At 41.1% G+C, this 139,865-nt stretch overlaps 1 protein-coding gene and 1 pseudogene across 1 annotated transcript; both read right to left on the bottom strand.

Annotated features, from left to right (window-relative positions):
- Positions 1 to 47,233: 47,233 nt before the first annotated feature.
- On the bottom strand, positions 47,234 to 64,482 carry LOC117507702 (synaptotagmin-2-like). Its single transcript, XM_034167519.1, has 7 exons — positions 64,389 to 64,482; positions 64,029 to 64,039; positions 58,322 to 58,546; positions 55,726 to 55,893; positions 47,951 to 48,068; positions 47,682 to 47,815; positions 47,234 to 47,577 (listed from the first exon to the last, which is right to left on the bottom strand). The coding sequence occupies exons 1-7, from the start codon at positions 64,480 to 64,482 to the stop codon at positions 47,362 to 47,364; spliced, it is 966 nt and encodes a 321-aa protein (XP_034023410.1). The 3' UTR covers positions 47,234 to 47,361.
- Positions 64,483 to 77,682: 13,200 nt separating this feature from the next.
- On the bottom strand, positions 77,683 to 127,324 carry LOC117506079 (annotated as a pseudogene).
- Between the last annotated feature and the right edge of the window lie 12,541 nt (positions 127,325 to 139,865).

The raw sequence follows: 139,865 nt of genomic DNA, 5'->3' as shown, positions 1-139,865 counted from the left end.
CAGAAGCTTAACTACAGATTTATTCATGTTTTTTAAACTAATTGGAGTAGATTTTGTGAACACGAGTTTATGCAACTATCTTTTTAGAAAAAAAGTTATGCATTACCTTGATTACGCTCACATTTACTCTGACTCAAATGGAGTGAAAATATGAGAAAATAAATATGCTGTCACATAAAATTAATTTGCAGTGAGCTCCATTGTGTTCTGTAAATGAAAGCTTTTGCATATGAGACAGTCAAACCTAAAAAAAAGCCTTTTTCAGCAAATTAATTACTGCAGCAATTTCCCTGCAGCAAAACAACTGCAATGTTGAAAGTAAGGTACTCTCAAAAGCTATCAAATACAGCACAGTATGTCACAGTATGTTATCGGAACCTTACAATAACTTTTCACTCATAGGAAGTTTTGCCTGTTTGTTTCTAAAATAATATCACTGCTTATAACAAATACAAGTTGGAGGAAAAACCTTGACTGGCCAAATGAAAGCAGATCTTTTTAAATATATTAAAAACACAAAAAGAGTAGGATGGTTTGGAGATAAAGGAGAGGGACCCAGGGTACATAGGGAGAAGGATGCTGAGGATGGAGCCATCAGGCACGAGGACAAGAGGGAGGCAAAGAGGAGGTTTATGGATGTGGTGAGTGAGGACATGCAGGTGGTTGGAATGACGGAGGAAGTGGACAGGATGAGATGATCTGCTGTGGTGACCCCTAGCAGAAGCAGCCGAGAGCAGAAGCAGAAGAAAAATGCAAAATGAAGAACAGTATGTAATCACCACCTTCAATTCTGCACGTGTACAATTTTGGAAGCAAAATGTATGTACACTGTTGTCCGAGCTCCCCTACAATATGCAAGAATAAGGGCCCCTTCACACATAACACGATTGAGGCAGAATGGTGCACGAAGGAGGAGTCAAATGCCACTCACGAAAAATCGTGCCACCTCAGACACCTCGTACAGCTGGCGCCACAACCATTCCCGCACTCCAGCGGCCGAAAGACAGCGAGTGCCCTGCGAGTGCTCATTCGATCCTCTTCTCGGATCGATTGATTTCTTGTAATCATCGAGGCATGGTGGTGCAGAGGGTTTGGGGCCACAGTGTCCCCTGCAACCCTGTTGTACTCCACCATCATTATAAGGACAGTCTCTGGCATAATGCCCTATTTTGCCGCAAATCCAGCATGCATGTGGATTCTGTCTACCTCGATTCATTTTTCCACCATGGAAACCTCCCTGGTCATGCCCTTGGCCGCGGTAGTGACCTCGGGGACGGTTCCCCCGCTGGAAAAACATTTCTCCACTACTAAATGGGACATCATCGGTCCAGAACACATTAGCGCCAGATTTAAGTTTAATGTTTTTCTTTGACTCAATCACTTTAGAAGCGTGTCGGGCCCATTGCATAACTGAGGCAACAGATGCCGTATCAAATTCAACCATATGTTTCCTTATCCAGGTACTTAAACCTGGTTGGAACCCATTCATTAATGCCTGTTTTAATTGCTGTTGATACGGACTTTTTGCGTCTTCCTCAAATGGAATCCCACTGTGAACACGGAACTCCTTTTGGAAACGGACTAAGAAGTCGTCCGGTGTTTCATCGATCTTTTGTTTGACACCCGCTAGGTGTGCATAATTAGCACGTCGTTGGAAAATTTTGCGGACCCGTGTGAAAACGTCTTTCAATTGCCCTTTATAACGGTCTTCCAATTCACCATCGGCCGGGTAAGGGAAAACTGTACTGTTGTCCCTTCTACCGGTGTAATTTCCCCTAACCCTGGCCCAATTTTTTCCTAATGAACATTGCATCGCTTCGCCGGCCTCCTGGCCATTCAATCGGTACAAATGTATTATCCCCAGTATGTCCTCCATCCACTCATCTGGATCCTCTTAGACATCAGCCACACCTGAGACTGCATCTGCCGCCTCTTTCAAATTCCATGGCCGGAAAACATACATAATGGTTTCACGGTCCTCCCCTGGATCAGGATTAGGAACCTGGATTTGAGGAAATGATTCACTTCGGTAATGCTGTGGTTTTTTAATTTGCTGCCTGTCTCGTAGCTCCATTTGATTGCCGGCAGTCTCATCTGGATCAGGAGACAGTTTGGCTGTTTTCGGCCTTTCACCTGTCTCTGCTTCCGAGTCGTGTGAAGCAGCAGACGGTTCAGTCTGTGGTTCCTCTATCTTTACTTTTTTCTTCCTTCTAACCACAACCACACCTTCATTATCCTCCTTTCTTACAAACATTGCTTTAGTCTCTGTGATGCCTTTCCTTCTTTTCACACACTGTTCCAGCCACAACCTTGCTACTTTCAGCTCTTCCTCTTTCTGTCCCTTTGCTTTCCCTGTCTTCCCTGCCACACTTACTTCTAACTTTCCTACAACATCCTTGCAGTCCTCCAACTTCAACTTCCCAGAAACACCATATTTCTTCTTCCACTTTGGCAAAAACTTAACAGCATTAGGATTTAAAGACAACATAAACTTCACATCTCCTGTAAGTCTAGGCTCCTCTGAGGAGCAACAACAATTCCCCATAATAACTACGTGATCACCAAACACCAAAACTCACTATGCACTAGAACGCATTCACTGTCACTGTGGTCCTTCAGCGCCACTAGTCTCGAAGGGTCATTTCATCATGACCTTGCTAACACAACGGTATTTCTTAAAAACTCAACACCTTACTTGTTTTGCTGACTCCGTTCCACTCGTCTGGGTCCGGATGCCGTCAGTCCGCCGTTGACAGTCGGAAGTGACTCTAAATCACCGGCCTGGCGAGGAACGAACCCTCCCAGGTCTTTGCTTCAGTCCCACTATTAACAACGGGCCGTCGACGGGCTTCGTTGTGTCTTCCTCCTCCTGTCAGCGACTGGGTATGTTGGCAACCGGGCGGAAACACCAAGTAAATGTCAGGGTCGAACACCTTTTGACATCAAAGAAATGAATGGACGCTGGACGCTTTTCTGACAGCTTTGCATTCAAAGGGAAGAGCAGTCTCCACCTCTCTCTCTTTTTGACTCTCTTCGACCGTCTTCCCCTCTGCTCGGCATTTTTATTTACTCAAACAGTGTGATGTACAAGCAGGGCGTGATCATCTTTTCAGTCATTAAGTGAAAGCTTACATGCTTGTCACAACTTGTCAGGTACCTTGAGTGGATACATGTACAAAACATCCTGTACAGCTGTTGACCAAAGATCTATTACATGTCCTATCTGTGGGATTGTTTGGATTGCTAGCCTATACTCCCTTTTCTTCCCATCAAACAACCCAGGCTCCAGGCAGGATGTGGAGCCGACTGGTGCTCATCAGTTCTGTTGTTTCACTGTCATCCCACGAGAACTTTCCTCGTTTCAAGGCCAGCAATCCTAACAGAGACGTGCAACACAGCACAGTGCAAAAAATATAAGCATGCATAAGATATGTAATGCAGAACAAACGACAATAAAATATTAATGATAAAAACATGTGTTATGATGGTATGAGCATAATTCTTCTGACAGTGTCGGCCAAATTCCAGGTGCCACACATGAACATCCAACACTGCTCGCTGGACACAGAAAAGGCGGGGCTATTCACGCTCCCAGCACAACAGTAGACAGCAGATGACCACAATCGAGCTGTTTGTGAAAATTGCCACACGAGTGTGGCATCACCAAGCAACACACCATTCTTTGTAGGTGGGAAAACATGCTAAATCGACAGTGGATCAAATACTTATTTGCCCCACTGTGTGTGTGTGTGTGTGTGTGTGTATATATATATATATATATATATATATATATATTTATACAGTGAGGAAAATAAGTATTTGAACACCCTGCAGTTTTGCAAGTTCTCCCAGTTAGAAATCATGGAGGGGTCTGAAATTTTCATCTTAGGTGCATGTCCACTGTGAGAAACATAATCTAAAAAAAAAATCCGGAAATCACAATGTATGATTTTTTAATAATTTATTTCTATGTTACTGCTGCCAATAAGTATTTGAACACCTACCAAGCAGGAAGATTACTGGGTCACACAGACCTGTTAATTTTTCTTTAAGAAGCCCTCTTATTCTGCACTCTTTACTTATATTAACTGCACCTGTTTGAACTTGTTACCTGTATAAAAGACACCTGTTCACACACTCAATCAATCACACTCCAACCTGTCCACCATAGCCAAGACCAAAGAGCTGTGTAAGGACACCAGGGACAAAACTCTAGACCTGCACAAGGCTGGGATGGACTACAGGACAACAGGCAAGCAGCTTGGTAGAAGACAACAACAGTTATGGTTATTTATTAGAAAGTGGAATAAACACAAGATGACTGTCAATCTCCCTCGGTCTGGGATTCCATGCAAGATCTCACTTTGTGGGGTAAGGATGATTCTGAGAAAGCTCAGAACTACACAGGAGGAGGACCTGGTCAATGACCTGAAGAGAGCTGGGACCACAGTCACAAAGATTACATTAGTAACACATGATGCTGTCATGGTTTAAAATCCTGCAGGGCAGCAAGGTCCCCCTGCTCAAGCCAGCACATGTCCAGGCCCGTTTGAAGTTCACCAGTGACCATCTGGATGATCCAGAGGAGGCATGGGAGAAGGTCATGTGGTCAGATGAGACCAAAATAGAGCTTTGTGGAATCAACTCCACTTACCATGTTAAGAGGATGGGAACAACCCCAAGAAAACCATCCCAACCGTGAAGCATGGGGGTGGAAACATCATACTCAGGGGGTGCTCTTCTGCAAAGGGGACAGGACGACTGCACCATATTCAAGGGAGGATGGATGGGGTCATGTATTGCGAGATTTTGGCAAACAACCTCCTTCCCTCAGTAAGAGCATTGAAGATGGGTCATGGCTGGGTCTTCCAGCATGACAATGACCCCAAACACACAGCCAGGGCAACTAAGGAGGGGCTCCGTAAGAAGCATTTCAAGGTCCTGGAGTGGCCTGGCCAGTCTCCAGACCTGAACTCAATAGAAAACCTTTGGAGGGAGCTGAAACTCAAAACCTGAAAGATCTAGAAAAGATCTGTATGGAGGAATGGACCAAAATCCCTGTTGCAGTGTGTGCAAACCTGGTGAAAAACTACAGGAAACGTTAAACCTCTATAATCGCAAACAAAGGCTACTGTACCAAATATTAACAACTTATTTGCAGCAGTAACATACAAATAAATTATTAAAAAGTCATACATTGTGATTTCCAGATTTTTTTTTTTTTTTTTTTTTAGATTATGTCTCTCACAGTGGACATGCACCTAGATGAAAATTTCAGACCCCTCCATGATTTCTAAGTGGGAGAATTTGCAAAATCGCAGGGTGTTCATATACTTATTTTCCTCACTGTATTTGTATATATATATATATATATATGTGTGTGTATTCGCCCTATTGACGTATCCCATAATCTCTTGTGTGCCAGAGAGTCACTGCAGTCAAACAACAAACATATAGAGAATCAACACAATGACGGTTGTAAATGAATATTATACTACAAACATGTATTTTTTCTGCTTTTCATCACATTAATAAGAGACTGCTGCATGATACCCTGAAAACTTGCTAAAACAATTATAATAAATAATCCATGTCTGTTACATTTAATATGCGTGAAATTTAATAAACGCAAACCAAATTTCAGATATATTTATTAGTCTGGAACAAAGAGGACAAACAGTGTTGTAAAGAACAATAATCAAGACGTTAAAGAGCAAACTTCAGCCAATTTTGATTTATCTTTGTCGGTAGACGTGAATACACTTGCCAGAGAAAACAATATCTGCTCACCACTTTGCCGATCTCTTTGCTGATGGTCATAACATAACATAACTCATCATAAAATGCAGTATTCAATTTAATGCTTGAATGCCGTTAGACCATCGATTTCTATTTAATCCACTAGATGGCGGATGCAGCCTGTAAGCTGTTGCCAGGCAGCCGCCATAAAAAAGTAAACATTAAAATAGAATATGCAACTTAAAGTAAGTAAGTAACTTAAAATAAGTCCCTTCAGCTGCCCTCTTGTTTGCACCCGGGGTCACCACAGTAAATCCGAGGCGGATCTGCATGTTGAATTGGCACAAATACCACAGTATTGTATCACATCACAATATAACATACCTGGTAAAGTAAAATGCAATAAAATCCTTAAGAATCACAACTGAATTTAGACACCATGATATAACAGGTTAAACGTGCATTTTTATACTTAAACTTTTTAATTTGTGCTGGTTTATTTGATGCTTGTCCCCCAGCTTGTCCCTGGTTTGGAGAAATAGCTTTTTAAACTGTAGTATAAATTTCCAAATGGCTTTTCATTTTAGACTTTTAAAATATTGCCTGTGATCTCTGTATATCCAAACATTTCTACGAATGCTGTTCAAGGTTGGGTCTTGAGGTATTGAAGTGACAGTGAGCACATATTATCTAGAAAATATTCACATCTACAGTCAGTGTAGAAACTGATTCCCTTCACCTCCTGTTCACACCTTTAGAATTTAGAATGAATGCTGTTTTTCACACAGACAGTTTTGCTTGGTGCAGTCATCACAGGGCTCATCACAAGCCAACAGTGCCACCTCATGGCCAACCTGTGCATTACATTTTGAAGCTTTATTTAATGCGAACAGCCGCAACATCATGAACTTGTGATGATCTTGTGACCTTCACTTTGCTTTTTCTCGTTGCGTGGCTGTGGATATGAGTCCTCGTGTATACATATTTTCTGGAGTGTAAATCACACCTTTTTCTCTATTATCAGCTCTTTAATTTGAGATTGTTGTGCATTGTTGTAGTGTACTTCTTATTATTGACATTCATTCTTTATTATTAAAGTTTATTTTGTTTAGTGTGTTAATTGTTGTGGTTTGCCCCTGTTAGTGCCCCTTTAAGTGCATGTAATAAAATCACTGGCGTTTATTTGTTTGTCTGTCTGTCTGACTGTTAGCAGGATTACGTCAAAACTACTGCATGGATTTTGACGAAATTTGCACCACAGATAGATATTAGGCCATGGCAGAACCCATTAAATTTTGGAGGTGATCCAGATCCGGATTCTGGATCAAGTTTCACTTTATATAGGGCTGCAGGGTATTGGGATCATACAAATCGAAGATATTAAAACTCTATGACATGATTTCGTTTAAGACTGTTCAATTGATGTATAAAGTAAAAATAAGCAATTGCCATTTAGAATTCAAGAATATTTTACGCAACGAGAAGGAATACTTAATTTAAGGGGTTTGTATCATTTTAAAATTGCTGGTGCCAGGACGACCAGGAAATGCTTCTGTGTCTCTACAACCCCAATTCCAATGAAGTTGGGATGTTGTGTAAAATGTAAATAAAAACAGAGTACAATGATTTGCAAATCCTCTTCAACCTATATTCAGTTGAATACACCACAAAAACAAGATATTTAATCTTGTTTTTGTGCAAATATTTGTTCATTTTGAAATGGATGCCTGCAACATGTTTCAAAGAAGCTGGGACGGGGCAACAAAGGACTGGGAAAGTTGATGAATGCTCAAAGAACACCTGTTTGGAACATTCCAAACATATTTACATTTTACACAATGTCCCAACTTCACTGGAATTGGGGAACTGGAATTGGGGTTGTATTTGTGGCCCAAAAGTGGAATAAGCTACTTGAGAAACTCAAATGATGTCCAAATATCAACCAGTTTAAATATTTATACCAAGAAATGGTGTTCTCTCTCTGGACATGTATCTGATGAAAAATGTTGCATTTGTGTTGTATGATGAATCTGCTTCATTTGAATTCTTACTATTGAATATGTACCGTGGTAACTAGTACGAAATAGGAGCTGTTTGTGAAATATTGACATTCCTCAGCTGTAGTTATGAGCTGCTACTGTTCAGACTTTGTTGGAAATGAACGTGCATAACCATTCTTTGTTTAGTTTTCAGTGTGATTTTGTGAATTGCTTGTCTTCTTGGTTGTTTTCTGCAGTTACTGTATGTGCACCTTTGCTCCTGGCTTTGCTTTTCTGAGTTTCAGTATGTTTTATTATGTTCCACTCACCTGCAGATGTCTGGTTAGTTCCTGTTCAACTTTGGTTGTTAGTTGTCACATGACCTCTTGACCTTTCACTCTCCTGTCCTCCATTTTGTTCAGTCAGTTCCTTATTTGCACTTGCGCTTCCTCCTTCCCCTTGTTTGACTCACCTGTTGTTCATTTTATTGTCATCCTCATTTTTATTGTCCTACAACCAGTTATTGTTTGTTCTGTTATTTATTTCCCTGCAGTATGTTTCTCCCATGTGAGTCTTTAGTCCCACCTCCTTGTTTACCACTCACCTTTTTGTTACTTTCACCTGTGTTATTTAAGCACTTCCTTGTCAGTCAGTACTGGTCTCGCAGACCAAACGGTCCTCCCTAAAAATCGGTCCCCCTCTGCGTTCACTGTGCATGCGTCATCAGCCGTGATTCACGATTATCACCTTGTTTCTGCTTCAAACTGCCTCCAGTCATCATCTGTCTCAGTGACAGATATCTGAAGCTTTTGTACAACAATCATTTCCACATAAATTCAGCATTATTTCATCATAAAAGATGGAGGAAGCGATCAGAGTGCTGCGGCTACACGAGCTGCTAGCTGATGCGTTCACTGGTCCTTCATCATTTCAAAACTTCACGATTATCACCTCGTATCTGCTTAAAACTGACTTTAGAATGATTTCAGAGGTTTTACCTTGTCATCTGATGGTTAATAATCCCATTAATCCATTTGATCAATTTGGTTGAAGAGACTCTGTCTCAGACGAGCTGCTGAGCTCCGAATTGACACATGCGCAGTGCAGGCAGGGCGGACCAGTTTTTAGAGGGGACTGTTCAGTCGGTGACACCGGTTCATTGTGTATGGGACTCCCAGACTTGCTCTTGTGTTTTCTCTTTGGTACGGTCTCCTCCGTGAGTATGCTGTGTCTTATGATGTGACTCTTTGGTTTTTTGGATCTGGTTTTCATTCTGCTCTTGTTTTCATTGTTCGCTGTGGACATTTGGGGAAATTAGGACACATTCACATTTAAGACTGTTTTGGAGTTTCGGTGGAATTTGGAGGAACAAAATAAATCACTTTGTTTTTGCACCTTGCGATCTTGTGTTTTTTTTCTGCCTGAAAAACTGGATTCAACTAGACTTTGTCAAAACCGTAACATTGATTCTTGGGAAAGTTTTATATAATAGTTGACCCTGAATCAGGATCAGGATCAGGATGGATCAGGTGACCCTGAACCATCCCTTAGTTATGCTGCTATAGACGTAGACTGCTGGGGGGTTCCCATGATGCACTGTGTGTTTCTTTCTCTTTTTGCTCTGTATGCACCACTCTGCATTTAATCATTAGTGATTGATCTCTGCTCCCCTCCACAGCATGTCTTTTTCCTGGTTCTCTCCCTCAGCCCCAACCAGTCCCAGCAGAAGACTGCCCCTCCCTGAGCCTGGTTCTGCTGGAGGTTTCTTCCTGTTAAAGGGAGTTTTCCTTCCCACTGTAGCCAAGTGTTTGCTCACAGGGGGTCGTTTTGACCGTTGGGGTTTTTCCGTAATTATTGTATGGCTTTGCCTTACAATATAAAGTGCGTTGGGGCAACTATTTGTTGTGATTTGGCGCTATATAAATAAAATTGATTTGATTTAGTTGTTATTGTTAATAATAAATCTGTGATTTTTTTTGTGTATATGTCACAGGACATAGCAATCTAGTAAAAAAAATCTAGTAAAAAAAAAAAAAAGAACCACAACATATAGTTAAAATGTGGTACTAGTAATTCATAATCTAGATCATTTCCCGTCATAATGGTTTGGTTTTTCAAACCAGCTCACGTCCAGGAGCCTCAAGTACAAAGACCTGCATGGGTTTCCTACTGAAACAAAACCCAGAAAGTGTCATATGCACAAAAAAGTCCCAATCGACGCAAATGCAGACATATGAAACTCCTCCCTGCCTACGCCCCATTAAATATGCACCTTTATTTTTATTTAGGCTCTGGGACCTGGGATTCCCCTCTCTGTCTGATCATTCAACATGAACAAAGAAGAGAAATTATACTGAGTGTGAGCTGCAGATGGGTGGAAATGAAGTGGAGACACAAAGGGATAGTTTATTTGTTACCCTGTCCACTGAAATAAATATGAAATGGAAAAGAAGATAGTGTGTGTGTGTGTGTGTGTGTGTGTGTGTGTGTGTGTGTGTGTGTGTGTGTGTGTGTGTGTGTGTGTGTGTGTGTGTGTGTGTAAGGCCATAAATGCTGGTTCTCATTCTGAACATTTAAGCATATAAGCTATTTACTAACCCACTTTACCCATCGTGCACCGTGCCAGCCTCTAGCCTGTTCCCAACCATGCTGTTAGTCAGGGTGAAAGAGTCATACGCTGAACGAGGCCACGTAGCCACGATGTTAGTTAGATGCATTTGTGCATCACATATGATTTGAACATTAGTGGAATGAAAATGTGTCCTAATAACAAAAACAAATTCATCGTGTGATGGCACCTTTATTGCAATATGTGTGCAGTCAATAGCTCTGATTACATTAGAGAAACCAGGTCTTGCTGGAAATTGTGCTTTAATGTTGGAATGTGATGCACTTGGATGACTTTCGGATGATTGCATTCCACACAGCTGGCATGGCTCGGTGCAAGATTGACTGGCACACTCCTGACGCATCGGAAATCTCTGCTGGAATGCCTCTGTTGCCAGGACGCCCAGCGTGGTCAGCACCTGTGTGGACACAGACAACCTTATGTCTGACCATAAGACCGTCTCCCTGGAACTGCCATTAGCAGAAACATACCTCCAAACAAAACGTCAAATCCGGTTCAGAAACTTAAAAGCAATTGACACCATTCTCTTCAATCAGGACATACAGAAAATTTCACAAGTCACACAGTTCACATAAGTTAATGAATCGGTTCAGCACTACAACTCTAGTCTTCACAACATCCTCGAGTTTCATACACCAATCAAAACAAGAACAGTAACTTTTTCCAGGTCAGCTCCTTGGTACACAACAGAGCTCTGAAAAATGAAAACTGCTGGTCGCGCCCTGGAGTGCAGATACATCTCCAGTGGCTTACACGTACACAAACAGGCTTACCGTGAACACCAGAAACACTCTAGAGCACTCGCCACAGCCAGGTCCCAATATTTCTCTCATAAAATTTCAAACTGTACGGGTACAAAACAGTTATTTTCATCAATCAACTCTCTCCTCAAACTTTCCACACACTCCGACACCGATACCAGCACAGATCAGTGTAACAGGTTTCTGCACAATTCGGTCTCATCTCCCTGCAACAACACCATCTCACTTCAAAGTCAGTATCTCCAACCCACTCCACACTTTTTCAGATTTCATGGACACCAATCTGACAGAGGTAGAGAGGATCATAAAATGCATGAAAACATCTACTTGTTCATTGGATCCTCTCCCTACACCACTACTAAAGTCAAACATTACAGCTATTAGTCCTCTAATCAAAGAAATTATTAACCAGTCACTCAAATCCAGTCAGGTTCCTCCAGCTCTCAAATTAGCCATTATTCTCCCTCATCTCAAAAAACCCTCACTCGACCCGAAAATCCTGGCTCATTACCGCCCTGTCTCAAACCTGCCATTCCTTTCCAAAGTCCTGGAAAAAGTCGTATCAGTTCAACTCCATGATCACCTCCACACCCATAACCTATATGAAATATTTCACTCTGGTTTCCGCTCAGCACATAGCACAGAAACAGCCCTGGTCCGCATCATGAACGACCTTCTCATGACTGCGGACCAGGGCTCATCATCTCTCCTCCTCCTACTGGATCTATCAGCCGCTTTTGACACCATTGACCACACCATCCTGCTCCACCGCCTCAACACTGAAATTGGACTCACTGGCACAACTCTCAACTGGTTTCGCTCCTATCCCATGAACAGGACAGAATGTGTTACACTCCGACAATCCAAATCCAGAACCCATACTGTTAGCTGTGGAGTGCCACAATGGTCCGTCCTTGGTCCAACCCTTTTTACCATCTACATGCTCCCCCTTGGTCAAATCATCCATAAACACAAGATTTAATTTCATTGCTATGCAGACGACACACAGTTATACATCAAAATGGACTCCACACTCCCCTCAGCTCTGTTGTCTGCCTTTCAGGCTGGCCTGGAGGAGATAGAGGCATGGATGACTGATAACTTTCTTAAAATAAACACTGACAAAACTCAAGCCATCCTCATCGGTACCCCACATCAAACCCAGTCCTCCTCCCTCACCAGTATTCCCATTCTCTGCCACAACATTCCCCTGTCCACCTCCGTCACCAACCTCGGAGTCAGATTTGACCCACATCTCACCTTTGACACCCACATCCGCCACCTATGCAAAGTCTCCTTCCATCACCTCAAAAACATAGCCAAACTCTGCCCCTCCCTTTCCCAACCGGATGCTGAGAGTTTGGTCCATGCTTTTGTATCCTCCAGATTGGACTATTGGAATGCCCTCCTCGTCGGGACCCCTGGTAAAACCTGCAAAAGCTGCAGCACATCCAGAACTGTGCTGCCCGGGTCCTGACGAGGAGGCGCAAATTTGACCACATCACCCCTCTGTTTTAATTCTGTTTTTAAATCCTTGCTGTAGCACTTTAAGATTTCTTTGAAATGTAAGGTGCAATACAAATAAAATGTATTATTATTATAACCTCGTGCCTCCTTACCGTATTGTGCTGTGGGCTGGCAGCAGTTCTGTGCACAACTCCAGTAGCAGTGGCCTTGGTAAATGAAATCGGCTTATGAGCCAGTTATCATCATTTGCAAGAAAATCCTTGCGTTCCCTGAATACTCGCTCATGTCAGATTGCACCATTTGCAAGGTCTTCTGGCAACACTAACGCAGCCATTTTCATTCCATTTTCTTCATCACTTTGCATGTGCTTTTATATTCACTCATATACTTGCAAATACATGAATGTGTTAATTATTCATAAGTGTGTCTCTTGTTTGCACATCACTCTGGTGACTTCCTGTTTTCACATTATTAACAGTTTCCCAGCATCAGCTTTGCATGTTGGCAGAGGAACAATAGCTGTAGAAACGTGCGTACGCCAGCCATGAACTTGATGTAGGGCACTGCACATCTCCACGGTCATTTCACTTTTGATACATCTGAATGTTGGTGTGGAGATGGACATATGCCACATCTTTGTGCGTTTGCAGCCTTTGTACATGAGGCCCCTGGTCTGGATCCAAACAGATAGTTCACCACTGGAGGTTATGTTTAGACAGGACAAGTATCACAAAACGGCATGAAGTGTTGGATAAGACATTGTAGAAATGTCTTCTTGTGTTTCTGTTATCAGCTGTTAGTTTCAGTCAGGTTGAGGAGCTTTTCTTAGTGCTGCAGGTTGCCACATCCACCACCTCAGAGAACCTCCTGGAAACCAGACCTGCAGTCCATCTCCATTTCCCAAGAGTGGCCATCTATCTCCCACACTACTTGGGCACCTTATTGGATCTCAGAATTGGGGTACACATGTGTGATCATTCTCAGGTAAAGGTTCTACATCCCAAAGCTGATGTTTCCTCACTGTGCAAGGGAGAGCACCACCTCTGATTTTCTTTAAGTAGCCATTCATTTGACAAAATAATCATTACAGCGTTACCCAAGAATTCTCCAGAGAAAACAGGTTCGAGATCCAGTCACTGACTTCGCAATCAAGTCTGACAATCTGACTCGAATCATTCAACCACAGCTGTCAGCAAACACTTCTGTCTGGAACCTCGTCAGACACCATCCAACCTTCTACAGACAGCAGAATAATGAGGAAAAACAACCAGAATAATCAGTCTGTTCAGATTGTACAGTGACACATTAGAAAAGACAAATCAGAATCTTTTTCAATTCATATTTTCCTAAAAGGTTTATGCACAGAGACACAGCCAACATGATGAAAGCAAACATCTTTCCCCAATCAGTGATTATGTTAACATATTGTCCCAAATGTAGCCTCTGCATAATCATCTCAACAGCATCTCTGCCTGCAGAAATGGACAAAATCTTGCAGGTATTGCTATGGAAACAGCAACATTTTGTCCATCCATACTCAGAGCCTGGAAACTCATAAGCTGTCAGGGACAAAGTGTGACGGACGACCTCCGTGTTTTGATGTCCTTGGAGTGCTAATTTCTAGTTTAAAAGTATTATATTGAACTTTGAAGCTTTAAATGGCACAAACCTCACTTTAATAATACTAAATAACCTCAATACAGTACCATCCACCCACATCAAAAAAGACAGGTAAAAACAACACTTTTATGGTTCAAGACATATAAATCAAACAAAAAAATCTCATCTGCTGTAAAGACCAGTTTTTATCAATTAAGAATTGCTGCCAAACTAAAATCTGTTCTGTCTTACAACAATCTGAAAAAGTCATCCACACTTTCATAACCTCACACCTAGACTATTGTAATTCCCTTTCCTTTGGTAGGTGGCACGGCTGAAGATGGTCCAAAACGCAGAGGCTCGGCTGCTTACTAACCTGTCCTAGCCTCCCTGCACTGGCTCCCAGTCCAGTCTAAATTTGATTTATCGTCTTATTGATGCTGTTTAAGGCTATTAACGTCTTGGCCCCCAGCTGCATAGCTGATCTCACTCATATCAAGGCAGCTCCCAGGTCTTTCAGATCTTCCAGCCAAGGTCTCCTTCATGTCCCATGGTCCCAGTTTAAGCAAAACAGTTACAGAGCTTCTGCGGTTGCTGGTCCTCAGCTGTGGAACCAACTGCCACCTGCCATTAGAAACAGCCCCTCGATCACAGTTTTTAAATCCAGGTTCAAAACATACTTTTTTACTCTGGCCTTCCCTAGATTTTAATTGTCTTACTTTATGTCTGTAATTTATTGTCTCTTGATATCTTGATAGTTTCCTGTTCATTTGTAAGTGTAGTTTTTATTATATTCTCTTGCTTAATGGACTATATACAGCACTTTGGTCAGTCAGAGCATATTTTAAATGTGCTCTATAAAATTTTACTTAATATATATATATATATATATATATATATATATATATATATATATATATATATATATATATATATATATATATATATATAGTGAGGAAAATAAGTAGTTGAACACCCTGTGATTTTGCAAGTTCTCCCACTTAGAAATCATGGAGGGGTCTGAAATTTTCATCTTAGGTGCTTGTCCACTGTGAGAGACATAATCTAAAAAAACCCAAAAAATCTAGAAATCACAATGTATGATTTTTTTTAATAATGTATTTGTATGTTACTGCTGCAAATAAGTATTTGAACACCTGTGAAAATCAATGTTAATATTTGGTACAGTAGCCTTTGTTGGCAATGACAGAGGTCAAAAGTTTCCTGTAAGTCTTCACCAGGTTTGCACACACTGTAGCTGGTATTTTGGTCCATTCCTCCATGCAGATCTCCTCTAGAGCAGTGATGTTTTGGGGCTGTCACTGGGCAACATGGACTTTCAACTCCCTCAACAAATTTTCTATGGGGTTGAGGTCTGGAGACTGGCTTGGCCACTCCAGGACCTTGAAATGCTTTTTATGGAGCCACTCCTTAGTTGCCCAAGTGGTGTGTTTGGGATCATTGTCATGCTGGAAGACCCAGCCATGTTGCATCTTCAATGCTCTCACTGATGGAAGGAGATTTTGGCTTAAAATGTCATGATAGATGACAACGTTCATTCTTCCCTTAACATGAATCAGTCATCCTGTCCCCTTTGCAGATAAACAGCCCCAAAGCATGATGTTCCCACCCCCATGCTTCACAGCAGATATGGTGTTCTTGGAATGCAACTCAGAATTCTTCTTCCTCCAAACACGACAAGTTGAGTTTTTCCCAAAAAGTTGTATTTTGGTTTCATCTGACCACATGATATTCTCCCAATCCTCTTCTGGATCATCCATATGCTCTCTGGCAAGCTTCAGATGGGCCTGGACATGTACTGGCTTAAGCAGGGGGACATGTCTGGCACTGCAGGATTTGAGTCCCTCTCTGCATAGTGTGTAGCCTTTGTTACTTTGGTCCCAGCTCTCTGCAGATCACTCATCAGGTCCCTCTGTGTAGTTCTGGGATTCACTGTTCTCATGATGATTTTGACCCCACGGGATGAGATCTTGCGTGGAGCCCCAGATCGAGGGAGATTATCAATGGTCTTGTATGTCTTCCATTTTCTTACAATTGCTCCCACAGTTGATTTATTCACACAAACCTGCTTGACTATTGTAGATTCACTCTTCCCAGCCTGGTGCACATCTACATTTTTCTTCCTGGTGTCCTTCAACAGCTCTTTGGTCTTGACCATGGTTGAGTTTGGAGTCTGACTGTTTGAGGCTGTAGACAGGTGTCTTTCATACAGATAACGAGTTCAAACAGGTGCCATTAATACAGGTAAAAGGTGGAGGACAGAAGAGCTTCTTAAAGAAGAAGTTACAGTTCAATGAGAGCAAGAAATCTTGCTTGTTTGTGGGTACTTATTTTCCACCATAATTTACAAATAAATTCTTTAAAAATCCTACAATGTGATTTCCTAGATTTTTTTTTCCCATTTTGTCTCATAGTTGAAGTGTACCTATGATGAAAATTACAGACCTCTCTCATAAGAACTTGCACAATCAGGGGCTGACTAAATACTTTTTGGCCCACTGTATTATAAGAAGCAATTGGCCTCTGTGTGCATGTGTATGTACGGCTTCAATCAAGGAGAGACTGGGAAGAGTGGAGTAGCAATTTATATTCAAAATCAAATACCTGTAAAAATAAGACATGATCTTTTGGTTGACAATGTAGAAGCAATTTGGATACAGATGCATTTAAAGGGCCTAAAACCAATACTCATAGGATGCTGTTACAGGCCACCAAACTCGTGGAGATTCCTTAGATAATTTTAGCAAAACGATGGACATGGTTACAAACTCAAGTTTAGAAATGTATTTGTTAGATGACATGAATATTGATTGGGGTGTACACAGCGCAATGAAATCAAAGTGTGTGACACAAATGGTCTTTCTCAAATAATAAATGTACCAACAAGAATTAGTAAAAAAAAACAAACAAACAAACCAAAAAAAAACTGATGGTACCACAGTTACCACTTGTATTGATCACATTTTCACCAAGAGGCCTCATCTGTGTTTTGGGTCATCATCCCCTCCTGTAGGTTTCAGTGACCATAATGCAAGCAATCTTCCATTCCAGCTTATTAATTAATCAAAAACCTAGACAGAGCTTTAATTCATTTGAAAGCTTGTCTCTTAGTCTTGTCCATCCAAATTGGAAGTCCCAAAAACCAGTTTTATTTGTTATTATCTATCGTCCACCTGGTCGTTACTGTGAGTTTCTCTGTGAATTTTCAGACCTTTTGTCTGACTTAGTGCTTAGCTCAGATAAGATAATTATAGTGGGCGATTTTAACATCCACACAGATGCTGAGAATGACAGCCTCAACACTGCATTTAATCTATTATTAGACTCTATTGGCTTTGCTCAAAAAGTAAATGAGTCCACCCACCACTTTAATCATATCTTAGATCTTGTTCTGACTTATGGTATGGAAATAGAAGACTTAACAGTATTCCCTGAAAACTCCCTTCTGTCTGATCATTTTTTAATAACATTTACATTTACCCGATGGACCTACCCTGCAGTGGGGAATAAGTTTCATTACACTAGAAGTCTTTCAGAAAGCGCTGTAACTAGGTTTAAGGATATGATTCCTTCTTTATGTTCTCTAATGTCATATACCAACACAGAGCAGAGTAGCTACCTAAACTCTGTAAGGGAGTTAGAGTATCTCGTCAATAGTTTTACATCCTCATTGAAGACAACTTGGATGCTGTAGCTCCTCTGAAAAAGAGAGCTTTAAATCAGAAGTGCCTGACTCCGTGGTATAACTCACAAACTCGTAGCTTAAAGCAGATAACCCGTAAGTTGGAGAGGAAATGGCGTCTCACTAATTTAGAAGATCTTCACTTAGCCTGGAAAAAGAGTTTGTTGCTCTATAAAAAAGCCCTCCGTAAAGCTAGGACATCTTTCTAATCATCACTAATTGAAGAAAATAAGAACAACCCCAGGTTTCTTTTCAGCACTGTAGCCAGGCTGACAAAGAGTCAGAGCTCTATTGAGCTGAGTATTCCATTAACTTTAACTAGTAATGACTTCATGACTTTCTTTGCTAACAAAATTTTGACTATTAGAGAAAAAATTACTCATAACCATCCCAAAGATGTATCGTTATCTTTGGCTGCTTTCAGTGATGCCGGTATTTGGTTAGACTCTTTCTCTCCGATTGTTCTGTCTGAGTTATTTTCATTAGTTACTTCATCCAAACCATCAACATGTTTATTAGACCCCATTCCTGCCAGGCTGCTCAAGGAAGTCCTACCATTATTTAATGCTTCAATCTTAAATATGATCAATCTATCTTTGTTAGTTGGCTATGTACCACAGGCTTTTAAGGTGGCAGTAATTAAACCATTACTTAAAAAGCCATCACTTGACCCAGCTATCTTAGCTAATTATAGGCCAATCTCCAACCTTCCTTTTCTCTCAAAGATTCTTGAGAGGGTAGTTGTAAAACAGCTAACTGATCACCTGCAGAGGAATGGTCTATTTGAAGAGTTTCAGTCAGGTTTTAGAATTCATCATAGTACAGAAACAGCATTAGTGAAGGTTACAAATGATCTTCTTATGGCTTCGGACAGTGGACTTATCTCTGTGCTTGTTCTGTTGGACCTCAGTGCTGCTTTTGATACTGTTGACCATAAAATTTATTACAGAGATTAGAGCATGTCATAGGTATTAAAGGCACTGCGCTGCGGTGGTTTGAATCATATTTGTCTAATAGATTACAGTTTGTTCATGTAAATAGGGGAATCTTCTTCACAGACTAAAGTTAATTATGGAGTTCCACAAGGTTCTGTGCTAGGACCAATTTTATTCACTTTATACATGCTTCCCTTAGGCAGTATTATTAGACGGTATTGCTTAAATTTTCATTGTTACGCAGATGATACCCAGCTTTATCTATCCATGAAGCCAGAGGATACACACCAATTAGCTAAACTGCAGGATTGTCTTACAGACATAAAGACATGGATGACCTCTAATTTTCTGCTTTTAAACTCAGATAAAACTGAAGTTATTGTACTTGGCCCCACAAATCTTAGAAGTATGGTGTCTAACCAGATCTTTACTCTGGATGGCATTTCCCTGACCTCTAGTAATACTGTGAGAAATCTTGGAGTCATTTTTGATCAGGATATGTCATTCAAAGCGCATATTAAACAAATATGTAGGACTGCCTTTTTGCATTTACGCAATATCTCTAAAATCAGAAAGGTCTTGTCTCAGAGTGATGCTGAAAAACTAATTCATGCATTTATTTCCTCTAGGCTGGACTATTGTAATTCATTATTATCAGGTTGTCCTAAAAGTTCCCTAAAAAGCCTTCAGTTAATTCAAAATGCTGCAGCTAGAGTACTGACGGGGACTAGCTGATCACCTGCAGAGGAATGGTCTATTTGAAGAGTTTCAGTCAGGTTTTAGAATTCATCATAGTACAGAAACAGCATTAGTGAAGGTTACAAATGATCTTCTTATGGCTTCGGACAGTGGACTTATCTCTGTGCTTGTTCTGTTGGACATCAGTGCTGCTTTTGATACTGTTGACCATAAAATTTTATTACAGAGATTAGAGCATGTCATAGGTATTAAAGGCACTGCGCTTCGGTGGTTTGAATCATATTTGTCTAATAGATTACAGTTTGTTCATGTAAATGGGGAATCTTCTTCACAGACTAAAGTTAATTATGGAGTTCCACAAGGTTCTGTGCTAGGACCAATTTTATTCACTTTATACATGCTTCCCTTGGGCAGTATTATTAGACAGTATTGCTTAAATTTTCATTGTTACGCAGATGATACCCAGCTTTATCTATCCATGAAGCCAGAGGATACACACCAATTAGCTAAACTGCAGGATTGTCTTACAGACATAAAGACATGGATGACCTCTAATTTCCTGCTTTTAAACTCAGATAAAACTGAAGTTATTGTACTTGGCCCCACAAATCTTAGAAGCATGGTGTCTAACCAGATCGTTACTCTGGATGGCATTTCCCTGATCTCTAGTAATACTGTGAGAAATCTTGGAGTCATTTTTGATCAGGATATGTCATTCAAAGCGCATATTAAACAAATATGTAGGACTGCCTTTTTGCATTTACGCAATATCTCTAAAATCAGAAAGGTCTTGTCTCAGAGTGATGCTGAAAAACTAATTCATGCATTTATTTCCTCTAGGCTGGACTATTGTAATTCATTATTATCAGGTTGTCCTGAAAGTTCCCTAAAAAGCCTTCAGTTGGTTCAGAATGCTGCAGCTAGAGTACTGACGGGGACTAGCAGGAGAGAGCATATCTCACCCGTGTTGGCCTCTCTTCATTGGCTTCCTGTTAATTCTAGAATAGAATTTTAAATTCTTCTTCTTACTTAGAAGGTTTTGAATAATCAGGTCCCATCTTATCTTAGGGACCTCGTAGTACCATATCACCCCAATAGAGCGCTTCGCTCTCAGACTGCAGGCTTACTTGTAGTTCCTAGGGTTTGTAAGAGTAGAATGGGAGGCAGAGCCTTCAGCTTTCAGGCTCCTCTCCTGTGGAACCAGCTCCCAATTCAGATCAGGGAGACAGATACCCTCTCTACTTTTAAGATTAGGCTTAAAACTTTCCTTTTCGCTAAGGCTTATAGTTAGGGCTGGATCAGGTGACCCTGGACCATCCCTTGGTTATGCTGCTTTAGACGTAGACTGTGGGGGGGTTCCCATGATGCACTGTTTCTTTCTCTTTTTGCTCTGTATGCATCACTCTGCATTTAATCATTAGTGATCGATCTCTGCCCCCCTCCACAGCATGTCTTTTTCCTGGTTCTTTCCCTCAGCCCCAACCAGTCTCAGCAGAAGACTGCCCCTCCCTGAGCCTGGTTCTGCCGGAGGTTTCTTCCTGTTAAAAGGGAGTTTTTCCTTCCCACTGTAGCCAAGTGCTTGCTCATAGGGGGTCGTTTTGACCGTTGGGGTTTTTCATAATTATTGTATGGCCTTGCCTTACAATATAAAGCGCCTTGGGGCAACTGTTTGTTGTGATTTGGCGCTATATAAAAAAAAAGTTGATTGATTGATTGATTGATTGATAATGTAATATCTGTAAGTAGAAAAGCATAAGTGCACAGAACTGGTCCTAAATTTGTTAGAAAAAGAACTTTCAAAAATTTTAATTTGACTGAATTAGATGTAAAAAGAGTTGACTGGACTATGGTCTGCAAAGAAATTGATCCTGAAGCAGCTTGTAAAAAACTGACTCCCTGGTAGCTGAAATTGTAAATAAAAATGCACCTATCAGGAAATTTACTGTGCACAATTCTTACAGTCCAAGGGTAGATAAAGATTTAAAGGAAAAAATGATGGAAAGAGATCAAGCAAAAAGAACTGCACTAGTCTCTGGTTTTCAATCAGACTGGGATATTTACCGCAAATTAAGGAACGCAGTAGTCAAACGCAACAAGAATAAGAAAAAGATATATTTTTAGGACAAATCTGAAAAGTCGAACAACAATAAAGACGTGGAAAACACTGAATTCAGTTTTGTCAGTATGGAAGATTTCAAAAATTATACCTTTGTCCAAAAATAAAACTATGCAATTTTTAGAGACAAATAGCTGACCAATTAGCTTGCTTCCAGTTTTGAGCAAACTAATGGAAAAAAGTATTTACAAACAGATAAATTCTTACTTCAAATACAGTAAATTGATAACTAATTATCGGCATGCATACAAAGAAAGACCCTCTACTGCTACTGCACTTACCCAAATGACAGATGAGTGGTTGTGGGAAATGAGTAAGATGAATATTATAGGAGTGATTCTATTAGACTTTTCTGCAGCATTTGATATAATCGACCATAGTATTTTGATCAAAAAACTTAAATGTTATGGGTTTACAGAATCTGCATTAGAATTCATGACTGTAATACCAAACAACTTGTTTATTATAACAGTTCTTACTCAGAAATAAAAATGGTTAAACACGGGGTGCCCCAGGGTAGCTGCCTGGGTCCACTTTCATATGCAATTTTCACAAATTACTTACCATCTGTGCTAAGCAAGGCTGGTGTCTCAAGGTTTGCTGACGACACAACATTATACTTAGCTGACAGTTCGATCAGTGAAGTTAAAACAAATCTAGAAAAGGATCTTTTAAAAATTGTTAGCTGGATCAAAAGTAATAAACTTATTCTAAATGTTGGAAAAACTACAAGTATTGTAATTGGTAATAACTACTCCTTAAGAGAAAAACCTCAGCTTAATTTTAATATAAAACAGGTGGCTATTGAATAGTTAGGGAAACGTAAGTTGTTAGGGGTTCTTATTGACAGCAAATTGTCCTGGGACAATCAAACTAATAATGTTGTTTCCAAAATGGGTTGCAGTCTTGCAGTTATTAAAAGATGTTCAGAATAGTTACCAAAAAATATGATCACATTTATTATTCAAAGTCTTGTTTTATCACATTTGGATTACTGTTCGGTTGTGTGGTCGAATACTTCTCTGCACAACGTTAAAAAGTTGCAGTTGGTGCAGAACAAAGCTGCACGAGTGGCTCTAAAATGTTCTAATAGAACAAATGTGACTAAAATGCATAAACAGCTCTCTTGGTTTTGGGTAAACAACAGATGGCGGTATGTAGTAACAAATTATTTAAGAAGCATCATTACAACACAAACATCTTTTTATGTTCTTCCAAAAGTTGCCTTTCAGTAGAAATAAACATGAATTTTTTAACCAGACACGCCGAAGAGCAATGTTTTACTCTGCCTACAAGCAAGACCAGTCTGAGGAAACGTACAGTTATGTTTTGGGCCATGACGGAGTGGAATTATTTACCACAGAATATAAAGCAACAAGACAATGTTTACAGCTTTAAGAAGCAATTGAAAATGTATTATTGTTGATAAATGTTCATTTATACTTTGTCATTGTTATACGACTGTATTTAAAAACTGTTTCTAGTTAATTTATGTATTCAAGTTATTTGAGTACAGCACTTAAGATTTTCTTGGAACTATAACTGTTTGTAAAGATCTGTGTGTGAATTGTAAATGATATTAAACAACCCAGGAAGAGTAGATGAGGTAGCACGCTGCTAAAGCTAATGCGTTTCGTAATAAAAAAGAAAGGGGAAAAAAAGAGCTGACATTTGCCGTTTGGGAGGCTTATGTATTTTGGGTCAAGGAGGAATGCTGAAAAAAAAAACGGAAAGTTAGGTAGGACTAATATTTTTGGAGAAATTAGCAATATTAGGTAACAACAGTGAACAATGGCCATTGTGCTGCAATGCACCATGGAAGTTTGGAGTTTTGGGTTTTTAAATGTTGGTATTATGGTTCATGTTAGTTTAACAGTGTTGTTAGTGCTCTTGATTTATTGTGTTTTTATAGTTCAGTTGGTTTATTTAGTTTAGTTAAGTGTCACATTGCCATTTCCATAAGTGAGTTAAATGTCATGCTGCCATTACCATGAATGAACACTATACTGTATTTACAGTAGGGGATCCGAGGAGTTCCGGGTTATCCGAGTGTGAGCAGCGTGAGAAGAGGCAAAAGAAACTTTGAAAACTTATTTATATAATTTTTTTCTTCGGAATTGGACTAAACGGACAATGGCTATGGATAAAAATACAACGTAAAAAAAAGGATATTGGACTTCAGACTTATGTAAAACAGTAACTTTCAGCACAGTTTGGGACTGGGGCTAGCGGTTAGCCACGCTGCTACCAGGTGAGGTACCGAGCAGGGTAAACAGCCGAAGACGAAATCACTACAAAATGGGACCAAAGAAAAGCTCAGTGGTGGAGGAGTCGGAGGAGGTTAAAAAGGCGCTTGAGTTAGCGTCACTGGACATAGCTGACATAAAGAATAAGCAGGACAAGATACTCAAGCTAGTGGAGGAAGTCGCGTGACTACGAGCCTTATTAGAGGACAAGGACAAGAGGATCGAGGCTCTCGAGAAGAGAGTTGAGGACTTGGAGCAGTACTCAAGGATTAACGATGTGGTTGTGACTGGTTTAAAGATTAAACCCCGCTCATATGCCCACGCAGTGGCCGCGGGCAGTGATCTTGAACCTGGCGAGATGGAGGAGAGCTCTGCGGAACAACAGGTCACCGCGTTCCTGGCGTCCAGGGACATTGATTTGGACGTAAATTGTCTTGAAGCTTGTCACCCTCTCCCTACGAAGAAAGGCGCTCCTCCTGTGCTTATCATGAAGTTTCTCAACAGAAAGGATAAGGTCACATTGTTGAGGCAAGGAAGAAAATTGAAAGGTACGAATGTTTATTTGAATGATCACTTGACAAAAACAAATGCAGACATTGCTAAAAAAAAAAAGCCAGATACTTAAGGAAAACAAACAAAATTCAGAATACATGGGTCAGGAATTGTAAAGTCTTCATTAACTGAATGGGTCTCCTGAAGTAGCTAAGGTGCTGGTTATTAAGGACATAAAAGAGCTGGAAAAAATGAAATATGAGTCAAAAATGTATGGAGAAATAAAAAGTAAAAAAAAAAAAACAAACTAGTTCTACTTCAATCAATCAATCAATCAACTTTTTTCTTGTATAGCGCCAAATCACAACAAACAGTTGCCCCAAGGCACTTCATATTGTAAGGCAAGGCCATACAATAATTATGAAACACAGTCTACGTCTAAAGCAACATAACCAAGGGATGGTCCAGGGTCACCCGATCCAGCCCTAACTATAAGCCTTAGCGAAAAGGAAAGTTTTAAGCCTAATCTTAAAAGTAGAGAGGGTATCTGTCTCCCTGATCTGAATTGGGAGCTGGTTCCACAGGAGAGGAGCCTGAAAGCTGAAGGCTCTGCCTCCCATTCTACTCTTACAAACCCTAGGAACTACAAGTAAGCCCGCAGTCTGAGAGCGAAGCGCTCTAATGGGGTAATATGGTACTACGAGGTCCCTAAGATAAGATGGGACCTGATTATTCAAAACCTTATAAGTAAGAAGAAGAATTTTAAATTCTATTCTAGCATTAACAGGAAGCCAATGAAGGGAGGCCAACACGGGTGAGATATGCTCTCTCCTGCTAGTCCCCGTCAGTACTCTAGCTGCAGCATTCTGAACCAACTGAAGGCTTTTTAGGGAACTTTTAGGACAACCTGATAATAATGAATTACAATAGTCCAGCCTAGAGGAAATAAATGCATGAATTAGTTTTTCAGCATCACTCTGAGACAAGACCTTTCTGATTTTAGAGATATTGCGTAAATGCAAAAAGGCAGTCCTACATATTTGTTTATTATGCGCTTTGAATGACATATCCTGATCAAAAATAACTCCAAGATTTCTCACAGTATTACTAGAGATCAGGGAAATGCCATCCAGAGTAACGATCTGGTTAGACACCATGCTTCTAAGATTTGTGGGGCCAAGTACAATAACTTCAGTTTTATCTGAGTTTAAAAGCAGGAAATTAGAGGTCATCCATGTCTTTATGTCTGTAAGACAATCCTGCAGTTTAGCTAATTGGTGCGTATCCTCTGGCTTCATGGATAGATAAAGCTGGGTATCATCTGCGTAACAATGAAAATTTAAGCAATACCGTCTAATAATACTGCCCAAGGGAAGCATGTATAAAGTGAATAAAATTGGTCCTAGCACAGAACCTTGTGGAACTCCATAATTAACTTTAGTCTGTGAAGAAGATTCCCCATTTACATGAACAAACTGTAATCTATTAGACAAATATGATTCAAACCACCGCAGCGCAATGCCTTTAATACCTATGACATGCTCTAATCTCTGTAATAAAATTTTATGGTCAACAGTATCAAAAGCAGCACTGAGGTCCAACAGAACAAGCACAGAGATAAGTCCACTGTCCGAAGCCATAAGAAGATCATTTGTAACCTTCACTAATGCTGTTTCTGTACTATGATGAATTCTAAAACCTGACTGAAACTCTTCAAATAGACCATTCCTCTGCAGGTGATCAGTTAGCTGTTTTACAACTACCCTCTCAAGAATCTTTGAGAGAAAAGGAAGGTTGGAGATTGGCCTATAATTAGCTAAGATAGCTGGGTCAAGTGATGGCTTTTTAAGTAATGGTTTAATTACTGCCACCTTAAAGGCCTGTGGTACATAACCAACTAACAAAGATAGATTGATCATATTTAAGATTGAAGCATTAAATAATGGTAGGACTTCCTTGAGCAGCCTGGCAGGAATGGGGGTCTAATAAGCATGTTGATGGTTTGGATGAAGTAACTAATGAAAATAACTCAGACAGAACAATCGGAGAGAAAGAGTCTAACCAAATACCGGCATCACTGAAAGCAGCCAAAGATAACGATACATCTTTGGGATGGTTATGAGTAATTTTTTCTCTAATAGTCAAAATTTTGTTAGCAAAGAAAGTCATGAAGTCATTACTAGTTAAAGTTAATGGAATACTCAGCTCAATAGAGCTCTGACTCTTTGTCAGCCTGGCTACAGTGCTGAAAAGAAACCTGGGGTTGTTCTTATTTTCTTCAATTAGTGATGAGTAGAAAGATGTCCTAGCTTCACGAAGGGCTTTCTTATAGAGCAACAAACTCTTTTTCCAGGCTAAGTGAAGATCTTCTAAATTAGTGAGACGCCATTTCCTCTCCAACTTACGGGTTATCAGCTTTAAGCTACGAGTTTGTGAGTTATACCACGGAGTCAGACACTTCTGATTTAAAGCTCTCTTTTTCAGAGGAGCTACAGCATCCAAAGTTGTCTTCAATGAGGATGTAAAACTATTGACAAGATACTCTAACTCCCTTACAGAGTTTAGGTAGCTACTCTGCTCTGTGTTGGTATATGACATTAGAGAACATAAAGAAGGAATCATATCCTTAAACCTAGTTACAGCGCTTTCTGAAAGACTTCTAGTGTAATGAAACTTATTCCCCACTGCAGGGTAGTCCATCAGGGTAAATGTAAATGTTATTAAAAAAAAAAAAAGATCAGACAAAAGGGAGTTTTCAGGGAATACTGTTAAGTCTTCTATTTCCATACCATAAGTCAGAACAAGATCTAAAATATGATTAAAGTGGTGGGTGGACTCATTTACTTTTTGAGCAAAGCCGATAGAGTCTAATAATAGATTAAATGCAGTGTTGAGGCTGTCATTCTCAGCATCTGTGTGGATGTTAAAATCGCCCACTATAATTATCTTATCTGAGCTAAGCACTAAGTCAGACAAAAGGTCTGAAAATTCACAGAGAAACTCACAGTAACGACCAGGTGGACGATAGATAATAACAAATAAAACTGGTTTTTGGGACTTCCAATTTGGATGGACAAGACTAAGAGACAAGCTTTCAAATGAATTAAAGCTCTGTCTAGGTTTTTGATTAATTAATAAGCTGGAATGGAAGATTGCTGCTAATCCTCCGCCCCGGCCCGTGCTACGAGCATTCTGACAGTTAGTGTGACTCGGGGGTGTTGACTCATTTAAACTAACATATTCATCCTGCTGTAACCAAGTTTCTGTTAGGCAGAATAAATCAATACGTTGATCAATTATTATATCATTTACCAACAGGGACTTAGAAGAAAGAGACCTAATGTTTAATAGACCACATTTAACTGTTTTAGTCTGTGGTGCAATTGAAGGTGCTATATTATTTCTTCTTTTTGAATTTTTATGCTTAAATAGATTTTTGCTAGTTATTGGTGGTCTGGGAGCAGGCACCGTCTCTACGGGGATGGGGTAATGAGGGGATGGCAGGGGGAGAGAAGCTGCAGAGAGGTGTATAAGACCACAGCTCTGCCTCCTGGTCCCAACGCTAGACAGTCACAGTTTGGAGGATCCCAAAAAATTGGCCAGATTTCTAGAAATGAGAGCTGCTCCCTCTAAAGTGGGATGGATGCCGTCTCTCCTAACAAGACCAGGTTTTCCCCAGAAGCTTTGCCAATTATCAATGAAGCCCACCTCATTTTTTGGACACCACTCAGACAGCCAGCAATTCAAGGAGAACATGCGGCTAAACATGTCACTCCCGGTCCGACTGGGGAGGGGCCCAGAGAAAACAACAGAGTCCGACATTGTTTTTGCAAAGTTACACACCGATTCAATGCTAATTTTAGTGACCTCCGATTGGCGTAACCGAGTGTCATTACTGCCGACGTGAATTACAATCTTACCAAATTTACGCTTAGCCTTAGCCAGCAATTTCAAATGTCCTTCGATGTCGCCTGCTCTGGCCCCCGGAAGACAATTGACAATGGTTGCTGGTGTCGCCAACTTCACTTTTCTCAAAACAGAGTCGCCAATAACCAGAGTTTGATCCTCGGCGAGTGTATCGTCGAGTGGGGAAAAACGGTTAGAGATGTGAACGGGTTGACGGTGTACACGGGGCTTCTGTTTAGGGCTACGCTTCCGCCTCACAGTCACCCAGTCAGCCTGCCTTCCCGACTGCACGGGGTCTGCCAGGGGGGAACTAACGGCGGCTAAGCTACCTTGGTCCGCACCGACCACAGGGGCCTGGCCAGCTGTAGAATTTTCCACGGCGCGGAGCCGAGCCTCCAATTCGCCCAGCCTGGCCTCCAAAGCTACGAATAAGCTGCACTTATTACAAGCACCGTTACTGCTAAAAGAGGCCGAGGAATAACTAAACATTTCACACCCAGAGCAGAAAAGTACGGGAGAGACAGGAGAAGCCGCCATGCTAAAACGGCTAAGAGCTAGTAGCTACGCTAAGCTAGCGGATTCCCAAACAGGGAATCCGACACTAAACAGGCTGTGGAGCAGCACAGGTAACGCACAACAACAGTGCTAAAAAATAAAATAAAATAAAAATAAAAATCCACAGGACAGGCTGTGCAGCAGCACAGGCAACGCACGACAACAGTGCTAAAACAAAATAAAAATCCACTAGACAGGCTGTGGAGCAGCACAGGTAACGCACGACAACAGTGCTAAAAAATAAAATAAAAATAAAAATCCACTGGACAGGCTGTGGAGCAGCACAGGCAATGCACGACAACAGTGCTAAAACAAAATAAAAATCCACTGGACAGGCTGTGGAGCAGCACAGGTAACGCACGACAACAGTGCTAAAACAAAATAAAAATCCACTAGACAGGCTGTGGAGCAGCACAGGTAACGCACAACAACAGTGCTAAAAAATAAAATAAAATAAAAATAAAAATCCACTGGACAGGCTGTGGAGCAGCACAGGCAACGCACGACAACAGTGCTAAAACAAAATAAAAATCCACTAGACAGGCCGTGGAGCAGCACAGGTAACGCACGACAACAGCGCTAAATAAAAATCCACTGGACAGGCTGTGGAGCAGCACAGGTAACACACGACAACAGTGGTAAAAAATAAAATAAAAATCCACTAGACAGGCTGTGGAGCAGCACAGGTAACACACGACAACAGTGCCAAAAAATAAAATAAAAATCCACTGGACAGGCTGTGGAGCAGCACAGGTAACGCACGACAACAGTGCTAAATCAAAATCCACTGGACAGGCTGTGGAGCAGCACAGGTAACGCACGACAACAGTGCTAAAACAAAATAAAAATCCACTAGACAGGCTGTGGAGCAGCACAGGTAACGCACAACAACAGTGCTAAAAAATAAAATAAAATAAAAATAAAATCCACTGGACAGGCTGTGGAGCAGCACAGGCAACGCACGACAACAGTGCTAAAACAAAATAAAAATCCACTAGACAGGCCGTGGAGCAGCACAGGTAACGCACGACAACAGTGGTAAAAAATAAAATAAAAATCCACTAGACAGGCTGTGGAGCAGCACAGGTAACACACGACAACAGTGCTAAAAAAAAAAAATAAAAAAAAAAATAAAAATCAAAATCCACTGGACAGGCTGTGGAGCAGCACAGGTAACGCACGACAACAGTGCCAAAAAATAAAATAAAAATCCACTGGACAGGCTGTGGTGCAGCACAGGTAACGCACGACAACAGTGGTAAAAAATAAAATAAAAATCCACTAGACAGGCTGTGGAGCAGCACAGGTAACACACGACAACAGTGCTAAATAAAAATCCACTGGACAGGCTGTGGAGCAGCACAGGTAACACACGACAACAGTGGTAAAAAATAAAATAAAAATCCACTAGACAGGCTGTGGAGCAGCACAGGTAACACACGACAACAGTGCTAAAAAAAAAAATAAAAAAAAAAAATAAAATCAAAATCCACTGGACAGGCTGTGGAGCAGCACAGGTAACGCACGACAACAGTGCCAAAAAATAAAATAAAAATCCACTGGACAGGCTGTGGTGCAGCACAGGTAACGCACGACAACAGTGGTAAAAAATAAAACAAAAATCCACTGAACAGGCTGTGGAGCAGCGCAGGTAACACACGACAACAGTGCTAAAAAATAAAATAAAAATCCACTGGACAGGCTGTGGAGCAGCGCAGGTAACACACGACAACAGTGCTAAAAAATAAAATAAAAATCCACTGGACAGGCTGTGGAGCAGCACAGGTAACACACGACAACAGTGGTAAAAAATAAAATAAAAATCCACTGGACAGGCTGTGGAACAGCGCAGGTAACACACGACAACAGTGGTAAAAAATAAAATAAAAATCCACTGGACAGGCTGTGGTGCAGCACAGGTAACGCACGACAACAGTGCTAAAAAATAAAATAAAAATCCACTGGACAGGCTGTGGAGCAGCACAGGTAACACACGACAACAGTGGTAAAAAATAAAATAAAAATCCACTGGACAGGCTGTGGAACAGCACAGGTAACGCACGACAACAGTGGTAAAAAATAAAATAAAAATCCACTGAACAGGCTGTGGAGCAGCACAGGTAACGCACGACAACAGTGCTAAAAATAAAATAAAAATCCACTGGACAGGCTGTGGAGCAGCACAGGTAACGCACGACAACAGTGCTAAAATAAAATAAAAATCCACTGAACAGGCTGTGGAGTAGCACAGGTAACACACGACAACAGCGCTAAAATAAAATAAAAATCCACTGAACAGGCTGTGGAGCAGCACAGGTAACGCACGACAACAGCGCTAAAATAAAATAAAAATCCACTGAACAGGCTGTGGAGTAGCACAGGTAACGCACGACAACAGCGCTAAAATAAAATAAAAATCCACTGGACAGGCTGTGGAGTAGCACAGGTAACGCACGACAACAGCGCTAAAATAAAATAAAAATCCACTGAACAGGCTGTGGAGTAGCACAGGTAACACACGACAACAGCGCTAAAATAAAATAAAAATCCACTGAACAGGCTGTGGAGCAGCACAGGTAACACACGACAACAGTGCTAAAATAAAATAAAAATCCACTGGACAGGCTGTGGAGTAGCACAGGTAACACACGACAACAGCGCTAAAATAAAATAAAAATCCACTGAACAGGCTGTGGAGCAGCACAGGTAACGCACGACAACAGCGCTAAAATAAAATAAAAATCCACTGAACAGGCTGTGGAGCAGCACAGGTAACACACGACAACAGTGCTAAAAAATAAAATAAAAATCCACTGAACAGGCTGTGGAGCAGCACAGGTAACACACGACAACAGTGCTAAAAAATAAAATAAAAATCCACTAGGCAAGCTGTGGAGCAGCACGACAACAGTGCTAAAAAATAAAATAAAAATCCACTAGGCAAGCTGTGGAGCAGCACGACAACAGTGCTAAAAAATAAAACAAAAATAAAAACGAAAGCGTTAGCAAGCTAGTTAGCCTGCCAACGCTGATGAAGGCCAGCTGACAAAAGAGCTCCGTCGCGATGCTTCGACCGTTAGAGGTCTTCCTTAGGCGTTGGAGCACGGTGAAAAAGTAAAAAAAAGTAAAAAAGTAAAAAAGTCTTGAAAAAGACTGTTAATTCAAAGAACTCAAACAGCTCAGTTCAAACAGCTAACAGATACAGTAGAACACCGCTGTGCTCCGGAACAGGAAGTCAACATTATCACAAACCATTGAATCAAAACCCATAATCTCTACTTCAGGAGATGAAATAATACAACAGAGGATAATAAACCAGGAATTATTGGAATTAAAAGCAACTGAGTACACCGAACAGTATCAAAGAATTTCTTCAGCAGTTTACAAAACCCTTTAGTATAATAACAGTTTCAGAAACGTGGTTCAATGTGCAAAAAGGAATACAATTTGAGTTGGATGGTTATGATCTAAACTACATCAACAGAGTGAATAAAGGAGGTGGAGGTGTTGCTATATATGTGCGGAAAAATACTAAATTTAAGGTAATAGAAAGTATGACGTTAACAATAAAAGATGTGTTAGAATGTATATCAATAGAAATTTATAATGGAAACAAGAAAAACATTATTAGAAGTTGTTTATACTCGTATAGGGCGCCAGGCTCAAATATGGCTACATTTACAAACTGGGTGGACAGAATGTTTTCATCAATAAATAACAAAAAAATATTTATATGTGGAGATTTTAACATTGATTTAATAAACCCCAATAGACACACATCAACTGACGAATTTATAAACACAAGCTTATACCCAGTTATCACCAGGCCAAGCAGAATTACATTGAATAGTGCAACTCTAATAGATAACATCTTCACAAACAACATAGAAACTAAAAATATAAGTGGTTTATTGATTTGTGACATAACTGACCATCTTCCTGTGTTCACTCTGTATGACTCCAATTGTAATTTTCAGGTAAAACCCCAATACTCTGCATTTAAACGAGTAAGAACCCAAAAAGCAATAGATCACCTCAATAATGACTTAACAAAACAGGACTGGCGCACTGTGTACAGGGAGAATGATGTGGATTGTGCCTTCAATACATTTCTAGACATTTTCAATTCATTATATGAGATAAACTGTCCAATACGCCAAGATAACAAAAACAGTACTGTCGCCAAAAGTCCATGGTTATCAAAAGGTCTACAAAATGCTTGTAAAAAGAAGAATACATTATACAGACAATTTGTTAGACTAAGGACAAAAGAATCTGAACATAGATATAAATTATATAAAAACAAACTAACTAATATAATCAGAGCCAGCAAGAAATTATATTATACCAATCTATTAAATAATAATAAAAATGACACCAAGAGAATCTGGGAAATTCTTAACACTATAATCAAAAATAAGGTAAGAGGTAATTCTTATCTAAATTATTTTATTGTTAAGAACAAGGACATCTATAATATGTATAACATAGTTAATGGTTTTAATAACTTCTTTGTTAATATTGGACCTGACTTGGCAGCAAAAATTCCCGATGGTTGTAACAAGGAGCAGGAATCACTCATAAAAATCAATCCAAACACAATGTTTCTCTCCAGTGTTAGTGAAGCCAAAATAATAGATATTGTTAATAAATGTAAAAATAAAAAATCAACTGACTGTTATGACATAGATATGAAGCTAGTAAAAACAATAATCAAAAGCATATCAAAACCCCTGACTCGTATGTGTAACTTGTCATTTCAAACTGGGACATTCCCGATCAAAATGAAGATGGCAAAAGTTATTCCACTATACAAAAATAGAAATAAACATATCTTCACAAACTACAGACCGGTCTCTCTACTTCCACAATTTTCCAAAATTTTAGAAAAGCTTTTTAACAACAGGTTAGTGTTGGGAAAGTGTAAGTACACGGACCCACAACAGGGGGCGCAAATGAACGGACAATGGAATAGGTCAAATAACACACTTTACTGTTGTGAATATGCACAAGTACAACAGATTCCAATAATGGACAAAGTCAAATTCACACAGGTGTCGTGTGGGCAGGCTCGAACATAGGAGACGCCTCTCCACAGTAGAACCGGAACCACACGGTTTCCTCCGCCACCAGACCCCGGGAATACTGGAGCCGCCAAGTCCCGAATTCCCAGGTGGCCACTGCCTCCGCGTGTCGGACCTGGTACTGCTGGCGAGGAATAAAGAACAATTAAAGGAGGGCTCGTTCGCACCCAGGAATCCGAACGGCAGGTAAGCTGCCTCCACCTCTCGTTGGAAAGTTCTCTCAGAGTAATGCACAAAGTCACAAAGATCACTGTCAAACAGTTAGCTGAGTACGTTACCTTCTCGGTAGAAACGATATCTCGGCAAAGAGGTGGAGACGTCGTCCTGCTGATATACTCCTGCCATCAGATGATTGGTAACAGCTGTTGCAGGTGATGCGTGACAGCTGTCACCCTGGCTGCTCCTGTGAGGCGGCTGCGCCCTCTGGTGCCTGGAGCCCGCACTCCAGACAGGGCGCCCTCTGGTGGTGGGCCAGCAGTACCTCCTCTTCTGGCGGCCCACACAACAGTTAGGATCCTTTATAGAAAAATATAACATAATTAACAAATGTCAATATGGGTTTAGGTCTGGTAGGTCAACTTCACTTGCAATAATTGAAGCAATAGAAGAGATTACAAACACCTTAGATAGTAAAAACTATATAGTTGGAATATTCATTGATTTAAAGAAAGCGTTTGACACACTTAATCACTCAATTCTGCTCAATAAATTGGAAAGATATGGTATCAGGGGAGTGGCTTGGAACTGGATTCAAAGCTATTTAACGGAGAGACATCAGTTTGTGCAGATGGGTGCATTTAAATCTGTGTGTTTGGGCATCCCTTGTGGGGTCCCACAGGGATCCATACTGGGTCCACTTTTTTAATCTTTATATAAATGACATATTTAATGTGTCACAATTATTAAAATTATTATTATTTGCAGATGATACCAATATATTCTATTCCAGTGATAACTATAGCAAACTTATTAATGTGGTAAATAATGAATTAATTAAGCTGAAAACTTGGTTGAATATTAATAAATTATCCCTAAATATAAAAAAGTCTAAAGTCATGTTTTTTGGAAATCATAATGTCAATTCTAATTTACCAATAAATATAGACGGTGTCGAAATAGATAAAGTGTCAGAAGTCAAATTTTTAGGGATAACCATCGATAGTAAATTAAGCTGGAAGTCTCATATCAGCCACATACATAAAAAAGTTTCCAAGAATGTCTCTATTATGTACAAAGCAAAATATTTTCTGGATCATAATGCATTATATTTATTGTACTGTTCTTTAATCTCTCCTTACTTAACATATTGTATAGAAATCTGGGGTAACAATTACAAAGGTTTGCTACATCCCCTCTGTATACTCCAAAAGCGGGCAATAAGAATCATCTATAAGGTAGGATATCTTGATCACACAAATAGTCTATTTTTGCAATCCAAATTGTTGAAAATGCCAGATCTGGTTAATTTTCACACTGCACAATTATTATATAAAGCCAGTAAAAACTCATTACCCAGTAATATTCTGAGTCTCTTCACCCAGAGAGAAGGAAGCTATAACTTGAGGGGATGTGGTAACTTTAAAGTCAAGGCAGTGAGAACTACCAGGAAAAGTTTCTGTGTGTCCCTGTGTGGCATTAAGCTGTGGAATACGAGTAGTTTGGCACCTCAGCTCAAGCGATGTCCTAACATCCATCAATTCAAAAAAAGATACAAAGAAACGGTTCTGTTGAAATACATGAATGAGGAGAGAGGTGCATGATCGTCACGTCTTTTTAATTTATTTCTAGTTCATTTACCTTTGCTTTTTTGCCTTGTCAGCAATAGAAAGGGTCTCGCTAGGACACACAAACTTTTATAAAATACCTGGAATTATCCTGTACATCAATTTAATTATATATATCATAGCCATAATTGTAAACTATATTATAAAAAAAATGATAATAATGATAATAAAATCTTACTATATGTTTGTTAATATAATAGATGTTAACATATTTGCATAATACCTGTTATTGCTGGTGTCGTAACCATGGTCAAAAGTATTATTTTTATACATCATGATCCTGTAGTTGAAATGCTAGTCAAATAGAAGTATGGTGATGATGGTAATAACTTAGAGAGAGGGGGAAACATGTATATGTATGTATGTATATATGTATGCGTATATATATGTGTATGCGTGTGTGTATGTATGTATGTATATATATGTGTATGTGTGTATGTATATATGTGTAAGTATAATATGTATGTATATGTGGGTGTGTATGTATGTATATATACATACGTATATGTATATTTATGTTTACATTTATATAAATATGTACATATGTAAGTTTATTGATACATAAAAAGACTTTTCCTTTTCTTTCCTCCTTGTTTCCCCCTCTTACATCACTTACATCATTATCACCAGATCAGGGTCGGCAAGTGGGGGTCTGTTGCTCAAAGGTCTCCCCCTTCTGCCAGCAGACTCCAAAACCTTGTCTTTTAATGCAGAGCCTAGGACATTCAGCAAAGGGTGGACCTGTGTCACGGGGCGACCCGTCTCTGGCAGCAGGTTTACAAAATACTTTACATCTTTTAATGCACCACACACATGACAAATGGGGAAGGAGGGGAAGGGGAAAAAAAGAAAAAGAAAATAATAATAATAATAATAATAATGATGATAATGATAAATTAATAAAAAAGTTAAGGTAATTAAATTAATAAAATAAAATGAATGTAGCATAATTGTATATATGTATATGTATTATGTGTATACATGTGTGTATAGGTGATGTATGTGTGTATTTTGTGTATGTATGTTCGCATGTATGATGTGTGTGTGTATACGAGGTCTGTCCATAAAGTATAGGTCCTTTTTTTTTTTTTTCAAAAACTATATGGATTTTATTCATATGTTTTTACGTCAGACATGCTTGAACCCTCGTGTGCATGCGTGAGTTTTTCCACGCCTGTCGGTGACGTCATTCGCCTGTGAGCACTCCTTGTGGGAGGAGTCGTCCAGCCCCTCGTCGGAATTCCTTTGTCTGAGAAGTTGCTGAGAGACTGGCGCTTTGTTTGATCAAAATTTTTTCTAAACCTGTGAGACACATCGAAGTGGACAAGGTTCGAAAAATTAAGCTGGTTTTCGGTAAAAATTTTAACAGCTGATGAGTGATTTTGAGGTGATTCTGTCGCTTTAAGGACTTCCCACGGTGCGAGACGTCGCGCAGCGCTCTCAGCCGCTGTCGTCAGCCTGTTTCAAGCTGAAAACCTCCACATTTCAGGCTCTATTGATCCAGGACGTCGTGAGAGAACAGAGACGTTTCAGAAGAAGTCGGTTTCAGCATTTTATCCGGATATTCCACTGTTAAAGGAGATTTTTTTAATGAAAGACGTGCGGGCGGATTGCAGCGTCGGCTCGCAGCCGCCGCGACGCTCCGTCACAGGAAAAACACCTCTGTTGGAAGCCTTAAGGACAAGTTGGAACATCTCCAGCTGATAAACAATTTCTCATATACTCACTCCACTGAAAGCCATCAAAAGCCGCCTGGATTTTACAAATGGTTATCAACACGGAGGTGTTTTTCCTGTGCCGCCGCACCGCGTCGGCCGCTTTCATTAAAAAAATCTCCTTTAACAGTGGAATATCTGGATAAAATGCTGAAACCAACTTCTTCTGAAACTTCTCTGTTCTCTCACGACTTCCAGGATCAATAGAGCCTGAAATGTGGAGGTTTTCAGCTTGAAACAGGCTGATGATGGCGCCTGAGAGCGCTGCGCGATGTCTCGCACCGTGGGAAGTCCTTAAAGCGACAGTATCACCTCAAAATCTCTCATCAGCCGTTAAACTTTTTACCGAAAACCAGCTTAATTTTTCGAATCGTGTCCACTTCGATGTGTCTCACAGGTTTAGAAAAAATTTTGATCAAACAAAGCGCCAGTCTCTCAGCAACTTCTCAGACAAAGGAATTCCGACAAGGGGCTGGACGACTCCTCCCACAAGGAGTGCTCACAGGCGAATGACGTCACCGACAGGCATGGAAAAACTCACGCATGCGCACGAGGGTTCAAGCATGTCTGACGTAAAAACATATGAATGAAATCCATATAGTTTTTGAAAAAAAATAAAAAGGACCTATACTTTATGGACAGCCCTCGTATATATATATATATATATATATATATATATATATATATTGAGACAGAATTACCATCGACACACACAAGAATAGTCCTTTTAAATAGTCATTTTCTGAGTAAACGTGGGGAATTTATTGACATATGAAAATGGCTTAAGGAATGACACCAGCAATATCAATAGCAATTAAAAAAAAATGGTAATAATAATAGAAAAAAAAATTGATTGACAATAATTATTGTCATTATTACTGTCTATTATGGTGGGAATTGTTTTTATCATCATCATTATTATTATTATTATTATTATAGATACTCATCACTAATATATGATATCAATTACATAGTAATAAAAAAGGAATATTGGTCACACTCGGTAGTCGTAATAACGTATGGGTATTTGGGGGTGGGATTAAATAAGTTCGTCTTCATCCCACCTCTTTTCGGGTTAAGTGCGCGGGTATGTATGCGTGTATGTTTGTATCTCCTGTTCTTTTCAACCCAATGTGGGTAAATGTAGATGTCAAAGAAATGCTTATTTTGTAAAACTCAAAATAAATAATCAATCAGTCAATATGTATGTATATGTACGTGTATATGTGTGTGTGTATATATGTATATGCATATATGTAGTATGTATGTGTATATATGTATACATGTGTGTGTGTGTGTATGTATGTATATGTGTGCGTGTATACATATGTGTATATGTGTAGGGGTATGTATGTGTAGGTATAAATGTATGTATGTGTATATATATGTAGTGTATATTTATTTATGTGTTAGTGGGTATGTATATAGGTATATATGTGAGTGTGTATATGTGTTTGTATAAGTGTATATATGTATATAATGTGTGTGTATGTATGTACGTATACAGGTATATATGCACGGCCCAAGCAGAGGGTCACCTCCTAGAGCCTGGTCTGCTTGAGGTTTCTTCCTAAGAGGGAGTTTTTCCTCACCACAGTTGCCTAATGCTTGCTCTGGGGGTCGGCAGGGTTAATATAGAGTAACTTGGGCCAAGTTTGCTGTGATTTGGCGCTTTATACATAACATACTTATACATGAATTGAAATGTAATTGAATATTGAAGTATATGTCTGTGTTGATATGTAGTGTGTTGTGAATTTGTGTATATGTTGTTATGACTGTTATAATTGTTGGACTCATTCTAGCAGGGGTGGGCGTTGATAAGCTTTGCTTCTGCCCACACCCTTTCGGACTCACAGGCTTGTTTATATAACATTCATATTATTGGTATGTTTCTGTTCTTTCGGATTTGTGTGTGTGCCAAATAAATCCATTCATTCATTCATTCATTCATTCAATACAGTAATGTTGGCAGCCATCATCTCTGTTTGTGGGTGTGTAAAAATAAAAGCACCTGCTTGCAGCAGAATGCAGAATTGTCGGAGTAATAATAAAACAAAATAACAATAATACTGATAATAATAATAATTATTATAGTGTGTACATGATAACAAGAACCTAAACAATTTAGAAATGCATTAGGACAATAAATTAACATTTAAAAAATTGCATAGTTACAAGAAATAAAAAGGTTGAGTTCTTCTTCTAAAAATTGTTGAGGTACATGTTTCTAAAAACATTCTAGACTTGCACACCATTCCAACTCATTATAGAAACATTACATAATTTATTACTACACTTGAAAAAGGTCAGGTACCTATTTTATAAACACTACCCAATCTAGAGCCAGTAGATCCCCACATTAGTGACACGCTAATATATACAGTTTTGCTCAAAAGTTTACTTATCCTATTTTACTGTAAAGCACTTTGATCACCTTGCGTGTTGTAAAGGGCTGTATAACTAAACATTGATTGATTGGATTAATATCCTGGCAGAATCTTTAATATTTGTGGCCATTTTTCAGAGAATATGAATACACACCCTCATCTTCAACCGCTTATTCCAATTAAGGGTCATGGGGGGCTGGAGCCTATCCTAGCAATCATAGGGCATGAGGCGGGGTACACCATGGACAGGATGCCAGGGCCACATATAGACAAACAAACACATTCACACCCGCACGCACACCTACGGACAATTTAAAGTTTCCAATCTGCCTAACCTGCGTGTCTTTGGACGTGGGAGGAAGCTGGAGCACCCGGATGGAACCCACCTAAACACAGGCAGAACATGCAGACTAACATAGAAAGGCCACAGGTGGGAATCAAACCCATGACCTTCTTGCTGTGAGGCAACAGCGTTAACTGCTAAGCAGTGTGCTGCCGGAATATGAATAATAACACCAAAACAACCCCCACACCCTGTTCTTAATACCGTGTGTTGCCCCCTTTAACATCAATGGACGAGGCTCTGTGATAGTGAAGTTGCCACTGAATATGTCTTGGACTTTATGTACATCAATTATGAAGAAATACAAACAATATGCCACTCTATGGTAAATCTGTGTGGAGTAGACAGTTCTCAAAAACTAGGTGACTGTGCAAGAAGGAGAAGAGTGAGGAAAGCCACTAAGACACCCAGACAACCCAGAAGGTTATAGGCTTACGTGGCTGTGATTGGAGAAATTGTGCTCAGTGCAAGCTTTGCATATGAAGAGTTCATTTTATTTTTTCATTTTATTGATGAAAGCCTGTGTATTTCCAAATATGGTTTCCTTTAAATCTCCATTTTCAACTGCATTTTTCTCCATTTAAAAAAAAAAATACTTACTGGGTTTTGCATCTGATCTCTTCATATATAAAATGGAAGTTTTTCATCACACTGGAGAAATTCATTGCATCGGATCACCACAACTCAAATATTCAGAACAGTCAACATGTATGTGTTTGTTGCTGGTGTTTAGTTTGTCAGCCATGTTTTGCAAAAAGGAGGAAATTGGATGCTCACCATTCAAACATGGTGGTATCATGCAGTGAACAATTCCATCAGCTGACCATAACTGGAGAAGCAGTGTCCATTCACACATCACACAGACTGAGGCTACTTAAAGTGCTTTTATTTCCTATGATGACATTTGAAAACATACAGATATGTCTTTCCGACATTCCATAATTTGGTTTCCTTGAGTAATTCTGTTCTACATGAGTGATACATGAGTACAGTTCTTTTTTGTTTTTTTCCTTTTTTTGCTGGAAAACATGGCTTTTTGTTGAAAAATCAATCATGCAAGTTACAAAAAAGGCACAACGACTGACACACCTCTACCACAGGACAAAAACATGAAAGAAACGCAAGCATTAACTTTGACATTTCATGGAATTCAAAGGACAAATGGGACTTGATGTTCTGTTTAATGACTGTGTTGACACATAAATGCTACAACCATTGGCCACGACTAAAGAGGAATCATTAGCAAAGCTGCAAGGTCAGCTGTATTGTATTGCAAATGTTGTTCTGCACTGTTTGTGTCTATGCACTGCAGAGGGCATCCCATACACAGGAAGACAGAGATTTTGTTGCCTGCATTGCAGAAAAAAAAAAGTTTAATTCAACTACTTCATAAATAAAATCAGAGATTCTATTGGTTCTACTGCAAATACACAAATGACAGAAGTAGCTCATGAAATGACAATAAAATAGTGTTTGAAATTATTTCAAATAAATGCATGCATGAAAGAGTAAATTAAATAATTAAATAATTTGACAATGCCATAAAGTAGGTTCTTGGGATCAGATATTAATTTTAGTATATATACTTATATATTGCATTGTCAACAAAAGCAGTGGTTCCCAACCTTTTTTTTTCCTTGGAGTCACCACTATTTGTATCTGAGAAATGCTGCCCCCCCCCCCCCCCCCCCCCCGACTGTGTATATGCTTGCACCCACATCATAAGAACAATAAAATTATTCAATTTTAGATAAAAAATGATCTTTATCACACCTATAACTTTTAGAAGTTTTAATATAATTAAAATGATAATTACTCACTTAAAATTGTCATTAGTTAATTAAAATATGACTAGAATCCCCCCCCCCCCCCACCGCCAGTTAATCCAAACAAATTTTTTTAATTAGTTTTGATTGTCCAGTAGGTGAGTTACTATAACTCTATGTAACACATGCACTTCTAATTTTGATAACTTCAGAGCAAACAAAACCTTGCAGCCAGCCCCCTGTGATCTTTGGTGCCCCACAAAGGGGGAATTGGACCTCAGGTTTGGAATCAGGTAATTAAACAACAGTATGAACACGATTGCAATAAACAACATTCTACTGAATAAAGTAGCAGCAGGGGCGGTGGCCATGTGGTTAGGGCACTTGGTTTCAGTGTAGTTCCTGGTTCAAACCGCACCTGTTGCATCAAGAAAGGCATCCAGCGTAAAACTTGTGCCAATTCAACATGAAGATCCACCTCAGATTTGTTGTGGTGACCCCGAGTGCAAAACAAGGGAGTAGCTGAAGGGAATAAAGCAGAAATGAAAGTTTTTTTTTCAAAATGATCAGATTTCCTGGTTTGGAACGTACCACTGTTGAATGGATTTTTTTGAACTGACACTGTGTGCTTGACACTAACTGCGGATAGAGGTCAGTGCTGTTGACACAAACATTCAACCTACTAACGTAATGCTAACTCTTAGCACCTTCTGCAGTTAGCATGACTGACAATTACGTAGAATTTCAAATTATCCAAAGGGATAATGTCAGCGAAGCAATTTCCAGAATAAATAGCAAATCTAAAAATCTGATAATTTCTAGAAAACTGATCTATGTTAAAGGAAACCTGACATTAAAAAAATATCACAGTACATACAGCATTGATATCAGAGTAACACTAGCTCATTGCACTGTCTATTAAATAAATTCATTAAGTGAAATTTGGAATGAAAATGTTATTGATTGCGGCATGACGGTTTTTGATGGCATCACATGTTAATGTTTCAAATTACAACTAAACCAGTAACTGAATCTTGCCCGTCTTATTAAATACGTTCTTGTGTGCTTATAACTTACTGAAATGGAGACATGAGAAACTACAGAGTGTTGACCAGCATGATGACAATAGATGACTTAACTGAAGTTACACTGTTGTAATTTTACGTTTTTAGACTATGAAATCGCAGGGTTAGCAAGCTAACCAGTTTTGCTATCATTTTCTTGCTTTCACAGTCGTTCAGCAATGTTTGCAAAGCTAAATTAGTGAACGATACCACTCACACAGTTAGTGAACTAGATTCCACCAGTTCTAATCTAAAGTCTGTTATAAACAAAACAATAAAATGGGATGGAGGAGTAACGTTCGAGTCCATATTGTTAGCTACAAAAACACCGGATGCTACGCAGCACAGGGAAAGGAACTTGGGAGCACTTATAATCCTAGAGCTCAGGTGATCTGGCCCACATTGCTTTTGAAAGGCAGTGGCTGTCCATACATAGCCATATGTACATCGCGTCTCTCTAGTTGATCAATATAGGTCACGCAATTATGAGGCTATGTACTTGTACTTGTGCACTTATTTGCTATTGATCTGTAGATTCCTAAACTACATTACGGAAGCAGCTATGTATCCTTAACCATAACACTAACCATAACCACAGTCCTTAACCACAACCTTTAACCCTAACCATAACATGGCTGCGCTGTGTACAAATAAATGGAATTCTTAATACAACTACATACAGATAGCCACTTTTTTAAACAGAATACAAGGTATTAGATAATTTGCAATCTGAAATGTTACCACTTAAAGTATAGAGTAAGGGTGGTGGCCAAGTGGGTAGTGTACTTGTTTTCATTGTGGGATGTTCCCAGTTCAAACTCCACTTCTCCACATAATGCAGAGTTGTGTTTGGAAGGGCATCCGGTGTAAAACCTGTTCCAAATCAACACGCAAATCAGCTATGGCGACCCCGAGTGAGAATGAGAGACCAGCCGAAGCGACTTACTTTTTAACCACTTAAAGTATAGAACTGCTCTGTATCTACCCCAACTACACCACATTGATTAATTGTTTTTTGTTGTTGTTGTTGTTGTTGTTTGTTATGTACAGTAATTAATTCACTGGGAGTTTATTGATTTCTTACATGTCAAAAAGTCTCAATATGTGTTTGAGTTGCAATAATTAGTTACAGTTTAAATGCTATAACAAGAAAATGGGCTGCAAGTTGTGAGTTACCTAACTCTATCTACATTTATGGAAATAAAGACTTGACACCCATTTGGCAGGACTACATGAAGGAAACACTTACGGTTGCTACACTGAGATAGAAAACCAAGGAGCCAGCAAATATTCTCCTTTTTTGAAATATTTACAGTTTACTGGTCAAAAACCCAACACACAATGGAAAATAAGTGCAAGCAGGACATTAAATTACATGACTTGCAAGCCTGAGCACACTGTAATACTGATGTTAACACACGAAACACTTACAAATGATGACAAAATATGACTCAGTCATGCAGTACTACAGTAAAGTACTGGAAGTGGATTTTCACATGTGGTACAAAGCAACCCTGCTTGAATTCCAGGCATTAAAGGAGCCCATGAATATAACAATGAATATTCAGCGATACATTCAATCCCATTTGACAAAAATACATACACCTTGCAGTCAGTGCATACAGATTTTTCTTCTGTTTTATTATCAAAAATGGCACAGAACACAAACACACATACACAATATAATTGTAGATCCTTTTTAAAACATGCTTCTATTTACATGGTCTTGTAAACACATGCTGTAGCCTATCGACAAGTTTGAGCAATGCATAATGCGGAAGAGAGGCAAAAGTACTAATCAGTTTGCTGCTGTAGAATCACTGTTACATCTACGTGACAATAGACCAGAACTTCTGCACATCTTGCTAACGCAGCGTGTCTGCGACGAAGCTGAAACAACAACGTGTTACAGCACTTTGGCTTCAGCTTTACAAATTTCGTAGCTGATGAGAGCGATCCAAAGGACATGAGGTACCGTAGGGCATGATACATGCTCGATTTAGCAGCTTGGTTGGTTCCAGTGAATGATTTTGGATGTATGTATTATATTTAAGATGGGCAGAGATGAAAGTTTTGCATGAATTAGCAGCTTTCCGAGTGCGGAGCAGAGTGGTGTTTATACTGAACAGTGTTACTTTCACATAGCACATTTTGCAACTGAAAGGATGTGTTAAAGAATGGCTAGTGTTAGCACATGCAGTCATGTGTTAACAGTTAGCAGGCGCTTACTGTTTGCTGGTACGCCATTAGCAGTTAACAGCCACAGTTGGTGGTTGATGTTAACTGTGGTTAAAGCTAATGGCAAGTTGCTAAATCTAACTGCAGTTCACTCTATGAGGTATGCAGTTAGGATGACCGCGCAGGCTAATGCAAACCCGTTTTGTTTAATACAGTCCATCAGTCGTGTCATTGGCCAGTATAAATTGCTCTCACCTCCACACCTGGAAATCCGGGAATTCCCAGAAAACATTCATCACCGGATGTAGCACTTGCCATGTTCTATATACATTTTGACTCAAATTCACACCATTGAAAATTTTACATTTCAACTTTTAGTGACTTCTCAATAAAATTGTCTGACAGAAAGTCTTGCAATGTTACACCAGAATATATTTTGAAATACTGATGTTTGCATAAACACCAGTTTAAAGGATATCAAAGCAAATATTGTGACGGAGTGATTTGTAAAAACCAACAGCGGCTTTAAAAAGGCTGCAACTAATAGTCTGTTTTAGCTTAGATTAGCCTTTGAGCTAGCCATATCGGTCGCGTGCACTCACTCACTCACTCAGCTTCAGAACTTATCCGGGATCGAGTCGCGGTTCCGCATGCACAACAGATAAAATAATTGGAGTGACTGCACTGAACTGAACTGTATTCCAATCATGTTTACCTGAAAATGAAATTTACTCTCATTTAAGAGTTCAGAATGCTAACCAGAACACTGTAGAATCACTGGACTAGAGAAGTACATTGTAGCCTTAAGTCATATTTGCTATCACATATACAGGAAGCACGGTTAGCTCATAGGCTAAGGTTCCATTAAACAGACAGTTATTAATGGCCATTTAAAAAACAAACAAACAAACAAACAAACAAGTGAAGTCTTGTAAACCTTCTAGCATCCTTACTTTCACTGTGGGTAAGTAAGGACTTTACATCCAAGTGGTCAGCACAGCTCAGATGTTACATTCACAGTGTCCTTGATAAAGTCAGAATGATATAAAAGAAAGAAAGAGGCAGAGGCATAAAATAAAACATGTCAAATCGGAAAAGTCACCCTTGTATTCCTGTCCAGCACTGGGTCTGTCCAAAAGTGTGGTGAAACTATGCATATCAATGGTGTGTCCAGACTTATCTTGACTGGGGTGGCCCTTTTTGCAGGGGTGGTGGGGGACAGATTTATGGAGGGGCCACATGATATACACAAGTGCACATAATGGACCATCATTTAACAATCTGGCTTGAGCGTGACGATCTGAAAATTGTCATCAGGATGATAATATCAGCCTTTTTTTTAAAGTAGGTTAAGTCGTATTTTACCCAACCCAGATGGCCAAACTGACACGATGACTGATAGGACAAAAAGAGGACTAAGAGCACTACCAAGAGATGTCAGTCCTATTTACCTTCCAATGGGTCCTCTTTTGTTATGGGTGTGAATAGGATACCAACAAGAAAAGTATTCTATATATATTGCCTTAACAGGGTGTCTTTGTTATTGATCTTGTTGGCATGACTATTGCAGCTCCACACATATAACTGACTAAGTCTGGTCATGGAGCCAGTCCATTTAATGTAATGCGGTGGCCGGTCAGATTCCATTAGGAGGCCAAGTGTCACCGAAGGCCACGCCCTGGACTCACCCATGGAGCATATGCTTGTTTGTTCGTTTCCAGTGTGGCAAATTTTCTTTAAAACACATGGTGATATGGATTGCTACATCATTCATTACACCAAATGTCACCAATACTACTTTCGGTTAGACCGTGAAGCAAGATACAGTACTGGATATGGCTTACACTGAGCAAAAACATGCAAGCCAAGTGAAACAAAATGAGATTCCCAGCATCCTCTTCACAAAGACCTATGATAACTGTCAGCACGCTAAGAATCACTTTCTGTATTTCTTCAAGTGAAACATTCAGTCAATCAAGAATCAGTCACCCGTTAACTCACCGCCACTCCTCTCAGCAAATATGAAATGCAATGCTTATAAAGAGTTTTGTGACATAACAATGAGCTGATAGATCATGAGGGCTGTTTTTTGCTATGCTTTGAAGTGACCAAGAGTCACGTGCTCAATCACTGGTTTCATGCAAGGTAGGGCAGCGGAGGGGGCGGGGGGTTGATTTCTGAGATAGTGCATTAGCTGGTGGGTGATACAAGTTACTTCTTTGCAGCTAAGGCTGCCAGCTGACCGTCGATATCTTCCTCTGGCTGCAATGCATGCCATTGGGCAATGGGGCGACGGGGATTCGCCAACATGTCGGACCAATGCTTCAGACCTAAGCCCGTCGCCTTGCTGCCCACAAAGATCTTTCCAATGGCGTCATTCTTGCCGATCTTGTCGTAATCAAACACTGTGACTGCCACCAAGATTTTCTAAGTACAGAGAATTTATAACACTGTTTTAAGCATAAATTACTTCACAAGCAATGATTAATGTGCTGATGAAGGTCTACGGATCAGTGTTGAGTTGCTTGTACCTGCATTTGTTCCAGGGGGATTTCAAAGCTGAAGGATTCATTGTAGTACGGGTTTAGAGTGTTCTTCTTCACTGTAGTCTTCTTTTTCTTGAGACGCTTACCTCCCTGCAGCAACTGGATCTTTACATAGGGATCTAAAGAGGTCACCAAAAAGATCATCAACAGGGACTAGCAAGGCAACAGCAGTCGCAAACAAACACAAAAGTGCACATTGTAGCATTGTAGTCATGCAAATTCTGTTTGCCACATTGGTTATGACATTGCTCTACCAGATAATCCACAGGCATCCATCTTCTTCAGGTTCTTTGCCTCAAGGATGCAGACGGTGAGTTTTCCAGCCGTGGGGACATAACGGAGAGAGATGCAGATGTCTCCTAGTTTCTCAGGCTGAGACAGAAAAGACAAGTCACACATACTCATCAGAACATGAGGAAAGGATGTGAAGGCTTGTGAGGCAATACACTTTCAGTTACAGTCTGCTGTGTTTTGTGTTATCTGTCTCCTTATTTGAGATGTTCACCTTCAAGGTTTCAGCATCCAGATATGAAGAGATGGTAAGACTCAGTTAAAGACAGGAGCAGCCACATGGTGAATAATCAATCTATCTGTCTATCTATTTGAACACCCTGCGAGAATGGACAGCAACTCCTTCAGCTTCACCTCGGTGTTCTCTTTTTCAGTTTCATTCTTTTGCAAGTTCTCCCACTTAGAAATCATGGAGGGGTCTGAAATTTTCATCTTAGGTGCATGTCCACTGTGAGAGACAAATCTAAAAAAAATCTGGAAATCACAATGTATGATTTTTTTAAATAATTTATTTGTATGTTACTGCTGCAAATAAGTGTTTCAACACCTGTGAAAATCAATGTTAATATTTGGTACAGTAGCCTTTGTTTGCAATTACAGAGGTCAAATGTTTCCTGTTACAGAGGTCAAATGTTTCCTGTAGTTTTTCACCAGGTTTGCACACGCTGCAGCAGGGATTTTGGTCCATTCCTCCATACAGATCTTCTCTAGATCAGCCAGGTTACTGGGCTGTCACTGAGAAACACGGAGTTTGTGCTCCCTCCAAAGATTTTCTAATGGGTTTAGGTCTGGAGACTGGCTAGGCCACTCCAGAACCTTGATATGCTTCTTACGGAGCCACTCCTTGGTTATCCTGGCTGTGTGCTTCGGGTCATTGTCATGTTGGAAGACCCATCCATGACCCATCTTCAATGCTCTAACTGAGGGAAGGAGGTTGCTCCCCAAAATCTCACAATACATGGCCCCGGTCATCCTCTCCTTAATACAGTGCAGTCGTCCTGTCCCATGTGCAGAAAACACCCCCAAAGCATGATGCTTCCACCCCATGCTTCACAGTAGGGACGGTGTTTTTGGGTTGGTACTCAGCATTCTTCTTCCTCCAAACATGGCGAGTGGAATTAAGACCAAAAAGTTCTATTTTGGTCTCATCTGCCCACATAACTTTCTCCCATGATGACTCCTCTGGATCATCCAAATGGTCATGGGCAAATTTTAGATGGGCCTGGACATGTGCTGATTTAAGCAGGGGAACCTTCTGTGCCATTCACGATTTTAACCCATGACGTCTTAGTGTATTACCCACAGTAAACTTGGAAACAGTGGTGCCAGCTCTCTTCAGGTCATTGACCAGCTCCTCCCATGCATTTCTGGGTTGATTCCTCACCTTTCTTAGGATCATTGATACGCCACATGGTGGGATCTTGCATGGAGCCCCAGTCCGAGGGAGACTGACAGTCATGTTAACTTTCTTCTATTTTCTAATAATTGCTCCAACAGTTGATCTTTTTCACCAAGCTGCTTGGCAGTTGCCCCGTAGCCCTTTCCAACCTTGTGGAGGTCTACAATTTTGTCTCTGGTGTCTTTGGACAGCTCTTTGGTCTTAGCCATGTTAGTAGTTGGAGTCTTACTGATTGTGTGGGGTGGACAGGTGTCTTTATGCGGCTAATGACCTCAAATAGGTGCTTCTAATTTGGAATAATAAGTGGAGTGGAGGTGGACTTTTTAGAGGTGGACTAACAGGTCTTTGAGGGCAAGAATTTCTGCTGATTGACAGGTGTTGAAATACTTATTTACAGCAGTAACATGCAAATAAATTTTTAAAAAAATCATACATTGTGATTTTTTGGATTTTTTTTTTTTTTTTTTGGATTATGTCTCTCACAGTGGACATACACCTAAGATGAAAATTTCAGGCCCCTCCATGATTTCTAAGTGGGAGAACTTGCAAAATCGCAGGGTGTTCAAATACTTATTTTCCTCACTGTATATTATTTTTTAGTAGAGATGGCGTAAAAAAATTACTCGCATAACAGTATTTATTTTTAGAATATGAGAATTAATGTTTAAAGTCCAGAATTATAATTCAAATTCAGCTGCTTAAAAACAAGGTGGAAAGAACTCAGCCATATGGGGTGTGCAGCCAGTACATTCTGAGTTTCCTGTCCCAAGGTAGAAGAAGGCAGGGCATCAACCTTAAAGTGTAGGTGACACAACATGCAATCTTTTTCCAATATTTAAGACTAAAATTAAACAACAGTTTGAAATTCATGCTTTCCTTGTGCACAGTTACTAAAGAGATAAATATCTGGATTTTGAACTGCACACCACTAAAACCCAGGAACTTCCTGGCGAGTCCCAACATTGGAGAAGAAGGAGGAAGTGGCATCAGTGCCTGATTATCTTAATAGTCCCATTAATTTATGGATTAATTTATGGATTTTTACAGGCTACTGACAGCCCCGTTTCCACCGAGTGGTTCAGGTCAGAGCTGCAAGGTTTTTTCAGTGTCAGAACGGTTAATTCTCACCGGCAGAATTGCTTTGATTGGCATGTGGAACACTTATATTGACGAGCGTGCACAAACGGTTTCTGCGGCTTCTCCACTCGACACGGAGGCAAAACTGAGTATTTTCACATTATCTTATTTTATTTTATTGTTTTGTGAATTATGGGCTAATTTTGTCGTGTGCAGACTGACACGTTATGAGCAGATGAGAGACTGTGAGTCTTTGAACTTGCAGCGCAAAGCGGCCTGCGATGGAACAACAGGAGGATCTGTCCACAGCAGAGACTCGATCCATCAACAGATTGTAGCCAGTGCCAAACCTGTGACAAATGGACTTTTCTTCAGCCAGGACATAAGGAATTAAATTATTTTCAGATGTAATTTTGTAAAGGTGGATGAGTTTTCATCAGACTGAAGATGAGCTCACTGAAAGGGACAGGCAAGACTATATTATTCACTCCTTGTGTGAATGGTTTTAATATTTAACAATAATATGTTACGCTACTAACGTACAGTACATTAACTGTATTCAAGAAGAAAACAACATAAATCCCTTCGGCTGCTCCCTTGTTTGCACTCAGGGTCGCCACAGCAAATTCAAGGTGGATCTGCATGTTGAATTGGCACAGGTTTTATGCCGGATGCCCTTCCTGACGTAACTCTACATTACATGGAGAAATGTGGCAGGGGTGGGATTTGAACCCGGAACCTTCTGCACCGAAACCAAGCGCATTAACCACTTGGCAACATTTATTTAAAAAAAAAAATTGCTGATATTTTTTAGTCCCTCGTGTCATGTTTTAGATTTGAAATGTATGTACCTGTTTCTAAGAAAAAAAAAAAAACATAATTAAAAAATCCACACTATCTCATCACATTTTTTTTCTGATGTCACAGATAGTAAAACAAACTATTTTTTCTTCTTTTTTTTATGACCAAAGAGCTGGCAAAAAACAGTTTATCACCTCCACCCACATGCCAAAAATCACCTGCATTATTTATTTATTTATTTTTTCTAATCACCATTCTGTGTTCTGAACTCTGCTGATATCATCGCTGTTGTCAGACTGAAGGTTTTCCACCAAGGTTTAGTCTCCCTCATTGTCATCTAAGGCTCAAAACCATGAGGCTGTATTCAACACAGCTTCTTCAGAAACATCTTCAAAGCTCAAAGCTCCACACAAGAAAAAAAAATTGTCTGAAAACAGCTTGACCTCCGCTGTGTTTATAATTGGTTTGGGCTTGAATCAGCAGGTCCCGTTCTGGTGAAGACGTAGCAACAATTTGGCCGCAGCTGAGGGCTGAAATCAACTTTTATTGTTCAGGATTTTTTTTTAAATATCAAAATTTCATCATTTTAGTGATTACTTGTGCACATTTTTTGGTGTCACCTACACTTTAAAGTTTGTCACATGTCAGCCACATGGGATGTTCAACCACTAAACTCCGAGTGCCAGGCCCAAGCCCGGATAAATGAGTATGGTTGTGTCAGGAAGGCTATCCGACGTCAAAATAAAAAATCAAATCGAATTTCCATACCGGATTGGTCAATGCCCAGGTTAACAACAACCGCCACCGGTGCCATTGCGCAACAGGATGCTGGCGGAAATAGGCTACTGCTGTGCAAAGAAGGAGAGGAGTGTCCAGTGACAGTGGGAGAAAAGACAAAATAGAAGAGTGGAAGTGAGAGTTGGAGCTTTGAATGTTGGCAGTACAACAGATAAAGGGAGAGAGTTGGCTGAGATGATGGAGAGGAGAAAGGTAGACATATTGTTTGTGCGAGATACCAAGTGGAAGGGAAATGTAGACAGCAGGTTCAAGTTGTTGTATCATGGTGTGGATAGGAGGAGAAATGCTTTCAGGGTCATTTTAAAGGTTGTTACGAGTGTACTGGAGGTTAAGCGAGTGTCTGACAGGTTGATGAGTGTGAAGTTGGAAATTGAAAGGGTGGATGATGAATGTCATCAGTGCATATGCCCCACATGTAGTTTGTGAGACAAAGGAGAAAGATTTCTGGAGTGTGTTAGATGAGGTGGTGGAGAGTGTGCCCAAGCATGAAAGAGTGGTGATAGGAGCAGACTTCAATGGACATGTTGGCAAAGGGAACAGAGGTGATGAGGAAGTAATGGGTAGATATGGTATCAAGGACAGGAATGGGGAAGGACAGATGGTAGTTGATTTTGCAATAAGGATGGAAATGGCTGTGGTGAACAGCTACTTTAGGAAAACAGAGGAGCACATGGTGACATAAGAGTGGAAGAAGGTGCACACAGGTGACATTCTGTGTAGGAGATGCAAGCTAAAAGAAATTGGACACGGTAAGGTGGTGGCAGGAGAGAGTGTAGCTAGGCAGCATAGGATGGTGGTTTGTAGGATGACTGTAGAGATGAAGAAGAAGAAGAGAGTCAGAGCTCTACAAAGGATCAGATGGTGGAAGCTGAAGGAGGAAGATTGTTGTGAAATTCGGTGAGCAGGTGAGACTGGCACTGGATGGAGGGGAAGCAGTTTTGGATAACTGGAAAAGTCCTGCAGATGTGGTGAGGGAGACAGCTAGGCAGGTACTGAGTGTGATAGTGGAAGGAAGACAAGGAGACTTGGTGGTGGAACAAAGATGGCCAGGAAAGCATAAGGAGAAAAAGGTTGGTGAGAAAGATTTGGGATAGTCGGAGAGATGAAGAAAGTAGACAGGAGTACAAGGAGATGCGGCGTAAGGCGAAAAGAGAAGTGGCAAAAACTAAGGAAAGGCATATAGCAAGCTGTACAAGAAGTTGAATAGCAAGGAAGGAGAAAAAGATTTGTACCTAATAGCCAGACAAAGGGACAGAGCTGGAAAGGATGTGCAGCAGGTTAGCGTAGTAAAAGATGCAGATGGTAAAATGCTGACAAGCAGGGAGGGTGTGTTGAGAGGGTGGAGGGAATATTTTGAGGAGTGAAGAAAATAAGAGAGAGAAAAGCCTGGATGATGCGGAGAGAGTAAATAATGCAGTGCAAGAGATTAGTAACGATGAACTGAGGGCAGCTATTTAGAGGATGAAGAATGGAAACTTAGGTGGTCCAGATGACATTCCAGTGGAGGCATGGAAATGTCTAGGAGAGATGGCAGTAAAGTTTCTAACCAGATTGTTAAATAAAATATTGAAAAGTGAGAGGATGCCTGAGGAGTGGAGACGAAGTGTGCTGGTTCCTATTTTCAAGAACAAGGGTGATGTGCAGAGCTGCAGTAACTACAGAGGCATAAAGCTGATCAGCCACAGCGTGAAGTTATGGGAAAGAGTAGTAGAAGCTAGGCTTAGAAAACAGGTGAAGATCTGTGAGCAGCAATATGGTTTCATGCCGAGAAAGAGCACTACAGATGCAATGTTTGCTCTGAGAATACTGTTGGAAAAGTACTGAGAAGGACAGAAAGAGTTACATTGTGTGTTTGTGGACTTAGAAAAAGCTTATGATATGGTGCCAAGAGAAGAGTTGTGGTACTGTATGAGGAAGTCTGGAGTGGCAGAGAAGTATGTGAGGGTCATGCAGGACATGTACAAGGATAGTGAGACAGCAGTGAGATGTGGAGTCGGAATGACAGACTCATTCAAGGTGGAGGTGGGATTACACCAAGGATCAGCTCTGAGTCCTTTCTTGTTCACAATGGTGATGGACAGGTTGACTGGTGAGATCAGACAGGAGTCTCCATGGACTATGATGCTTGCAGACTGTGATCTCTAGTGAGAGCAGAGAGCAGGTTGAGTCTACCCTGGAGAAGTGGAGATATGCTCTGGACAGAAGGGGAATGAAGGTCAGTAGAAACAATACTGAGTACATGTGTGTGAATGAGAGGAAGCCAGTGGAATAGTGCAGTTACAAGGAGTAGAAGTGGTGAAAGTAGATGAGTTTAAATATTTGGGGTCAACTGTTCAAAGTAATGGAGAGTGTGGTAGAGAGGTGAAGAAGAGAGTGCAGGCAGGGTGGAGTGGGTGGAGAAAGGTGGCAGGAGTGATTTGTGACCGAAGAATATCAGCAAGAGTGAAGGAGAAAGTTTACAAAACAGTAGTGAGACCAGCTATGTTGTATGGTTTAGAGACAGTGGCACTAACAAAAAGACAGGAGGCAGAGCTGGAGGTGGCAGAACTGAAGATGTTGAGATTCTCTTTGGGAGTGTAGAGGATGGACAAGATTAAGAATGAACATATCAGAGGGACAGCTCAGGTGGGACGATTTGGAGACAAAGTCAGAGAGGTGAGATTGAGATGGTTTGGACATGTGCAGAGGAGAGACCCAGGATAACTAGGGAGAAGGATGCTTTGGATGGAGCCACCAGGCAGGAGGAGAAGAGAGAGGCCAAAGAGGAGGTTTTTTCTTTTTTTTTTTTTGACAGAGGAAGATCCAGAGGACAGGGTGAAATGGAAACGATTGACCTGCTGTGGTGACCCCCAACAGGAGCTACCGACAGAAGCAAAATTAAAACAAAGTGGAAAGAATGTTGTACTGATTTCATTCAGCAGAGGGTGCAGTGTATTTGTTGTTGACTTAATCTGAGTATTACGTGATGTCACCTCTGTTTCAAACACACATCGAGAAAAAAACGGTGAAATATGAGAAATGTCCCCTGAAGATCAAATAGAGGACTGATGAATATTTATTTTATGGAACGCCGGCACTCAGACAACGCAAAAATGAAGAATGGCGCGAGTGTTTATTTGTACGTGAAACAGCTGAGTTATGCTGACTAGTTGCAGGAATCGAGAACACGGGCTACTCAACATCAGAGGCTTCACAACTCGGCTTCCAATTTTCTCAGAGAGCATGGGAAAAATAAAAACTAAGCAAAGACAGCAAGAACCGTTTGCCTGCCTGATACACCGTGACAGTTACAATGATATTAGACATCACCCAAGTCCAAGCCAAGTCTTCAAATAAGTGTTTTCACTATTAAATATCGACTGTGCAGTATGGGTCTCCTGGGGTGGGGTGTTGACAAAGGGGGGCTTAAAAATTGTTTTTGTACAAATTTATACCATCTTTAGAAGTGTTTTTTTCCTCAACGCTTTCGGGTTACAACAAAGCAAACAAAATCACAATATAATGCCATATCAAATTGCAATGCATTTCAAATCACATACATTAAGAATCACAATACAGATTACATTGTATAGTGCTTCTGGAAGAACAGAAATATTTTTATATAACTGTTTGAATGTTGGTACAGTGATCAATCACTGATTGAAATTTGAGTTTTAAAATCACCTCTTCTTGATCTGCGCTCTCCAGATCCCTCCACTCTTCGATCGGCCGCCCGAGGTCAATGGTGTTCATCGGCAGTTTCACCTCTCCAATGACATCATGCTTTGAAAATCGGTCATAGTCATAAACAGACATCACCAACGTCTTCCCTCCAAGCTCTTCGTAGGGCACCTGACCAACAACCAACAACATGCATTCAGGAAAACAAGAAAAAACAATGGTACGACCATAGGCTGCGTGTGTGTGTGTGTGTGTTGCCTCCCCCCGCTCCCCATACACCAGGAGCCTATAGCTGAGGTGTGGCTGAAGTTGCGGACGGTGGCTGCAATGCAGTGTGGTCACAGTGGGATCATGGTCAGCAAAGCGTGCACAGCTGGATAGCTGTTATGTCCACAATGGCACAGCTGACAGCTGTGCAACACTGTGGCATATCGCAAACCCCACACCACCACAACAGAGATGAAAATCAGAACACAGCCCAGGTGCGTGTCACAGCGCCAGGTGACCGGACAGGCACATCACGTGATACGCGATCGCAATGTCCACAGTCTGTCCGTCATGTGACAGCCTCACAGAAAAATCATCGTGGCCAGCTCAACTGCCCCACAGGCTGGAGCCATGAACCCATCTTCATGCGTTTGTCAGGGGACCGTGATTGACATGTGATCACGTCATGCATTGGATGACATTCGAAATCATGCAGGGAGGGAGCTGACCACCAGCCACAGCCAGTGCTGCAGCGTGCGCCACTCCATATCTCGCAGTGGACCGTGGCGTCAGCACAACACAAAGCTGGTTAACACAGATTGTCACATGCGCTCCGATCACCCATGTGGAAGACACGGTGCATGGTGATGAGCTGCAGTCAAAGCTGCAACTGACCGCTGCATCATCGCTACACACAGCTGGGAAACATATATCATGCAGACTATCATCTAACGAGACGCCACTGCTGGCTCTCCTCACATTGTAATGAATAAAACCACACATCACCTTTCCAGTGCATTCAGCAGTGCTTCAGTGTGCACTGGCCAGAGGGCCATGCAGCGCCGGCTCATGTGATCATGATATGAGCGCATCAGGTCATTCATGTAAAGAAGATAAGGAAGAAAAAGTAATAATCCATGTCAGCTCAGTGCTGCCACGTTTACGCCCAGGAGGAAGATAAATCTTGTATTGTCCGTCCTTTCTAACAGAAATTACATTTTATGTAAAAAGTGTGGTTGTGTTTTGTGTGTGTGTGTTTTTTGTTTGTTTTTGGGGTTTGCAGTGAGAACAGAGGCATGGTCAGTAACATGATCTTACATTTAAACAGTACATTCATTGTTCTTACGATGTTCTGTGCATTCACGTTATTTTGTGCTTTACACATTTCCGTTGATTTCTGCACAGCATAAATAATATGTCCAGCATGTACTCGCTGCTGCTGCTGTCTACGCCCTCACACTGTTCTTACATGTGCACACAAGCGTGCACAAAAATGTTGCCCCGGGAACATTCACACCTGTCCGACCATGTGTCCCTCCTGACAGCAGGTGGAATTTTTCACGTTCACCAAAACTTTTTTTTTTGCTCTTTTTCGCCGGTTTCTGCTTCTTTCACCCAACTTTGTGGTATGTGTGAAGGAGCCATAAAGTTGGGCATTTTAACCTGGGCTTCTATGGGAATCTGCTCACTCAAGTCTCAAGCAGCTATTCAAGCTATTCCTCCTCCTGGTCACTTTATTTTTCACAGCCGGAGGTTGTGGCTTGGGTACGATATGCTAATGATTCTTCCTGGAGTTTTTGGTGACTCGCAAGAATTTTTTTTTTTTTAAAGCTGCACGATACATTTTGTTGAGAAAATGTTGGACTTAAACTGCATTGCTGCATAGATTTGTTAAAACAAATCAGTTTATTATATGGACATCTGGAGCAGGTGTGGTTGTCAGTGAGAACCAGAACATTTCCACACAGAAATGCAGGAAGTCACAGTAATAAACCAGTACTTTATGATTGTGAAACAGGAGTTACATTCTAAAACTTAACACGGTAACGAGTCCACACAATGCTGCAAAAAGAATTTTCCATGAATGTAGCTGAAGCAGGCACTTCTTCCTTCACTCTCTGTCTCCCTCAGTGTATGTGTGATTTTTGAATTTACATGTTGCTTGAAATGCGCTTGATTGTCAGGTTCTTTTATTTCCAAAGTCTGCTTCTATATATACATTCAAATGTCTTTTTGCCTGAAGCACCAGAATCATACTAGGGTATGATTTTTTCTCTCACTGTAAATTTGCAGACGGGAGGCGATTCCACTCTGGCCACGGGCCACTTCTGAAATCTCTGTGGACCTTATTAGCTTGGACAGGACAGACCGGCTTGTAGACAGCACAGGCCAGTACTGGCGGTGCACCCAAAACCCAAGATGATTATTTGTGCAACTAACTAGAGATGCCAGTGCATTTAATATAGTCATGTATTTTTTCTGAGGATCATGCAATAATTTGTGGTCTCTGTTCATGCTTTTCATTGACATTTCATCGACTAGAAGGCCAAAAGCAGTCAGCTCTGCTGCAGAGCAACTCTTCTATATTTGATGGCTACACAAGGAGACTCACCTTGAATACAAATGTCTCGTTGAAAACAGGGTTTAGCGTTTTCTTGTGGACTTTGGTGTCAAACTTTTTCTTCTTGTCGGGTAGGAGAAGGACGCGTACGTAAGGATCTGAGGTCCCGCCTGAATCCATGGACATGAGATCCGCAGCTTGGAGGATGCCAACTGTGAGCTGATGGAAGGGAGAGGGCGGGGCATTGGTCAGGGTCAGAGTTTCATCAGGTGAACGCTCGCAGATTATAAGATTTTCAATCTGACTGGCTCACTGCTGTAAAGATAAAGCCACATGCTGGTTAGTTGACAAGCACAGACAACCTAAGCCTCCTGACCAATCACCATGAAGCTTTTTGTCACTGTTATACAATAATCACAAAGTGGTGACATCATACTATAATTTGAGTAACCTTTGATTGTTTCACTTCTCTTTTTTACCAAACCTACTGTGTGTATGTTGGTTGACCCCAAAATTACCTCATAAGGGTTTGTTTTGATAAAGGTCAAGTTTAAAGGTAAAACAAAAGTTCCCCTGCTCCTCCCAGGTTATTCAGTCAATTTACGCTAAATGTGATGTGTGGTTGACAATCAACACTAAAATTGCCCTTAAAGCTTTTATTTTGACAAAGGTCAAGATCATTGGGATCAAAGTTGGCATTTCTGGTAACTGTCCAGGTGACATCACATTTACCAAAGGTCAATCATTGGGGTCAAAGATCAAAACTGAAGATTTTAACATTGCTTTGCACCATGCCTAGTGCATATGTGGAGGTGGGTGTGGAAATTTCACCAGGTCTAATTTAGCTTATTTCTACCAAGTATAGTATATCTATGAAGGTTGACCCCTTAATAAACTTATTTTTGGCAAAGCTCACAGTCAAGTAATTTGATTATCAACCCGATTTGGAATGTCAGATTGGAATGTCAGACTGCTATAGCCACTGCTGTCTTCAAGTCCTTGGGTGTGTTACCTGTTCCCTATAAATGCTTCTGTTTGCTTCAGCAAATTCTAGATTGAGGATGTTTCATTTGAAGTGCATCTACTTGTATTTCTCACTGTGACAACATGACCAAACCAAAAACAAAATTTAGTTCACACATGCACATACACAAAGCATTTGATCTGTTTGTCATCCCACTATAATTTGTGAAATGTTTATCTGTCTGCTCGATCTCCTTCATCTCCTAGTTTCTTTAGCAGATTCCAACCAAACTTGGGATGTGGATGAAGGTTGAACCCAGAATTGGCTGAAAGCACAAACAACTTCAAAATTTCCGTCAGTATCTTGGAATCTTCGTTCAATCACCTGCTCCCATTAATATCTCTCTATTTTGAGGGGAGCCTGCTTTAAACAAAATGACCATAGATTTTCACTTTACTACTGACTTTAAACTAGGCAGGTGTGGTGACCTAGTGGTTAAATGACCTGCTTCCAGTGTGAAGCCCAGTTACTTGTCCGTCCCTGCCCATTCTCCCTATCTAACCCCGATTCCAATGAAGATGGGACATTGTGTAAAATGTAAATAAAAACAGAATACAATGATTTGCAAATCCTCTTCAACCGATATTCAATTGAATACACCACAAAGACAAGATATTTAATGTTCAAACTGATAAACTTTATTGCTTTTGTGTAAATATTTGCTCATTTTGAAATGGATGCCTGGAACACGTTTCAAAAAAGCTGGGACAGTGGTATGTTTACCACTGTGTTACATCACCTTTCCTTCTAACAACACTCAATAAGCATTTGGGAACTGAGGACACTAATTATTGAAGCTTTGTAGGTGGAATTCTTTCCCATTCTTGCTTGATGTACGACTTCAGTTCTTCAACATTCCGGGGTCTCCATTGTCGTATTTTGCACTTCATAATGTGCCACACATTTTCAATGGGTGACAGGTCTGGACTGCAGGCAGGCCAGTCTAGTAGCCGCACTCTTTACTACGAAGTCACGCTGTTGTAACACGTGCAGAATGTGGCTTGGCACTGTCTTGCTGAAATAAGCAGGGACGTCCCTGAAAAAGACGTTGCTTGGATGGCAGCATGTGTTGCTCCAAAACCTGGATGTACCTTTCAGCATTGATGGTGCCATCACAGATGTGTAAGTTGTCCATGCCGTGGGCACTAACACGCCTCCCATACCATCACAGATGCTGACTTTTGAACTTTGCACTGGTAAAAATCTGGATGTTTTTTCCTCTTTTGTCTGGAGGACACGACATCCATGATTTCCCAAATCAATTTGAAGTGTGGACTCATCAGACCACAGTACACTTTTCCACTTTGCGTATGTCCATTTCAAATGAGCTCGGGCCCAGAAAAGGCGGCAGTGTTTCTGCATGTTGTTGATGTTTGGCTTTCGCTTTGCATGGAGTTTTAACTTACACTTGTAGATGTAGCGACGAACTGTGTTAACTGACAATGGTTTTCTAAAGTGTTCCTGAGCCCATGCAGTAAGGTCCTTTACACAATGATGTCTGTTTTTAATGCAGTGCCACCTGAGGGATTGAAGGTCACGGGCATTCAATGTTGGGTGTCGGCCTTGCCGCTTATGTGTAGAAAGTTCTCCAGATTCTCTGAATCTTCTGATTATATTATGGACTGTAGATGATGGAATCCCTAAATTCCTTGCAATTGAATGTTGAGAAACATTGTTCTTAAACTGTTGGACTATTTTTTTCACGCAGTTGTTCAAAAAGTGGTGATACTCACCCCATCTTTGCTTGTGAACGGCTGAGCCTTGTGGGGATGCTCCTTTTATGCCAAATCATGACACTCACAGTTAGTGTCCTCAGTTCCCAAATGCTTATTGAGTGTTCTTAGAAGGAAATGGTGATGTAACACAGTGGTAAACATACCACTGAGCCAACATTTTTGAAATGTGTTGCAGGCATCCATTTCAAAATTAGCAAATATTTGCACAAAAACAATAAACTTTATCAGTTTGAACATTAAATATCTTGTCTTTCTGGTGTATTCAGTTGAATACAGGTTGAAGAGGATTTGCAAATCACTGTATTCTGTTTTTATTTATATTTCACACAACATCCCAACTTCATTGGAATTGGGGTTGTAATATAGTGTTGTGTCAAGAAGAGTATCCAGTGTAAAAATTGTGCCAAAACAACATGCAGATGCAGCTCAGATCTGTTGTGGGGACTTTGAGTGAAACAAGGGAGAAGCCAAAGTGACTTACTGATTAATTTAAACAAACTCCAAGAGATATTCAGTGACTTGGAAATGTTCTTGTGTCTCTCCCCTGACTTCTCGAAAGAAAAAAAACTTAGATGTGTTATACAACCCCTGGCAAAAATTATGGAACACTGGCCTCGGATGATGTTCATTCAGATGTTTAATTTTGTAGAAAAAAAGCAGATCACAGACATGACACAAAACTAAAGTCATTTCAAATGGCAACTTTCTGGCTTTAAGAAACACTATAAGAAATCAAGAAAAAAAGATTGTGACAGTCAGTAACGGTTACTTTTTTAGACCAAGCAGAGGAAAAAAATATGGAATCACTCAATTCTGAGGAATAAATTATGGAATCACCCTGTAAATTTTCATCCCCAAAACTAACACCTGCATCAATCAGATCTGCTCGTTGACACTGACCCTATGTGTCTTTTTGCAAGGAATGTTTTCACAGTTTTGCTCTATGGCAAGATGCATTATCATCTTGAAAAATGATTTCATCATCCCCAAACATCCTTTCAATTGTCCAAAATATCAACGTAAGCTTGTGCATTTATTGATGATGTAATGACCATCTCCCCAGTGCCTTTACCTGACATGCAGCCCCATATCATCAATGACTGTGGAAATTTACATGTTCTCTTCAGGCAGTCATCTTTATAAATCTCATTGGAACGGCACCAAACAAAGTTCCAGCATCATCACCTTGCCTAATGCAGATTCGAGATTCATCACTGAATATGACTTCATCCAGTCATCCACAGTCCACGATTGCTTTTCCTTAGCCCATTGTAACCTTGTTTTTTTTTTCTGTTTAGGTGTTAATGATGGCTTTTGTTTAGCTTTTCTGTATGTAAATCCCATTTCCTTTAGGCGGTTTCTTACAGTTCGGTCACAGACGTTGACTCCAGTTTCCTCCCATTCGTTTCCTCATTTGTTTTGTTGTGCATTTTTCGATTTTTGAGACATAATTGCTTAGTTTTCTGTCTTGACTCTTTGATGTCTTCCTTGGTCTACCATTATGTTTGCCTTTAACAACCTTCCCATGTTGTTTGTATTGGTCCAGAGTTTAGACACAGCTGACTGTGAACAACCAACATCTTTGCAACATTGCGTGATGATTTACCCTCTTTTAGGAGTTTGATAAACCTCTCCTTTGTTTCAATTGACATCTCTCGTGTTTGGAGCCATGATTCATGTCAGTCCACTTGGTGCAACAGCTCTCCAAGGTGTTGTTCACTTCCTTTTTAGATGCAGACTAACGAGCAGATCTGATATGATGCAGGTGTTAGTTTGGGGGATGAAAATTTACACGGGTGATTCCATAATTTTTTCCTCAGAATTGAGTTATTCCATATTTTTTCCTCTGCTTGGTCTAAAAAAGTAACCGTTACCTGACTGCCACAAGCTTTTTTCTTGATTTCTTATAGTGTTTCTTAAAGCCAGAAAGTTGCCATTTGAAATGACTTTAGTTTTGTGTCATGTCCTGTGATCTGCTTTTTTTCTACAAAATTAAACACTGAATGAACATCCTCCGAGGCCGTTGATTCCTAATTTTTGCCAGGGGTTGTATTAAGGGGCTTGTATTTCAATCTAGTCTTTCTGAAGTTTTTGTTTGTTCTTATTTATAAGAGGAAACACTCTCTTTGTCAATTTGACATAATATAATCAGTGAGAGCTAATTCAGTGTTCCATCATTTGAAATATAAATGCTACTGCAAAGGAGCAGACTCACTTCTGTTGTGTAATGTATCATAACTCCACAGAGCAGTGGTGGTTATGATGATTAAGTTACTGAACACTTGAGATGCGTCTTCATTCCCTTAAATCAGACATTAAACAGCTATGCATGTCCTCTCTGGTCTCACTGTGAAGTCTGCCACAATCTTAGTGCTTCTCTGCTGTTTCTAAGTTTTAGTAGCACCCATAGATAGGTGGGAAATGCCAGAAGTGGCTGCAGCAGTCAGCCATGAAAATGTTGGAGCCAAACCCACGGCCTTTAGCTGTTAATAGCAAGGAAACTCGTGGTCGAGCATCTCTTGCTAAGAGTAACTGAAGCATTCATGTATAAGTCACACTCATAATCCAGATAAGGACGGACACACATAGACAGAGCACAATTCTATGTGACCCAAAGGTTCACAGGGTGGGGAAGCTAGTATATGATTTTGCTTTATGCATTTTGGAATCAATGAGGGAGAGTTTATCAAGATTGTTCATCAATGATAGAGGGTACAGAGTCCACAGCATTTGAAATGGTGTTGCTGTAAAAATCCTGACTGATGGATAGGCCAAAATTTCATAGGGCGTGGAAGCACAGTATTTGATACTCCATGTTAGTTTTGGATAGACTGGATAAGTGTTGACAAGTTATAGTGTTGAAAAAAAATGTGATGGAGAAGCGCTTGCACAGAGGGAGTGTCATTCTCTTGTTTCCCAAGACAGTGAAATACTCATGCACTTGCAAAATGTAAATTAGTTTTTGTTTCTACAGCTGGTAGAAGCTTCACCTCCTTACTGATACAGCACCTCAAACATCAGAACTTTGCACAGAGTTAACCAAAAATCACAGGTTGTGGATCTGACCGTCAATACAAGTTCACACAAACTGTGTCTTGCCAAGTTCAATGTGAACTGGTGAGAATGACAGCAGTGGAGCAGCTTGATTTAATTGTGGCAACCTGTTTATAGCTTGAACAATGCAAATTTGGTTGTAGTGCTGCCACAACCCAACATTTCCCACCCAAGTGACTGTCAATATGCCAGAAGCCACCCCTTATTGACTCCACTCATTAAGATCTCTTTCACATGAAAAGTACTGAATGCACACTACAGGGTTGCCAACTGGAAACCCGACTCAAGGTGGCAATCTACAAACCTTTGTGGTTCTCAAAGTCATAGTCAATGAAGTACTGCAGCTTCCCCCAGGTTTCTCTGCTCTTTCTCTTCTTCCTCTTTCTCTCCTCTGTCATTCCCGTCTCTCCCTCATCATCGTAGTCATCCTGTTGTTTCTGTGGTGCAAAAGTAACAAAACAACAGCGTGTCAATGGTACGAGTTAGGGATTCTGAATACATGGGCCCAACAGCAACATGCCACAGACATCGGAGCTCCAGGAGCTTACGTGGGAAACACGTTTTGGTTACTGCTTACCTGAACAGCACCTTACAGAATTTATAACGGTTTATAATAATAATAATCAGGGGGTCATTGGGTGCAAGATAAAAAAAAAATAAACAAATAAAAATCTGTGTTGTAATGTCAAAATACATTTAAGCATTGTATTATTCTGCACATCTCAGTTGTCAGGTTTAATGGGCAGTTCCTTTGACATGCTTGTGCAGCACAGTGACAGACAGCCAGAGTCAGAGGAGGCATTGCATGCTAGTTCCGCTACGAGGGGTCATCCAGTAAGTGCAAAAGAAATCTAATCAAATCCAAATGTTTATCAAAGTGCTTATTTTTTAACATTGTCAAATGCAGCCAATGCACATAGAGATAAGCATTTATATCGAACGCCTAAGGAAGTAGTTCATAAGAGCAAATACCAGTGCATATTAAATTATAAAGGCAAATAAGACAATATTATGGCCAAGGACATGGCTTTCAAATACAGCCCCAATTCCAATGAAGTTGGGACATTGTGTAAAATGTAAATAAAACAGAATACGATTTGCAAATCCTCTTCAACCTATATTCAACTGAATACACCACAAAGACAAGATATTTAATGTTCAAACTGATAAACTTTATTTTTTGTGCAAATATTTGCTCATTTTGAAATGGATGCCTGCAACACATTTCAAAAAAGCTGGGACAGTGGTATGTTTACCACTGTGTTACATCACCTTTCCTTCTAACAACACTCAATAAGCATTTGGGAACTGAGGACACTAATTGTTGAAGCTTTGTAGGTGGAATTCTTTCCCATTCTTGCTTGATGTACGATTTCAGTTGTTCAACAGTCCGGGGTCTCCGTTGTCGTATTTTGCGCTTGATAATCAATCAATCAATCAATTTTTTTATAGCGCCAAATCACAACAAACAGTTGCCCCAAGGCGCTTTATATTGTAAGGCAAGGCCATACAATAATTATGTAAAACCCCAACGGTCAAAACGACCCCCTGTGAGCAAGCACTTGGCTACAGTGGGAAGGAAAAACTCCCTTTTAACAGGAAGAAACCTCCAGCAGAACCAGGCTCAGGGGGGGCAGTCTTCTGCTGGGACTGGTTGGGCTGAGGGAGAGAACCAGGAAAAAGACATGCTGTGGAGGGGAGCAGAGATCGATCACTAATGATTAAATGCAGAGTGGTGCATACAGAGCAAAAAGAGAAAACAGTGCATCATGGGAACCCCCCAGTCTACGTCTATAGCAGCATAACTAAGGGATGGTTCAGGGTCACCTGATCCAGCCCTAACTATAAGCTTTAGCAAAAAGGAAAGTTTTAAGCCTAATCTTAAAAGTAGAGAGGGTGTCTGTCTCCCTGATCTGAATTGGGAGCTGGTTCCACAGGAGAGGAGCCTGAAAGCTGAAGGCTCTGCCTCCCATTCTACTCTTACAAACCCTAGGAACTACAAGTAAGCCTGCAGTCTGAGAGCGAAGCGCTCTATTAGGGTGATATGGTACTACGAGGTCCCTAAGATAAGATGGGACCTGATTATTCAAAACCTTCTAAGTAAGAAGAAGAATTTAAAATTCTATTCTAGAATTAACAGGAAGCCAATGAAGAGAGCCAATATGGGTGAGATATGCTCTCTCCTTCTAGTCCCGTCAGTACTCTAGCTGCAGCATTTTGAATTAACTGAAGGCTTTTAGAGAACTTTTAGGACAACCTGATAATAATGAATTACAATAGTCCAGCCTAGAGGAAATAAATGCATGAATTAGTTTTTCAGCATCACTCTGAGACAAGACCTTTCTGATTTTAGAGATATTGCGTAAATGCAAAAAAGCAGTCCTACATATTTGTTTAATATGCGCTTTGAATGACATATCCTGATCAAAAATGACTCCAAGATTTCTCACAGTATTACTAGAGGTCAGGGTAATGCCATCCAGAGTAAGGATCTGGTTAGACACCATGTTTCTAAGATTTGTGGGGCCAAGTACAATAACTTCAGTTTTATCTGAGTTTAAAAGCAGGAAATTAGAGGTCATCCATGTCTTTATGTCTGTAAGACAATCCTGCAGTTTAGCTAATTGGTGTGTGTCCTCTGGCTTCATGGATAGATAAAGCTGGGTATCATCTGCGTAACAATGAAAATTTAAGCAATACCGTCTAATAATACTGCCTAACGGAAGCATGTATAAAGTGAATAAAATTGGTCCTAGCACAGAACCTTGTGGAACTCCATAATTAACTTTAGTCTGTGAAGAAGATTCCCCATTTACATGAACAAATTGTAATCTATTAGACAAATATGATTCAAACCACCACCGCAGTGCCTTTAATACCTATGGCATGCTCTAATCTCTGTAATAAAATTTTATGGTCAACAGTATCAAAAGGCGCACTGAGGTCTAACAGAACAAGCACAGAGATGAGTCCACTGTCCGAGGCCATAAGAAGATCATTTTTAACCTTCACTAATGCTGTTTCTGTACTATGATGAATTCTAAAACCTGACTGAAACTCTTCAAATAGACCATTCCTCTGCAGATGATCAGTTAGCTGTTTTACAACTACCCTTTCAAGAATTTTTGAGAGAAAAGGAAGGTTGGAGATTGGCCTATAATTAGCTAAGATAGCTGGGTCAAGTGATGGCTTTTTAAGTAATGGTTTAATTACTGCCACCTTAAAAGCCTGTGGTACATAGCCAACTAACAAAGATAGATTGATCATATTTAAGATCGAAGCATTAAATAATGGTAGGGCTTCCTTGAGCAGCCTGGTAGGAATGGGGTCTAATAAACATGTTGATGGTTTGGATGACGTAACTAATGAAAATAACTCAGACAGAACAATCGGAGAGAAAGAGTCTAACCAAATACCGGCATCACTGAAAGCAGCCAAAGATAACGATACGTCTTTGGGATGGTTATGAGTAATTTTTTCTCTAATAGTTAAAATTTTGTTAGCAAAGAAAGTCATGAAGTCATTACTAGTTAAAGTTAATGGAATACTCAGCTCAATAGAGCTCTGACTCTTTGTCAGCCTGGCTACAGTGCTGAAAAGAAACCTGGGGTTGTTCTTATTTTCTTCAATTAGTGATGAGTACAAAGATGTCCTAGCTTTACGGAGGGCTTTTTTATAGAGCAACAGACTCTTTTTCCAGGCTAAGTGAAGATCTTCTAAATTAGTGAGACGCCATTTCCTCTCCAACTTACGGGTTATCTGCTTTAAGCTACGAGTTTGTGAGTTATACCACGGAGTCAGACACTTCTGATTTAAAGCTCTCTTTTTTAGAGGAGCTACAGCATCCAAAGTTGTCTTCAATGAGGAAGTAAAACTATTGACGAGATACTCTATCTCACTTACAGAGTTTAGGTAGCTACTCTGCACTGTGTTGGTATATGGCATTAGAGAACATAAAGAAGGAATCATATCCTTAAACCTAGTTACAGCACTTTCTGAAAGACTTCTAGTGTAATGAAACTTATTCCCCACTGCTGGGTAGTCCATCAGAGTAAATGTAAATGTTATTAAGAAATGATCAGACAGAAGGGAGTTTTCAGGGAATACTGTTAAGTCTTCTATTTCCATACCATAAGTCAGAACAAGATCTAAGATATGATTAAAGTGGTGGGTGGACTCATTTACTTTTGAGCAAAGCAAAGATAAGGTGCCACATTTTCAATGGGTGACAGGTCTGGACTGCAGGCAGGCCAGTCTAGTACCCACACTCTTTTATTACGAAGTCACGCTGTTGTAACACGTGTAGAATGTGGGTTGGCATTGTCTTGCTGAAATAATCATGGACACGGCGTCCATGATTTCCAAAAACAATTTGAAATGTGGACTCATCAGACCACAGCACACTTTTCCACTTTGCATCTGTCCATTTCAAATGAGCTCGGGCCCAGAGAAGGCGGCTGTGTTTCTGGATGTTGTTGATGTTTGGCTTTCGCTTTGCATGGTAGAGTTTTAACTTGCACTTGTAGATGTAGCAACGAACGGTGTTAACTGACAAAGTAAGACAAGTAAGACAAGTTCTAAAGTGTTACTGAGCCCATGCGAAAGATCCTTTCCACAATGATTTTATGGTTTTTAATGCAGTGCCGCCTGAGGGATCGAAGGTCATGGGCATTCAATGTTGGTTTTCGGCCTTGCTGCTTACGTGTAGAAAGTTCTCCAGATTCTCTGAATCTTCTGATTATATTATGGACTGTAGATGATGGAATCCCTAAATTCCTTGCAACTGAACATTGAGAAACATTGTTCTTAAACTGTTGGACTATTTTTTCACGCAGTTGTTCACAAAGTGATGATCCTCACCCCATCTGTGCTTGTGAACGGCTTAGACTTTTTGGGGATGCTCCATTTATACCCAGTCATGACACTCACAATTAGTGTCCTCAGTTCCCAAATGCTTATTGAGTGTTGTTAGAAGGAAAGGTAATGAAACACAGTGGTAAACATACCACTGTCCCAGCTTTTTTGAAACATGTTGCAGGCATCCATTTGAAATTGAGCAAATATTTACACAAAAACAATAAAGTTTATCAGTTTGAACATTAAATATCTTGTCTTTGTGGTGTATTCAGTTGAATATAGGTTGAAGAGGATGTGCAAATCATTGTATTCTGTTTTTATTTATATTTTACACAAAACCCCAACTTAATTGGAATTGGGGTTGTAACTTGTCACACATTTTAAACCCATTTTTCAAAATATTCAGAGGTATAATTATGACTTTCATGCATTGTTTCACCTAGGATTTTATGTGCCACCAAAAAAGTCTCTTAGTTCTGCACTGCTACAAAGAACTGAATCAGGATCAAAGGGCAAAGGCAGTTATTTGAATGATGTCTTAGTGCTACTGTGTCGTAGCTCAAAACCACAAAGTCAGTGCAACCTTCACTTTGGAATATTTGCAGCTATTTTGTTTGGGCTTTTCAGGTTATCCAATGTCTCCACAATCTACCTTCAACCTTCGATCACTATTTTGGTGTAGTCAAAAATGGCAGAATTATATGTTTTTGGTTGTTCATGCAGTTTTGTCATAACTGCTCCCATGTCTCTCAAACAACCAACCATGCCCTTTATCACATGCACAGATTATTTCAGTTAAGTGTCATATCATTAAGTGTCTTTATCAAAACCTTTCCTCAGTCATGTGAATTACAGGTATAGTTAGATTCATACGTATTTAGACATTGACACAGTTTCTGTAATTTTGCTTTTGTACACCACCACAATGGAGAAAAATCAAATAGAAATCAAGACGTTCTTGCAGTGTAGACCTTCAACTTTAACTCAAAAGGTTCACCAAAATCTGCCATTAACCAGTTCAGCATACACCAATTTGGATACAGTCCCAATGTTTGGAGAGCCCAGACGTCCATGGACATTGGTGCATCAATGAGACATGCAAAAAAATTAACATTTAAAAAATTGCATAGTTACAAGAAATAAAAAGGTTGAGTTCCTCTTCTAAAAATTGTTGAGGTACATGTTTCTAAAAACATTCTAGACTTGCACACCATTCCAACTCATTATAGAAACATTACATAATTTATTACTACACTTGAAAAAGGTCAGGTACCTATTTTAAAACACTACCCAATCTAGAGCCAGTAGATCCCCACATTAGTGACACGCTAATATATACAGTTTTGCTCAAAAGTTTACTTATCCTATTTTACTGTAAAGCACTTTGATCACCTTGCGTGTTGTAAAGGGCTGTATAACTAAACATTGATTGATTGGATTAATATCCTGGCAGAATCTTTAATATTTGTGGCCATTTTTCAGAGAATATGAATACACACCTCATCTTCAACCGCTTATTCCAATTAAGGGTCATGGGGGGCTGGAGCCTATCCTAGCAATCATAGGGCATGAGGCGGGGTACACCATGGACAGGATGCCAGGGCCACATATAGAAAACAAACAACACATTCACACCCCACGCACACCTACGGACAATTTAAAGTTTCCAATCTGCCTAACCTGCGTGTTGGACGTGGGAGGAAGCTGGAGCACCCGGATGGAACCCACCTAAACACAGGCAGAACATGCAGACTAACATAGAAAGGCCACAGGTGGGAATCAAACCCATGACCTTCTTGCTGTGAGGCAACAGCGTTAACTGCTAAGCAGTGTGCTGCCGGAATATAATAATAACACCAAAACAACCCCCACACCCTGTTCTTAATACCGTGTGTGCCCCCTTTAACATCAATGGACGAGGCTCTGTGATAGTGAAGTTGCCACTGAATATGTCTTGGACTTTATGTACATCAATTATGAAGAAATACAAACAATATGCCACTCTATGGTAAATCTGTGTGGAGTAGACAGTTCTCAAAAACTAGGTGACTGTGCAAGAAGGAGAAGAGTGAGGAAAGCCACTAAGACACCCAGACAACCCAGAAGGTTATAGGCTTACGTGGCTGTGATTGGAGAAATTGTGCTCAGTGCAAGCTTTGCATATGAAGAGTTCATTTTATTTTTTCATTTTATTGATGAAAGCCTGTGTATTTCCAAATATGGTTTCCTTTAAATCTCCATTTTCAACTGCATTTTTCTCCATTTAAAAAAAAATACTTACTGGGTTTTGCATCTGATCTCTTCATATATAAAATGGAAGTTTTTCATCACACTGGAGAAATTCATTGCATCGGATCACCACAACTCAAATATTCAGAACAGTCAACATGTATGTGTTTGTTGCTGGTGTTTAGTTTGTCAGCCATGTTTTGCAAAAAGGAGGAAATTGGATGCTCACCATTCAAACATGGTGGTATCATGCAGTGAACAATTCCATCAGCTGACCATAACTGGAGAAGCAGTGTCCATTCACACATCACACAGACTGAGGCTACTTAAAGTGCTTTTATTTCCTATGATGACATTTGAAAACATACAGATATGTCTTTCCGACATTCCATAATTTGGTTTCCTTGAGTAATTCTGTTCTACATGAGTGATACATGAGTACAGTTCTTTTTTGTTTTTTTCCTTTTTTTGCTGGAAAACATGGCTTTTTGTTGAAAAATCAATCATGCAAGTTACAAAAAAGGCACAACGACTGACACACCTCTACCACAGGACAAAAACATGAAAGAAACGCAAGCATTAACTTTGACATTTCATGGAATTCAAAGGACAAATGGGACTTGATGTTCTGTTTAATGACTGTGTTGACACATAAATGCTACAACCATTGGCCACGACTAAAGAGGAATCATTAGCAAAGCTGCAAGGTCAGCTGTATTGTATTGCAAATGTTGTTCTGCACTGTTTGTGTCTATGCACTGCAGAGGGCATCCCATACACAGGAAGACAGAGATTTTGTTGCCTGCATTGCAGAAAAAAAAAGTTTAATTCAACTACTTCATAAATAAAATCAGAGATTCTATTGGTTCTACTGCAAATACACAAATGACAGAAGTAGCTCATGAAATGACAATAAAATAGTGTTTGAAATTATTTCAAATAAATGCATGCATGAAAGAGTAAATTAAATAATTAAATAATTTGACAATGCCATAAAGTAGGTTCTTGGGATCAGATATTAATTTTAGTATATACTTATATATTGCATTGTCAACAAAAGCAGTGGTTCCCAACCTTTTTTTTTCCTTGGAGTCACCACTATTTGTATCTGAGAAATGCTGCCCCCCCCCCCCCCCCGACTGTGTATATGCTTGCACCCACATCATAAGAACAATAAAATTATTCAATTTTAGATAAAAAATGATCTTTATCACACCTATAACTTTTAGAAGTTTTAATATAATTAAAATGATAATTACTCACTTAAAATTGTCATTAGTTAATTAAAATATGACTAGAATCCCCCCCCCCCCCACCGCCAGTTAATCCAAACAAATTTTTTTAATTAGTTTTGATTGTCCAGTAGGTGAGTTACTATAACTCTATGTAACACATGCACTTCTAATTTTGATAACTTCAGAGCAAACAAAACCTTGCAGCCAGCCCCCTGTGATCTTTGGTGCCCCACAAAGGGGGAATTGGACCTCAGGTTTGGAATCAGGTAATTAAACAACAGTATGAACACGATTGCAATAAACAACATTCTACTGAATAAAGTAGCAGCAGGGGCGGTGGCCATGTGGTTAGGGCACTTGGTTTCAGTGTAGTTCCTGGTTCAAACCGCACCTGTTGCATCAAGAAAGGCATCCAGCGTAAAACTTGTGCCAATTCAACATGAAGATCCACCTCAGATTGTTGTGGTGACCCCGAGTGCAAAACAAGGGAGTAGCTGAAGGGAATAAAGCAGAAATGAAAGTTTTTTTTTCAAAATGATCAGATTTCCTGGTTTGGAACGTACCACTGTTGAATGGATTTTTTTGAACTGACACTGTGTGCTTGACACTAACTGCGGATAGAGGTCAGTGCTGTTGACACAAACATTCAACCTACTAACGTAATGCTAACTCTTAGCACCTTCTGCAGTTAGCATGACTGACAATTACGTAGAATTTCAAATTATCCAAAGGGATAATGTCAGCGAAGCAATTTCCAGAATAAATAGCAAATCTAAAAATCTGATAATTTCTAGAAAACTGATCTATGTTAAAGGAAACCTGACATTAAAAAAATATCACAGTACATACAGCATTGATATCAGAGTAACACTAGCTCATTGCACTGTCTATTAAATAAATTCATTAAGTGAAATTTGGAATGAAAATGTTATTGATTGCGGCATGACGGTTTTTGATGGCATCACATGTTAATGTTTCAAATTACAACTAAACCAGTAACTGAATCTTGCCCGTCTTATTAAATACGTTCTTGTGTGCTTATAACTTACTGAAATGGAGACATGAGAAACTACAGTGTTGACCAGCATGATGACAATAGATGACTTAACTGAAGTTACACTGTTGTAATTTTACGTTTTTAGACTATGAAATCGCAGGGTTAGCAAGCTAACCAGTTTTGCTATCATTTTCTTGCTTTCACAGTCGTTCAGCAATGTTTGCAAAGCTAAATTAGTGAACGATACCACTCACACAGTTAGTGAACTAGATTCCACCAGTTCTAATCTAAAGTCTGTTATAAACAAAACAATAAAATGGGATGGAGGAGTAACGTTCGAGTCCATATTGTTAGCTACAAAAACACCGGATGCTACGCAGCACAGGGAAAGGAACTTGGGAGCACTTATAATCCTAGAGCTCAGGTGATCTGGCCCACATTGCTTTTGAAAGGCAGTGGCTGTCCATACATAGCCATATGTACATCGCGTCTCTCTAGTTGATCAATATAGGTCACGCAATTATGAGGCTATGTACTTGTACTTGTGCACTTATTTGCTATTGATCTGTAGATTCCTAAACTACATTACGGAAGCAGCTATGTATCCTTAACCATAACACTAACCATAACCACAGTCCTTAACCACAACCTTTAACCCTAACCATAACATGGCTGCGCTGTGTACAAATAAATGGAATTCTTAATACAACTACATACAGATAGCCACTTTTTTAAACAGAATACAAGGTATTAGATAATTTGCAATCTGAAATGTTACCACTTAAAGTATAGAGTAAGGGTGGTGGCCAAGTGGGTAGTGTACTTGTTTTCATTGTGGGATGTTCCCAGTTCAAACTCCACTTCTCCACATAATGCAGAGTTGTGTTTGGAAGGGCATCCGGTGTAAAACCTGTTCCAAATCAACACGCAAATCAGCTATGGCGACCCCGAGTGAGAATGAGAGACCAGCCGAAGCGACTTACTTTTTAACCACTTAAAGTATAGAACTGCTCTGTATCTACCCCAACTACACCACATTGATTAATTGTTTTTTGTTGTTGTTGTTGTTGTTGTTTGTTATGTACAGTAATTAATTCACTGGGAGTTTATTGATTTCTTACATGTCAAAAAGTCTCAATATGTGTTGAGTTGCAATAATTAGTTACAGTTTAAATGCTATAACAAGAAAATGGGCTGCAAGTTGTGAGTTACCTAACTCTATCTACATTTATGGAAATAAAGACTTGACACCCATTTGGCAGGACTACATGAAGGAAACACTTACGGTTGCTACACTGAGATAGAAAACCAAGGAGCCAGCAATATTCTCCTTTTTTGAAATATTTACAGTTTACTGGTCAAAAACCCAACACAATGGAAAATAAGTGCAAGCAGGACATTAAATTACATGACTTGCAAGCCTGAGCACACTGTAATACTGATGTTAACACACGAAACACTTACAAATGATGACAAAATATGACTCAGTCATGCAGTACTACAGTAAAGTACTGGAAGTGGATTTTCACATGTGGTACAAAGCAACCCTGCTTGAATTCCAGGCATTAAAGGAGCCCATGAATATAACAATGAATATTCAGCGATACATTCAATCCCATTTGACAAAAATACATACACCTTGCAGTCAGTGCATACAGATTTTTCTTCTGTTTTATTATCAAAAATGGCACAGAACACAAACACACATACACAATATAATTGTAGATCCTTTTTAAAACATGCTTCTATTACATGGTCTTGTAAACACATGCTGTAGCCTATCGACAAGTTTGAGCATGCATATGCGGAAGAGAGGCAAAAGTACTAATCAGTTTGCTGCTGTAGAATCACTGTTACATCTACGTGACAATAGACCAGAACTTCTGCACATCTTGCTAACGCAGCGTGTCTGCGACGAAGCTGAAACAACAACGTGTTACAGCACTTTGGCTTCAGCTTTACAAATTTCGTAGCTGATGAGAGCGATCCAAAGGACATGAGGTACCGTAGGGCATGATACATGCTCGATTTAGCAGCTTGGTTGGTTCCAGTGAATGATTTTGGATGTATTTATTTAAGATGGGCAGAGATGAAAGTTTTGCATGAATTAGCAGCTTTCCGAGTGCGGAGCAGAGTGGTGTTTATACTGAACAGTGTTACTTTCATATAGCACATTTTGCAACTGAAAGGATGTGTTAAAGAATGGCTAGTGTTAGCACATGCAGTCATGTGTTAACAGTTAGCAGGCGCTTACGTTTGCTGGTACGCCATTAGCAGTTAACAGCCACAGTTGGTGGTTGATGTTAACTGTGGTTAAAGCTAATGGCAAGTTGCTAAATCTAACTGCAGTTCACTCTATGAGGTATGCAGTTAGGATGACCGCGCAGGCTAATGCAAACCCGTTTTGTTTAATACAGTCCATCAGTCGTGTCATTGGCCAGTATAAATTGCTCTCACCTCCACACCTGGAAATCCGGGAATTCCCAGAAAACATTCATCACCGGATGTAGCACTTGCCATGTTCTATATACATTTGACTCAAATTCACACCATTGAAAATTTTACATTTCAACTTTTAGTGACTTCTCAATAAAATTGTCTGACAGAAAGTCTTGCAATGTTACACCAGAATATATTTTGAAATACTGATGTTTGCATAAACACCAGTTTAAAGGATATCAAAGCAAATATTGTGACGGGAGTGATTTGTAAAAACCAACAGCGGCTTTAAAAAGGCTGCAACTAATAGTCTGTTTTAGCTTAGATTAGCCTTTGAGCTAGCCATATCGGTCGCGTGCACTCACTCACTCACTCAGCTTCAGAACTTATCCGGGATCGAGTCGCGGTTCCGCATGCACAACAGATAAAATAATTGGAGTGACTGCACTGAACTGAACTGTATTCCAATCATGTTTACCTGAAAATGAAATTTACTCTCATTTAAGAGTTCAGAATGCTAACCAGAACACTGTAGAATCACTGGACTAGAGAAGTACATTGTAGCCTTAAGTCATATTTGCTATCACATATACAGGAAGCACGGTTAGCTCATAGGCTAAGGTTCCATTAAACAGACAGTTATTAATGGCCATTTAAAAAACAAACAAACAAACAAACAAGTGAAGTCTTGTAAACCTTCTAGCATCCTTACTTTCACTGTGGGTAAGTAAGGACTTTACATCCAAGTGGTCAGCACAGCTCAGATGTTACATTCACAGTGTCCTTGATAAAGTCAGAATGATATAAAGAAAGAAAGAGGCAGAGGCATAAAATAAAACATGTCAAATCGGAAAAGTCACCCTTGTATTCCTGTCCAGCACTGGGTCTGTCCAAAAGTGTGGTGAAACTATGCATATCAATGGTGTGTCCAGACTTATCTTGACTGGGGTGGCCCTTTTTGCAGGGGTGGTGGGGGACAGATTTATGGAGGGGCCACATGATATACACAAGTGCACATAATGGACCATCATTTAACAATCAGGCTTGAGCGTGACGATCTGAAAATTGTCATCAGGATGATAATATCAGCCTTTTTTTTAAAGTAGGTTAAGTCGTATTTTACCCAACCCAGATGGCCAAACTGACACGATGACTGATAGGACAAAAAGAGGACTAAGAGCACTACCAAGAGATGTCAGTCCTATTTACCTTCCAATGGGTCCTCTTTTGTTATGGGTGTGAATAGGATACCAACAAGAAAAGTATTCTATATATATTGCCTTAACAGGGTGTCTTTGTTATTGATCTTGTTGGCATGACTATTGCAGCTCCACACATATAACTGACTAAGTCTGGTCATGGAGCCAGTCCATTTAATGTAATGCGGTGGCCGGTCAGATTCCATTAGGAGGCCAAGTGTCACCGAAGGCCACGCCCTGGACTCACCCATGGAGCATATGCTTGTTTGTTCGTTTCCAGTGTGGCAAATTTTCTTTAAAACACATGGTGATATGGATTGCTACATCATTCATTACACCAAATGTCACCAATACTACTTTAGGTTAGACCGTGAAGCAAGATACAGTACTGGATATGGCTTACACTGAGCAAAAACATGCAAGCCAAGTGAAACAAAATGAGATTCCCAGCATCCTCTTCACAAAGACCTATGATAACTGTCAGCACGCTAAGAATCACTTTCTGTATTTCTTCAAGTGAAACATTCAGTCAATCAAGAATCAGTCACCCGTTAACTCACCGCCACTCCTCTCAGCAAATATGAAATGCAATGCTTATAAAGAGTTTTGTGACATAACAATGATGAGATCATGAGGGCTGTTTTTTGCTATGCTTTGAAGTGGCCAAGAGTCACGTGCTCAATCACTGGTTTCATGCAAGGTAGGGCAGCGGAGGGGGCGGGGGGTTGATTTCTGAGATAGTGCATTAGCTGGTGGGTGATACAAGTTACTTCTTTGCAGCTAAGGCTGCCAGCTGACCGTCGATATCCTCTGGCTGCAATGCATGCCATTGGGCAATGGGGCGACGGGGATTCGCCAACATGTCGGACCAATGCTTCAGACCTAAGCCCGTCGCCTTGCTGCCCACAAAGATCTTTCCAATGGCGTCATTCTTGCCGATCTTGTCGTAATCAAACACTGTGACTGCCACCAAGATTTTCTAAGTACAGAGAATTTATAACACTGTTTTAAGCATAAATTACTTCACAAGCAATGATTAATGTGCTGATGAAGGTCTACGGATCAGTGTTGAGTTGCTTGTACCTGCATTTGTTCCAGGGGGATTTCAAAGCTGAAGGATTCATTGTAGTACGGGTTTAGAGTGTTCTTCTTCACTGTAGTCTTCTTTTTCTTGAGACGCTTACCTCCCTGCAGCAACTGGATCTTTACATAGGGATCTAAAGAGGTCACCAAAAAGATCATCAACAGGGACTAGCAAGGCAACAGCAGTCGCAAACAAACACAAAAGTGCACATTGTAGCATTGTAGTCATGCAAATTCTGTTTGCCACATTGGTTATGACATTGCTCTACCAGATAATCCACAGGCATCCATCTTCTTCAGGTTCTTTGCCTCAAGGATGCAGACGGTGAGTTTTCCAGCCGTGGGGACATAACGGAGAGAGATGCAGATGTCTCCTAGTTTCTCAGGCTGAGACAGAAAAGACAAGTCACACATACTCATCAGAACATGAGGAAAGGATGTGAAGGCTTGTGAGGCAATACACTTTCAGTTACAGTCTGCTGTGTTTTGTGTTATCTGTCTCCTTATTTGAGATGTTCACCTTCAAGGTTTCAGCATCCAGATATGAAGAGATGGTAAGACTCAGTTAAAGACAGGAGCAGCCACATGGTGAATAATCAATCTATCTGTCTATCTATTTGAACACCCTGCGAGAATGGACAGCAACTCCTTCAGCTTCACCTCGGTGTTCTCTTTTTCAGTTTCATTCTTTTGCAAGTTCTCCCACTTAGAAATCATGGAGGGGTCTGAAATTTTCATCTTAGGTGCATGTCCACTGTGAGAGACAAATCTAAAAAAAATCTGGAAATCACAATGTATGATTTTTTTTAATAATTTATTTGTATGTTACTGCTGCAAATAAGTGTTTCAACACCTGTGAAAATCAATGTTAATATTTGGTACAGTAGCCTTTGTTTGCAATTACAGAGGTCAAATGTTTCCTGTTACAGAGGTCAAATGTTTCCTGTAGTTTTTCACCAGGTTTGCACACGCTGCAGCAGGGATTTTGGTCCATTCCTCCATACAGATCTTCTCTAGATCAGCCAGGTTACTGGGCTGTCACTGAGAAACACGGAGTTTGTGCTCCCTCCAAAGATTTTCTATTGGGTTTAGGTCTGGAGACTGGCTAGGCCACTCCAGAACCTTGATATGCTTCTTACGGAGCCACTCCTTGGTTATCCTGGCTGTGTGCTTCGGGTCATTGTCATGTTGGAAGACCCATCCATGACCCATCTTCAATGCTCTAACTGAGGGAAGGAGGTTGCTCCCCAAAATCTCACAATACATGGCCCCGGTCATCCTCTCCTTAATACAGTGCAGTCGTCCTGTCCCATGTGCAGAAAACACCCCCAAAGCATGATGCTTCCACCCCATGCTTCACAGTAGGGACGGTGTTTTTGGGTTGGTACTCAGCATTCTTCTTCCTCCAAACATGGCGAGTGGAATTAAGACCAAAAAGTTCTATTTTGGTCTCATCTGACCACATAACTTTCTCCCATGATGACTCCTCTGGATCATCCAAATGGTCATGGGCAAATTTTAGATGGGCCTGGACATGTGCTGATTTAAGCAGGGGAACCTTCTGTGCCATTCACGATTTTAACCCATGACGTCTTAGTGTATTACCCACAGTAAACTTGGAAACAGTGGTGCCAGCTCTCTTCAGGTCATTGACCAGCTCCTCCCATGCATTTCTGGGTTGATTCCTCACCTTTCTTAGGATCATTGATACGCCACATGGTGGGATCTTGCATGGAGCCCAGTCCGAGGGAGATGACAGTCATGTTAACTTTCTTCTATTTTCTAATAATTGCTCCAACAGTTGATCTTTTTCACCAAGCTGCTTGGCAGTTGCCCCGTAGCCCTTTCCAACCTTGTGGAGGTCTACAATTTTGTCTCTGGTGTCTTTGGACAGCTCTTTGGTCTTAGCCATGTTAGTAGTTGGAGTCTTACTGATTGTGTGGGGTGGACAGGTGTCTTTATGCGGCTAATGACCTCAAATAGGTGCTTCTAATTTGGAATAATAAGTGGAGTGGAGGTGGACTTTTTAGAGGTGGACTAACAGGTCTTTGAGGGCAAGAATTTCTGCTGATTGACAGGTGTTGAAATACTTATTTACAGCAGTAACATGCAAATAAATTTTTAAAAAAATCATACATTGTGATTTTTTTGGATTTTTTTTTTTTTTTTTGGATTATGTCTCTCACAGTGGACATACACCTAAGATGAAAATTTCAGGCCCCTCATATTCTAAGTGGGAGAACTTGCAAATCGCAGGGTGTTTCAAATACTTATTTTCCTCACTGTATATTATTTTTTAGTAGAGATGGCGTAAAAAAATTACTCACATAACAGTATTTATTTTTAGAATATGAGAATTAATGTTTAAAGTCCAGAATTATAATTCAAATTCAGCTGCTTAAAAACAAGGTGGAAAGAACTCAGCCATATGGGGTGTGCAGCCAGTACATTCTGAGTTTCCTGTCCCAAGGAAGAAGAAGGCAGGGCATCAACCTTAAAGTGTAGGTGACACAACATGCAATCTTTTTCCAATATTTAAGACTAAAATTAAACAACAGTTTGAAATTCATGCTTTCCTTGTGCACAGTTACTAAAGAGATAAATATCTGGATTTTGAACTGCACACCACTAAAACCCAGGAACTTCCTGGCGAGTCCCAACATTGGAGAAGAAGGAGGAAGTGGCATCAGTGCCTGATTATCTTAATAGTCCCATTAATTTATGGATTAATTTATGGATTTTTACAGGCTACTGACAGCCCCGTTTCCACCGAGTGGTTCAGGTCAGAGCTGCAAGGTTTTTTCAGTGTCAGAACGGTTAATTCTCACCGGCAGAATTGCTTTGATTGGCAGGTGGAACACTTATATTGACGAGCGTGCACAAACGGTTTCTGCGGCTTCTCCACTCGACACGGAGGCAAAACTGAGTATTTTCACATTATCTTATTTTATTTTATTGTTTTGTGAATTATGGGCTAATTTTGTCGTGTGCAGACTGACACGTTATGAGCAGATGAGAGACTGTGAGTCTTTGAACTTGCAGCGCAAAGCGGCCTGCGATGGAACAACAGGAGGATCTGTCCACAGCAGAGACTCGATCCATCAACAGATTGTAGCCAGTGCCAAACCTGTGACAAATGGACTTTTCTTCAGCCAGGACATAAGGAATTAAATTATTTTCAGATGTAATTTGTAAAGGTGGATGAGTTTTCATCAGACTGAAGATGAGCTCACTGAAAGGGACAGGCAAGACTATATTATTCACTCCTTGTGTGAATGGTTTTAATATTTAACAATAATATGTTACGCTACTAACGTACAGTACATTAACTGTATTCAAGAAGAAAACAAATAAATCCCTTCGGCTGCTCCCTTGTTGCACTCAGGGTCGCCACAGCAAATTCAAGGTGGATCTGCATGTTGAATTGGCACAGGTTTTATGCCGGATGCCCTTCCTGACGTAACTCTACATTACATGGAGAAAGTGTGCAGGGGTGGGATTTGAACCCGGAACCTTCTGCACCGAAACCAAGAGCATTAACCACTTGGCAACATTTATTTAAAAAAAAAAATTGCTGATATTTTTAGTCCCTCGTGTCATGTTTTAGATTTGAAATGTATGTACCTGTTTCTAAGAAAAAAAAAAAAAACATAATTAAAAAATCCACACTATCTCATCACATTTTTTGTTCTGATGTCACAGATAGTAAAACAAACTATTTTTTCTTCTTTTTTTATGACCAAAGAGCTGGCAAAAAACAGTTTATCACCTCCACCCACATGCCAAAATCACCTGCATTATTTATTTATTTATTTTTCTAATCACCATTCTGTGTTCTGAACTCTGCTGATATCATCGCTGTTGTCAGACTGAAGGTTTTTCCACCAAGGTTTAGTCTCCCTCATTGTCATCTAAGGCTCAAACCATGAGGCTGTATTCAACACAGCTTCTTCAGAAACATCTTCAAGCTCAAGCTCCAACACAAGAAAAAAAAATTGTCTGAAAACAGCTTGACCTCCGCTGTGTTTATAATTGGTTTGGGCTTGAATCAGCAGGTCCCGTTCTGGTGAAGACGTAGCAACAATTTGGCCGCAGCTGAGGGCTGAAATCAACTTTTATTGTTCAGGATTTTTTTTAAATATCAAAATTTCATCATTTTAGTGATTACTTGTGCACATTTTTTGGTGTCACCTACACTTTAAAGTTTGTCACATGTCAGCCACATGGGATGTTCAACCACTAAACTCCGAGTGCCAGGCCCAAGCCGGATAAATGAGTATGGTTGTGTCAGGAAGGCTATCCGACGTCAAATAAAAAATCAAATCGAATTTCCATACCCGGATTGGTCAATGCCCAGGTTAACAACAACCGCCACCGGTGCCATTGCGCAACAGGATGCTGGCGGAAATAGGCTACTGCTGTGCAAAGAAGGAGAGGAGTGTCCAGTGACAGTGGGAGAAAAGACAAAATAGAAGAGTGGAAGTGAGAGTTGGAGCTTTGAATGTGGCAGTACAACAGATAAAGGAGAGAGTGGCTGAGATGATGGAGAGGAGAAAGGTAGACATATTGTTTGTGCGAGATACCAAGTGGAAGGGAAATGTAGACAGCAGGTCAAGTTGTTGTATCATGGTGTGGTAGGAAGGAGAAAATGCTTTCAGGGTCATTTTAAAGGTTGTACGAGTGTACTGGAGGTTAAGCGAGTGTCTGACAGGTGATGATTGTGAAGTTGGAAATTGAAAGGGTGGATGATGAATGTCATCAGTGCATATGCCCCACATGTAGTTTGTGAGACAAAGGAGAAAGATTTCTGGAGTGTGTTAGATGAGGTGGTGGAGAGTGTGCCCAAGCATGAAAGAGTGGTGATAGGAGCAGACTTCAATGGACATGTGGCAAAGGGAACAGAGGTATGAGGAAGTAATGGGTAGATATGGTTATCAAGGACAGGAATGGGAGGAAGGACAGATGTTAGTTGATTTTGCAATAAGGATGGAAATGGCTGTGGTGAACAGCTACTTTAGGAAAACAGAGGAGCACATGGTGACATAAGAGTGGAAGAATGGTGCACACAGGTGACATTCTGTTTAGGAGATGCAAGCTAAAAGAATTGGCCACGGTAAGTGGGGTGGCAGGAGGAGAGTGTAGCTAGGCAGCATAGGATGGTGGTTTGTAGGATGACTGTAGAGATGAAGAAGAAGAAGAGAGTCAGAGCTCTACAAACAGGATAGATGGGAAGCTGAAGGAGGAAGATTGTTGTGAAATTCGGTGAGCAGGTGAGACTGGCACTGGATGGAGGGGAAGCAGTTTTGGATAACTGGAAAAGTCCTGCAGTGTGGTGAGGGCGACAGCTAGGCAGGTATGAGTGTGATAGTGGAAGGAAGACAAGGAGCCTTGGTGGTGGAACACAGATGGCCAGGAAAGCATAAGGAGAAAAAGGTTGGTGAGAAAGATTTGGGATAGTCGGAGCGATGAAGAAAAAGTAGACAGGAGTACAAGGAGATGCGGCGTAAGGCGAAAAGAGAAGTGGCAAAAACTAAGGAAAAGGTCATATAGCAAGCTGTACAGAAGTTGAATAGCAAGGAAGGAGAAAAGATTTGTACCCTATAGCCAGACAAAGGGAACAGAGCTGGAAAGGATGTGCAGCAGGTTAGCGTAAGTAAAAGATGCAGATGGTAAAATGCTGACAAGCAGGGAGGGTGTGTTGAGAGGGTGGAGGGAATATTTTGAGGAGTGAAGAAAATAAGAGAGAGAACAGCCTGATGATGCGGAGAGAGTACAATAATGCAGTGCAAGAGATTAGTAACGATGACTGAGGGCAGCTATTTAGAGGATGAAGAATGGAAACTTAGGTGGTCCAGATGACATTTCCAGTGGAGGCATGGAAATGTCTAGGAGAGATGGCAGTAAAGTTTCTAACCAGATTGTTAAATAAAATATTGAAAGTGAGAGGATGCCTGAGGAGTGGAGGACGAAGTGTGCTGGTTCTATTTTCAAGAACAAGGGTGATGTGCAGAGCTGCAGTAACTACAGAGGCATAAAGCTGATCAGCCACAGCGTGAAGTTATGGGAAGAGTAGTAGAAGCTAGGCTTAGAAAACAGGTGAAGATCTGTGAGCAGCAATATGGTTTCATGCCGAGAACGAAGCGCACTACAGATGCAATGTTTGCTCTGAGAATACTGTTGGAAAAGTACTGAGAAGGACAGAAAGAGTTACATTGTGTGTTTGTGGACTTAGAAAAAGCTTTATGATATGGTGCCAAGAGAAGAGTTGTGGTACTGTATGAGGAAGTCTGGAGTGGCAGAGAAGTATGTGAGGGTCATGCAGGACATGTACAAGGATAGTGAGACAGCAGGTGAGATGTGGAGTCGGAATGGACAGACTCATTCAAGGTGGAGGTGGGATTACACCAAGGATCAGCTCTGAGTCCTTTCTTGTTCACAATGGTGATGGACAGGTTGACTGGTGAGATCAGACAGGAGTCTCCATGGGACTATGATGCTTGCAGACTGTGATCTCTAGTGAGAGCAGAGCGCAGGTTGAGTCTACCCTGGAGAAGTGGAGATATGCTCTGGACAGAAGGGGAATGAGGTCAGTAGAAACAATAATGAGTACATGTGTGTGAATGAGAGGAAGCAGTGGAATAGTGCAGTTACAAGGAGTAGAAGTGGTGAAAGTAGATGAGTTTAATATTTGGGGTCAAACTGTTCAAAGTAATGGAGCGTTGGTAGAGAGGTGAAGAAAGAGAGTGCAGGCAGGGTGGAGTGGGTGGAGAAAGGTGGCAGGAGTGATTTGTGACCGAAGAATATCAGCAAGAGTGAAGGAGAAGAAAGTTTACAAAACAGTAGTGAGACCAGCTATTTTGTATGGTTTAGAGACAGTGGCACTAACAAAAGACAGGAGGCAGAGCTGGAGGTGGCAGAACCTGAAGATGTTGAGATTCTCTTTGGGAGTGTAGAGGATGGACAAGATTAAGAATGAACATATCAGAGGGACAGCTCAGGTGGGACGATTTGGAGACAAAGTCAGAGGTGAGATTGAGATGGTTTGGACATGTGCAGAGGAGAGACCAGGATAACTAGGAGAAGGATGCTTTGGATGGAGCCACCAGGCAGGAGGAGAAGAGAGAGGGCCAAAGAGGAGGTTTTTTTCTTTTTTTTTTTTTGACAGAGGAAGATCCAGAGGACAGGGTGAAATGGAAACGATTGACCTGCTGTGGTGACCCCCAACAGGAGCTACCGACAGAAGCAAAATTAAAACAAAGTGGAAAGAATGTTGTACTGATTTCATTCAGCAGAGGTGCAGTGTATTTGTTGTTGACTTAATCTGAGTATTACGTGATGTCACCTCTGTTTCAAACACACATCGAGAAAAAAACGGTGAAATATGAGAAATGTCCCCTGAAGATCAAATAGAGGACTGATGAATATTTATTTTATGGAACGCCGGCACTCAGACAACGCAAAAATGAAGAATGGCGCGAGTGTTTATTTGTACGTGAAACAGCTGAGTTATGCTGACTAGTTGCAGGAATCGAGAACACGGGCTACTCAACATCAGGGCTTCACAACTCGGCTTCCAATTTTCTCAGAGAGCATGGGAAAAATAAAAACTAAGCAAAGACAGCAAGAACCGTTTGCCTGCCTGATCACCGTGCAGTTACAATGATATTAGACATCACCCAAGTCCAAGCCAAGTCTTCAACTACGTGTTTTCACTATTAAATCGACTGTGCAGTATGGGTCTCCTGGGGTGGGGTGTGACAAAGGGGGGCTTAAAATTGTTTTGTACAAATTTATACATCTTTAGAAGTGTTTTTTTCCTCAACGCTTTCGGGTTACAACAAAGCAAACAAAAATCACAATATAATGCCATATCAAATTGCAATGCATTTCAAATCACATACATTAAGAATCACAATACAGAATTACATGTATATTGCTTCTGGAAGAACAGAAAGATTTTTATATAACTGTTTGAATGTTGGTACAGTGATCAATCACTGATTGAAATTTGAGTTTTAAAATCACTCTTCTTTGATCTGCGCTCTCCGATCACTCCACTCTTCGATCGGCCGCCGAGGTCAATGGTGTCATCGGCAGTTTCACTCTCAATGACATCATGCTTTGAAAATCGGTCATAGTCATAAACAGACATCACCAACGTCTTCCCTCCAAGCTCTTCGTAGGGCACCTGACCAACAACCAACAACATGCATTCAGGAAAACAAGAAAAACAATGGTACGACCATAGGCTGCGTGTGTGTGTGTGTGTGCCTCCCCCCGCTCCCCATACACCAGGAGCCTATAGCTGAGGGTGTGGGCTGAAGTTGCGGACGGTGGCTGCAATGCAGTGTGGTCACAGTGGGATCATGGTCAGCAAAGCGTGCACAGCTGGATAGCTTTATGTCCACAATGGCACAGCTGACAGCTGTGCAACACTGTGGCATATCGCAAACCCCACACCACCACAACAGAGATGAAAATCAGAACACAGCCCAGGTGCGTGTCACAGCGCCAGGTGACCGGACAGGCACATCACGTGATACGCGATCGCAATGTCCACAGTCTGTCCGTCATGTGACAGCCTCACAGAAAAATCATCGTGGCCAGCTCAACTGCCCCACAGGCTGGAGCCATGAACCCATCTTCATGCGTTTGTCAGGGGACCGTGATTGACATGTGATCACGTCATGCATTGGATGACATTCGAAATCATGCAGGGAGGGAGCTGACCACCAGCCACAGCCAGTGCTGCAGCGTGCGCCACTCCATATCTCGCAGTGGACCGTGGCGTCAGCACAACACAAAGCTGGTTAACACAGATTGTCACATGCGCTCCGATCACCCATGTGGAAGACACGGTGCATGGTGATGAGCTGCAGTCAAAGCTGCAACTGACCGCTGCATCATCGCTACACACAGCTGGGAAACATATATCATGCAGACTATCATCTAACGAGACGCCACTGCTGGCTCTCCTCACATTGTAATGAATAAAACCACACATCACCTTTCCAGTGCATTCAGCAGTGCTTCAGTGTGCACTGGCCAGAGGGCCATGCAGCGCCGGCTCATGTGATCATGATATGAGCGCATCAGGTCATTCATGTAAAGAAGATAAGGAAGAAAAAGTAATAATCCATGTCAGCTCAGTGCTGCCACGTTTACGCCCAGGAGGAAGATAAATCTTGTATTGTCCGTCCTTTCTAACAGAAATTACATTTTATGTAAAAAGTGTGGTTGTGTTTTGTGTGTGTGTGTTTTTTGTTTGTTTTTGGGGTTGCAGTGAGAACAGAGGCATGGTCAGTAACATGATCTTACATTTAAACAGTACATTCATTGTTCTTACGATGTTCTGTGCATTCACGTTATTTTGTGCTTTACACATTTCCGTTGATTTCTGCACAGCATAAATAATATGTCCAGCATGTACTCGCTGCTGCTGCTGTCTACGCCCTCACACTGTTCTTACATGTGCACACAAGCGTGCACAAAAATGTTGCCCCGGGAACATTCACACCTGTCCGACCATGTGTCCCTCCTGACAGCAGGTGGAATTTTTCACGTTCACCAAACTTTTTTTTTTGCTCTTTTTCGCCGGTTTCTGCTTCTTTCACCCAACTTTGTGGTATGTGTGAAGGAGCCATAAAGTTGGGCATTTTAACCTGGGCTTCTATGGGAATCTGCTCACTCAAGTCTCAAGCAGCTATTCAAGCTATTCCTCCTCCTGGTCACTTTATTTTTCACAGCCGGAGGTTGTGGCTTGGGTACGATATGCTAATGATTCTTCCTGGAGTTTTTGGTGACTCGCAAGAATTTTTTTTTTTTTTTAAAGCTGCACGATACATTTTGTTGAGAAAATGTTGGACTTAAACTGCATTGCTGCATAGATTTGTTAAAACAAATCAGTTTATTATATGGACATCTGGAGCAGGTGTGGTTGTCAGTGAGAACCAGAACATTTCCACACAGAAATGCAGGAGTCACAGTAATAAACCAGTACTTTATGATTGTGAAACAGGAGTTACATTCTAAAACTTAACACGGTAACGAGTCCACACAATGCTGCAAAAAGAATTTTCCATGAATGTAGCTGAAGCAGGCACTTCTTCCTTCACTCTCTGTCTCCCTCAGTGTATGTGTGATTTTTGAATTTACATGTTGCTTGAAATGCGCTTGATTGTCAGGTTCTTTTATTTCCAAAGTCTGCTTCTATATATACATTCAATGTCTTTTGCCTGAAGCACCAGAATCATACTAGGGTATGATTTTTTCTCTCACTGTAAATTTGCAGACGGGAGGCGATTCCACTCTGGCCACGGGCCACTTCTGAAATCTCTGTGGACCTTATTAGCTTGGACAGGACAGACCGGCTTGTAGACAGCACAGGCCAGTACTGGCGGTGCACCCAAAACCCAAGATGATTATTTGTGCAACTAACTAGAGATGCCAGTGCATTTAATATAGTCATGTATTTTTTTCTGAGGATCATGCAATAATTTGTGGTCTCTGTTCATGCTTTTCATTGACATTTCATCGACTAGAAGGCCAAAAGCAGTCAGCTCTGCTGCAGAGCAACTCTTCTATATTTGATGGCTACACAAGGAGACTCACCTTGAATACAAATGTCTCGTTGAAAACAGGGTTTAGCGTTTTCTTGTGGACTTTGGTGTCAAACTTTTTCTTCTTGTCGGGTAGGAGAAGACGCGTACGTAAGGATCTGAGGTCCCGCCTGAATCCATGGACATGAGATCCGCAGCTTGGAGGATGCCAACTGTGAGCTGATGGAAGGGAGAGGGCGGGGATTGGTCAGGGTCAGAGTTTCATCAGGTGAACGCTCGCAGATTATAAGATTTTCAATCTGACTGGCTCACTGCTGTAAAGATAAAGCCACATGCTGGTTAGTTGACAAGCACAGACAACCTAAGCCTCCTGACCAATCACCATGAAGCTTTTTGTCACTGTTATACAATAATCACAAAGTGGTGACATCATACTATAATTTGAGTAACCTTTGATTGTTTCACTTCTCTTTTTTACCAAACCTACTGTGTGTATGTTGGTTGACCCCAAAATTACCTCATAAGGGTTTGTTTGATAAAGGTCAAGTTTAAAGGTAAAACAAAAGTTCCCCTGCTCCTCCCAGGTTATTCAGTCAATTTACGCTAAATGTGATGTGTGGTTGACAATCAACACTAAAATTGCCCTTAAAGCTTTTATTTTGACAAAGGTCAAGATCATTGGGATCAAAGTTGGCATTTCTGGTAACTGTCCAGGTGACATCACATTTACCAAAGGTCAATCATTGGGGTCAAAGATCAAAACTGAAGATTTTAACATTGCTTTGCACCATGCCTAGTGCATATGTGGAGGTGGGTGTGGAAATTTCACCAGGTCTAATTTAGCTTATTTCTACCAAGTATAGTATATCTATGAAGGTTGACCCCTTAATAAACTTATTTTTGGCAAAGCTCACAGTCAAGTAATTTGATTATCAACCCGATTTGGAATGTCAGATTGGAATGTCAGACTGCTATAGCCACTGCTGTCTTCAAGTCCTTGGGTGTGTTACCTGTTCCCTATAAAATGCTTCTGTTTGCTTCAGCAAATTCTAGATTGAGGATGTTTCATTTGAAGTGCATCTACTTGTATTTCTCACTGTGACAACATGACCAAACCAAAAACAAAATTTAGTTCACACATGCACATACACAAAGCATTTGATCTGTTTGTCATCCCACTATAATTTGTGAAATGTTTATCTGTCTGCTCGATCTCCTTCATCTCCTAGTTTCTTTAGCAGATTCCAACCAAACTTGGGATGTGGATGAAGGTTGAACCCAGAATTGGCTGAAAGCACAAACAACTTCAAAATTTCCGTCAGTATCTTGGAATCTTCGTTCAATCACCTGCTCCCATTAATATCTCTCTATTTTGAGGGGAGCCTGCTTTAAACAAAATGACCATAGATTTTCACTTACTACTGACTTTAAACTAGGCAGGTGTGGTGACCCTAGTGGTTAAATGACCTGCTTCCAGTGTGAAGCCCAGTTACTTGTCCGTCCCTGCCCATTCTCCCTATCTAACCCCGATTCCAATGAAGATGGGACATTGTGTAAAATGTAAATAAAACAGAATACAATGATTTGCAAATCCTCTTCAACCGATATTCAATTGAATACACCACAAAGACAAGATATTTAATGTTCAAACTGATAAACTTTATTGCTTTTGTGTAAATATTTGCTCATTTTGAAATGGATGCCTGGAACACGTTTCAAAAAAGCTGGGACAGTGGTATGTTTACCACTGTGTTACATCACCTTTCCTTCTAACAACACTCAATAAGCATTTGGGAACTGAGGACACTAATTATTGAAGCTTTGTAGGTGGAATTCTTTCCCATTCTTGCTTGATGTACGACTTCAGTTCTTCAACATTCCGGGGTCTCCATTGTCGTATTTTGCACTTCATAATGTGCCACACATTTTCAATGGGTGACAGGTCTGGACTGCAGGCAGGCCAGTCTAGTAGCCGCACTCTTTTACTACGAAGTCACGCTGTTGTAACACGTGCAGAATGTGGCTTGGCACTGTCTTGCTGAAATAAGCAGGGACGTCCCTGAAAAAGACGTTGCTTGGATGGCAGCATGTGTTGCTCCAAAACCTGGATGTACCTTTCAGCATTGATGGTGCCATCACAGATGTGTAAGTTGTCCATGCCGTGGGCACTAACACGCCTCCCATACCATCACAGATGCTGACTTTTGAACTTTGCACTGGTAAAAATCTGGATGTTTTTTCCTCTTTTGTCTGGAGGACACGACATCCATGATTTCCCAAATCAATTTGAAGTGTGGACTCATCAGACCACAGTACACTTTTCCACTTTGCGTATGTCCATTTCAAATGAGCTCGGGCCCAGAAAAGGCGGCAGTGTTTCTGCATGTTGTTGATGTTTGGCTTTCGCTTTGCATGGAGTTTTAACTTACACTTGTAGATGTAGCGACGAACTGTGTTAACTGACAATGGTTTTCTAAAGTGTTCCTGAGCCCATGCAGTAAGGTCCTTTACACAATGATGTCTGTTTTAATGCAGTGCCACCTGAGGGATTGAAGGTCACGGGCATTCAATGTTGGGTGTCGGCCTTGCCGCTTATGTGTAGAAAGTTCTCCAGATTCTCTGAATCTTCTGATTATATTATGGACTGTAGATGATGGAATCCCTAAATTCCTTGCAATTGAATGTTGAGAAACATTGTTCTTAAACTGTTGGACTATTTTTTCACGCAGTTGTTCAAAAAGTGGTGATACTCACCCCATCTTTGCTTGTGAACGGCTGAGCCTTGTGGGGATGCTCCTTTTATGCCAAATCATGACACTCACAGTTAGTGTCCTCAGTTCCCAAATGCTTATTGAGTGTTCTTAGAAGGAAATGGTGATGTAACACAGTGGTAAACATACCACTGAGCCAACATTTTTGAAATGTGTTGCAGGCATCCATTTCAAAATTAGCAAATATTTGCACAAAAACAATAAACTTTATCAGTTTGAACATTAAATATCTTGTCTTTCTGGTGTATTCAGTTGAATACAGGTTGAAGAGGATTTGCAAATCACTGTATTCTGTTTTTATTTATATTTCACACAACATCCCAACTTCATTGGAATTGGGGTTGTAATATAGTGTTGTGTCAAGAAGAGTATCCAGTGTAAAAATTGTGCCAAAACAACATGCAGATGCAGCTCAGATCTGTTGTGGGGACTTTGAGTGAAACAAGGGAGAAGCCAAAGTGACTTACTGATTAATTTAAACAAACTCCAAGAGATATTCAGTGACTTGGAAATGTTCTTGTGTCTCTCCCCTGACTTCTCGAAAGAAAAAAAACTTAGATGTGTTATACAACCCCTGGCAAAAATTATGGAACACTGGCCTCGGATGATGTTCATTCAGATGTTTAATTTTGTAGAAAAAAAGCAGATCACAGACATGACACAAAACTAAAGTCATTTCAAATGGCAACTTTCTGGCTTTAAGAAACACTATAAGAAATCAAGAAAAAAAGATTGTGACAGTCAGTAACGGTTACTTTTTTAGACCAAGCAGAGGAAAAAAATATGGAATCACTCAATTCTGAGGAATAAATTATGGAATCACCCTGTAAATTTTCATCCCCAAAACTAACACCTGCATCAAATCAGATCTGCTCGTTGACACTGACCCTATGTGTCTTTTTGCAAGGAATGTTTTCACAGTTTTTGCTCTATGGCAAGATGCATTATCATCTTGAAAAATGATTTCATCATCCCCAAACATCCTTTCAATTGTCCAAAATATCAACGTAAGCTTGTGCATTTATTGATGATGTAATGACCATCTCCCCAGTGCCTTTACCTGACATGCAGCCCCATATCATCAATGACTGTGGAAATTTACATGTTCTCTTCAGGCAGTCATCTTTATAAATCTCATTGGAACGGCACCAAACAAAAGTTCCAGCATCATCACCTTGCCTAATGCAGATTCGAGATTCATCACTGAATATGACTTTCATCCAGTCATCCACAGTCCACGATTGCTTTTCCTTAGCCCATTGTAACCTTGTTTTTTTTTTCTGTTTAGGTGTTAATGATGGCTTTTGTTTAGCTTTTCTGTATGTAAATCCCATTTCCTTTAGGCGGTTTCTTACAGTTCGGTCACAGACGTTGACTCCAGTTTCCTCCCATTCGTTCCTCATTTGTTTTGTTGTGCATTTTTCGATTTTTGAGACATAATTGCTTTAAGTTTTCTGTCTTGACTCTTTGATGTCTTCCTTGGTCTACCATTATGTTTGCCTTTAACAACCTTCCCATGTTGTTTGTATTTGGTCCAGAGTTTAGACACAGCTGACTGTGAACAACCAACATCTTTTGCAACATTGCGTGATGATTTACCCTCTTTTAGGAGTTTGATAAACCTCTCCTTTGTTTCAATTGACATCTCTCGTGTTGGAGCCATGATTCATGTCAGTCCACTTGGTGCAACAGCTCTCCAAGGTGTGATCACTCCTTTTTAGATGCAGACTAACGAGCAGATCTGATATGATGCAGGTGTTAGTTTGGGGGATGAAAATTTACAGGGTGATTCCATAATTTTTTCCTCAGAATTGAGTGATTCCATATTTTTTCCTCTGCTTGGTCTAAAAAAGTAACCGTTACTGACTGCCACAATCTTTTTTCTTGATTTCTTATAGTGTTTCTTAAAGCCAGAAAGTTGCCATTTGAAATGACTTTAGTTTTGTGTCATGTCTGTGATCTGCTTTTTTTCTACAAAATTAAACAACTGAATGAACATCCTCCGAGGCCGGTGATTCCATAATTTTTGCCAGGGGTTGTATTAAGGGGCTTGTATTTTCAATCTAGTCTTTCTGAAGTTTTTGTTTGTTCTTATTTATAAGAGGAAACACTCTCTTTGTCAATTTGACATAATATAATCAGTGAGAGCTAATTCAGTGTTCCATCATTTGAAATATAAATGCTACTGCAAAGGAGCAGACTCACTTCTGTTGTGTAATGTATCATAACTCCACAGAGCAGTGGTGGTTATGATGATTAAGTTACTGAACACTTGAGATGCGTCTTCATTCCCTTAAATCAGACATTAAACAGCTATGCATGTCCTCTCTGGTCTCACTGTGAAGTCTGCCACAATCTTAGTGCTTCTCTGCTGTTTCTAAGTTTTAGTAGCACCCATAGATAGGTGGGAAATGCCAGAAGTGGCTGCAGAGTCAGCCATGAAAATGTTGGAGCCAAACCCACGGCCTTTAGCTGTTAATAGCAAGGAAACTCGTGGTCGAGCATCTCTTGCTAAGAGTAACTGAAGCATTCATGTATAAGTCACACTCATAATCCAGATAAGGACGGACACACATAGACAGAGCACAATTCTATGTGACCCAAAGGTTCACAGGGTGGGGAAGCTAGTATATGATTTTGCTTTATGCATTTTGGAATCAATGAGGGAGAGTTTATCAAGATTGTTCATCAATGATAGAGGGTACAGAGTCCACAGCATTTGAAATGGTGTTGCTGTAAAAATCCTGACTGATGGATAGGCCAAAATTTCATAGGGCGTGGAAGCACAGTATTTGATACTCCATGTTAGTTTTGGAATAGACTGGATAAGGTGTTGACAAGTTATAGTGTTGAAAAAAATGTGATGGAGAAGCGCTTGCACAGAGGGAGTGTCATTCTCTTTTTCCCAAGACAAGTGAAATACTCATGCACTTGCAAAATGTAAATTAGTTTTTGTTTCTACAGCTGGTAGAAGCTTCACCTCCTTACTGATACAGCACCTCAAACATCAGAACTTTGCACAGAGTTAACCAAAAATCACAGGTTGTGGATCTGACCGTCAATACAAGTTCACACAAACTGTGTCTTGCCAAGTTCAATGTGAACTGGTGAGAATGACAGCAGTGGAGCAGCTTGATTTTAATTGTGGCAACCTGTTTATAGCTTGAACAATGCAAATTTGTTGTAGTGCTGCCACAACCCAAACATTTCCCACCCAAGGTGACTGTCAATATGCCAGAAGCCACCCCTTATTGACTCCACTCATTAAGGATCTCTTTCAACATGAAAAAGTACTGAATGCACCCTACAGGTTGCCAACTGGTAAACCCGACTTCAAGGTGGCATCTACAAACCTTTGTGTTCTCAAAGTCATAGTCAATGGAGTACTGCAGCTTCCCCAGTTTCTCTTGCTCTTTCTCTTCTTCCTCTTTCTCCTCCTCTGTCATTCCAGTCTCTCCCTCATCATCGTCGTCATCCTGTTGTTTCTGTGGTGCAAAAGTAACAAAACAAACAGCGTGTCAATGGTACGAGTTTAGGGATTCTGAATACATGGGCCCCAACAGCAACATGCCACAGACATCGGAGCTCCAGGAGCTTACGTGGGAAACACGTTTTGGTTACTGCTTACCTGAACAGCACCTTACAGAATTTATAAGACGGTTTATAATAATAATAATCAGGGGGTCATTGGGTGCAAGATAAAAAAATAAATAAACAAATAAAAATCTGTGTTGTAATGTCAAAATACATTTAAGCATTGTATTATTCTGCACATCTCAGTTGTCAGGTTTAATGGGCAGTTCCTTTGACATGCTTGTGCAGCACAGTGACAGACAGCCAGAGTCAGAGGAGGCATTGCATGCTAGTTCCGCTACGAGGGGTCATCCAGTAAGTGCAAAAGAAATCTAATCAAATCCAAATGTTTATCAAAGTGCTTATTTTTTAACATTGTCAAATGCAGCCAATGCACATAGAGATAAGCATTTATATCGAACGCCTAAGGAAGTAGTTCATAAGAGCAAATACCAGTGCATATTAAATTATAAAGGCAAATAAGACAATATTATGGCCAAGGACATGGCTTTCAAATACAGCCCCAATTCCAATGAAGTTGGGACATTGTGTAAAATGTAAATAAAAACAGAATACGATTTGCAAATCCTCTTCAACCTATATTCAACTGAATACACCACAAAGACAAGATATTTAATGTTCAAACTGATAAACTTTATTGTTTTTGTGCAAATATTTGCTCATTTTGAAATGGATGCCTGCAACACATTTCAAAAAAGCTGGGACAGTGGTATGTTTACCACTGTGTTACATCACCTTTCCTTCTAACAACACTCAATAAGCATTTGGGAACTGAGGACACTAATTGTTGAAGCTTTGTAGGTGGAATTCTTTCCCATTCTTGCTTGATGTACGATTTCAGTTGTTCAACAGTCCGGGGTCTCCGTTGTCGTATTTTGCGCTTGATAATCAATCAATCAATCAATTTTTTTATATAGCGCCAAATCACAACAAACAGTTGCCCCAAGGCGCTTTATATTGTAAGGCAAGGCCATACAATAATTATGTAAAACCCCAACGGTCAAAACGACCCCCTGTGAGCAAGCACTTGGCTACAGTGGGAAGGAAAAACTCCCTTTTAACAGGAAGAAACCTCCAGCAGAACCAGGCTCAGGGGGGGGCAGTCTTCTGCTGGGACTGGTTGGGGCTGAGGGAGAGAACCAGGAAAAAGACATGCTGTGGAGGGGAGCAGAGATCGATCACTAATGATTAAATGCAGAGTGGTGCATACAGAGCAAAAAGAGAAAGAAACAGTGCATCATGGGAACCCCCCAGCAGTCTACGTCTATAGCAGCATAACTAAGGGATGGTTCAGGGTCACCTGATCCAGCCCTAACTATAAGCTTTAGCAAAAAGGAAAGTTTTAAGCCTAATCTTAAAAGTAGAGAGGGTGTCTGTCTCCCTGATCTGAATTGGGAGCTGGTTCCACAGGAGAGGAGCCTGAAAGCTGAAGGCTCTGCCTCCCATTCTACTCTTACAAACCCTAGGAACTACAAGTAAGCCTGCAGTCTGAGAGCGAAGCGCTCTATTAGGGTGATATGGTACTACGAGGTCCCTAAGATAAGATGGGACCTGATTATTCAAAACCTTCTAAGTAAGAAGAAGAATTTAAAATTCTATTCTAGAATTAACAGGAAGCCAATGAAGAGAGGCCAATATGGGTGAGATATGCTCTCTCCTTCTAGTCCCCGTCAGTACTCTAGCTGCAGCATTTTGAATTAACTGAAGGCTTTTTAGAGAACTTTTAGGACAACCTGATAATAATGAATTACAATAGTCCAGCCTAGAGGAAATAAATGCATGAATTAGTTTTTCAGCATCACTCTGAGACAAGACCTTTCTGATTTTAGAGATATTGCGTAAATGCAAAAAAGCAGTCCTACATATTTGTTTAATATGCGCTTTGAATGACATATCCTGATCAAAAATGACTCCAAGATTTCTCACAGTATTACTAGAGGTCAGGGTAATGCCATCCAGAGTAAGGATCTGGTTAGACACCATGTTTCTAAGATTTGTGGGGCCAAGTACAATAACTTCAGTTTTATCTGAGTTTAAAAGCAGGAAATTAGAGGTCATCCATGTCTTTATGTCTGTAAGACAATCCTGCAGTTTAGCTAATTGGTGTGTGTCCTCTGGCTTCATGGATAGATAAAGCTGGGTATCATCTGCGTAACAATGAAAATTTAAGCAATACCGTCTAATAATACTGCCTAACGGAAGCATGTATAAAGTGAATAAAATTGGTCCTAGCACAGAACCTTGTGGAACTCCATAATTAACTTTAGTCTGTGAAGAAGATTCCCCATTTACATGAACAAATTGTAATCTATTAGACAAATATGATTCAAACCACCACAGCGCAGTGCCTTTAATACCTATGGCATGCTCTAATCTCTGTAATAAAATTTTATGGTCAACAGTATCAAAAGGCGCACTGAGGTCTAACAGAACAAGCACAGAGATGAGTCCACTGTCCGAGGCCATAAGAAGATCATTTTTAACCTTCACTAATGCTGTTTCTGTACTATGATGAATTCTAAAACCTGACTGAAACTCTTCAAATAGACCATTCCTCTGCAGATGATCAGTTAGCTGTTTTACAACTACCCTTTCAAGAATTTTTGAGAGAAAAGGAAGGTTGGAGATTGGCCTATAATTAGCTAAGATAGCTGGGTCAAGTGATGGCTTTTTAAGTAATGGTTTAATTACTGCCACCTTAAAAGCCTGTGGTACATAGCCAACTAACAAAGATAGATTGATCATATTTAAGATCGAAGCATTAAATAATGGTAGGGCTTCCTTGAGCAGCCTGGTAGGAATGGGGTCTAATAAACATGTTGATGGTTTGGATGACGTAACTAATGAAAATAACTCAGACAGAACAATCGGAGAGAAAGAGTCTAACCAAATACCGGCATCACTGAAAGCAGCCAAAGATAACGATACGTCTTTGGGATGGTTATGAGTAATTTTTTCTCTAATAGTTAAAATTTTGTTAGCAAAGAAAGTCATGAAGTCATTACTAGTTAAAGTTAATGGAATACTCAGCTCAATAGAGCTCTGACTCTTTGTCAGCCTGGCTACAGTGCTGAAAAGAAACCTGGGGTTGTTCTTATTTTCTTCAATTAGTGATGAGTACAAAGATGTCCTAGCTTTACGGAGGGCTTTTTTATAGAGCAACAGACTCTTTTTCCAGGCTAAGTGAAGATCTTCTAAATTAGTGAGACGCCATTTCCTCTCCAACTTACGGGTTATCTGCTTTAAGCTACGAGTTTGTGAGTTATACCACGGAGTCAGACACTTCTGATTTAAAGCTCTCTTTTTTAGAGGAGCTACAGCATCCAAAGTTGTCTTCAATGAGGAAGTAAAACTATTGACGAGATACTCTATCTCACTTACAGAGTTTAGGTAGCTACTCTGCACTGTGTTGGTATATGGCATTAGAGAACATAAAGAAGGAATCATATCCTTAAACCTAGTTACAGCACTTTCTGAAAGACTTCTAGTGTAATGAAACTTATTCCCCACTGCTGGGTAGTCCATCAGAGTAAATGTAAATGTTATTAAGAAATGATCAGACAGAAGGGAGTTTTCAGGGAATACTGTTAAGTCTTCTATTTCCATACCATAAGTCAGAACAAGATCTAAGATATGATTAAAGTGGTGGGTGGACTCATTTACTTTTTGAGCAAAGCAAAGATAAGGTGCCACATTTTCAATGGGTGACAGGTCTGGACTGCAGGCAGGCCAGTCTAGTACCCACACTCTTTTATTACGAAGTCACGCTGTTGTAACACGTGTAGAATGTGGGTTGGCATTGTCTTGCTGAAATAATCATGGACACGGCGTCCATGATTTCCAAAAACAATTTGAAATGTGGACTCATCAGACCACAGCACACTTTTCCACTTTGCATCTGTCCATTTCAAATGAGCTCGGGCCCAGAGAAGGCGGCTGTGTTTCTGGATGTTGTTGATGTTTGGCTTTCGCTTTGCATGGTAGAGTTTTAACTTGCACTTGTAGATGTAGCAACGAACGGTGTTAACTGACAAAGTAAGACAAGTAAGACAAGTTCTAAAGTGTTACTGAGCCCATGCGAAAGATCCTTTCCACAATGATTTTATGGTTTTTAATGCAGTGCCGCCTGAGGGATCGAAGGTCATGGGCATTCAATGTTGGTTTTCGGCCTTGCTGCTTACGTGTAGAAAGTTCTCCAGATTCTCTGAATCTTCTGATTATATTATGGACTGTAGATGATGGAATCCCTAAATTCCTTGCAACTGAACATTGAGAAACATTGTTCTTAAACTGTTGGACTATTTTTCACGCAGTTGTTCACAAAGTGATGATCCTCACCCCATCTGTGCTTGTGAACGGCTTAGACTTTTTGGGGATGCTCCATTTATACCCAGTCATGACACTCACAATTAGTGTCCTCAGTTCCCAAATGCTTATTGAGTGTTGTTAGAAGGAAAGGTAATGAAACACAGTGGTAAACATACCACTGTCCCAGCTTTTTTGAAACATGTTGCAGGCATCCATTTGAAATTGAGCAAATATTTACACAAAAACAATAAAGTTTATCAGTTTGAACATTAAATATCTTGTCTTTGTGGTGTATTCAGTTGAATATAGGTTGAAGAGGATGTGCAAATCATTGTATTCTGTTTTTATTTATATTTTACACAAAACCCCAACTTAATTGGAATTGGGGTTGTAACTTGTCACACATTTTAAACCCATTTTTCAAAATATTCAGAGGTATAATTATGACTTTCATGCATTGTTTCACCTAGGATTTTATGTGCCACCAAAAAAAGTCTCTTAGTTCTGCACTGCTACAAAGAACTGAATCAGGATCAAAGGGCAAAGGCAGTTATTTGAATGATGTCTTAGTGCTACTGTGTCGTAGCTCAAAACCACAAAGTCAGTGCAACCTTCACTTTGGAATATTTGCAGCTATTTTGTTTGGGCTTTTCAGGTTATCCAATGTCTCCACAATCTACCTTCAACCTTCGATCACTATTTTGGTGTAGTCAAAAATGGCAGAATTATATGTTTTTGGTTGTTCATGCAGTTTTGTCATAACTGCTCCCATGTCTCTCAAACAACCAACCATGCCCTTTATCACATGCACAGATTATTTCAGTTAAGTGTCATATCATTAAGTGTCTTTATCAAAACCTTTCCTCAGTCATGTGAATTACAGGTATAGTTAGATTCATACGTATTTAGACATTGACACAGTTTCTGTAATTTTGCTTTTGTACACCACCACAATGGAGAAAAAATCAAATAGAAATCAAGACGTTCTTGCAGTGTAGACCTTCAACTTTAACTCAAAAGGTTCACCAAAATCTGCCATTAACCAGTTCAGCATACACCAATTTGGATACAGTCCCAATGTTTGGAGAGCCCAGACGTCCATGGACATTGGTGCATCAATGAGACAATGCAAAACCACATTCTGCACACATTACAGAGGAGGGAAGATGAGGGTCTGGGTACTGGACTAGCGAGAATTTTGAAATGAAAAATGCAACAACTATCCAGTCCTGTTGTACACCTTACAATGTGTTTGCAGGACGAATGGGACAAAATAATAGCTGGTATGCTTAGTATACACTTGGTATATTTAATGCCAAAATGTCTTTTAAGTCTTGCACATGCATTACCATTCCAACTTTTTCAGGAATGTGTTACAGATGTGAAATGCAGGAATGGAAGAATATTAAATTAAATGGAATTGACCATACAAAACATGAAATATCTTGGGTTCATGCATACTGTCTACAATGAAATAGAAGTCAAAGTAAATATAAGAATCACTGCTTTTTTATTTATTTATTTATTTGTTTCCACATCCTTCCAACTTTTCTGATTTGGTGTTGTACTTGTTGAAATAACTGTTGAAATCCTGGTATCACAACTTTCTGGAGGGACTGACTTTTGTATTTCTTAATAATTGATGTAAATGAAGTCGAAGACATATTCACTGACTTATCAAAAGAAAACTGGCTGTAAAAGTGACAATTTGTATACAAAACAATCCTTACATTCCTTACTATGAGTACTACTTGAGGCAATATTTTGAATGAACCCAATGAATTAAGGTTAAAAGTGAACAATTCAAGCACAATGTGATTAATTCAATTTAAGACAAACCTACAAAAATTGTGTCACTGTTTAAATACTTATGGACCTGACTGTGCGTACATTAGGAACAATGACTGAGATCATCAGGTGTCTTAAACTGATTTCAGAAAAGGCTCTAAGGTTATAGATTTTCATTTCCACTGAACAGTTGGTGATTTCACAGATAAGCTCCTCCTCAAAACAATATCAATCAGTCAAATCACCTTTTGGAGTCTGTGGTTGTAATAAAAAAACAGCACCCTTTTTTTCTAGAACCAGTTTTAGATGATGGCAGTAGATGGTTGGACTATCCTCTCTGGGGCTTATGGACCATGTCACAGCTTTCATCACAGCTTTTATCATTGTTACATTCTCAAGCTGTCATAACAACAACAAAAAATTCAAATAAATAAATGAATAAAATAAAAGTTGGGAAGGGGGAAATAAAAAGCAAAAAGGAAGCTATGACTTTCATTCCATTAAACCCCTCTTCCACCCAGGGGCCAGAGTGATCTATCCACCTACCGTAGAGCCGAATCCACCACAGTCAAGAAACACGAGGCACACACACGATGGACACAAAGCAACAAAAGGAGGAGAGCAGAGAGAGGGAGAGATTCAACTCATGAGACACAGGCACCAAACACAACATAAGAGAGGCAACAGCACCACCACCACCACAATTACCATGAGAAATGACACACGGCAAAATTATTCGCATCCAGTCGGGGGGAACTATTCGTGACGCTGAAACATATAACTGATTGCTTTAATTAACTGTCAGTGGAGTCCAGGCCAATCTGTGACCATGCCAGATGATTTGAGACCAAACAGATCACTGGCTTTTGCAGCATTTATCATCAGATTTGTGTAATTTTGTGTGTTTCATGCACAAATTGATGCTCTTCACTTATAAAATGTATCATGTGACTTGTCAAAGAATAATTGGTACTTGGTTGTGCTCATTATTCTGAGCCCCACCATAACATCATGTGTCATTTTTTCACGACAGGCCACAATGGAATACATTTAAATGACAACAACAACATCAAATAAACAGGGGAGGAGGGCTCTCCTTGTGTCTTCTATAGATTGGGCTAAAATAGCTGCTGGTAAAAGATCAAATGTGGTTAGCAACAGACAGCTTCGCATCAATACAAAAAAAAAGGCATAAGAAATATTAAAACCATACATATGGTATTGGCCCAATTATAAGACAACCTGATATTTTTCAAATTCTAAGACAAAAATCATATTTGAGCCAATAGGGTAATATTCAAATTTCTATTTACGAAGTCTTACAATGTAGAAGAACAGACAAAATATCACTTTAATAGACTTAAATGTGTTGTATTCTGGATTTTGTTTATCTTTCTGGTAATCACGAGACATCATACCTCTCCACCTTGCATGTTCTTCATATTGAATCCATCCTTGCCTTTCTTTCCTTTCTTGTTCTTCTTCTTCTTGCAGCAGCATTTTTTGATTATGCAGAAGCAGCAGGTGAGGAGGAGCAAAGCAGCCACCACCGCGATGGCAATCAAAGCCCATGGAGGTACTGTAACGTTTCAAATTAGCATTGAGGAAACAGATTCAAGTGGAGCTTGATTTCTCTCTTTTATTTGAAATATGATAAACAAATTTTCTGTTGATGAAAATTCAATGGAACTTACATGGAATTTTATCAATTTCATTCAGAAATTTGCTCTTGATTTCTTCAAACATGTCATTCTTGTTGATCTCTGTGTTGTTGGAGCTGGAAATGTCAGCCGCGGTGGAGGCAACAGCCGGGGCCGGAGCCATGGTCGCTGTGGTAGCGTCCGTTGGCTTTGCAGCCAGCTTAGCTGACTCACTTCTTGACTTGAACAAGTTGAACTTCATTGTCAAAGACTAGGCGCAGCGTCCCTGAGACATATGAACAGACAGTCATCATGAATAAAATATACAGCAAATCTCACTGAAAAAAGTAACCCAATAAAATATAAATGAAAAAAAGTTAGAAGTCAAAATCACTCAATATGCAGATGATGTTTTACTGTTACCATTATTTAATGCTTCGATCTTAAATATGATCAATCTATCTTTATTAGTTGGCTATGTACCACAGGCTTTTAAGGTGGCAGTAATTAAACCATTACTTAAAAAGCCATCACTTGACCCAGCTATCTTAGCTAATTATAGGCCAATCTCCAACCTTCCTTTTCTCTCAAAAATTCTTGAAAGGGTAGTTGTAAAACAGTTAACTGATCATCTGCAGAGGAATGATCTATTTGAAGAGTTTCAGTCAGGTTTTAGAATTCATCATAGTACAGAAACAGCATTAGTGAAGGTTACAAATGATCTTCTTATGGCCTCAGACAGTGGACTCATCTCTGTGCTTGTTCTGTTAGACCTCAGTGCTGCTTTTGATACTGTTGACCATAAAATTTTATTACAGAGATTAGAGCATGCCATAGGTATTAAAGGCACTGCGCTGCGGTGGTTTAAATCATATTTATCTAATAGATTACAATTTGTTCATGTAAATGGGAAATCTTCTTCACAGACTAAGGTTAATTATGGAGTTCCACAAGGTTCTGTGCTAGGACCAATTTTATTCACTTTATACATGCTTCCCTTAGGCAGTATTATTAGACGGCATTGCTTAAATTTTCATTGTTACGCAGACGATACCCAGCTTTATCTATCCATGAAGCCAGAGGACACACACCAATTAGCTAAACTGCAGGATTGTCTTACAGACATAAAGACATGGATGACCTCTAATTTCTTGCTTTTAAACTCAGATAAAACTGAAGTTATTGTACTTGGCCCCACAAATCTTAGAAACATGGTGTCTAACCTGTTGTGTGGGCCGCCAGAAGAGGAGGTACTGCTGGCCCACCACCAGAAGGCGCCCTGCCTGAAGTGCGGGCTTCAGGCACGAGAGGGCGCTGCCGCCTCAGGAACAAGCCGTGGTGACAGCTGTCACCCATCATCTGTGACAGCTGTCACTAATCCATACATCTGGTATAAAAGCAGGAAGACACCTCCACCAAACTGCCGAGATATCATCTTCATTTGGAGGTACTACTCTCAGCCTTTTTTTGAGATTTATAAATCTGTGATTGTGAGTGTTTGCAGGAGAACCAGTCGTTTTGGTGGAGGCTGTGCATGACGGCGCTCCTTTTCCTCTGAGACCACTGCAACGTGTTGAGTGAGAGGTGGAGGTGGCATTCCCACCATTGTTGCTGGGTGTTCACACACCCACCCTTTGACTGTCTTTTGCTTTCTGCCAGCAGTACCAGATCCGACACGCCGGAGAGGTGGCCACCTGGGGACTCCGGGACTTGGCGGCTCCAGTATTCCTCGGGTTCAGGTGGCGGTGGAAATCGTGTGGTTCCGGTTCGTTTCCTGACGGGCGTCTCCTATCGTCGAGCCTGCCCACACGACACCTTTATTAATTGACTGTTGCACATTCTGATTCTGCTGTGTTTGGTTGTGACATTCACACCAGTAAAGTGTTATAATTTGACTTCTTCCATTGTCCGTTCATTTACGCCCCCTGTTGTGGGTCCGTGTCACTACACTTTCCCAACAGGATATCTCGGCCAGCGTCATGGACTCCGAGGGGCGTCACCAGGCTGTTGAACAACCAATGGGAGAGCAGGGAGCGCAGGCATCTGCAGGAGGCGTGATTGGTGAGCTACAGCATATTCTCACCGCCTTTATGGCTCGAATGGATCAATTAGCCGAGCAAAACATCCTCCTGAACCGCAGGGTGGAGGCTCTCTCCGCGCAAGTGGCGGCGAGTGCTCAGGGCGCTGCTGCAGCTCCTCCTCCTGTCGATCCTGTGCTAGATATTAACGTTCCAGTGGTGGTCCAACAACCCCTCCCACCATCCCCTGAAGCATACATAAGCCCTCCTGAGCCGTACGGAGGTTGTGTGGAGACGTGCGCAGACTTTCTTATGCAGTGTTCGCTCGTCTTCGCACAACGTCCCGTCATGTACGCGTCAGACGCAAGCAAAATAGCTTATGTGATCACTCTGCTTGGGCTACGGCGCTTTGGGAGCAAAATTCATGGCTCCTTCACACATACACTGGGTTTGTGAGGGAGTTCAGAACTGTGCTTGATCACCCTAACAGGGGAGAGACCGCTTCAACCGTGCTGCTGTCGATGAGACAGGGACGCCGGAGCGCAGCCGCTTATGCAGTTGACTTCCGCATCGCGGCTGCGAGGTCCGGCTGGAATAACGCTGCGCTCCGCGTCGCCTTTGTAAACGGACTGTCGTCAGTCCTAAAGGAGCACCTAGTGGCCAAGGATGAACCGCGGGAATTAGATGGGCTTATTGATCTCGTTATATGGTTAGACAATCGGTTGGAGGAACGCCGTCGGGAACGAGACGAAGGACGTGGCTAAAAGCAGGAAGACACCTCCACCAAACTGCCGAGATATCATCTTCATTTGGAGGTACTACTCTCAGCCTTTTTTTAAGATTTATAAATCTGTGATTGTGAGTGTTTGCAGGAGAACCGGTCGTTTTGGTGGAGGCTGTGCATGACGGCGCTCTTTTTCCTTTGAGACCACTGCAACGTGTTGAGTGAGAGGTGGAGGTGGCATTCCCACCATTGTTGCTGGGTGTTCACACACCCACCCTTTGACTGTCTTTTGCTTTCTGCCAGCAGTACCAGATCCGACACGCCGGAGAGGTGGCCACCTGGGGACTCCGGGACTTGGCGGCTCCAGTATTCCTCGGGTTCAGGTGGCGGTGGAAATCGTGTGGTTCCAGTTCGTTTCCTGACGGGCGTCTCCTATCGTCGAGCCTGCCCACACGACACCTTTATTAATTGACTGTTGCACATTCTGATTCTGCTGTGTTTGGTTGTGACATTCACACCAGTAAAGTGTTATAATTTGACTTCTTCCATTGTCCGTTCATTTACGCCCCCTGTTGTGGGTCCGTGTCACTACACTTTCCCAACATAACCAAATCCTTACTCTGGATGGCATTACCCTGACCTCTAGTAATACTGTGAGAAATCTTGGAGTCATTTTTGATCAGGATATGTCACTCAAAGCACATATTAAACAAATATGTAGGACTGCTTTTTTGCATTTACGCAATATCTCTAAAATTAGAAAGGTCTTGTCTCAGAGTGATGCTGAAAAACTAATTCATGCATTTATTTCCTCTAGGCTGGACTATTGTAATTCATTATTATCAGGTTGTCCTAAAAGTTCCCTGAAAAGCCTTCAGTTAATTCAAAATGCTACAGCTAGCGTAATGACGGGGACTAGAAGGAGAGAGCATATCTCACCCATATTGGCCTCTCTTCATTGGCTTCCTGTTAATTCTAGAGTAGAATTTAAAATTCTTCTTCTTACTCATAAGGTTTTGAATAATCAGGTCCCATCTTATCTTAGGGACCTCGTAGTACCATATCACCCCAATAGAGCGCTTCGCTCTCAGACTGCAGGCTTACTTAGTTCCTAGGGTTTGTAAGAGTAGAATGGGAGGCAGAGCCTTCAGCTTTCAGGCTCCTCTCCTGTGGAACCAGCTCCCAATTCGGATCAGGGAGACAGACACCCTCTCTACTTTTAAGATTAGGCTTAAAACTTTCCTTTTTGCTAAAGCTTATAGTTAGGGCTGGATCAGGTGACCCTGAACCATCCCTTAGTTATGCTGCTATAGACTTAGACTGCTGGGGGGTTCCCATGATGCACTGAGTGTTTCTTTCTCTTTTTGCTCTGTATGCACCACTCTGCATTTAATCATTAGTGATTGATCTCTGCTCCCCTCCACAGCATGTCTTTTTCCTGGTTCTCTCCCTCAGCCCCAACCAGTCCCAGCAGAAGACTGCCCCTCCCTGAGCCTGGTTCTGCTGGAGGTTTCTTCCTGTTAAAAGGGAGTTTTTCCTTCCCACTGTAGCCAAGTGCTTGCTCACAGGGGGGTCGTTTTGACCGTTGGGGTTTTACGTAATTATTGTATGGCTTTGCCTTACAATATAAAGCGCCTTGGGGCAACTGTTTGTTGTGATTTGGCGCTATATAAATAAAATTGATTGAATTGATTGATTGACTGTCTGATCCAAAAAATAAAGCGAAACAACTTTTTATTTTATTAAAAAATTTGTATTCATTCATTCATTTATTTATTGGTGTCATCTGCACCTCGGTTATTTGAACAACCTTTTACGTAATACAAAGTAGTTGATGTGCCCAGTGTCATTTCCGCTGTCACAGAAGTCACTATAACATCCACAGTTATGTCTCTTCTGCCTTCTGATTCCACATATAGTTCCGCTTTCTCAGCAGTGAACTTCAGAACTCGCTCTGCCCTGTCAATAGCAATGCACAAGAAATTGGTGCACAAATGCCATTCTGATACACTGATTTTATGATATACCCACAACACACCCATGAGTAATGAAGAGTCTTAATCCAGCCCATTTGTGCACATTGCAGTGATATAGCGCAGGGTAAATTACAGTGTGTCATGGACGTGCTCCAAAACCATTTCAGTTATGCATTATGCAGCGCAGTTCCAACGGGACTTAAGGATTCTCCAGAAAACCCCAGTACGAAAGACACCTCCCTTGATGAATTGCAAAATTAGACTAGAGAGGGAAAATAAAATACAAAAATAGACAGATGGATGCTTAACTAAATAAATATGTAAGAATGTGGAGGATGTCATTCATTACACTAATCCTGTCTTAATCTGTATCATATTCCCTGAAAGTAAAGTGTAATCTTAAAAATAATGAGGTTGACATTTAAATCAGACACTGACAAAACAAGAGTCTGGAGACAATGATCTGGCTTTCTATTATGTGGAAATGCAATACGCTACAAACGGCTGACAAAATCAATTTACCTCCCAGGCTCAAGTGAGTATTACAGTATGATATTTATTCTCGGTCTCTGCATCAGTGTGAGTGACACCAACATGCTATTAACGTTTTTTCTGCTGAGGATGGGAGTCTTCTGGTCTAAATGAGGCTTGTTGTGTATTTGCAAAGCAGGAAAAAAACGTATTCTGCAGAGAACTGGGAGAATTTGATGTCTCTGGAGTCAATTCAATTTGGATTCAATTTGCCATCTGTGGGCCTCAAGTTGGTGCAGCGAACGAAATGCCTGTTTTATGGATATGCATAACTGCTGTAATATTTTCCTAAAATGATTTTAAGGGCAAATTTGCAACCTTAGTCATACTAAAACATTCTTCACAATCAAGCCTCTGCACTTAACTTTCACAATGTTGTTATTAATGCATTCTTACATTTCATGTAGTTATTTACAACATATACGAGGTCTGTGATAAAACTAATGTACCTTTTTATTTTTTTCAAAATCTATATGGATTTGAATCATGTGCGATTACATCAGACAACCTTGAACCCTCGTGCACATGCGTGAGTTTTTTCAACCCTGTCAGTTAGGTCATTCTCCTGTGGGCTGGCTTTGAGTGAGGAGTGGTCCACCCCTCCCGTCGGAATCTCTTTGTCTGAGAACTTCCTGAGAGACTGATGCTTTGCTTGATCAAAATTTTTTCAAAAACTGTGAGGCACATCGAAGTGGACATCATTCGAGAAATTCAGCTGGTTTTCTGTGAAAATTTTAACAGCTGATGAGAGATTATGGACTGTTGCTGTCGCTTTAAGGACTGCCCACGGAGCGGGACGTCGCGACGCGCCCTGAGCCGCCGCTGTCTGCCTGTTTCGAGCTGAAAGCTTCCAAATTTAAGCCTCTGTTGACCCAGGACGTCGTGAGAGAACAGAGAACTTTCAGAAGAGGTCGGGATCAGCAGTTTATCCGGACATTCCACTGTTAAAGGAGATTTTATTAATGAAAGACGTGCAGACGGGTCCGCGTATCGGGACGCAGCCGGCGCGGTGCGGCGGCACAGGAAAAACACCTCCGTATTGATAACCATTTGTAAAAACCAGGCGGCTTTTGATGGCTTTCAGTTGAGTGAGTATCTGAGAAATTGTTTAACAGCTGGACATGTTCCAACTTGTCCTTAAAGCTAACAAAGGAGGTGTTTTTCATGTGGTGGCACACAGCGGCAGCTGCGTCCCGACGCGTAGACCCGTCCGCACTTTCTTTCATTACAAAATCTCCTTTAACAGTGGAATGTCCGGATAAACTGCTGATCCCGACCTCTTCTGAAAGTTCTCTGTTCTGTCACGACGTCCTGGGTCAACAGAGGCTTAAATTTGGAAGCTTTCAGCTCGAAACAGGCAGACAGCGGCGGCTCAGGGCGCATCGCGACGTCCCGCTCCGTGGGCAGTCCTTAAAGCGATAGTAGTTACATTTTTCCTTCCATAACCTGCTTACTTGTGATTTGTTTTGATAGTTATGCTTTAAAATTTAAAAAAATGAAATTTTAAGTTGAGAAATTAAGCGTTGCACAAATTCTCCCAGAACACTCACAATTCGGCATCACTCATGATCAGCTATGTACACAATCCAAACCACAATCCTAAACACTGGCCACCTCTCACTGACCTTTCACTGCTTTTTCAGTTCCCTGCCTGACACTCCCTCTGCCACCACACCATCACCAGTTGGTCCTTGTTTGCTATGGGGGATGGGTTTCGCTCCCTGCCTCCTCCATGGATTCAAGACTCAAGATCATCTCGGCTCATCCCACCACCGCGACAGGGACCAAGGCCAAACTAAATTTATAACTATTCGCTGTTTTGCAGTTGTGAATCTCGCGCTGCGGTGGTTTGAATCATATTTATCTAATAGATTACAATTTGTTCATGTAAATGGGGAATCGTCTTCACAGACTAAGGTTAATTATGGAGTTCCACAAGGTTCTGTGCTAGGACCAATTTTATTCACTTTATACATGCTTCCCTTAGGCAGTATTATTAGACGGCATTGCTTAAATTTTCATTGTTACGCAGATGATACCCAGCTTTATCTATCCATGAAGCCAGAGGACACACACCAATTAGCTAAACTGCAGGATTGTCTTACAGACATAAAGACATGGATGACCTCTAATTTCCTGCTTTTAAACTCAGATAAAACTGAAGTTATTGTACTTGGCCCCACAAATCTTAGAAACATGGTGTCTAACCAGATCCTTACTCTGGATGGCATTACCCTGACCTCTAGTAAGACTGTGAGAAATCTTGGAGTCATTTTTGATCAGGATATGTCATTCAATGCGCATATTAAGCAAATATGTAGGACTGCTTTTTTGCATTTGCGCAATATCTCTAAAATTAGAAAGGTCTTGTCTCAGAGTGATGCTGAAAAACTAATTCATGCATTTATTTCCTCTAGGCTGGACTACTGTAGTTCATTATTATCAGGTTGTCCCAAAAGTTCCCTGAAAAGCCTTCAGTTAATTCAAAATGCTGCAGCTAGCGTAATGACGGGGACTAGAAGGAGAGAGTATATTTCACCCATATTGGCCTCTCTTCATTGGCTTCCTGTTAATTCTAGAATAGAATTTAAAATTCTTCTTCTTACTTATAAGGTTTTGAATAATCAGGTCCCATCTTATCTTAGGGACCTCATAGTACCATATCACCCCAATAGAGCGCTTCGCTCTCAGACTGCAGGCTTACTTGTAGTTCCTACGGTTTTTAAGAGTAGAATGGGAGGCAGAGCCTTCAGCTTTCAGGCTCCTCTCCTCTGGAACCAGCTCCCAATTTGGATCAGGGAGACAGACACCCTCTCTACTTTTAAGATTAGGCTTAAAACTTTCCTTTTTGCTAAAGCTTATAGTTAGGGCTGGATCAGGTGACCTGAACCATCCCTTAGTTATGCTGCTATAGACTTAGACTGCTGGGGGGTTCCCATGATGCACTGAGTGTTTCTTTCTCTTTTTGCTCTGTATGCACCACTCTGCATTTAATCATTAGTGATTGATCTCTGCTCCCCTCCACAGCATGTCTTTTTCCTGGTTCTCTCCCTCAGCCTCAACCAGTCCCAGCAGAAGACTGCCCCTCCCTGAGCCTGGTTCTGCTGGAGGTTTCTTCCTGTTAAAAGGGAGTTTTTCCTTCCCACTGTCGCCAAGTGCTTGCTCACAGGGGGTCGTTTTGACCGTTGGGGTTTTTACGTAATTATTGTATGGCCTTGCCTTACAATATAAAGCGCCTTGGGGCAAATGTTTGTTGTGATTTGGCGCTATATAAATAAAATTGATTGAATTGATTGATTTGACACAGACAGGAATTCAAACCCAGTGTTGTGAAAGTGTAGGAACACGGACCCACAACAGGGGGCGACAATGAACGGACAATGGAGGAATCAAATAACACTGTTTTTACTGTTGTGAAAAAAGGGCACAACAAATACAACTGATAACAATAGAGAGATTAAGTCTAATTCAAAGGTGTCGTGTGGGCAGGCTCGACGATAGGAGACGTCTGTCCAAGTCGAACCGGAACCAACCCGATCTCCTCCGCCACCGGACCCCGGGGATACTGGAGCCGCCAAGTCCCGAATTCCCAGGTGGCCACTGCCTCCGCTCGCCGGATCCGGTACTGCTGGCAGGAAACAGAAACAGTCAGGTGTGGATGCGGCTGCACCCAGCAACACGGAGGGTGGAGAGTCCACCTCCACCTCTCGTCAACAACAATCAAGAATGTGCAGAGTAAGCAGTTATCTCTCAGGGGGAAAAGGAGTGCAGTCCTAGCTCCCAGTCACCAGCTCCTGCGGTCCAGAGATTAAACAGGTACTCCTGCAAAAACACGTACAGAACAATACTCACGAACGGCTGAGAGTCGTTACCTCTTAGGTATGGCGATATCTCGGCAAATGAGGTGGAGATGCCGTCCTGCTGATATACCTCTGTATTGATTGGGATCAGCTGTCTCTAGTGATGGATGACAGCTGTCGTCCTGGCTGCTCCTGTGAGGCGGCAGCGCCCTCTGGTGCCTGGAGCCCGCACTCCAGGCAGGGCGCCCTCTAGTGGTGGTGGGCCAGCAGTACCTCCTCTTCAGCGGCCCACACAACACCCAGGTCTACATATTGGCAAGCTAGTTCCTTATCCACTGAGCCACCTAGTCTACGAGGTCTACACAGGTTTAAATTAATATTTCTAAAATTGTTCAGCTTTATTGCCCAGTTTAAAACATTTAATTTATAAAGTAATCGAAAAGTAATCAAAAGAAATGTTACATTACATTGATTCTGTGTAGGCTCTCAGTTGTCCAGGTGGTTTCCATAGTAGAGAAGCTTGAATCTTCGCAGAAGCTTCCTCAGCTAAAATTCTTGCTCTGGTAGTCTGACTTCTGTCTGACCATTGTCGAGAAGAACAAACAGAAGCCACACAAGTTTTAAACCTAACCAGAGGCCTCCTACAGAGAGGCAGACTGCTATTGGCTAGTGATTAAACAATTGCTTTAATTAGCACCTATTGTGCTCTAGTTAGCACCCTCCTAATGACAGGGTAGCTGTCCCTCCTAACGATGGGACTGACGCCTCTCCTGATGACGTGAATAACTCATTACCATGAACAAAAGACTGAAACTGCTTTTATCTGAGTACCCCATTGTAAACGGGACAAAACGTGTCTCAGACCCCCTCCCCGGTTAAGGCTGGGTTTCAAGTGTTTCACATTACATTACTTATTACATTTTTAACAGAGTAAGTAATAATCCCAACACTGGATATTGCAGCATGATAAACGTGTGTGGGCAGAAAATGTCATAAAGTGATTGTCTTTACTTTCAAGCAGAGACTCACATTATGTCACTCTTATTTGATAAATGATTCAATATCGCATCAGTGCGTCTACATGGGCTTATAAAACAAAAAGGAAGAAAATATTAAACTGCATGCATGTTTCTGACTGTATGGGGAAGGATGTCTGACTTACAGACAACCCAATCTCACACCATCGAAATCTAAATCTGTGGTTTCTGATGCCGTCACAAAAAGTGCCACATTTCCGTCATGGTATCGTAAAGTCATGTGACAGGGGGACAAAATGTGGGGGTGACATGGTGGGGTCTGGGGGGGTTGTGGTTAGGGAAAGGGATGGTTAGGATTAGGATTAGGGGAAGGGGTTAGGGTTAGAAATAGTAAAAATAAAATTAATGTAGCGCAAATGTGGCTCATTTTGTGACGGGAGCATGAAAAAGCGTGAGACTTAACCGAGTGCACACAAGTGTGCATGTGCTGTATAGCAGAGACACTGTTCTTTAAATGAGCTCACAGTCCATGTGAAGATTTCTGCAAATTCAGCTGTGGCAAAATATCACAAACTCACCCTGGAGGTGCATCACATTTATTTTATCAGGCACACTGACTGTGAGCATTTGGCGAACACACACCAGTGATGTAATCTCATCATCTTCGACTGGTAGGCCACAAATCGATGAGTATTGCATTCCCAACATTTGTGTTTTCGAGTGGGCTTAAATCTGCCCGTTTAATTTGAATGGGTACAGACTGCCGTCAAACGCTCGCCGTTCACGTGCAGGCCTGAGTGCTGCAGGTCTACAAATCATTGTTGCTAAGCAATCCAGATAGTGTCTATCAGCTCTCAAGATGCTGCCTATAGCTGGAGTGACCAGCTGTTTAAATTCACAGTTGGCTGAAGACCAGCGGCACTTCTCTTGTGGATGGTAGACATAGATATCATATGCACACCCGCTGTGTTCATAGGCTGCGGCTCTAACTAATCATGCCGTGCACAAGGCTATTTAATGTGGGGCCAGTTGACCACATTCCCTTTGTGTTGGACCGCTACAGGAAACAACAAGCTCCCAGCAAATTAATTAACTACTGTTAAACAGATTAACAAGTACAGAAGCATATTGCATTCAGTTGATAAATTTATTTTTTGGTTTGTTTTTCTGAGTAATTATTTGTGTTTTTCCTAAGTCATTTCTTTTTTGTCTGTTTTTTGGAATAATTATTTCTGTTTTTCTGAGTAATTCATTTTTTGGTTTGTTTTTCAGAGTAATTATTTGCATTTTTCCCGAGTAATTTCTTTTTTGTCTGTTTTTTTGGGGGGGGGAATAATTATTTCTGTTTTTCTGAGTAATTTATTTATTTGGTTTGTTTTTCTGAATAATTATTTGTGTTTTTCTGAGTAATTTGTTTGGGTTTTTTTGGTTTGCTTTCTGAGTAATTTATTTATTTATTTATTTTTTTTTGGTTTGTTTTCTGTTAATTTATATTTTTTTTTTTTGGTTTGTTTTTCTGACTAATTTATTTTTTAGGTTTGTTTTTCTGACTCATTTATTTTTAGGTTTTTTTTTTTTACTATTTCTTGAGTGACCACATAGCCAGTCTGAATGCATTTTAAATGCATCATCCTGTATCCATGGAGCATACCGTATATGTCCAACTGATCCTGGAGAAAAACTGCTATGTTTAGCAGCTCTGAATGGGCTTTCCTTCTGAACAGCCACAAAGTCCTCAGGTGCCTGCGTAGAGTCGACAAACTAATGATAATATCATCTATATGACTTAAAAACAGGGCAATCAATCAATCAATCAATTTTATTTATATAGCACCAAATCACAACAAACAGTTGCCCCAAGGCGCTTTATATTGTAAGGCAAGGCCATACAATAATTACGTAAAAACCCCAACGGTCAAAACGACCCCCTGTGAGCAAGCACTTGGCGACAGTGGGAAGGAAAAACGCCCTTTTAACAGGAAGAAACCTCCAGCAGAACCAGGCTCAGGGAGGGGCAGTCTTCTGCTGGGACTGGTTGGGGCTGAGGGAGAGAACCAAGAAAAAGACATGCTGTGGAGGGGAGCACAGATCAATCACTAATGATTAAATGCAGAGTGGTGCATACAGAACAAAAAGAGAAAGAAACACTCAGTGCATCATGGGAACCCCCCAGCAGTCTAAGTCTATAGCAGCATAACTAAGGGATGGTTCAGGGTCACCTGATCCAGCCCTAACTATAAGCTTTAGCAAAAAGGAAAGTTTTAAGCCTAATCTTAAAAGTAGAGAGGGTGTCTGTCTCCCTGATCTGAATTGGGAGCTGGTTCCACAGGAGAGGAGCCTGAAAGCTGAAGGCTCTGCCTCCCATTCTACTCTTACAAACCCTAGGAACTACAAGTAAGCCTGCAGTCTGAGAGTGAAGCACTCTATTGGGGTGATATGAGGTCCCTAAGATAAGATGGGACCTGATTATTCAAAACCTTATAAGTAAGAAGAAGAATTTTAAATTCTATTCTAGAATTAACAGGAAGCCAATGAAGAGAGGCCAATATGGGTGAGATATGCTCTCTCCTTCTAGTCCCCGTTAGTACTCTAGCTGCAGCATTTTGAATTAACTGAAGGCTTTTTAGGGAACTTTTAGGACAACCTGATAATAATGAATTACAATAGTCCAGCCTAGAGGAAATAAATGCATGAATTAGTTTTTTCAGCATCACTCTGAGACAAGACCTTTCTAATTTTAGAGATATTGCGTAAATGCAAAAAAGCAGTCCTACATATTTGTTTAATATGCGCTTTGAATGACATATCCTGATCAAAAATGACTCCAAGATTTCTCACAGTATTACTAGAGGTCAGGGTAATGCCATCCAGAGTAAGGATCTGGTTAGACACCGTGTTTCTAAGATTTGTGGGGCCACGTACAATAACTTCAGTTTTATGAGTTTAAAAGCAGGAAATTAGAGGTCATCCATGTCTTTATGTCTGTAAGACAATCCTGCAGTTTAGCTAATTGCTGTGTGTCCTCTGGCTTCATGGATAGATAAAGCTGGGTATCATCTGCGTAACAATGAAAATTTAAGCAATACCGTCTAATAATACTGCCTAAGGGAAGCATGTATAAAGTGAATAAAATTGGTCCTAGCACAGAACCTTGTGGAACTCCATAATTAACCTTAGTCTGTGAAGAAGATTCCCCATTTACATGAACAAATTGTAATCTATTAGACAAATATGATTCAAACCACCGTAGCGCAGTGCCTTTAATACCTATGGTATCAGACCGTCGTGGTGAAGAGAGAGCTGAGTAGGGGGCAAAGCGCTTGATTTACCGATCGATCTACGTTCCGATCCTCACCTATGGTCATGAGATTTGTCTCATGACTGAAAGAACGCGATCGCGAGTACAAGCGGCCAAGATGAGTTTCCTCCGCAGGGTGGCTGGGTGCTCCCTTAGAGATAGGGTGAGGAGCTCGGTCACTCGGGAGGAGCTCGGAGTCGAGCCGCTGCTCCTCCACGTCGAAAGGAGCCAGTTGAGGTGGCTCGGGCATCTTTTCCGGATGCCCCCTGGACGCCTCGCTGGAGAGGTGTTCCGGGCACGTCCCATTGGGAGGAGGCCCCGGGGAAGACCCAGGACATGCTGGAGGGACTACATCTCTTGGCTGGCTTGGCTGTTTTACAACTACCCTTTCAAGAATTTTTGAGAGAAAAGGAAGGTTGGAGATTGGCCTATAATTAGCTAAGATAGCTGGGTCAAGTGATGGCTTTTTAAGTAATGGTTTAATTACTGCCACCTTAAAAGCCTGTGGTACATAGCCAACTAATAAAGATAGATTGATCATATTTAAGATCGAAGCATTAAATAATGGTAGGGCTTCCTTGAGCAGCCTGGTAGGAATGGGGTCCAACAGACATGTTGATGGTTTGGATGAAGTAACTAATGAAAATAACTCAGACAGAACAATCGGAGAGAAAGAGTCTAACCAAATACCGGCATCACTGAAAGCAGCCAAAGATAACGATACGTCTTTGGGATGGTTATGAGTAATTTTTTCTCTAATAGTTAAAATTTTATTAGCAAAGAAAGTCATCAAGTCATTACTAGTTAAAGTTAAAGGAATACTCAGCTCAATAGAGCTCTGACTCTTTGTCAGCCTGGCTACAGTGCTGAAAAGAAACCTGGGGTTGTTCTTATTTTCTTCAATTAGTGATGAGTAGTAAGATGTCCTAGCTTTACGGAGGGCTTTTTTTATAGAGCAACAGACTCTTTTTCCAGGCTAAGTGAAGATCTTCTAAATTAGTGAGACGCCATTTCCTCTCCAACTTACAGGTTATCTGCTTTAAGCTGCGAGTTTGTGAGTTATACCACGGAGTCAGGCACTTCTGATTTAAAGCTCTCTTTTTCAGAGGAGCTACAGCATCCAAAGTTGTCTTCAATGAGGATGTAAAACTATTGACGAGATACTGTGTTGGTATATGGCATTAGAGAACATAAAGAAGGAATCATATCCTTAAACCTAGTTACAGCGCTTTCTGAAAGACTTCTAGTGTAATGAAACTTATTCCCCACTGCTGGGTAGTCCATCAGAGTAAATGTAAATGTTATTAAGAAATGATCAGACAGAAGGGAGTTTTTAGGGAATACTGTTAAGTCTTCAATTTCCATACCATAAGTCAGAACAAGATCTAAGATATGATTAAAGTGGTGGGTGGACTCATTTACATTTTGTGCAAAGCCAATTGAGTCTAATAATAGGTTAAATGCAGTGTTGAGGCTGTCATTCTCAGCATCTGTGTGGATGTTAAAATCGCCCACTATAATTATCTTATCTGAGCTAAGCACTAAGTCAGACAAAAGGTCTGAAAATTCACAGAGAAACTCACAGTAACGACCAGGTGGACGATAGATAATAACAAATAAAACTGGCTTTTGTGACTTCCAATTTGGATGGACAAGACTAAGAGTCAAGCTTTCAAATGAATTAAAGCTCTGTCTGGGTTTTTGATTAATTAATAAGCTGGAATGGAAGATTGCTGCTAATCCTCAGCCTCGGCCCGTGCTACGAGCATTCTGGCAGTTAGTGTGACTCGGGGGTGTTGACTCATTTAAACTAACATATTCATCCTGCTGTAACCAGGTTTCTGTAAGGCAGAATAAATCAATATGTTGATCAATTATTATATCATTTACTAACAGGGACTTAGAAGAGAGAGACCTAATGTTTAATAGACCACATTTAACTGTTTTAGTCTGTGGTGCAGTTGAAGGTGCTATATTATTTTTTCTTTTTGAATTTTTATGCTTAAATAGATTTTTGATGGTTATTGGTGGTCTGGGAGCAGGCACCGTCTCTACGGGGATGGGGTAATGAGGGGATGGCAGGGGGAGAGAAGCTGCAGAGAGGTGTGTAAGACTACAACTCTGCTTCCTGGTCCCAACCCTGGATAGTCACGGTTTGGAGGATTTAAGAAAATTGGCCAGATTTCTAGAAATGAGAGCTGCTCCATCCAAAGTGGGATGGATGCCGTCTCTCCTAACAAGACCAGGTTTTCCCCAGAAGCTTTGCCATTATCTATGAAGCCCACCTCATTTTTTGGACACCACTCAGACAGCCAGCAATTCAAGGAGAACATGCGGCTAAACATGTCACTCCCGGTCCGATTGGGGAGGGACCTAGAGAAAACTACAGAGTCCTTCATTGTTTTTGCAAAGTTACACACCGATTCAATGTTAATTTTAGTGACCTCCGATTGGCGTAACCGGGTGTCATTACTGCCGACGTGAATTACAATCTTACCAAATTTACGCTTAGCCTTAGCCAGCAATTTCAAATTTCCAATGTCGCCTGCTCTGGCCCCCGGAAGACATTTGACTATGGTTGCTGGTGTCGCTAACTTCACATTTCTCAAAACAGAGTTGCCAATAACCAGAGTTTGATCCTCGGCGGGTGTGTCGCCGAGTGGGGATAAACGGTTAGAAATGTGAACGGGTTGGCGGTGTACACGGGGCTTTTGTTTAGAACTACGCTTCCTCCTCACAGACAACCAGCCGGCCTGCTTTCCCGGCTGCTCGGGATCTGCCAGAGGGAAACTAACGGCGGCTAAGCTACCTTGGTCCGCACCGACTACAGGGGCCTGGCTAGCTGTAGAATTTTCCACGGTGCGGAGCCGAGTCTCCAATTCACCCAGCCTGGCCTCCAAAGCTACGAATAAGCTACACTTATTACAAGTACCATTACTGCTAAAGGAGGCCGAGGAATAACTAAACATTTCACACCCAGAGCAGAAAAGTGCAGGAGAGACAGAAGAAGCCGCCATGCTAAACCGGCTAAGAGCTAGTAGCTGCGCTAAGCTAGCGGATTCCTAAAAACACACAAAGTGAATAATGCGTAAATAATTTAGAGGTGATTCAGCAGAGGGAGTGCTTTAGTTAAGGCACGTGAAGATTACACTGGGAAACAAATCATTATCTAGTTAACTAGATCAATCTAACAGTGCAGATTAAACAGCTAACAAATAGAGCAAAACACCGCTGTGCTCCGGAACAGGAAGTGATACAATTCCGCACTGAGAGCCAACCAGCAGTAGAGGCAAGCAATGCGATTGTCCCAGTAAGACACTGGGACAATCTCCCAGTGTCTTAAACCCAGATCAAAGTAAAACGTGATTAAACTGAACAATGTCATGTTTGTTACCAAATCGAGCTCTCAATGAATGAATGTCTTCAAATGCTCTCTAAACTCAGAAAAAAATGGTCTAAAAAAACAGAAGAAAAAAAATTCAGAAAATCAGGAAAAAAATTACTCTGAAAAACCAACCATAAAAATAAATTACTCTGAAAAACATAAAAACTCAGAAAAACAGAAATAATTATTCCCAAAAACAGAAAAAAAATACTCAGAAAAACATAAATAATTTCTCAGAAAAACAAACCAAAAAATAAAATTATCAAGTGAATGCAATACGCTTCCGTAAATGAGTAGTGGCTTTTTTTGAAATTTAATTTTGGACATAGACTGTATAATTTTCTATCAAATGCTTCATACTTTAATATTGTGTATGTCTTTGGCATCTTGTGGTGGTGTGGGGTCACCACAGTGGATCCAATATGGATCCACAAGTTGATTTGGCATAAATTTTTACGCCAGATGCCCTTCTTGACACAACTCCAGTTGTACAAGGAGGATGGAGCATGGGTGGTTTTTGAACCCAGGTCCTTGTTTCTGAGGCTAAAGTGCGCCACTGCGCCATAATGCTACACACATACATACACGTATACATGTAACTGTAATGGAATCTAACTGTATGCATGTAATTCACACAATATCAGCCATTATTTTTTTGGAGTATGGCCTTTCATCTTGATTAACCTGTGGCAGGTAGATCAGCGGGATAAGGAGTCAGGCTACAAATATGTAGATCTAGGTTCAATTCCCAATCATGCAACATGTTTGTGTCCTTAGACAAGACGCTTCATCTGGATTGTCCCAGTCCACACAGGTGTAAATGATGACGTAACCTTCATCGGACTGGTGTCCTGTCCAGGGGGATGCTACAGAATCAGCCACTTTATCATATTGCATCCAGGGTTTATCTGCATAAAAATACCTTCATTCAGGCAGAATCTTCTCATTTCTGAAACACTGATCAGAAATTAGGTCTAACTGTGCACACACAGACAAGCAAGATTATACTCAACAAAAATGTAAATGCAACACTTTTGGTTTTGCTCCCATTTTGTATGAGATGAACTCAAAGATCTAAAACTTTTTCCACATACACAATATCACCATTTCCCTCAAATATTGTTCACAAACTAGTCGAAATCTGTCACAGTGAACACTTCTCCTTTGCTGAGATAATCCATCCCACCTCACAGGTGTGCCATATCAAGATGCTGATTAGACACCATGATTAGTGCACAGGTGTGCCTTAGACTGCCCACAATAAAAGGCCACTATGAAAGGTGCAGTTTTGTTTTATTGGGGGGGGATACCAGTCAGTATCTGGTGTGACCACTATTTGCCTCATGCAGTGCAACACATCTCCTTCGCATCATCCGTGAAGAGAACACCTCTCCAACGTGCCAAACGCCAGGGAATGTGAGCATTTGCCCACTCAAGTCGGTTACGACGACAAACTGGAGTCAGGTCGAGACCCCGATGAGGACGACGAGCATGCAGATGAGCTTCCCTGAGACGGTTTCTGACAGTTTGTGCAGAAATTCTTTGGTTATGCAAACCGATTGTTTCAGCAGCTGTCCGAGTGGCTGGTCTCAGACGATCTTGGAGGTGAACATGCTGGATGTGGAGGTCCTGGGCTGGTGTGGTTACACGTGGTCTGCGGTTGTGAGGCTGGTTGGATGTACTGCCAAATTCTCTGAAACGCCTTTGGAGACGGCTTATGGTAGAGAAATGAACATTCAATACACGAGCAACAGCTCTGGTTGACATTCCTGCTGTCAGCATGCCAATTGCACGCTCCCTCAAATCTTGCGACATCTGTGGCATTGTGCTGTGTGATAAAACTGCACCTTTCAGAGTGGCCTTTTATTGTGGGCAGTCTAAGGCACACCTGTGCACTAATCATGGTGTCTAATCAGCATCTTGATATGGCACACCTGTGAGGTGGGATGGATTATCTCAGCAAAGGAGAAGTGCTCACTATCACAGATTTAGACTGGTTTGTGAACAATATTTGAGGGAAATGGTGATATTGTGTATGTGGAAAAAGTTTTAGATCTTTGAGTTCATCTCATACAAAATGGGAGCAAAACCAAAAGTGTTGCATTTATATTTTTGTTGAGTGTAGATCTGGGAGCATACACTAGTCACACGTTTTACTGCATCAACCATGTACTGGAACTCGTCTTGGGTCTTGGAAGCAACCATCCAGGCAGACAACCATCTACAGTGGGGTAAAAAAGTATTTAGTCAGTCTCTGATTGTGCAAGTTCTCCTACTTAGAAAGATGAGAGAGGTCTGTAATTTTCATCATAGGTACACTTCAACTATGAGAGTCAAAATGAAGAAAAAAAAAATCAGGAAACCACATTGTTGGATTTTTAAAGAATTTATTTGTAAATTATGGTGGAAAATGAGTATTTGATCACCCACAAACAAGCAAGATTTCTGGCTCTCACAGACCTCTAACTTCTTCTTTAAGACGCTCTTCTGTCCTCCACCTGTTACCTGTATTACTGGCACCTGTTTGAACTTGTTATCTGTATAAAAGACACTTGTCCACAGCCTCAAACATTCAGACGCCAAACTCAACCATGGCCAAGACCAAAGAGCTGTCACAGGACACCAGGAAGAAAACTGTAGCCCTGCACCAGGCTGGGAAGAGTGAATCTACAATAGTCAAGCAGGTTGGTGTGAATAATTCAACTGTGGGAGCAATTGTATGAAAATGTAAGACATACAAGACCACTGATAATCTCCCTCGATCTGGGGCTCCATGCAAGATGTCATCACGTGGGGTCAAAACGATCATGAGAATGGTGAATAAAAATCCCAGAACTACATGGAGGAACCTGATGAATGACCTGCAGAGAGCTGGGACCAAAGTAACAAAGGCTACACACTACGCAGAGAGGGACTCAAATCTTGCAGTGCCAGGCGTGTCCTCCTGCTTAAGAGAGTACATGTCCAGGCCCGTCTGAAGTTTGCCAGAGAGCATATGGATGATCCAGAAGAGGATTGGGAGAATATCATGTGGTCAGATGAAACCAAAATAGAACTTTTTAGTAAAAACTCAACTAGTCATGTTTGGAGGAAGAAGAATGCTGAGTTGCATCCCAAGAACACCATATCTACTGTGAAGCACGGGGGTGGAAACATCATGCTTTGGGGCTGTTTTTCTGCAAAGGGGACAGGACGACTGATCTGTGTTAAAGGAAGAATGAATGGGGCCATGTATCATGAGATTTTAAGCCAAAACCTCCTTCCTTCAGTGAGAGCATTGAAGATGCAACATGGCTGGGTCTTCCAGCATGACAATGATCCCAAACACACCGCTCAGGCAAAAAAGGAGTGGCTCCGTAAAAAGCATTTCAAGGTCCTGGAGTGGCCAAGCCAGTCTCCAGACCTCAACCCCATAGAAAATGTGTTGAGGGAGTTGAAAGTCCATGTTGCCCAGCGACAGCCCCAAAACATCACTGCTCTAGAGGAGATCTGCATGGAGGAATGGACCAAAATATGAGCTACAGTGTGTGCAAACCTGGTGAAGACTTACAGGAAATGTTTGACCTCTGTCATTGAAAGACAGAGGTCAAAGATTATGTTACAAAGTATTGAGTTGAACTTTAGTTATTGACCAAATACTTATTTTCCACCATAATTTACAAATAAACTCTTTAAAAATCCTACAATGTGATTTCCTGGAATTATTTTTCTCATTTTGTCTCTCATAGTTGAAGTGTACCTATGATGAAAATTACAGACCTCTCTCATCTTTTTAAGTAGGAAAACTTGCACAATCAGGGACTGACTAAATACTTTTTTACCCCACTGTATCTGCCACAGCCAGGTGAAACAGGTGAGTCCTTGTCCTTCTTCAGCTGCTGGGATCCTCAACAGAGGAACCTGCATGCTAGATCATGCACAGACAAACGCGCCACATGGACAAAATGTCATTGGCAAAGACTATCCTTGTTATGTTAATTGTGCAAATCAATGCATCATGAAAGGCCGATGGGGTGCAGCTGAATACTGGACCACCAGAGGTTCTCCTTCCCTCTGTTCAAAATATGTTAATAAGTGGAATCAGCAGGTGCAGACTTTAGTTGTATTTACAACGTGCATCATGCATGTCCATCTTGGTCCATGGTTTGCTCGAACCCAATGAACCAGCTCAACAGTGGTTTTCAATCCTCCTCTGCCTGACTTTGCTGCTCACTCTAAACACATCTGATCAGCCAAACAAGAGTTGGATGAACATCAAAACAGCTGATTTGGCTCATTGCACATTGTTAAACCACAGAGAAATGGAAAACAGACAGAGCACCAGAGTCTCAAAGAGCAGCACTGAGAACCATTGACTTGTTCAGAATCAGTTTTTTAACTCCAATACCTGTAACAGTTACATGCAGTTTGGGTTTCATGTTAAATAATCTAAAGAGTCCCACAATTCTATGAATGTGCATCTAAAAAACAACATCCTCAAAGAGTTTGTTTAGACCGCTGTGATACACACAGAACTCCATATTAGCTTGTCTGATAACTCAAAGACGGGGTGTGTATGTGTGATTGGGCTTCATTCTTCCCATCTAGGTCACACCTAGATGAGCAATTTTTGGGCTTCAATAAAAACCTATGGGTGATGTCACACAGGGTTTTTTGTGGATATGCGTTGGGAAATTTTTCACTTCTTTTCCTTTTCAAATTGTTGTCACTCCTTGTAGGTGAAGATCCACAGAATATGCCCTACCAAATATGAAAACAAAACCCCAACAAATATAAAATGAGTTTTCGGCTGTCAAGCGTACACAAAGGACAAGAAAATTCAGGGTAAGTGCATGACTATTAATTCGTACAGAACTTTAGTCTGCTACTTTCCTTAAGCCCCCATCACACATAGCAAGAATGTGCAGGAACCAGGCCAAAACAGCAAAAATTGCCATAATCGGACATAGTTGGGAGGGAAAGAGGTGTGGCCAGCCGTGTCAGAATGCATCCAGATTACCTCGTCCACACGTGCACGATGGCATCCAAAGCGTATGTAGATAACAGGTAGATGACACAGACTGCTGTCAGATGGCCATAAAAGGTGCTTCAGACTGCCCGATGTCCAAACGTCTGGATGGCAAACATGGGACCAGAGTGGGAGAGAGCGCTGTGTTCCTCCCTTTGCACAGTCCCTGCTGGTACTGAACACCAACCAACGTATGGACAGGACTCACGCCATATGTGTCAAAGCTGCGCCTGACGCGCGGTGTGACTGCTTGGCCCACTGCCAGCAAACTTTCAGCAAAGGTGTCCAGTGACACGTGCGCACGTGTGCCCCGCATGCACGCTTAGTGGCTCATGTAGCCGTTATGAACACGCACGCACACAGCAAAGGTGGCACGACATGCCGGCAGGCTTTGCTGTAACCGATTGATCTCAGAGCTCAATCAACCGTGATCAGATAGTTTCAGATGCTGTTTTGATGCTGTCAGAATCTTTAGACTGCGATCAGATGACAGAAAAACTACATATAGACCGCCATCAGATGTGCATCGCATTTCGATGGTGCCACGTGCAACACACTTGGGGCAGTTGAGTGAATGGGACCAAATATGTAGATGCTCACAGACTGGTGTCTGTAGGTCTTCAGACCACACCTCAATATTTCTCGATTGTGGCCTGATGTGTCATGCTGATGCAATTGGGCCTCAATCAACGTATGTGTGATTCGTCAGACTCTCTAGTTGGGAATCTTTAACCGACTCAGAGCATGGTTATTTTTTAGTCTGATGCTAAATTTTAAATACTGGTCGAGTGAATCTCAGACTACGACTTAGCCCAAAACTTTCTCCTACAGCCACAAAAGCCACGCCCTGACAGTTCACAGTTTAATACCTTGTTCTTGCCTTGAAGAACCTTGGAGAGTCTGTGTTGAACTGGGATATTCTGTTATGTTGATGTTCTGATGTTGTGTGTTTTAACCATGGCTGAATTTTCAACAAGTTCAAAAATGTATATTCTTACAATATGACCGTTGCATCCTTTGATCATCCCTTACATTTCTGTAAGGCTTGTAACTTAGTTTTACATTATCATCCTGAGGTTTTCTTGAAGCACCATTTCTCAACCTTTATTTAAGGTTAGTCCCATTGAGATCAAGATCTTTTTTGCAAGGGAGACCTGGGCAGTTATAAAGTTTTCAATCCACCTAACCTGCGTGTCTTTAAATGTAGGAGGAAACCAGAGCACCCGGAGGAAACCCACGCAAACATGGGGAGAACATGCAAACTCCACACAGAAAAGTCACAGGTGGGAAATGAATCCATGACCTTCCTGCTGTGAGGCAACAGTGCGAACCACTAAATGGACATTCATTCATTCATTCATTCATCTTCTACTGCTTAGTCTAATTAAGGGTCGCAGGGGGCTGGAGCCTATCCCAGCAGTCATAGAGCGTGAGGCGGGGTACACCCAGGACAGGATGCCAGTCTGTCGCAGGGCCACAAATAGACAAACAAACACAGACACACCCACATACACACACCTACGGACAATTTTAAAGAGTCCAATCCACCTAACCCGCATGTCTTTGGATGTGGGAGGAAACCAGAGCACCCGGAGGAAACCCACGCAAACACGGGGTGAACATGCAAACTCCACACAGAAAAGCCACAGGTGGGAAATGAATCCATGACCTTTCTGCTGTGTGGCAACAGTGCGAACCACTAAATGGACAATCCTGCACAATTGTTCAAGTGTAGAACTGCGCCCCCTCATCTTAATGTGGTTGAATCAGGTGCTTTTAAAACGGTGCATGCCCAACAGAAGACCTTTCAAACCTTTCAGGGCTTTGTTTGTCTTTAACTATCGTGAAGTGCAGATTTGGATGCCGTTTCATCAAAGTACTGAAAAACAAACCAGGAACATGAGATAATAATTCAAAAAATGCACATCAGTTTGCTTGTGACATGTTGGACGCTATGCAGTTCTGTGAACAATCCAGCACACAGGTGCCTCAGTGTTTCTGATGACTGTTGGAGGAGAAGGCCAAGGGAACGGCCATGCTTCACCTGGCTGCAGCAGACAGATAGTGACTGTCGAGGCGTGGTGATGGACAAGCCATGCAGGACCCAAGGCGGTTCCACCCTGTGGTATATGCAGCAATACGAGAAGACACCACCAAATCTGAGTTCTGTTGCCCACAGACAAAGAAACAGGGGGTGCTGTTTTTCCACTCCCATAATTATGAAGAAGACTTCTTTTAACCCTCCAACTTCCATAACTTTACCAGCGTTCTGTTGTTGCTCAAAGGATCGGGGATGAGGCCAGCTGCTGAACAGATTACTTGGAACATGTCCACGTAGCCACTTTGGTGGTCACCTTGTGGTTACATTACCATGCAGCCCTTTGATAGCTGCAGCTCATCAGCGATTGACATCACTCAAAAAAAAAAAAAATCATCTTAGCAATGAGCAGGGATTTTGATTGATTGATTGACTGATTTCTGGTAATGCGAACACAGTCGTCTTAGTTCATAACAAATTAATTGGTCAATTTAGAAAAAGCATGTAAAGGCTCTCAAAAGATAGCCATCTTCGAGCATGTTTGGGTTTTTATTCATGCCACATAACTGGTGTGAATCTGCAGGAATGAAGAGAATGTCACTCACCAGTCAAACGGAGAATCCCCCCTTGCAGGATGGCCCATCCAATATCAATAAGTGTTTGGGTTTCAGCTCCTCACACCTTTGGTAACATAGTCTGATCTCTCCTATAAGCAGAGACTGCAGTCTCCTCGCACATCTCTCCACTGCAGCACTACACCCCTCCTCCTCCTCCTCCGCCGCCACCTCCTCCTCCTCCTCTTCCAATACACACCATCTCCCCCATTTTCCATCCTCCTCTCACACCCCACCCCCCCCCCCCCCCACTCCCTTGCCCGTGTCTCCCTCTGTGGACTCATGCACACAGCCTTTTTACCTCTTTGTCTCTCTCTCCAATCTTATTTCTGATGCTGCTCACACAGCTGATTGCAGCATGCCACTTTTTGTGTGTATATGTGTGTGCGTGTGTGTATATGGCATCAAAGATCGATGTACAAATGCTTCAGGAGCACTGTGCAAAGCCACTGTTGTAGCTCAGAGGTGGAAAACTGCGAGGCAGAGGTGGATCACATAGCAGGATGGTTTACAAACTCCTGCAAGACTTTTGCGAATCAACTCTAAATGACGCAGGACTACGTCCAGCTCAGAACATTTAATGGGACTCAACCAGCTGATTCATAGACGTGTGATATAACAACCCTCTGGAGAGATATTTACCCAGACCTGTTCAGAATTAACAACTACCAAGACTGATCCTGCCTGCTGGCGGCTTATCCCCACAGGAGACTTGTCAGCGATGGCAGGAAGTCAGCACAGTAACACATGACATCTCCTCCACTTACAGTATCACAAAATCTATTACATCATAATGATAAGGAATTCTACAGGGTCGGGTATGTTTTAACTTTATTATGAGCACTTTTTCAGTTTTTAAACCTTTTTTTTAATACAATATCTCCCTGTAAAGGCCACATGTTCATGCCATGCAGTCTGTCCATTTGCTCATCCTAAAATATTAGATCACAAAAGTAGATGGATTTGTTGCTATGGATCTTGGAAATTGAGATGTACTTCATTGTCTATGGACACCACATATGTCCAGTGGTGGAATATATATATATATATATATATATATATATATATACACACACACAACCCCAATTCCAGTGAAGTTGGGACATTGTCTGAAATGTAAATAAAAACAGAGTACAATGGTTTGCAAATCCTCTTCAACCTATTTTCAATTTAATACACTACAAAGACAAGTTATTTAATGTTCAAACTGATAGACTTTTTTGTTTTTGTGCAAATATTTGCTCAGTTTGAAATGGATGCCTGCAACACATTTCAAAAAAGCTGGGACAGTGGTGACAAAAGACTGGGAAAAGTTGATGAATGCTCAAAGAACACCTGTTTGGAACATTCCACAGATGAACAGTTCAACTGGAAACAGGTAAGTGTCATGATTGGGTATAAAAGGAACATCCCCAACAGGCTCAGCCATTCACAAGCAAAGATGGGGTGAGGATCACCACTGTGTGAACAACTGCGTGAAAAAAACTTGTCCAACAGTTTAAGAACAATGTTTTTCAATGTTCAATTGCAAGGAATTTAGGGATTCTATCATCTACAGTCCATAATATAATCAGAAGATTCAGAGAATCTGGAGAACTTTCTACACGTAAGCGGCAAGGCTGAAAACCAACATTGAATGCCCGTGACCTTCGATCCCTCAGGCGGAACTTCATTAAAAACTGACATCATTGCGTAAAGGATCTTACCGCGTGGGTTCAGGAACACTTCAGAAAACCATTGTCAGTTAACACAGTTTGTCACTACATCTACAAGTGCAATTTAAAACTCTATCATGCAAAGTGAAAGCCAAATATCAACAACATCCAGAAACACCGCCGCCTTCTCTGGGCGAAAATGTGTGGCAAGCGCAAAATACGACAACGGAGACCCCAGACGGTTGAACAACTGAAGTCGTACATCAAGCAAGAATGGGAAAGAATTCCACCTACAAAGGTTCAACAATTAGTGTCCTCAGTTCCCAAATGCTTATTGAGTGTTGTTAGAAGGAAAGGTGATGTAACACAGTGGTAAAGACTTTCCGGACTCTCTTGTTATAATTGTCTGTGATTTTAACAAAGGGAATCTCAGTCACGAATTACCAAAATACAAATAGTGTGTTAAATGCCCGACCAGAGAAGGGAGCACATTAGATCATTGTTACACAATAGTGAGTGGTGCGTACCGAGCGGTGGCCCGTGCAGCTTTGGGACTCTCAGATCACGTGATGGTCCACTCGATCCCCGCATACAGACAGAGACTAAAACTCTCCAAACCTGTTGTGAGGACATCTAAAGTGTGGAGCAATGAAGCTGTAGAGGAGCTATGTTTGAGACTTCAACAGACAGTCTAGATGACTACACAGACACTGTGACGTCATATATTCATTTCTGTGAAGACAGCATCATCCCACAGCGCACCAGGGTGAGATATAACAATGACAAGCCCTGGTTCACACCTAAACTCCGGCAGCTCCGTCAGCAGAAAGTGGTGGCTTTCAGAGAAGGAGACAGAGACAGCTATAGAGGTGCAAAGTACAGATTTAGCAAGGAGGTGACAAAGGCTAAATCCATGTACAGTTCACGTCTGCAGCAAAGGTTCTCTGCCAACGACTCGGCCTCTGTGTGGAGGGGGTTGAAAGAGATCACCAACTACAAGCCCAAAGCACCTCGTTCTATTGACGACCTGAAGCTGGCCAACGACCTGAACGTGTTCTATTTACGCTTTGAAGACAAGGACTCACACCTCCCCACCCCCCACACAACTGGATATTCAAACACCCTGGACCTCCCCACTCTCACCGCTGCCCTCCCCCTCCCCCCGTTGCCCTCTCGGTCCAAGAGGAGGACGTGAGAAGACACTTCAAAAGGCTGAATCCACGTAAGGCCCCAGGCCCAGACTGTGTCTCTCCTGCCACCCTGAGACACTGTGCTGATGAGCTGGCCCCAGTCTTCACGGGGATCTTCAACACCTCCCTGGAGTCATGCCATGTTCCAGTCTGCTTCAAGTCTTCCATTATAGTTCCAGTCCCCAAGAAACCATGCATCACTGGACTTAATGACTACAGGCCTGTGGCTCTCACGTCTGTAGTCAAGAAGACTTTCGAACGCCTGGTTTTATCCCACCTGAAGTCCATCACCGACCCCCTCCTGGACCCCCTGCAGTTTGCCTACAGAGCCAACAGGTCTGTAGACGACACCATAAACCTGGCCCTGCACTCTATCCTGCAGCACCTGGACTCTCCAGGAACCTACGCTAGGATCCTGTTTGTGGACTTCAGCTCTGCATTCAACACCATCCTTCCGGCTTTGCTCCAGGACAAGCTTTCTCTGCTCCACGTGCCCGAATCCACCTGCAGGTGGATCACAGACTTCCTGACGGACCGGAGTCAGCATGTGAGGCTGGGAAAGAATGTCTTGAACACTCGGGCTCTCAGCACAGTATCTCCACAGGGCTGTGTCCTTTCCCCTCTGCTCTTCTCCCTGTACACTAACTGCTGCACCTCCACCCATGACTCCGTAAAGCTCATCAAGTTTGCAGATGACACCACCCTCATTGGACTCATTTCGGATGGGGATGAGTCTGCCTACAGGAGGGAGGTGGACCGGCTGGTGACCTGGTGTAGAAGCAACAACTTGGAGCTCAACGCCCAGAAAACAGTGGAGATGATCGTGGACTTCAGGAAAGCCACAGCCCCCCGCCCTCCCTCGCCCTCACCAACAGCCCCATCACCACTGTGGACTGTCACCGCTTCCTTGGCACCACCATCACCCAGGACCTCAAGTGGGAGTCAACCATCAGCTCCATCATCAAGAAGGCCCAGCAGAGGATGTACTTCCTGCGGCAGCTGAAGAAGGCCAAGCTCCTTGTCCAGCTGATGGTGCAGTTCTACATGGCCATCATCAAGTCCATCCTCTGCTCCTCCATAACGGTGTGGTACACCGGGGCCACAGCCAGGGACAGACGGACTGCAGCGCATTGTGGCCTCTGCTGAGAAGGTGATCGGCTGTAGCCTTCCATCTCTCCACGACCTGCACATCTCCAGGACTCTGGGCTGAGCAGGTCGGATCACAGCTGACCCTTCCCACCCTGCACACAGTCTATTCAAACCACTTCCCTCGGGCAGGAGGCTACGGTCCATCCAGACCAGAACCTCCCGCCATAAGAACAGTTTCTTCTCCTCTGCCATTAGACTCATGAACTCCTCATAACTCAGTCACCTTAACCTTAACTCTGTCACTTTATCATTTTATCACGGGTCACTTTAGACTATGTACGAGGTCTGTCAATAAAGTATTGGACCATTGGCTGGGAAAAAAAAAACTGGCTTACCTGGAGGGTTAGAAACCTAATCACCCTCGAAGTACTCTCCTTGGGACTCCACACACTTCTCCCAGCGGTGTCGCCACTGTTGGAAGCATTCCAGAAATGCCTTTTTCGGGATGGCGCGCAGCTCTGCCGTCGTCGCAGCTATGATGTCCTCTCTTGTCTCAAATCGGGTTCCTTTTAATGGTATTTTAAGTTTTGGGAAGAGCCAGAAGTCGCAAGGGGCCATGTCAGGGGAGTAAGGTGCCTGTTGAACCACCGGAGTCTGGTTTTTGGTCAAATAAGTCTGAATTAAATGAGAGGAATGAGCTGGTGCATTGTCGTGGTGGAGGTGCCAGTTTCCTCTGGCCCACAACTCCGGTCTCTTGCGCCGCACACCATCACGCAGACGACGGAGGACATCCCTGTAATACTCCTTTGTTATTGTTTGACCCTGTGGTGCGTACTCGTGGTGTACCACACCACGGGAGTAAAAAAAAACAGTCAGCGTTACCTTGATCTTGCCGCGCACTTGGCGCACCTTCTTCGGTCTTGGCGACGTGGAATGCTTCCACTGTGACGACTGGAATTTCGTTTCCGGATCGTACCCGTACACCCAGGACTCATCTCCGGTGATTATAGTGTCCATAAAGCTGGGATCAGTGTGAATGGAGTCCAGCATGTCCTGTGAGACTTCAACACGATGTTGCTTTTGCTCCGCCATCAGCAACTTTGGCACGAACTTCACCGCCACTCGTTTCATGCCCAAATCTTCTGTCACGATGGAATGTGCCGAAGTCCTGTTAATGTCCACTTCCTCTGCAATTTCTCGGACAGTCACACGACGATCCCGCATAACCACAGCGTGCACTTTGCAAACGATCTCGTCATTTCGGCTCGTTGATGGCCGACCGGAGCGGGGCTCGCTCTCCACCGTTATGCACCCCTCTTTAAACCGGTTGTACAACTCCTTAATCCGTGTGCTGCTCATGGCTTCATCTCCAAAAGCCGTTTGGATTTTTCTAATCGTTTCTGCCTGGCTGTCGCCAGGTTTCTGGCAGAATTTAATGCAGTAGCGCTGCTCCAAGCGTTCGGCCATTTTCTCTCAGGAAAAAATCCGACGAGGGGGTTGGAGCGCTCCTCCCACAAGCCGTGCTCACAGGTGAATGACGTCACCGACAGGCATGGAAAAACTCACGCATGCGCACGACGGTTCAACCTTGTCTGATGCAATCATACGTGATTCAAATCCATATAATTAAAAAAATAAAAAATAAAATGGACCGTTACTTTATTGACAGACCTCGTACTTTGGTTTTAATTGCACTCCTCCCACTGCACTGTTTTTTTCTGTTGCACACAGCCTTTCATATTTCATATGTCATTTTTATCTTATATTTTGTCTTATTTTGGCACATATTGTATATTTTATCTTAGCATTTTATATTGCTCTCTGTTTAATGTTGCACCATTATATCGAAGCAAATTCCTAGTCTGTGAATCCTGTTCATTGGCAATGGCAATAATTCTTCTGATTCTGATTCTGATTCTAAACATACCACTGTCCCAGCTTTTTTAAAATGTGTTACAGGCATCCATTTCAAAATGAGCAAATATTTGCACAAAAACAATAAAGTTTATCAGTTTGAACATTAAATATCTTGTCTTTGTAGTGTATTAAATTGAATATAGGTTGAAGAGGATTTGAAAATCATTGTATTCTGTTTTTATTTACATTTTACACACCGTCCCTACTTCATTGGAATTGGGGTTGTATTTGAAAGCCATGTCCTTGGCCGTAATATTGCCTTATTTGCCTTTATAATTTAATATGCACTGGTATTTGCTCTTGTGAACTAGTTCCTTAGGCGTTCGATATAAATGCTTATCTCTATGTGCATTGGCTGCATTTGACAGTGTTAAAAAACAAGCACTTTGATAAACATTACACATAGGTTGAAGGGGATTTCCAAATCCTTGTATTCTGTTTTTATTTACATTTTACACAACGTCCCAACTTCATTGGAATTGGTGTTGTGTGTGTGTGTGTGCGTGTGTGTGTGTGTATATATATATATATATATATATATATATATATCTCCATCCATCCATCCATCCATTTTCTTCCGCTTTATCCGGAGTCAGGTCACGGGGGCAGCAGCTCAAGCAAAGCCGCCCAGACCTCCTGATCTACACACACCTCCCCCAGCTCCTCCGGGGGAGCCCCAAGGCGTTCCCAAGCCAGTCGAGAGATGTAGTCCCTCCAGCATGTCCTGGGTCTTCCCCGGGGCCTCCTCCCAATGGGACGTGCCCGGAACACCTCTCCAGCGAGGCGTCCAGGGGCATCCGGAAAAGATGCCGGAGCCACCTCAACTGGCTCCTTTCGACGTGGAGGAGCAGCGGCTCGACTCCGAGCTCCTCCCGAGTGACCGAGCTCCTCACCCTATCTCTAAGGGAGCGCCCAGCCACCCTGCGGAGGAAACTCATCTCGGCCGCTTGTACTCGCGATCGCGTTCTTTCGGTCATGAGACAAATCTCATGACCATAGGTGAGGATCGGAACGTAGATCGATCGGTAAATCAAGCACTTTGCCCCTTACTCAGCTCTCTCTTCACCACGACAGTCTGATACCATAGGTATTAAAGGCACTGCGCTGCGGTGGTTTACCCAGCTTTATCTATCCATGAAGCCAGAGGACACACACCAATTAGCTAAACTGCAGGATTGTCTTACAGACATAAAGACATGGATGACCTCTAATTTCCTGCTTTTAAACTCAGATAAAACTGAAGTTATTGTACTTGGCCCCACAAATCTTAGAAACATGGTGTCTAACCAGATCCTTACTCTGGATGGCATTACCCTGACCTCTAGTAATACTGTGAGAAATCTTGGAGTCATTTTTGATCAGGATATGTCATTCAAAGCGCATATTAAACAAATATGTAGGACTGCTTTTTTGCATTTACGCAATATCTCTAAAATTAGAAAGGTCTTGTCTCAGAGTGATGCTGAAAAACTAATTCATGCATTTATTTCCTCTAGGCTGGACTATTGTAATTCATTATTATCAGGTTGTCCTAAAAGTTCCCTGAAAAGCCTTCAGTTAATTCAAAATGCTGCAGCTAGAGTACTGACGGGGACTAGAAGGAGAGAGCATATCTCACCCATATTGGCCTCTCTTCATTGGCTTCCTGTTAATTCTAGAATAGAATTTAAAATTCTTCTTCTTACTTATAAGGTTTTGAATAATCAGGTCCCATCTTATCTTAGGGACCTCATAGTACCATATCACCCTAATAGAGCGCTTCGCTCTCAGACTGCAGGCTTACTTGTAGTTCCTAGGGTTTGTAAGAGTAGAATGGGAGGCAGAGCCTTCAGCTTTCAGGCTCCTCTCCTGTGGAACCAGCTCCCAATTCAGATCAGGGAGACAGACACCCTCTCTACTTTTAAGATTAGGCTTAAAACTTTCCTTTTTGCTAAAGCTTATAGTTAGGGCTGGATCAGGTGACCCTGAACCAGCCCTTAGTTATGCTGCTATAGACTTAGACTGCTGGGGGGTTCCCATGATGCACTGTTTCTTTCTCTTTTTGCTCTGTATGCACCACTCTGCATTTAATCATTAGTGATCGATCTCTGCTCCCCTCCACAGCATGTCTTTTTCCTGGTTCTCTCCCTCAGCCCCAACCAGTCCCAGCAGAAGACTGCCCCTCCCTGAGCCTGGTTCTGCTGGAGGTTTCTTCCTGTTAAAAGGGAGTTTTTCCTTTCCACTGTAGCCAAGTGCTTGCTCACAGGGGGTCGTTTTGACCGTTGGGGTTTTACATAATTATTGTATGGCCTTGCCTTACAATATAAAGCGCCTTGGGGCAACTGTTTGTTGTGATTTGGCGCTATATAAAAAAAAAAAAAAAAAAAAATTGATTGAATTGATACAGCGACTGCATACTGCAGATGCTGCACTGATCCGTCTATCGATCTCACGCTCTATCCGTCCCTCACTCGTGAACAAGACCCCGAGATACTTAAACTCCTCCACTTGAGGCATATATATATATATATATATATATATATATATATATATATATATATATATATATATATATATATATATATCACGAACATAATCATATACTTCCTATCAAAACTTTCCAAAGATCCATGTGGAAGGTGCTAGCAATATAAAAAGACTAATAATCTGTTGACATTTGCCCAAATTACACTCACAATTTTGTATTGTCTACGGACACAAAATATTTCAAACTTTTTGCCATCTGTCAAGAACATTGTGAGGGATCAAAGGGACACCTATGTATTCTGAGTGGGACCATCCAGGTCTATCAGCGTAGCAAGCTTTTAATTTCAAAAACACTTCTATTATCATGGTCTGCCCTTGTCCAGGCCTATGTCATGGTTTGTCCCCTGTATGTGTCCTTTTTCCTGCTCCTCATTTTTTTGCATTGGCCTGATGTTTGATTATTTGCTTGTTATAATTCAGGCACAAGTTGAGTTCTTAGTTTTTTATTCCTGAGGATCTCTTTTTAGTTCTTACCTTTGTTTTCCTAGTTTGATTCTTTGTTCTTTTCGTGTTGGGTTTTCTTTATTTTATTTTTATTCATTAGGCTTTTGGTTTTGCTCATCTTTGTTTTAGGTATTTTATTTTGTTGACTGTTGGCTTTGGGATGATCATTTATTCACATTCTGTCTGCTTTGTGTTTATCTGACTGCACACTCTTGTCTGGTGTTTGAGGTTTTGTCTGGGTCCCTTCTGTTTGACACACCTCCTTCCTGATTGTTCTCACATGCCTGTCTCATTTCCCTTATCACCACCTTTGTTATTTAAGCCCTTTGTGTTTCTCATGTTTTTGCCAGTTCATTGTGTTTTCTGCCTTGTGATAAAGCCCTCGATCCAGCCTTTGTATCACTGTGATAGTTCCGGCTTTGTTCCCTGCCTTGCCGTGTATGACCCTGCCTTGTTTTTGGATCTCGCTCTTGCCACAGCCTGTGATTTTGTTTGAACCTTGCTTGATTTTGGACCACACCTCTGCCTCACGTCCTTCTATTACCTCTGCCTGGCTGACTGTTAAACTGTGTACCAAACCTCTGCTTCATTACTAGATAAAGCATAGTTTTACTCCTACGCTTTTGAACTCAGAAGACATCGTCTACAGACTGCAGTCTAAAGAATGTTTCGGACAATTTGGGTATAATTTCTTAATGTTAGAAATAAAACTTTTTTCATTATTTATATCATTTGCATCATTCATCATTTTCATATTTTGTATCATTTGTAATATGTATATGTCACGGACATGAACAAGCGAAGCTCATCAGCATCTCACCATGTCATTTAGGATCTTCAGACTTTATTTTGAGTAAATGCTTCAGGGGAGCATTAGCATGGCAAAAACCTTTTCAGCTTCTGGGGGGGCTCCCCCCCCCCGCCTTTTTAAGCATTTTTCTTTCGTTGTCTCTCACATACCGTATTTTCTGCACCATAAGGTGCACCGGATTATAAAGCGTGGCCTCAATTAGCGGGTACTTAACCCTTACAAAAGGTGCACGCTAAAACATATAGTCTACAAAAAAAAAAAAAAAAAAAAGGTCACGGAAGCAAAACGGTGAGTTTATTTGAACTTTTGAGCTTTGAACTACCGGTATTTAACAATATGGTACTCACATTATTTTTTATTATGGTTCTGTCACAAATCCATCGAAGTCTTCATCTTCTGTGCCTGAATTGAACAGTTGGTCTTCTAGCTGTGGCCACCTCGCTTTGTTTCTGCGGAAACTCCGTTTGGTCTTTTTAACTTGGCGCAGTTCATTTTCTTGTTTCCTCTCGCAGCTGCTCTATTCCCATGAACAACCGTGTAACTGATAGCCTGCAGTTTGAATTGTGCCTCGTAAGCATGTTTCTTCGCTGACGCCATTTTTGGGGGTCCTTAGACAAACAAATGTTGTTTTGCAGGATACCGGTAGTATACGGTAACTACCGGAGGAGTGGCGGAGGTAAGTGTACGTACCACGGACTCACAGACTCTTCTCTGATTGGTTTATCGCTGGCAGCATACGTACTCTACGCTACCAGCGTACGTACTTTACGTATTACGTAATGTTCTCCGATTGGTTTATCGCTGCCAGGGTACGTACTCTACACTGCTAACGTACGTACTTTATGTATTACGTCCTTGTGTCAGCGGGAAATGGTCCGATATTCCGACGGTCAAAGACAACGTCGGTCGTTTTTACAGATTTTGGAATTCAGTGCGCACATAAGGCGCACCGGATTATAGGGCGCACGGCCGATTTTTGTGAAAATTTAAGGCTTTTAGGTGCGCCTTATGGTGCGGAAAATACGGTACTTGGAAAGGCTCCTCGCCATCTAACCATGTCCTTTAGGTCCTTCAGACTTTTTTCAGTAAAATGGTTCTTGGGAGCATGACTAAAACCTTTTAGCTTCTGAGGGCTCTGCCCCCACAGACCCCCTGCCTTTTTAAGCATTTTCCTTATTTTGCCTGTCAACTTATGGAGGGGCTCTGCCCCCCATACTCTCCACCTTTTTAAGCATTTTCGTTTTTTGCTTTTCAGCTGACCCCCCTAATTACAGCCCTCTTAACCTCCTGCCACTTTAAGCATTTTTTTTTTAATGTAGATGTAAATTAATATTCAAAGCTTTCAGCTAGTTGACAGTAGGGCTGTACAATATGGTCAAATTATTGTATCTCAATATTGTCATATAAATTGTCACGTAAATGTCACTTATATACATGCTGTCCATATTCTTGAGCCACTTACATGGGTACGGGAAGTTCCCATGGGATAAAAAAGCTTTTCAACCAACCATCCCTGGTTCTCAAGACCAGGCACCTAAGTGGCTCAACTCTCTCTCTCTCTTTTTTTAAGACATTTCTGTGTACCTTAGTAAACATTAGTAGAGTTCCACCTTAGATTTGGAATGTATAATAGAAGATATACCTTACTGAATTTACGTATCAATACGATATACGATATGACTATGATTTGACACAAAGTGCAGCAACAGTGAAAATAAAACCTTCTTAAACTAAACAGTAATAATATCACACTCATTTTGCACTCATCATAAGGTTAGGATACTGTGCCCTCCAAAAGTATTGGAACACTTGGAATTTCACACATTTTAATTTGTTTATGCCATTTTAAATACAAGAAATACAAAATAAAGAATGAAAATGTTTAAAAATTATCTTCCTCAAACTCAAACTGAAAGCAAATCTCTAAAACTTGATAAAACCTGTAAATAATAATCAGTTTTATTTCCACTTTTCTTTAGACAAGTCGGGATGAAACATGAACATTTCCAAGTCACTGAATATGTCTTGGACTTTATTTACATCAATTATGAAGAAATACAAAAGTTTCTTTCACCAAAATATCAAATCTAGTCTTTCATCTCAAATGTACTTTCTGTCAAATTGTAGCTGAACTTTCAGGTCTTCTTTTGAAGAAAATCCTCCTCTACACCACTTCATCAGGAAGCTGGATGTTATATTTTTAATTCATTTATATCAAGTTGTAGAGATTTGCTTTCAGTTTGAGTTAAGGAAGATAATTAAAAAAATGTATTTGAAATGGAATAAACAAATTAAAATGTGTGAAATACCAAGTGTTCCAGTACTTTTGAGGGTAACTGAGAAACACTGAGGAGCAGCATCTTACATCTCATATATAGTGCAGTAGATAAGAGAATATTTAGAGTGAAATCATGCAAATGGTGATACAAACATCAGATTTGGCACAAATAATCCATAGACATGAACTCCTTTTTAAAAAAAGCTGATTGGCCACATTTTCAAGAGGCAGCCAGGTAGGGATCAACTGAAGAATTACACAAGGGTCTAAAGATGCTCCAATCATGTAGAAAACTACACCACATTATTTGCTTGATCATAAAGATTCTAAAAAAAGGTATAGTTTGGACAATCTGTGACTGAATGTTATGGAGTTATGAGGTAAAAGCAGCAAGAGAGGTGACAAAGATCAATTTCAGTTTGTACAGGTTGTCAAAAGTTAAAGTTGCTCCATTAATTTTGCTCCAGCTGTATTTGTGCTGAATTTGATGCTTGTATCATCATTTGAAGGATTGTTTCAGTTTCAGTTTCAGTCTGCTGCACTAACAAGCCAACAACAATAAGCCACCCGAATTAAATGCTGCTTTTAACAACCTGGACCTCATTTCTGTCATAAAATACCGTCGTTTACTCGCCAATATAAGTTTGGTGTGATTAGAAGTCCATAGTTCAAATGACTTGTTCAGTTCAAATCATGTGCAAACGTGTTTCTTCTTCTTCTTCTAAGATGGGTTAGAATTTTTTGTGGTACACAGCACAAACTACTAGACAGGAGGAACCTAGCAGTCAATGTGACTCACTGAT

This window comes from Thalassophryne amazonica, chromosome 3 (genome assembly GCF_902500255.1).
Source record: "Thalassophryne amazonica chromosome 3, fThaAma1.1, whole genome shotgun sequence".
In the NCBI taxonomy this organism is placed as follows: Eukaryota; Metazoa; Chordata; class Actinopteri; order Batrachoidiformes; family Batrachoididae; genus Thalassophryne; species Thalassophryne amazonica.
This window is presented reverse-complemented; position numbering and strand designations above follow the sequence as displayed.

What these genes read in the sequence shown, in the direction of transcription:
- LOC117507702 (XM_034167519.1), bottom strand. Translation starts at nt 64,482, where the DNA reads ATGACAGAGGAGAGAAAGAGGAAGAAGAGAAAGAGCAGAGAAACCTGG. An exon ending in ACGAGACATTTGTATTCAAG is followed by an intron (nt 55,894 to 58,321) that starts GTGAGTCTCCTT and finishes GTTGTTGGTCAG; the next exon opens with GTGCCCTACGAAGAGCTTGG. An exon ending in AGAGCGCAGATCAAGAAGAG is followed by an intron (nt 48,069 to 55,725) that starts GTGATTTTAAAA and finishes TTTCTGTCTCAG; the next exon opens with CCTGAGAAACTAGGAGACAT.